This window comes from Lepidochelys kempii, chromosome 28, assembly GCF_965140285.1.
Source record: "Lepidochelys kempii isolate rLepKem1 chromosome 28, rLepKem1.hap1, whole genome shotgun sequence".
NCBI classification, from domain to species: domain Eukaryota; kingdom Metazoa; phylum Chordata; order Testudines; family Cheloniidae; genus Lepidochelys; species Lepidochelys kempii.
In genome coordinates, this window is record NC_136407.1 from 2,442,292 (window position 1) to 2,579,490 (window position 137,199).

Genomic DNA, 137,199 nt, shown 5'->3' on the forward strand with positions numbered 1-137,199 from the left:
GGGGGGCGGGAGTGAGGGGCAGCGGCAGAGCTTGGGGGGGCAGGGCTGGAGCTGGGGGGCGGGAGTGAGGGGCACCGGCAGAGCGTGGGGGGGGCCAGGGCTGGGGCTGGGGGGCGGGAGTGAGGGGCACCGGCAGAGCTGGGGGGGGCCAGGGCTGGGGCTGGGGGGCGGGAGTGAGGGGCACCGGCAGAGCTGGGGGGGGGCAGGGCTGGGGCTGGGGCTCGGGAGTGAGGGGCACCGGCAGAGCTGGGGGGGGCAGGGCTGGAGCTGGGGGGCGGGAGTGAGGGGCAGCGGCAGAGCTTGGGGGGCCAGGGCTGGAGCTGGGGGGCGGGAGTGAGGGGCAGCGGCAGAGCTTGGGGGGGCAGGGCTGGAGCTGGGGGGCGGGAGTGAGGGGCACCGGCAGAGCGTGGGGGGGGCCAGGGCTGGAGCTGGGGGGCGGGAGTGAGGGGCAGCGGCAGAGCTTGGGGGGGCAGGGCTGGAGCTGGGGGGCGGGAGTAAGGGGCACCGTCAGAGCTGGGGGGGCCAGGGCTGGAGCTGGGGGGCGGGAGTGAGGGGCACCGTCAGAGCGTGGGGGGGGCCAGGGCTGGAGCTGGGGGGCGGGAGTGAGGGGCACCGGCAGAGCTGGGGGGGCCAGGGCTGGAGCTGGGGGGCGGGAGTAAGGGGCACCGTCAGAGCTGGGGGGGCCAGGGCTGGAGCTGGGGGGCGGGAGTGAGGGGCACCGGCAGAGCGTGGGGGGGGCCAGGGCTGGGGCTGCCGGTCGGGAGTGAGGGGCACCGGCAGAGCTGGGGGGGGCAGGGCTGGGGCTGGGGGGCGGGAGTGAGGGGCACCGGCAGAGCTGGGGGGGGGGTGACAGGCGATGGATCGCTTCAAGCATCCGTGGAATCTGAGCAGGCCAAATTCCTGGCCCCCTCTTTGCACATGGAGGGCGGGGGAGGGGGGATGAGCCGGGCAGCAGAGCCAGGAAACCCCCCCCCGCGTCTTGTCCCAGGACTCGCCTCCCTCCCGACGCCTCCCCTGCTGCGCCTGGCCGGGGGGGCGGGGCCCGGGACGAGGGGGGGCGGGGCCCGGGCCGCCCGCGGGCGCTATAAGGCGCAGCGCGCAGGGGCCGCGCAGGGAGCCCCTCGGGCCGCCGGACCCCCCGCTCCGGCCATGTCCGGCTCCCCGGCGGCGAGCGGGCGGCGGGATCCCGGCGGGGCGGAGCGGGGCAGCCCGGTGCCGCCGCCCCCGTACGGCGCGGGGGAGCCGGAGCCGGGCCCGGGGCCCCCGCTGGAGCTGCGCGGGGCGCTGGACTGCCTGGCCTGCGCCGTCCTGCTGAGCGCGCACAACCTGCTGGCCGCGGCGCTCTGCGCCCTGCTCTGCGCGCTGCTCTGCGCGGCCGCGCTGCTGCCCGCGGGCACCGCGCTGGGGCTCGGCTTCCTCTGCCACTCCAAGGTGAGCCCCCCTGACCCCCCCGGGCCCCCCCGAGACACCCCCGGGGCTTCCCCTGCCATTCCAAGGTGAGCCCCCCTGACCCCCCCGGGCCCCCCCCGAGACACCCCCGGGGCTTCCCCTGCCACTCCAAGGTGAGCCCCCCTGACCCCCCCGGGTCCCCCCCGAGACACCCCCGGGGCTTCCCCTGCCACTCCAAGGTGAGCCCCCCCCGAGGCTTCCCCTGCCACTCCAAGGTGAGCCCCCCCCGAGACACCCCCGGGGCTTCCCCTGCCACTCCAAGGTGAGCCCCCCCCCGAGACACCCCCGGGGCTTCCCCTGCCACTCTAAGGTGAGCCCCCCCCGAGACACCCCCGGGGCTTCCCCTGCCACTCTAAGGTGAGCCCCCCCCGAGACACCCCCGGGGCTTCCCCTGCCACTCTAAGGTGAGCCCCCCCCGAGACACCCCCGGGGCTTCCCCTGCCACTCCAAGGTGAGCCCCCCCCGAGGCTTCCCCTGCCACTCCAAGGTGAGCCCCCCTGACCCCCCCGGGCCCCCCCCGAGACACCCCCGGGGCTTCCCCTGCCACTCCAAGGTGAGCCCCCCCCGAGACACCCCCGGGGCTTCCCCTGCCACTCCAAGGTGAGCCCCCCCCGAGACACCCCCGGGGCTTCCTCTGCCACTCCAAGGTGAGCCCCCCCGGCCCCCTGACCCCCCCGGGTCCCCCCCCCAGACACCCCCGGGGCTTCCTCTGCCACTCCAAGGTGAGCCCCCCGCAGAGACCCCCCCTCGGCTCCCCCGAGACACCCCGGGGCTTTTTCTGCCACTCCAAGATGAGCGCCCCGGACCCTCACCCCTCTGACCCGCCCCAGAGCCCCGCTCCCCTCTGACCCCCCCGGATCCCCCCCTCGGCTCCCCCGAGACACCCAGGGGCTTCCTCTGCCACTCCAAGGTGAGCCCCCCCCGGATCCCCTCCCGAGACACCCCCGGGGCTTCCTCTGCCACTCCAAGGTGAGCCCCCCCTCGGGGCCCCCCCTCCCCTCTGACCCCCTGGAGCTGCGCAGAACAGAGCTGGCAGGGGGCTTCAGGTCGGGAGTGAGGGGCACCGGCAGGGCTGGGGGAGGGGCGATATCTCTGCCCTTGGATTCCTGGGGGGGGTTGGACCCCCCCACCCCATGGAGCTGCGGGATGCTCTGGGTGGTCCCAGCCCAGCAGGGACGTTAAATTCCCAGCAGCCCCAGGAATGGGGCGGGCGGGGGGGGTTGAGACAAGCAACATGAACCCAGGAGTCCTGGCTCCCAGGCCCCCACCCCCCACTGCCAGAGCCAGGGAGAGAACCCAGGCGTCCTGCCCTTCCCTTCCCCTCCCCCACCCCGCCTGACAGCTGACGAAGTGCAGACCTGGGGGGTCTGGTTGTGGCCGATAACCCCATGGGGCCGGGGCAGCCCGTCTCGGCGCCGCCCCTGCCCCCCCCATCACTCCTGACAAATGCGGGGGGGGGCGTTGTCCATTCAGGCCAGGGGAGCTTAGATGGTGGGGCTGGGGGTGTTTGCACGGGGGCCCCCGTCCTTGCACGCCGTTTGCACACCTGAGGGGGGTGCCCCCAGGCTTCGGGCTCGGCTGTGGCGTGCGGCCAGTGCCCGTGAGCGTGCGATCACACGCGTGTGTACGTACCCTCCCAAGGGCCAGCGCCGGCCCACACGCCTGTCGCCCGCCCGCTGACCCTCTCCCCTCCCCCCCGCAGTTCCTGCACGCCCGCGTGCCCCCGTGCGAGGCCCATCTTCACGACGCCGGGGCCACGGCCCTGCTGGTGCTCGGCTTCACCCTGCTGCTGCCGCTCCTGGTGCTGGGCCTGGCGGCCTTCGTCCGGCTGGCGCGGCACCTGCAGCTGGGCTACTGCCTCCTGCCCTACAGCCTGGCCGTCTACCGCAACCTGCCCGCCGGGCACTACCGCCAGGCCGCCTGGTGCTGCCCCCGCGCCCGCCCGCCCGCCCCGCGGGACAAGGTCTGGGTGTGAGGGGGCCCGGGGCGCCCCTGCCGGCCCCCCCAGCGAACGAGGAGCAACCCGCGTGGGGCCGACACCCCAAAGAGACCGGAGGGGGGAGGGGAATTGCTGCTGGTTTGGGGTGCGCGACACCTGCTTGTTCTGCCTCTGGCTGCTTCGGGGGGGCAACGTTTGTGCCTGGGGTTGGGGTGAGCTGTTGGGGCAATCTAGGGAAGGCTGTGGGTTGGGGGGGACCCCCTCTGGATTGAGGGGCAGGCATTGGTCTGAGCTGGGTGAGGTCGGGAGCTCTGGGCCTTGGGGGGCTGAGGGTGAGGGGCAGGCTAGGGTGGGGCGGGGGGACCTTCAAAGGAAGCAGACGTGTGTGGGGGGGGTCATTTTATTATCAATAAAAGTCCTTTTCTATCAAGCACGTTGATTCCTTTTTCTTATACCCCCGCTCAACATTTGTGTGTCACTCAGGGGTGGGGGAGGCCCCAGGGTAGACCAACATGCTAAGGGAAGGGCTGGGGGCCTCCCCCACATCTGCTGTGGGATCCCATCCTGCCCCACCAGGGGGGCAGGCAGGCTGGGGCTGCGGCACACACTGCTGTGGCAGGGCTGGGGCTGCGGAACTCCCTGCTGCAGGATTTCTGCCACCACTTTCCCCCCTATTCCTCAGGGCCCGGCGCTGCCCCGACCCTCTACTGGAGGCAGGTCCCTGTTTTGCCGGGCGCTGCCACGACCCTTCACTGCTGGCCTCGCCCCCACCCCGCGAAGGGCCGTTCTCTGACCCCTGCCTGCCCTTCCGCTCCAGGGCTGGCCTGGCTCCACAGCAAACAGCCGCCGGGAAAACACGCTCAAGTTTTCCATGGCCGGAGGGAGCAGAGGCAGGGCCCAGGCCCTGGGAACCCCCCGGAGGTCCAGCCCTGCCCCCTCACATCGCTCCCCGCTAGGTGGGCAGGGGTCAGGCATGGGGATGGGGAACCTGCCAGCAGAGGCAACAAGGGCATGGGGTGGGATGGGGCCAGGAGCGAGGGTTACCCCTGTCCTACGCAGGGAAAGGGAGGCAGATGGAGCCCCAGGCAACAGGACAGTGACAGAGCCGGGGACAGAACCCAGGAGTCCTGGCTCCCAACCCCCTCTACTCTAACCCACCAGCCTCCCTCCCAGAGCCAGGGAGAGAACCCAGGAGTCCTGGCTCCCAGCCCCCCCTGCTTGGGCATGCTTTTGGGCTGGCGCGGGTTTAAGGCAGGCGCGGGGGGTCCAGTGCCCCCCGCAGGCAGGGCCATGGGGCAGCCAGGGGCCCAGGGCTGGCGTCAGCAGCTGGGAACAGGGGAAGCAGCCTGGGCTAAGATAAGCGGCTCCCCCGGGTCGCAGCCTGCGGCAGGGGAAGGGCAGGACGGGGCGGGGGACAGAGCGGCCCATTGTTCGGAGCTGATGGGAACAGCAGGCGCTGGGCTGGGGGCCAGGCTCGGCCCAAGGCCACGGAGACGGGGAGGCAGCAGCGGGGTCCCCCCCATTCCCAGAGTGCAGGGGGAGCAGCCCTGGCCAGCAAGGGGTTAACAGTGCTAGTGGGGGGAGGGGGAACAGGGAAAAAAATCAGTAGGGTCGGAAGTGAGGGGCACCTCACCGGCAGGGCTGGGGGGGCAGGGGGCTGTGGGTCAGGAGTGTGGGGCACCGGCAGGGCTGGGGGGGCAGGGCTGGGCTAGCAGGGGGCTGTGGGTTGGGAGTGAGGGGCACCGGCAGGGCTGGGGGGGCAGGGCTGGGCTAGCAGGGGCTGTGGGTCGGGAGCGAGGGGATTAGTTTTGGTGTGCGGAGAAGAGCGGGAAGCAGTTGGCACTAACCCTGGCTCGGCTACTGGTGCCCAGACGCCAGGTGAGGGGCAGGGCCCAAGGGCGAGAACAAGGCCTGGTCACCCATGGGGGGGAGCGAAGGAACCGGCTTGTTTCCGGCCAGGGACGCCGAGACCCGTGCGGCACAAACGAGGCCCGGCAGCTGCTCTGGGCTCCCCACAGGCTTTACTGGGCAGAGTGCCCCCCGGCCGCCAGCCCCGGTGCCCGGCAGTGCCCCACGGGCAGGTCCTCGGGCAGGTCTCTCCGCCGGGCGCCTCTCACAGGTACTGGGGGCTGCCCAGGTTCTCCAGCTCCACCTCGATGGAGACGACGTGGTGCCCGGGCACCATGGCCAGGCCCAGCACGCGGGGCTCGCTGGCCGCAAAGGAGTCTGGGGACGAGAGGGGGGGGTCAGAGAGTCGCTCCCTGCGCCAGCCGCTCCCCTCCCCGGGCCCCGCTCTAACCACCAGCCCCCCCTCCCCTCCCAGCGCTGGGGAGAGAACCCAGGAGTCCTGGCTGCCAGCCACCCCCCCACCCCCCCCCCGCTCTGACCCACCAGCTCCCCCTCTCCTCCCAGCACCGGGGAGGGAACCCAGGAGTCCTGTCTCCCAGAACCCCCTGCTCTGACCCCCCAGCCCCCCACTCCCTCCCAGCACCGGGGAGGGAACCCAGGAGTCCTGGCTCCCAGAACCCCCTGCTCTGACCCCCCAGCGCGGGGGAGGTCCTGGCCCCCAGCAGCCCCCAGGCGGGGAACCCCGGCGTCCGGCGCACCGCTGGCTTTGAGGAACTCCTGCGCCGAGCCCAGGATGACGTTGCAGTCGCGGTCGGTGCAGAGGAAGCAGCCGACGAGCGTCCGCCCGTCCGTCATGCGGATCCGCAGGCTGCGGTTCAGCAGCGCCTCCAGCTGGCGGCGGGCGCGGGCGCGGGGCGAGTCGGGCGCCTCCGCCTCCGAGTCCTGCGGGGAGAGCGGGGCTCAGGCCGGGGGAGAGCGGGGAGCCCGAACCGCCCCGGGGACCCGCCCCGGGCCCCTGCTCCCCCCAGCCGCGCCCCCCCGCTGCTGCCCCCCGGGCCCCTGCTCCCCCCAGCCGCGCCCCCCCGGGCCCCTGCTCCCCCCAGCCGCGCCCCCCCGCTGCTGCCCCCCGGCCCCCTGCTCCCCCCAGCCGCGCCCCCCCGGGCCCCTGCTCCCCCCAGCCGCGCCCCCCCGGGCCCCTGCTCCCCCCAGCCGCGCCCCCCCGCTGCTGCCCCCCGGCCCCCTGCTCCCCCCAGCCGCGCCCCCCCGGGCCCCTGCTCCCCCCAGCCGCGCCCCCCCGCTGCTGCCCCCCGGCCCCCTGCTCCCCCCAGCCGCGCCCCCCAGCCGCGCCCCCCCGGGCCCCTGCTCCCCCCAGCCGCGCCCCCCCGCTGCTGCCCCCCGGCCCCCTGCTCCCCCCAGCCGCGCCCCCCCGGGCCCCTGCTCCCCCCAGCCGCGCCCCCCCGCTGCTGCCCCCCGGCCCCCGGCCCCCCCCAGCCGCGCCCCCCCGCTGCTGCCCCCCGGCCCCCGGCCCCCTGCTCCCCCCAGCCGCGCCCCCCCGCTGCCGCCCCGGCCCCCCGCCCCCCACAGCCGCGCCCCCCCGCTGCCGCCCCCGGACCCCCGGCTCCCCCCACCCGCGCCCCCCCGCTGCTGCCCCTGCCCCCGCCCCCCCTGCTCCCCACAGCCGCACCCCCGCTGCTGCCCCCCCGGGCCCCTGCTCCCCCCAGCCGCGCCCCCCCGCTGCTGCCCCCCGGCCCCCTGCTCCCCCCAGCCGCGCCCCCCCGCTGCTGCCCCCCGGACCCCCGGCTCCCCCCACCCGCGCCCCCCCGCTGCTGCCCCCCGGACCCCCGGCTCCCCCCACCCGCGCCCCCCCGCTGCTGCCCCCGCCCCCTGCTCCCCACAGCCGCACCCCCGCTGCTGCCCCTGCGCCTCGCTGCTGCCCCCCAGGGCCCTCGCCGACACCCCCCCGCCGCCCCTTCCCCCAACCTCTCCCTCCGCTGCCCCCCCGGCCAGGGACCTGCCCCCCGCCCCCTCTCACCGCGGGGCTCCCCCCGCGGCCGCAGCACCCGTTCTCCTCGCGCTGCCCGGCCGGCGCCGCCATCCCGCCCCGCCCCCCGGCGGCTCCTCCTCCTCTCGCGAGCGCAGCGCGCGACCGGCGGCCCGTGCGCGGGGGGGGCGGAGTCTCCCGGCGGGCCGAGCGCGCGCGCTGGCTGCTGGGAGGGGGAGGGGGCGGCCGGCGGTTGCCATGGCAGCGCGATGGAGACGTTCCCGTCCCGCTACTTCACCCCGCGCGAGGTGGCGGCGCACGCGCGGCCCGGGGACCTCTGGGTGTCGTTCCTGGGCCGCGTCTCCGACCTCAGCCCGCTGGTCCGGCAGCACGAGGGTCTGCGCCCACAATGCCCCGCGCCGCCCCCCACAATGCCCCGCGGCGCCGCCCCCCTGCCGAGCCCCCCGGGACCCCCCCCACCCGCAGAGCCCCGCGGCGCCCCCGCCACCAACCCTCCCCCACAATGCCCCGCGCCGCCCCCCCCCCCGCCAACACCCCCCACAATGCCCCGCGGCGCCCCCCCCGCCAACACCCCCCACAATGCCCCGCGGCGCCGCCCCCCTGCCGAGCCCCCCGGGACCCCCCCCACCCGCAGAGCCCCGCGCCGCCCCCGCCACCAACCCCCACAATGCCCTGCGCCGCCCCCCCCGCCAACACCCCCCACAATGCCCCGCGGCGCCGCCCCCCTGCCGAGCCCCCCGGGACCCCCCCCACCCGCAGAGCCCCGCGGCGCCCCCGCCACCAACCCTCCCCCACAATGCCCCGCTGCGCCGCCCCCCCGCCGAGCCCCCCGGGACCCCCCCACCCGCAGAGCCCTGCGCCGCCCCCCCTGCCAACCCCCTCCACAATGCCCCGCGGCGCCCCGCCACCAACCCTCCCCCCAATGCCCCCCGCCGCCCCCCCGCCGAGCCCCCCAGCACCCCCCCACCCGCAGAGCCCTGCGCCGCCCCCCCTGCCAACCCCCTCCACAATGCCCCGCGGCGCCCCGCCACCAACCCTCCCCCCAATGCCCCCCGCCGCCCCCCCGCCGAGCCCCCCAGCACCCCCCCACCCGCAGAGCCCTGCGCCGCCCCCCCTGCCAACCCCCTCCACAATGCCCCGCGGCGCCCCGCCACCAACCCTCCCCCCAATGCCCCCCGCCGCCCCCCCGCCGAGCCCCCCAGCACCCCCCCACCCGCAGAGCCCTGCGCCGCCCCCCCTGCCAACCCCCTCCACAATGCCCCGCGGCGCCCCGCCACCAACCCTCCCCCCAATGCCCCCCGCCGCCCCCCCGCCGAGCCCCCCAGCACCCCCCCACCCGCAGAGCCCTGCGCCGCCCCCCCTGCCAACCCCCTCCACAATGCCCCGCGCCGCCCCCCCACCAACCCTCCCCCCAATGCCCCCCGCCGAGCCCCCCAGCACCCCCCCACCCGCAGAGCCCTGCGCCGCCCCCCCTGCCAACCCCCTCCACAATGCCCCGCGCCGCCCCCCCACCAACCCTCCCCCCAATGCCCCGCGCCGCCCCCCCCGCTAAGCCTCCCCACAATGCCCTGCGCCACCCCCCTAGCCCCCCCCCCACAATGTACCGTGGCATCCCTGAGCACCCCCCACAATGCACTGCGGTGCCACAACCCCCAGCACCCCCACAATACACTGCGGCTCCCTCCTGGACTCCCCCCAGAGTCCATCGCTGCACCCCCATACGCCCCCTCACATCGCACTCTGGTCAAGACCCCCCCAGTTGACTGGGGCACCCTCCATAGGCCCTCCCCCACACACAATGCTCACTCCACCCTTCATAGAGTCCCCCAAGCCCCCATGTGCACCCTGGCACTCTTCCCCACAGGGCACCCCCCCATCGGGACTCCCACACACCATCCTAGCCCCAGAGCCTGACCTGAACCTACTGGCCCTATAGCACAAAGGTAACCGGCATCCTTCCATTCACTGGGGGACCCCACACCCACTGCACCCCCTGCACACACCCACTGGTGGGCCAGCCCTCCCCCCCCCCCAAAGCCCTGTGGCACTCCTCCCTAGTCCCCTCCACTGAACCCGCACCCTCCCACATGAACCTGGCCCTACCAGCCTGGGGGCACACGGATGCATGTCCCCCACCCCGCCACATCACCGCACATGTCGTCTGACTCCCGGCTCTGTCTCCCGCAGGGGACGTCTTGCTGAGGCCCATCTTGGAAGCGGCGGGAAAGGACATTAGTCACTGGTTCAACCCCAAGACCAGAGACGTGAGCACTGGCAGAGCGGGGGGTCGTTACAGGGGGCCGGTGCTTGCCCAGATCCCCAAACGCCACCCCTGCAGTTTGACATGGGCACAGGGTTCTCCTTCCCTTCCTGTCCGAAACCGTTGTGAAGTGGTTAAACAGCTGCTGGGCCCTGCCCCAGAGGTGGCTGCATCTCAGTACAGGGGAGGGATCCCTGGATAACCAGCCGCCCTGCCCACCCTAGAGGTGGCTGCATAGTGGGAATAGAACGTTTTCCTTCCTTCCTTGTCTCCAGGGGTCCTTAGAGGAATTCCCCAGCTGGGCGCAGAACTCCCCCCCCACACCCCCACGGATGGAAACCTTCCCTCCCAGCCACATCACCCTCTCCAGCTCTGCCCTTTCCTGTCTCACAGGGTGGGACTGGCTTGTTCGCTAAGCAGCTGACTACAAGCTCGCTGACTTGCCGACGGGGTCCTGATCCACAGCCATTGGGGCTTCAGGGTCTGATGCCTCTGTCCCCTTCCCCCATGAACCCCACACTCAGGTTCCTGTTTGTGGTTCTTCTTGAGGGAGTGGGAGGCTGGGATCCATCCTCCGCTGTCAGTGGGGTCTGGGACCAGCTGATCTGGTGGAATCCTGGGGCTGCCCCCTTCGCCCAAGCTGTGAGCCGATATTCAGGGTTGTTCCCATTGGATGCTGCGAGTCAGGGATTTCGGTAATGCAAGCAAAGACCGTACTGCAATCCTGTTTTCTGGGATCAAACACCAGGCAGTTTCCTTGCTCAGAAATCCCCAAGCCTGCCTCTCCAGCCAGTCCTGTGCCCCAAAGAGCTCTGCCTCCTTGCTGACTCCCTCAGCACGGCTTCCCTAGCTTTCTTCCTCGCCCCTGCACAGACACAACTGCAACCAATCCATATCCCAGTTGCAGGGAAACCTTTTGGCTCTCTGGCCTTGGGCGGTGGCTTCTTAGTCAGCTCTTATGATGCAAAGGGGGTATTTAATTGCTCCTTCCATTTACGGTGCTTAGCAGGCCCATCAGCTTTAAGCAAGTCTGTGATTCTTGTCTGCCTGTAACACATTTATTGACCTAGGAGGCAGTGGCTGGGGGAGTGCAGTCGGATTCCCCCTTAACCCTGCTAATGGAATCGCCTGCCTTTCAGATCCAGACCCACGTGGACCCGCTGACGGGCTGCGTCAAGTACTACACCCCCCAGGGCCGCTTCATCCACATCCCACCCCAGCTGCCCCGCTCCGACTGGGCAAACGACTTCGGGCTGCCATGGTGGAAGGACAGCAAGTATGAAGTGGGGATCCTGGCTTCCAAGACCCGGCACATCCGCATCGTCAACACCCTGACCTCGCAGGAGCACATGCTGGAAGTGAGCTGGGCCTCACACGGGGCAGGGAGCTTGAGTGGCAACGCCGGGCGAACTGCCATCCCCACGCACTATTCAGGGGGGCCTTGAGTTACCAGGACATACGGACAGGCGCTAAGTGGGGTCTCCAATCAATCTAGAGCCCACTCCTGTCCTGAAATACACATGATGCGGTAGCATGCTGGTCCTTTAAGGCTGGTCATGACCCCATTTCCCCCGGATGCAGGGGGATTCTGGGAGTTGTAGTCCCTGAGGTGGAGGGCTTGGTAGCAAGGCATGCTGGGAAGGAGGGATATAAGAAGCAGGGCAGGGTGGGACATGGAGCGGGGTGGAGGGGAGTTGGTGGTCTGAGCCAGCAGCTGCTTTACACAAGGCTGGTGCTGCTGGGTTAGGGAGGCAGTGAACTCCCCTGTGAGCAGCAGGGGGCGCCGGGGGGAGATGGTGCTTTTGTTTCCCTGGGAGCTGAGGTTGGAGGTTTGGGGGAAGAAATATTTGCTCGAGGGCCGGTCAGTCCAGCAGGCCCCAAGTCTCTCACGCCATCCCCCAGGTGTGCGCGGAGGAGTCCATGTGGGAGATCCTGTGGCGCTACCTGCCCCACAACGCCCACGCCGCCAGCTATACCTGGAAGTACGAGGGCGTCAACCTGGACATGGACAAGACGCTGGAGCAGAACAAGATCCCGGACGAGGACGTGGAGTTCTGCCAGCTCAACCTGGACTCCGACCTGTACACGCCGGGCATCTTGCTGTACTTCAACGACGACCTCACCGAGTTCTAGGTAGCGGGGGCGGGGCCACCCATTGGGCCCTTTCCTTGGGGAGATTTCTGCCCCAGGTGGGAAACGGCTCTCAGTTCTCCTCCTGAATTCTCCACCTGCAGCAGCGCTGGGTGCGTCGCTCTGTCTGCAGGCCTCGAACCCGGGACCTTGCAGCTCTCGAAGCTGAGCTAAAGAAAACCCGGTTCCCGGAGCTCAAAGCGCCGCGGAGTGTTAGTGTTCCCTGCTTCATCCCATCCTGCCCCCTATGTCTCACCCCCAGCATTGCCAACTCTCACTCAAATCACAAGCCAAACCGGATTGGACCATAGGCCCATCAAGCCGGTATCCTGTCTGTGGCAGGGACCAATTGCTTCAGAATAAGGTGTGTGACACCCCCTAGTGGACATTTGTGGCATAGCCTGCCCAGGGGAGATGTTCCCCTGAGCTTAGGGTTTGCAAGTCCGTCCCGAGCGCCTTTGGTAATTCAGGATGTGCTCATTTATCCATATTGACCCTTTTGCTGAATCTTCTCTAAGCTCGGTATCTTGTGGCAGAGAGTCCCCCAGGACAGCTTCGTTCTCTACCCAGGTATTCCCTTCGATTGCTCTTGACGACCTCTCAGTTGTCCATGAGTGAGGCGTCATGGTCTCCGTGTTCTTTCTGTCCTAGGCGCAGGGAAGGATTGGCCCCGGTTCGGGAGCTGAAACGGTCGCTCCCGTTCCACGTCGGATGCAGGGTTCCTGTTTCTGGCCTGTCTCTGTGGTGCTGGTACCGTGGGGCTGTTTTGTACCAACTTGTCATGTTCATAATGGAAATAAAATCTTTGTTACGACACTAACGTTATGATCGTCTCTTGAGGGATGGGGGGTAGGAATTGTCACCATACATCAGGACCCATCAATAACCCACCCCTTCCCTGCCACCTTAAATCAGACCTGTGGGCCCATCTAGCCTGGTATCCTGGCCCCTCTCTGCTGCCCTGGATCATACCTGTGGGCCCATCTAGCCTGTTATCCCAGCCCCTCTCTGCTGCCCTGGATGAGATGCATGGGCCTATCTAGACCGGTATCTCCCCCATGGATTTGTTTACTGGCCTGACCTATGAATCCTGGATGCGTGCTGTGATCCCAGGGCCCTGCGCACTTCCACAGGCCTCACCCCCTGTGCCAGGTAATGAGCTGCTCTGGCCACTAGATGGCAGCAGCTGAGCATCCATCTCCCAGCCCTCAGCTGCCTTGCCAGAGATCCCTGACCCCCAGCTCCCCTCCCTCTCCCCCAGCTATCACAGTCGACAGCTGGGACTGGATCTGACACCTGGGGGGTGCGGACTTCATAGCTTCTGACGGCCGAGCTCCGTGCACACCCTCCTGGCATCCTTTGTCCGCCCCACTAACTCCCTGTGCACCCCCCCTCCCTTCCTCCTCTGTTGCAAGGACCCCCTGCCATTCCCCCAGTCCTTCCTCTGTGCCAGAGACTCTGTCTACCACCCCCTGCCAGGGGCTCAGTGTGCCCCATTTCCTCTCCCCCCCGCCCAACACACACACCAGGGTCCCCTTGCTCCCCTCAGCTATGGGGTGGGATCCTGCAATCCAGCTGCTCTCAGAGCTGCTCTCCAGGTTACACCCTGCCGGTCTCCAGCCATGTTCCTTCGCCCCCGGGGCGGTAACAGTACACAGTGCCCCAGAAGCTGGTTCTCTAGAGCAAAGCATGGTTTATTTTGCCCCAAGGTACACACCGCTCAGAGAAGTGGATTTAAAATAACTGAGATCTACACACTCCGCATTCCCCTCCATTCTTCTTTGAGTGAGTGGGTGCTCCACTCCCGGTTACTTTAAGTGCACACGTGTCCCCATACGCCTTGGATTTTTGGTGTCAGTGTTTGTTTGACCTACACATGCGCCCCATACCTCCTTGCGCCCTGTACTGAGGACATATAGGGCTGTGTGGGCGAACGCCCTTCAGTTCCACCTTTGTCCTGAGATGGAGTGTCGAGCGTGCCCGGTTAGTATAGTTTGCTAGTTTGGTTTAGTTGTTTTGTTGGGGCGGTTGTTATCCTTTGGTTCCTTTTTTTCTCCAGTTGAGAGGTTTCTCTGGCCTTTTCTGTTCTGCGCGATGCCAGGCTATAAGCGGTGTCCTTCCTCCTGGAAAGTACAGTAGTACAGAGAGCATCACGTTCTAAGTCTCTGGGTATTGACAAGAAAAGTAAAAGTGCTAGAGGTCCTTCTAAGAAGTCTTGGTCACCGAGTGAGAAAAATGTTCCAGAGACCACAGGTCCGAGATGGAGTTCCAAGTGGGTTCAGCACCGTGAGGATATCTAAGGCTTCCTCTAAGAGCCTTAGTATTACAAAACAGGATTGGGTACCAAAGACATCTTCAGCTTCGGGTGGTAGTATCCATACTAGTAGAAGGTCTACATCAAAAAAGTCTGTGCCTTTGTACGCTTCTGCATACCTGTACCTATACCATCATCCTATACGTACCACCAGAGTCTGACTCTGAACTCATAGCAAGTGTTTGGGGCCCGTAGCACTGATGCTCTCAAGATTGGTACCTGCCTTGATATGGAAGCTGGCCTCCTCATGTAACTACCTCCTAAATACCATTGGTACTGCAGGAGTTTAGATACTCAAAGGACTTTCTTGGGTCAAATAAGCCAGAGTCCTCATTATTTACCGCCACCAGACAGCTGTCCGTATCAAGATCTTCTGGGTCACTGACTCCACATTTTTTCATCAAAACCTCCTTATACAGGACTTCAACCCTCTAGGGTGAACAATTATCACCTCTCCTGAAATATGTTGACGATGACTCTTTCAGCCACCAGATTTTATGTTGGGGTTCTCCTGTTTATTCTGCAAGAGGCAATGCTTCTACCAATTCTGGCATGATCAATGGTGGATACCTCTTCTTATGCCCTATGGGGACCCCCAGTGGCCTTATTGAGACCCCTGGGCCCTATATCATCAACAGCCATAAGTGCCCTGAGTCACTCTTGTAAGGAGCAGAGACAGAGCCTTCTCCTTCACTTCAACCTTGTCAACCCGAACCATTAGAGGAGACTTTTGAGGAGCAGAAGGCAAGGGTTGGCAAGAATGTGGCAGGCTACATAAATATTTTGTCATTCCCAGATGAGGTTATAATGACTCCACCACCTTCCATGGCAGATTACTTCAGACAATTCCAGGAGCTGATAAAGCATGTCACTGGTACACTTCAAAACCCTTAAGAAGAGGTCCAGGATTCCCATCATAAACTCCTGGACAGCAGCTTCTGCATGTGTGGCCCTTCTTTGCTAGAACCTGCTAGGACCATCTGGCAGACTCCAGCAATGGCCCCTCCTACTTGTAAATGTGCCAACAACAAATATGTTCCAGCAAAGGACTCAAGAGTTTTAATTTTTACACCCAACACCAAATTCTCTGGTTATTGACGCAGTTAATGAAAATGGTAGACCACATCTGGGATCACGCACCATCCAGGGCAAATGGTCTCCCCAAAAGTGTCTTCTGTACATCCACATTCTGAAGTTGACAGCAGTCAGGAAGGCTTGCTGCCACTGATCAGAACCAAATCTGTCAAGATCACGACAGAAAATACGGCCTGCATGTTCTACATCGGTCATCAGGGCAGGGCACACTTCCTTTCACTCTGTGCTGAACCAATAAAACTATGGTATTGGTGTGTAGCTAACCAGGTAGTCATCTCAGCTTATTACCTCCTGGGTATACAGAACTCCATGGTTGACAGCCTGAGCAGGCACTTCTTCCAGAATTAAGAATGGGAGTAGGATTCACGAGTCCTAAAAAGCATGTTTCTCACCTGGGGGTTTCCAGGAGTGAGCTTCTTTGCCACTGCCCACAAAGTGCAAAAAATGTTGCTCGATCCTCAATCAATAGGAAAGACCTTCCTTATTTCATGGGCAAGGGGGTTTCTTGCTCTTGAAAGTTCTCAACAAGATCAAGTAGGACAAGAACAAGGTCATTTTGATGGCATTGACTTGGCTAAGACAGGGTGTGGTATCCTTGCCTGATTTGGTCTTGCTTGACATCCAACCTGGATGCTTCCAATCAGTTGCTGCTTGTTGTCTCGGGAGAACACTTCATCCCAAATTGGAAGTTCTGTAACTCCAGGCTTCTGAATGGTTCTCAGGGGTGGAGACTTGCTGCTCAAAAGAGGTACAACTCTTATTAGTAAACAGCAGAAGGACACCGATGAGAAATACTTCCCTTCAGAAATGGAAAAAAATTCACCACTGGTGTAGCCACTGACATCTCTCTCCAGTTCACTCTCCTCTTTCCACCATCGTGGACTACCTGTTGGGATTAAAAAGATGAGGTTTCCGTATGGGTTCCGTTAAGGTACACTATTGCAGCCTTTCATTTGTCTATGGGAGGTTTTTCAATTTTTGGTCATCCTCCAAATTAAAGATTCCTCATAGAACTGATTAAACTTTCCCCCCAGATTAGAGAACCTACTCCAATATGGGACTTGATCCTTGTCCTTAATTGCCTCATGAAACATCCATTTGAGCAAATTAGCTACATGTTCATTGCTTCACCTGTTTCATGAAAACAGCTTTTTTCGTGGCCGTCACTTCTGCCCAGAGGATCAGCGAACTGGGAGTTTTAATGGCAGACTATCTCTTTACCTTGTTTTTCAAGGAAAAGGCAATGCTATTACCACATGCTGAGATTCTACCTACGGTGTCTTCGGACTTTCATATTAATGTGACCATTCATCTTCTGTTTTTTTCCTCAAAACCGCATCAGACTAGGCAAGAAGCTTCTTGCCGTATTTTGGATGTCACAAGGATGTTAGCCTTCTCTCTTGGCAGAACCAAACCTTTGTGAAAGTCTCGCCAACTGTTTCTTTTCAGTTGCAGACAGATCCAAGAAATCCATAATCTCCACCCAGAGATTCTTGAAATAGGAGTATTATTTAATGTTATGACTCCTATCAACATTCAGCTCCCTTCTAGGGTGTTAGCATGTTCTACAAGGTCATCATCTACTTCCATGACATTACTCAAGGATGTTCCAACTGCTGAAATTTGTAGAGCTGCAACCTAGACTTCAGTACATACTTTCCTCAACCGCTGTGCTTTAGTTCATGCGTCTAGAGCAGATGCTGCAGTTGGCAATGCAGTGCTGTCTTCGGTAGTAGACTCTTGCCCAAAGCTCCCTCTTCTCTGTGGGGATGTTGCTTGACAGTCATGGGAGTGCCCTCAAAGACGCTACTCAAAGAAGAAGGAGAGGTTACTCACCTTGTCCCGTAGCTGGAGTTCTTTGAAATGTGTCCCCCTATGGGTGCACCACTCCCCGTCGTCCTTGCTGTCTGCTCTGGAACTTTCTCTGCGAGACTCTGTGGTAGAGAAGAAACTGAGGGTGGTTTGCCCACGCAGCTCTCTCTAGCCTCACAACAGTGTACGAGGACGAGTAGGGCGTGTCTTCAGATCGAACAAGCACTGCTACTGAAAATCTCTGATCGAAGGTGCATGGCAGCACATGCAGAAGCAGCAGAAGATACCTAAAAGTGGATAGTCCGCCAGCGCCCAAACCGTGGCCCTGCTCCGGCACTGCCCCTTCTCCCCGAGGCCCTGCCCCCACACCACCTCTAAACCCCCAAATCTCCCCGCCATTCGCTCCTCTCCTACCCCCATCACTCTCCTTTACAGACAATAAAAAGTGGGGGCGGGGGCATGGGTCTCTGGCCCACCATGTTCCGCCGCCCCGGATGCATGCACCCAAGGGGGGAACACATCTCAAAGAACTCCAGTTACTGTGCAAGGGGAGTAAGCTCTGCGCAAGGGGAGTAAGTTCCCCTCCCCCTGTACACCAACTTGCCTGCTGCAGACTCAGCCTTGGCCAACAACCCTTTCAACAGAATCATAGAATATCAGGCTTGGAAGGGACCTCAGGAGGTATCTAGTCCAACTCCCTGCACAAAGCAGGACCTAATCCCCAGCTAAATCACCAGCCAGGGATTTGTCAAGCCTGACCTTAAAAACCTCTAAGGAAGAAGATTCCACCACCTCCCTAGGTAATGCATTCCAGTGCTTCACCACCCTCCTCGTGAAAAAGCTTTTCCTAATAGCCAACCTAGACCTCCCCCACTGCAACTTGAGACAATTGCTCCTTCTTTTGTCATCTAGTACCACTGAGAACAGTCTAGATTCATCCTCTTTGGAACCCCCTTTCAGGTAGTTGAAAGCAGCTATCAAAACCCCCTCATTCTTCTCTTCCACAGACTAAATAATCCCAGTTCCCTCAGCCTCTCCTCATAAGTCATGTGCTCCAGCCCCCTAATAGTTTTTCTTGCCCTCCGATGGACATTTTCCAATTTTTCCACATCCTTCTTGTAGTGGGGGGCCCAAAACCGAACACAGTACTCCAGATGAGGCCTCACCAGTGCCGAGTAGTGGGGAATGATCATGTCCCTCTATCTGCTGGCAATGCCCCTACTTATACCGCCCAAAATGCCATTGGCCTTCTTGGCAACAAGGACACAGTGTTGACTCATATCCAGCTTCTTGTCCACCGTAACCCCTAGGGCCCTTTTCTGCAGAGCTGCTGCTTAGCCAGTCGGTCCCTAGTCTGTAGCAGTGCATGGGATTCTTCCATCCTAAGTGCAGGACTCTGCACTTGTCCTTGTTGAACCTCATCAGATTTCTTTTGGCCCAATCCTCTAATTTGTCTAGGTCCCTCTGTATCCTATCCCTACCCTCCAGCGTATCTACCACTCCTCCCAGATAAGTGTCATCTGCAAACTTGCTGAGGGTGCAATCCACACCATCCTCCAGATCATTAATTAAGACATTGAACAAAACAGGCTCCAGGACCGACCCTTGGGGCACTCTGCTTGATACCAGCTGCCAACTAGACATGGAGCCATTGATCACTACCCGTTGAGCCCGACAATCTAGCCAACTTTCTATCCACCTTATAGTCTATTCATCCAGCCCAGACTTCCTTAACTTGCTGACAAGAATACTGTGGGAGACCGTGTCAAAAGCTTTGCTAAAGTCAAGGAACAACACGTCTACCGCTTTCCCCTCATCCACAGAGCCAGTTATCTCGTCCTAGAAGGCAATTAGATTGCCCTTGGTGAATCCATGCTGACTGTTCCTGATCACTTTCCTCTCCTCTAAGTGCTTCAGAATTGATTCCTTGAGGACCTGCTCCATGATTTTTCTGGGGACTGAGGTGAGGCTGACTGGCCTGTAGTTCCCAGGATCCTCCTCCTTCCCTTTTTCAAAGATGGGCACTACATTAGCCTTTTTCCAGTCGTCCGGGACTTCCCCGGATCGCCATGAGTTTTCAAAGATAATGGCCAATGGCTCTGCAATCACATCCGCCAACTCCTTTAGCACTCTCAGATGCAGCGCATCCAGCTGCATGGACTTGTGCTCATCCAGCTTTTCTAAATAGTCCCGAATCACTTCTTTCTCCACAGAGGGCTGGTCACCTCCTCCCCATGCTGTGCTGCCCCGTGCAGTAGTCTGGGAGCTGACCTTGTTCGTGAAGACAGAGGCAAAAAAAGCATTGAGCTTTTTCCACATCCTGTCACTAGGGGACAACACTTTCCCTGACCTCCTTCTTGTTGCTAATATACCCGTAGAAACCCTTCTTGTTACTCTTAATATCCCTTGCTAGCTGTAACTCCAAGTGTGATTTGACCTTCCTGATTTCACTCCTGCATGCCTAAGCAATATTTTTATACTCCTCCCTGGTCATTTGTCCAAGGTTTCACTTCTTGTAAGCTTCTTTTTTGTGTTTAATATCAGCAAGGATTTCACTGTTAAGCCAAGCTGGTCACCTGCCATATTTACGATTCTTTCTACAGAGCTGGGGCCAAGCCCTTCCTGGCTATATACGTTTGAGGGGATGCTCTTTAACTATCCTGCCCTGGTTTCTGCTAACAGCTCCTTTAGTGCTAACTCTATGCTAGCAGTTTTCAAACTGTGGGTTGCGACCCAGTACTGTCGCAAAATGACAGGTTTCAGAGTAACAGCCGTGTTAGTCTGTATTTGCAAAAAGAAATAACACGCATCCGATTAAGTGAGCTGTAGCTCACGAAAGCTTATGCTCAGATAAATTGGTTAGTCTCTAAGGTGTTGCAAAGTGTAAGTCACTGGGTCTCAGTGGCTCTGGCCAGCCCTGCTGACCGGGCCATTAAAAGTCCCGTCAGCGGTGCTGCCCAGCTAAGGCAGGCGAGTCCATACCTGTTCTGACACCACGCTGCGCCCCGGAAGCAGCCAGCAACAGGTCCGGCTCCTAGGCTGGGGGGCCATGGGGCTCCGCGCGCTGCCCCCACCCCGAGCACTGGCTCTGCGCTGGCCAATGGGAGCCTGGGGGGGCGGTGCCTGCGGGAGAGAGCCACATGCAGTTGCTTTGCGTGCCTCCGCCTAGGAGCCGGACCTGATGCTGGCTGCTTCTGGGGCGCAATGCGGTCTGTGGTGCCAGGACAGGCAGGAAGCCTGCCTTAGCACCCGCACTGCGCTGCTGTCAGGGAGCTGCGGGAGGTAAGTCTGTGCCCCAATCACCTGCCCCAGCCCTGAGCCCCCCCAAACCCAGAGCCCCTTCCTGCACCCCAAATCCATCATCCCTGGACCCACCCCAGAGTCTGCACCCCAAGCCCAGAGCCCTGACCCCTTTCCACACCCCAACACGCAGCCCTGAGCCCCCGCAACCCAGAGCTCCCTCCTGCACCCCAAACCCCTCATCCCTGGCCCCACCCCAGAGCCTACACCCCCAGCCCAGAGCCCTGATCCATTCCCGCACCCCAACCCCCTGCCCCAGCCCAGAGCCCCCTCCCACACCCTGAACCTCTCATTCCCGGCCCCACCCTGCAGCCCTCACCCCTGCATCCCAACCCTCTGCCCCATCCCTGAGCCCCTCCCACACCCCGAGCCCCTCATCCCCAGCTCCGTTGGGTCATGGGCATCAACAATTTTTTTCAACTGGGTCGCCAGAAAAAAAAGTTTGAAAACCAGTGCTCTCTGCACTCAGGCAGGACAATATCCCACCTATCCACTGAGGTGCATATGGTATTTATTAAGAAATAATATATTTCCCAGTTCTCCACAGGAGTAGGAACACGAACCAATGGAGGGGCAGGATCTCACTCACACCAGCGTTGATCTGGACACCGATGGGAAAAGTTACTACAAATTGATGCTGGCGTATCAGGGTCGGATGAGCTGTGAGTGGAGCAGAAAGCACTATCGGTGATGCTTTGTGGTTTCGGATGAGGGCCGGTAGGTGTCACAGCAATGGGACAGAAAGGGATCAGGGATGCAGGGTCACGGATTTGCAGGGTGAGTCCCAATCGCTCTGGTAGAGACTTTGCCCCCTTAGGGAGCGATGGAACCAGAGACCCAGGGCAGCTGTTGCAAAGGGGCCTTTCGGTTAGTCTGGGAAAGCCAAGTTTTGCTCAGAGTCTGCGTTCATAGAATAACAGGGTTGGAAGGGACCTCAGGAGGTATCTGGTCCAACCCCCTGCTCAAAGCAGGACCAACCCCAACTAAATCATCCCAGCCAGGGCTTTGTCAAGCCAGGCCTTAAAAACCTCTAAGGATGGAGATTCCACCACCTCCCTAGGGAACCCATTCCACTGCTTCACCACCCTCCCAGTGAAAAAGTTTTTCCTAATATCCAACCTAAACCTCCCCCACTGCAATTTGAGACCACTTCCCCTTGTTCTGTCATCTGCTACCACTAGATCCATCCTCTTTGGAACCCCCTTTCAGGTAGTTGAAGGCAACTATCAAATCTCCCCTCACTCTTCTCTTCTGCAGACTAAACAACCCCAGTTCCCTCAGCCTCTCCTCATAAGTCATGTGTTCCAGTCCCCTAATCATTTTTGTTGCCCTCCGCTGGACGCTTTTCAATTTTTCCACATCCTTCTTGTAGTGTGGGGCCCAAAACTGGACACAGTACTCCAGATGAGGCCTCACCAATGTCGAATAGAGGGGAACAATCACATCCCTCGATCTGCCGAATCACCTTGCGTTCTTTTCCAAAGTGTCCTGGAGCTCATCTTCAGTTCCTGAGACTTCATTCGTACCAGCCCATCCCTTACCCCTGTGTCCCAAAGGAGACATTAAACACTTCACACCCAGCAAGTGGGGAAACCGAGTCATGCATAACGTTCCTAAATATATTACAGAAATGCCCATATTCTCCACACACAATCCTCTCTGATCCGCGTGACTCACGCGGAGAAGTCAGCCGGGCAGCACTCAGTCTTGGGGTATTTCTACACCAGAGCCAGAGGTGAAATTACTCTGAGCTAAAAACAGAGGTGTAGTTGCAGCAGTGGCTAACCACTCCAAGTACAACCCTGTCTGAAACCTTTGGAACATACTTGGGCACCATCGTGGCTACACACCTATTTTTAGCCCTTTAACTCAATTACAGCTAGTGCAGGTATGTCTACCTGAGTTGGGAATTACACTTCCGGCTCCAGTGTAGACGTGCCCGTAAAGACACAGTGTCACCAAGCCAAGCATTCAAAGATTCTGCATCCGACCCCTGAAAACCACAATATTGGCTTAAAATCCATGAGCTTGTTAAAAAATAATAAATCTGGGATTCTTCCTATATTTCCTTCTGGTTTTTGACCCTCTTAGGGATTGAAACCCTTTCAGTACCATGCCCTATGTATGTGTTTTTGTCATGGTCCAAATTTCTTGGTCAAGGTCCAGACTCCCGAGAAAATAATAATAATAAAAAATAATAAGAATCATAAGGAAATAGAAAGATTTCAGGGTCTGTTCAAAAGCATCTGGTGATCCAAATTTGGCCCGCGGTCTGCCTATTGACCACCTCTGCTCCAAGAGGCCAATCTGTTGCATTCAACAAAGAGGAGATGAAGGGGTGACGTGATCCTGGTCTCTAAGTACCTACACGGGGAACAGAAATGTGACGATAGAGGGCTCTTCAAGCTAAGGTCGAACAAAAGCTAGAAGTGGAAGCCAGACAAATTCAGAGTGGAAATAAGGTGTCAATTTTTTTAGCAGGGAGGAGAATTAACCATGGCAACAATTTACCATAGGTCATTGTGGATTCTCCATGACTGGCAATTTTTCAATCAAGGTCTCTGGATGTTTTTCCGCAAGACCTGCTGTAGTTCAACCAGGGATGAATTCAGGGTAGCTCCATGGCCTCTGTTATAGAAGGTATAGATGATCACAATTGTCCTTTCTGCCCTTAGAATCTAGGAAGTGATGAAAAATTTCCAAATTTTCTCCACCAACATGAAGCGTAGAAATTTCATTTTAAAAAGAGAAATCATGTGACTTCGGGAGCCGGAGCCTTACGTGAAAAAAACCACCAACAGGGCGAGACTCGTTGGCTGAGCAACGTTCAGTCCTACATTCGATAGCGCTTCTCTGTTTGGCTGCTTGTAATGCAGTCGTTTTTGAAAACTGCATCCGATCAATTCCAAAGTGTCAGGGCCTGTTCGAGGCGTCCATTGGCAGAACGCCCTTTTGATGTGGGTGAAAATCATCAGACTGGAAAACCCGGATGTCTACTCAGATCAGGTCCTCAAAGAGCTTGCTTGGGGCTGCATGCAAAGGAAACCCCCCCACCCTCCCTATTGCCTATACAGACCACAGGCAATGAGAAGAAGGAGAAGTAAGTCTCTAGCTGGGATGGTTGTGAAACAATCCTTCAAAATGTGACCCAACTGTTACCAATGCAGGGAGACTGCCTGAGTCTGCAGAGAGCCTGAGCCCATCTCTCTGAGAATGGGGTAACGGCCCTGAAAATAATTGACACAGCGAGTCCTGCTTGAGTCTGCAGAGAACCTGAGCCCCATCCCCTGCCATGGGGCTCAGTGATCAGCAGGAGAGAAAGCAGCAGGCTTGACTCACTCTGCCACCCAAATAGATACCCTCTGGTGAGGAGAAGGGACCTCCACTGTGCCCAGGAGGAAAGAGTGTGCCGCTTATGTTCCTGGGGGTGAGGTAGCAGGCTCATGCCTCTTTGGGAGGTGAACTGCCACTGTAAATGGGGTGGATCATGACCACTCTGGAGCCCCAGATCACCTTCATTAAGCCCTGCAGGGAAAGGACGAAGTGGGTAGCGATTGCTTCTGAAAATGTCTGAACAGCTGAGCCAGAGCTCGGCAAGCAGAAGTCGGAGTTGCAGGGAAGGATCAATTATGAGGAGTGTGATTGCTCATCATCTCCTGTAGGGAGCAAGAGTGGAGGAAGTCAACGGATCCGGGGGGGGCAACGAAACCCACCATCTGGGATCTCCCAAGCTGGCGATCACACCAATAGACCTTGCGGGCCCTGCGGGAGGGAGGGAGGGAGGGCAGGCTACCCACACAGGGACATCTGCTCCACAGAGACACTTGCAAAGAATAACCAGGCCCAGAGCGTGGGAGAGAAACATCTGTTCAGCACTCTGGGGACCACCCGGAGAAAGGGGAGGAGGGGAGGTTAGACAGGAGCCAGGCGAGGCCGCCGGTGGCAGGGCTCTGAGCAGTGTAACCTCTGTGATGACTGGGCTCGTGCGATAATTGCTCAGTGGGTGTTTCTGTCTCAGTGAACGGCAGCCGGGCTCCCTGCCCACTGACCTGTGTCTGTCTGCAAAGAGACAGCTCTGTGAAGGGGAGAAAAAAAAAATCCCTCGCTGTTCAAAATGTGGCGAGGAGCCCTTACATCTCCCAGGCATGCGTCTGTCTGGCTCACTCTCTCTCTATCTGCTTCCCCCTGGCCATCTTTCTACCACCTTTCCAGGTTTTATTGCCACAAGGCAGCATCTGGCAGGGGACGTTTTTTCTCCGACGTACAAGACAAGTGATGTATGTAAGATCCAAGCCCCCAGCCGAGATGAGAATATGTTTTCTGCCTGGGTGTGATGAGGAATCAACCCACTTTCTTTTCGGCCCCAGTCATCTGAATATCACAAGTCGGGCCCTCAAAATCATGTGATTGGCTTGAAAAAATCATGAGACTTTGAAAAATAATACATTTGGGGTCTTCTGATGGGCCTTGTGAGTTTTGAGCCATTGTGTGTGTGTGTGTGCGTGGGGGGGGGGATGGTTTCAAGTTTTTTCCCTCGCTGACGAGAGCTAGAAATGTATGATTTTTTTTTTCTGTTTAAGCGAAAGCTGTGATTCTCGCAGAATCACGTGACTCCGGGAGCTTTAAGAAAAAACCATCAACGATTGGCAAGGATGAATGGAGCCTCACGATTCTCCCAGCTGGCAGGGAAGGCTGTGATATCAGCTCCATTTTGCAAATAAGGAAACTGCAGTCTGGAGAGATTAGCAACCATATTTTCAAGTGTCCTCTAATTATGGGATACTTGAGATTACTTAGACCTGATTTTCAGAGGCTCACAACTCCACAGAGAGCTGGGGTTGCCGAGCATCTCTGAATAGCAGGCCCTAAAATCCTTAAATCTGTCCCCTAAGAATCGAGGGAATCACAAATTTGGAAAAATCTCTCTTGAGTTATTTGTCTACGGTGACACATAAAGTGACATATGCTTAGGAAAGACGGTGTAGCAGTGATGTAAGACATGGATGTGGCAAGAGGATGTCACATGAATTAGAATTCACTGACACAAAACTTTAATTAGGTTGCCCTGCGGTATTTTGTGCCCTTCCGGAACGTCAAGTTCAGCAAAACTCAAACCTCTGAAAACTAGGCAATACAGAGTCAAGGTACACGCCGACACAACCTTAACTCTGCCCTCTTTCAGCACTGCCCGATTTACCCATAATTCTCATAGTTGCACTGTGCCTTCCCAGATAGTGCGTGTAGGAAGATTCTGGGTCATACCAATGGTCCATCTAGCCCAGTATCGTCTTTCGACAGCGGCTGGTGCAAGACGCTTTGGAGGGAGTGAACAGAACAGGGTAATTATTCCTCCTCCTCATATCTTTTTTGAGATGGGGTGACCAGAACTGCACACAATATTCAAGATGTGGGACCATACATAGTGGCATGATGATATTTTCTGTCTTCTTATCTATCCCTTTCCTGCATGGAAACTTTTTTAAAAACACCATAATAGAGGCTCTTGTGACAGTTCAGCTATATTCACCTCTTGGACCAGATCCTGTGCTCCACTTAAGACTAGATCAAGAATTGCCTCTCTCCTTGTGGGTTCTAGGGACTAGCTGCTCCATGAAGCAGTCGTTAATGGTGTTGAGCAATTTTATCTCTGCATCCCATCCTGCGGTGACGTGTTTCCAGTCAATAAGGGGATAGTTGAAATCCACCATTATTATTGGATTTTCTGTTTTTGTAGCCTGTCTAATCTCCCTGAGCATTTCACAGTCACTTGGGGAACAGGGCATGTGACAACTGTAACAGAATTAAATGCCTTCTCTTTTCTAAAGCACAGCTTGTTTTTAGGTGATCTGTATCGAACAGGCCAATGATGGCCATCAACTGAATATCCACCTCCAGGACCTCGCTAGATATCTATCCAGGTGGCTCCCCTGCAGACTAAATCCTTCTGGGATTTGTCACGATGCCGATGCTGTTCTGAACAGGAGCTCCCTATGCCTGTTCTGCACTCAGACACTGAGCCTGCTCCCCAGAAACAACCCCATACTTGCTACATTTTACAATCCCTTCAGCAAAGCTCTCAGCCGTGGCTTCTTAGTAGGGATGAAGAGCAGCTGGTTAGCACCGGCACATCCAGATGCTGCCCAGCCTGGTGACACTGACTGGGGCCCGAGAGACTCCCCTCCTTCCTCTTTAGGGAATCGTGGTTCCTTTGAGCCATGGGGAAGCCCCGGGTCTAGTGCGGTGACAAAATGCAATTTGAAGGGCAGACGTGTCTATTGGCTTGGAGCTGCCAGGCCCGTCACTTCAGGGAGAGTACATCCCATCTGTGAGACAGACAGCAGAGAGTCATCTGATGACATGGACTTTAGCGCACGAAAGCTTATGCTCAAATAAATTTGTTAGTCTCTAAGGTGCCACAAGGACTCCTCGTTCTTAGAGCCAAGAACGCCGCTTTTGCTTGCCTGACTCCCAGCACGTGCTTTTCATCAGGATTTAGTATTGTGCCAGGCCGGGAAGGGGGTCAAATGGTTCTGAGCTTGACTCCTGGACAACTCCGCCACCACCGATGAGCGTCCCCCTTACAGCTATGGCAGTCACTGGCATGGAAAAGTGATGTTAGGGAAATGTTCTGTGTATTTTTAGCTGCTTTCGGGATGATTTAGCAACTGGAAACAAGGAGGAGAGCCAGCATCACATAACCAGCCAGCTCTCTATGGACCTCAGCGTGGGAACCACTGCGCTAGGCACTTTACAGACCTGCAAAGGAGCCATACGTCCTCGATTAGTGTGATAGCACCGACTGGAATCAGAGCTCCATTGTACAAATGCATAGTAAGAGACAGTCCCTACAATCGGAATAGACAAGGCAGACTAACTAGGTTTAAAATTAAGTTTGATAAATTGAGGAACAGGGTGATATCACTGGGGTGGCCTGTGATAGCAGGAGACTGGACTTGATCCAGAAGGTGATCAGGAACAGTCAACATGGATTCACCAAGGGAAAGTCATTCCTTACCAACTTGATTGCCTTCTATGATGGGATAACTGGCTCTGTGGATATGGGGAAAGCGGTGGACGTGATATATCTTGACTTCAGCAAAACTTTTGATACAGTCTCCCACAGTATTTTTGCTAGCAAGTTAAAGAAGTATGGATTGGATGAATGGACTATAAGGTGGATAGAAAGCTGGCTAGATCATCGGGCTCAACAGATAGTGATCAACGGCTTGATGTCTCGTTGGCAGCCGGTATCAAGCGGAGTGCCCAAGGGGTCGGTCCTGGGGCCAGTTTTGTTTAACATCTTTATTAATGATCTGGATGATGGGATGGATTGCACCCTCAGCAAATTTGCAGATGACATTGAGCTGGGGGGTCGGGATAGGGTCCAGAGTGACCTAGACAAATTGGAGGACTGGGCCAAAAGAAATCTGATGAGGTTCAACAAGGACAAGTGCAGAGTCCTGCACTTAGGACAGAAGAATCCCATGCACTGCTACAGGCTGGGGACCAACTGGCTAAGAGGCAGTTCTGCAGAAAAGGACCTGGGGATTACAGTGGATGAGAAGCTGGCTATGAGTCAGCAGTGTGCCCTTGTTGTCAAGAAGGCCAACGGCATATTGAGCTGTATTAGTTGAAGCATTGCCAGCAGATCAAGGGACGTGGCTGGGATGATTTAGTCAGTGTTGATCCTGCTTTGACCAGGGAGTTGGACTAGATGACCTCCTGAGATCTCTTCCCACCCTAATCTTCTATGATTCTAAGGTCGCTTCCAGTCCAATATGTGTCCATTGGTCACCTGACAGGTGAGTGGCAGCAAATGCATTCGACCCCTGGACTCCAGGCAATTTACAGTCTAAGCTGGCATGAACAGAATTTTCACAAGACGGGGCCTAGTCAATCCTTCATCTCTTGGATGAGATGTGTCCTGGTTGACAAGCGCCAAATGTACAGACAAGGATGCAGTCTACAGATGTGATGCCAAAGAGTTGTCAGCTGAGGATGAATTTTTGGTCCAGATTCAAATCCATAATCAAGAGGCAAATAAAACCCCTGTAGCCCGACCCTGATTATCTGTGCCATCCCGTTTCTTTATCCCTAACCTATGCTGCTTGCTTGGGTGTTCAGAATACCCTTAAATATTGCTGTTCTGCTTTTTAAAAATGGCGGGCAACCTTGCACGTATTTTTAAAATTTATTTATGCACTTTTAATAGAAAGGTCTTTCACTATGTTCTCAAAAGAAGCTGCTTTGGAACGACCCTTTGGTTGATCTACCTGGGGCTTCCCAGTGAAAATGGTCACACAAAGGGAAATGAAGAATGAATCTCTCATCTGCTTGACCAGTGGTAGCCTCTCACTGGAAAAAGAGAAACAGCCCAGCCATCGAGGAATGATTCAAAGAAATATGGGAGATTTGTGATTATGGAAAAATTAACACACCAATTATGTATCCAGCAAAATAGACAGAGAGATAGATAGATACTTAGATATCTGGTTAACATTTATTCAGTACTCAAAGTACATTCATTTGCAAAAAAAAAAAAAAAAGAAAAAAAAAGAAAAGCACACCCTGTTCAATTTTTTTGAATATTAACATTAGACAGACATACCTGGTTATTGGTGCTTTCTCTGTAGTATGGTGACACCTTGTTAAATAAAAAGATCTGATGACTATATTCCTGTGTAATGTCTCTTGAACCAAAAGCTAACTGTTGTGATGATTGTCTTGTTTCTGATATTTACATGGCAAGGGTTTGCAAACTTCTTAAAATTCCCTAAATAAATAGTTTAAAGAAGAAGACGACTGCTCTGATCTTTCTGATGGTATTAATACTTAACATTTCTAGAACATCTTTACACCCAGGTCCTCAGCTGATGTAAATCAGCATAGCTCCATCAAAGTCAGTGGAAGTAACCAGTTTACACCATCTGAGACATCAACCTTTAATCTTCAGTGCACTGCATTACTGCCTAATTAATCCTCACCATGACACCAGTGTGTATTGTTACATGCAAGTAATTATCGTCATTTTTGTTTCACAGAGGGGGAAACGGTGCCATAGAAGGGCAGAGTGTTAGTGGCAGGGGTAGGAATGACGCACACTCCATGCTGAGAAGCAAAGCGGCATCCACCCGTTTCCCCAAACCTGGGCGCATCCTGGAATTTTTCCAGCTCACGGTTTTACAATCTTTCCAAAGATTATTTTTTTTAAAGTTCCAAAATTAAAAAAATACATACTGTATTTATATGGAAACCAAGTCCCAGAACAGTACCCTGAACTACCTCACTTAACTAAGATCACATCTATATGATGTTATATATATTAACATGCTATTTTTGTCAGCCTTAAAATCCACCCCTGTGCAGATGGCGAGCCCAAGGCCTATGCACCTATTAAAGCCTACTGCAAGTGAGTGACGGCTCTGTTTACTATCAGCTGTACTGCATATTACCCTGAGTAGCCCCACAGTGGAATTACTCGCTGTAGTAAATCCTATGCCATGGTAATAAACCCTAAGCCAGGATTCAGACACAGTTCTTCAGACCCTAGTCGAAAACTTAGCCCCATTATGCTGGGTGCTAAACATGTATGTAGCAGAAGAGGCAGACCCTACCTTGAAGAGCTTACAGCCTAAATAAACCAGACAGATGCGGGGACTGCAGCACAGAAAGAGAAAGTGACTTGCCCCCAATCCTGTAGGGAATGTGTGGCAGAGCTGCAAATTGGGCCCTTTTCTCCTGAGATCCCGACCTGTTTCTGACCTGCGAGACCATGCGGTGGTAAATGCTACAACTTTTCTAGTCCACGTGTGCAAAAATTAGCCGGGGTGAAACCATGGCCCGTCACTGCCAAAACTCCCACTAACTGCACCGGGCCAGCATTTTGCCCTCTGGTTCTTTAGCGTTGAACGTGGCATTCCCTCATTGTTATAGGTCGCCACACAAATTTAACATGTTATTAAAGAGAGAGAAAAAAAGCATCAGTATAGAAAACCAGTGGGGAAGAGGCCAAGGCCATGGCAGTTGTCTTGAAAGATTTTCCCAGTGCAAACAGAGCCTGAGACAGTTCCCTTGGGGTTATTACCGTCTGGGTATGGCCGTCTCGGCTCTTTGATCCTCTTGCAAGACAAAATGCGGTGGGCGAACCATTCTGATAAACACTACGACTTCTCTATTAACACTGTGCTATGTTTCTTCAGTGGTCTCCCTCTGACAGTTGCTGAGCTACAGAAAAACATCAAACAGAGATGAGAGACGGGTAAAAAAAAAACAAACCCAAAAAACAACACAACCCACCAAACCGTTCCCTGGGGAGTATAGACCAAGCCACAAACAGCCAGGGTCAAGTTGAAGAAGAGTTTCTCTTATTGTCAGAAAATGTGTGTTTTGCTCTGTGTGTATCTTTTTGTTTTTTAACAATATGATAATACCATACTAACCACCCTGCAAACATAATAAATTGGCAGCTTCGAAACCAGATGATCAGATGCCCCTTTAATTTCTTCCCCCTTTCCAGCAGCTAACCAGAGGACAAAATAAGTCAAAGATCATGAAATCAACTGCCACAAAAAAGCCCTTGTCTATTGCATTTTAAATCCAAAGAGAAAAACCCCAACCCACCCCTTTCGCCTCCAAATTCGTCCAGAACCATTGGCTTCTAGCGCTGCCAGGGAACTGTTTCAACATGAATGAATAGGATCAGCGCCCATGCTCCTGAGGGCTGTAGGGGGTGTTGAATTAAATATAAAAGGCACAGAGGGAAACATTTGGTTGGCAAGCAGTGTTTCCCTGCAGGCGATGGGCATATCCTATGTGGGTATTTATGACTATTCTGCAGGGGGAATGGAGCTGAGAATTAAACAGCATTCATAGTGGTGTGCATGCAAATCCGAACGCTTTCCTACCAGATTTAACACCACAGTTAATAGAAATACAGCACCTATGGCTAGGTTACGATTATGAAAATTACGACTGCAGTTGTAATGCAGTTAAAACTCCTTGCTGGGAGTTCTGCCTGTGTTAAAATTGCACAATCGGGTCCTACCTTCTAATGGTCACCTGTCTTGGATTCCCAACTTTTTTTTTTTTTTTTCAGATAGATTCCCCAGAAATGTTGTCCCAGAAGGCTGGCTACCTCTGACAAAGAATGCCGTAGAGTCTTCAGAGTTCAAAAGTCTTGTCTAGAACGGGCTTTATCCAGAAAATAGAGACTGCGGTTCTCTGGCCCGTATTATGCGGGAGGCCAAACTAATCTCTTCTGGACTTAAAATCTGTGAATTTTTCTCTCCTGGAATTGACAGTTGTAGAGAGAGATTACAGAGGGGAAAAATGAATAATCATCATACTTTCCCTGTAAATATTGAAGAGAAATTCTTCCCCCACCCAACCCTGGCTTGTAATTTTATTTGCTTCTTCCAGGCGTCAGAGTATTTGAAAATCAAAAAAGTTTAGAGGGTGTTTCATATTGTGCTGACATGCTTAACCGTTCCCAGGATTGGATCCATATTTAGAAAGGATTTCTCCATTTGCCTTGTGGTGTGATTAGCGGTCTCTTTTATTTTAATATACAGAAAACGAAACAAGCGGGGTATAATATGCCTGCAAAGGAAAACAAAAGGTAGAAAGATGGTTTAAAAACAAATATAAGTAGGGAACTCCAGGATCTGTTTGGATCCTCAATTAGGCCCTGATCCTACAACTGAATCTGCTAGCATAGACCAGGATTGGGGCTTTTATTTTACCTGCTATATTTTTTGAGTTGGTGAGGATAGTCCTAGAAACCTAGATGCATTTGAAAAGAAGATGGAATCAGAACAGGACTGCATCCCTTATTCCTATAGGAGGGGTTCCACAGCTTTCATTTTGCGGGGGTGCAGGTGGGGAAAGGGTATTTGAAATGCAGGTATTTTAAAGCTACAGGAGACTGTATTCCTTCAACATTTACTTTAGGAGCTCCCTGATTTTAAGGGACACAACCAAGCGGCCGATGAGAAGAAAAATAATTAAGCTTGGCATTCCCCAGTTCTAGGTCCAATTCTGTTCCTATTTCAGGCAGTTGCAGAACTCCCCCATCATCCTCATTAATATCGAAGGTCCCATCCTGCAAACAGGTACATGTGGGAGCAACTTTACCTGGGTAATCCCAAAGTTATATATATCTGTAACATTTGCAGGATCGGGCTCTGTGGATGAGTGTCCAGGTTGTATTTAGGGCCCAAGCCGACACATGCTGACTATACACATCGTTATGGGGACTACCAACTGTAATAAACGTTGGCTAGGATTACTGAACCCCTATCTCGCAATCACTAGGCACCGCAAGTATGTTGAGTCGCAGACATGCAGCCAGTCACAGGATCAGGGCCCTAGAGAGTACTGTATCCCTTATATTTTTAGGAGCACCCCAATTCCATTTGCATTTTGGGGGTGGCTGTCAAGAACCTAGATGGATTTTGTGTTCCAGCTACAAGTTTAGGAAAAATTCCCCCTTCAAAAGCAGAAGCTTAAAAGAAAAATAAAATAAGGTACAAACAATTATAATATTTTGTTCCCCAATTTTATGTGGGAAAAGTTAACAACAAAGAAACAAAAAAGAAAGGACAGTGGTTTTTAATAGAAAAGCGGGGGGTTGGGGGGGGGAGAAATCTCATTCTTTTGTTTTGTTTTGTTTTTTTTGTGAGTGTGTGTGGAAAACCTTCTTGAAAAAGATATCAAGGAAAAGACAGAGTTAAATCCATCCCCACGATGTACTTCACCGAATTTGGACCATGCGTTTAAATTCTTTTTTTTTTTCCCCCCTTGGTTCTTCCTCTCTTGCCTTAAGCCTAAAGAAAAAGAGAAAAAAAAAACAAAACCCCACCACTCCCTTCTGAAGTATTTAAAAGTAAGAAAGGAAGAAAAAAAAATGAGGGCCCCCCTTCTCTTGTCTCTCACATGAACTAGTAAAGCAGGCAAAAAAAATTATATATATATATGGTGTTACTAGTATGGAACTAGTTAACCTTTAACAATTTATGCTGATGTCACACTGAGCATGAGTACTGATTAATCCCAGCCTTTTCTGTCCTCCCCCCCCGTAAAATATTTTTATTGAGGGAGGTGGGGGGGGGGAAGTATAAGAAAAAAGAAATAATTTAGAGCAGCCATCTTTGTTTTATGCAGAAATCTTTCTCTTTCAGTTCCCCCCCAGTGCCAGGAATATACAAATATTGTTCATCTATGCAATGAGCTGAGAGATTCAAACAAGCAACAATAAGGAGAAAAATTAAGAGGGGGGGTCTTTTTGTTGTTGTTGTGGCTGTTTTGGACTGATTTTGGGGGGGGCTGGGTTTTTTTGTTAACCTCAAGGAAGAGGTGTGTGTGTGGTGGGGGGGGGGGTGACTTAAAAATCAAGCCAGCCATTTTGTGTTTTTTTTTTTCAATAAAGAAAGGGGTGGGGGGGATTTTTTTCCCTTTTTTTTCCCTCGTGGGGGGGTCTGTTTTAAAAATAATTTAAGGGCGGCCATTTTTGTTCCTTGCTCTTGTGGCAAATATTATGCTGAGCTGCCCCCTCAGAATTTAAATATATTTTAAACCTCCCTCTCGCTTCCTCCCCCCCTTTTATATTTTTTAGAGGGGGGGAGGGGAAAAAGTTAGGTTTTTTTCCCTCTCTTTTTTTGAATTCATGGGACTTTTTCAGGCTCTTCTTTTTTTTAGTGACTGAGGTGATCTGAAGTGGGGGGGAGGATTTTTGTGTGTAGTGAAGGGGGGTTGTTCCCCCCCTTCTCTCTCTGTGTGTGTCCCTGCCCCCCCCCCCAGCACCACCATGGCTTCCCCTCTGAGGGAGGACGAGGAAGAGGAGGAGGAGATGGTGGTGTCTGAGGTGGAGGGGGATGAAGAAGAAGAGGAGGAAGAGGAGGAGGAAGAAGGAGCAGGGGACAACAGCCCAGGCGACATATTCCCGCCCGCTGCTGCTCCGCGGGCACCAGCAGCATCAACTCCACCAGCAGCTGCGGCTCCTCCAGGTAAACAACCCCCCTCCCCAGAGCCGGGCGCCAAAACAGCCCCCCTCCCCCTCCAACGGCTTTGGAACTTTGGGGGGGGGCATTGTTTGTAAACAACCAACGGCTGCGGAACGTTGAGGGGCCGAGAGTTCCGACTTCCGAGGCTTCCCCCCCCCGCGGCAGCTATCCCCGTCGCGCGCGCGCCGCTGCCCAACGGCTTTGGAACGTTGAGGGGCCGAGAGTTCGCAGTTCCCCCCCCGCGCTGCCCAACGGCTGTGGAACGTTGAGGGGCCGAGAGTTCACCCCCGCCTTCCCCCCGCAGGCGCGCGCTGCCCTGAGGGGAAAGTTTCCAGTCCCCCCCCCCCCTCCCCTCTTTGGATCGTTGACGGGCCGAGAGTTCCGATCCCCCTCCCCCCTCCCGTGCGCCCGCGCTGCCCAATGGCTTTGGAACGCTGAGGGGCCGAGAGTTCAGCCCTACCCCCGCGCGCGGTCCCAACGGCTTTGGAACGTTATGGGGGGCCCCGAGAGTTTCTGACCCCCCCCACCACGGGCCTCGCGCGGTGCCTAAACGCTTTGGAACGTTGAGGGAGCCCCACCTGCCCCCAGAGATTCTAGTCCCCCCCCCCGCGTTTTGCTGGATCAGGATGGGGGGAGGGGTACAGGCAAGTCCCCCTCGACTTGGTTTTGAGGGCCCTCCCCCACCCAAAGTGGCCTCAGTGGGGCCCGATGCTCCCCCATGGATTCCAATGGAGAACAAGATTGCCCCCCCCACCCCCGAATGCGCGGTGGCCCTGATTGCTTGGGGCCTGCTGGGTGTTGGCGGGCAGGATGGGGGATGCTGGGTGTTGGCAGGAGTGGGGGGGTGCTGGGTGCCTGGCGGGCAGGACAGCTCCTGCTGGGTGTTGGCGGGAGTGGGGGTGAGCAGAACGGGGCCCACTTGGATCAGCTGGCACCGGGTGGCGTGGGGGCTCAGTAACCTGTGGGGTGGGGCCTGCTGGCATTAGGGGCGGTAGGTGTCATTTGTCTCTCTGACTCGTGGTGGTCTCCAGGGGATGGGATCTCAGGGTGTAGGGAGCAGGTGGAGATCAACACCCAACCCGACTCAGTGCCCTGTGGGATGGGCCACCATGGCTCCGGTGCCAGGGAGAGCGTTGGACTCTGGGCAGGGTGAGGGTGAACTGGGAGTGGAAGTGGCTCGGCTGTCCATGGGACAGGGCCACGGTGGTTACCTATATCTGTGTGTGGTGGTCCCTTGTGGGGCAGAGGTCAGTAGCCACCCCTCAGGCTAGAGTTACGTCACCTGTGACAGGAGTAAAGGGTGCCTTAAGGAATGAGGCCCATTCCCCTCAACAGGAGTGGATGGGTCAGGGCCGGGTTGGTGATGGCGGGAGCGGAGGGTGAGGGGAGGACGGGGTTAATGGGCTGTGGGGCCGTGGATGGGTCAGGGCCGGGTTGGCGATGGCAGGAGCGGAGGGTGAGGGGAGGACGGGGTTAATGGGCTGCAGTGGCAGTGGATGGATCAGGGCCGGGTTGGTGATGGCGGGACTGGAGGGTGAGGGGAGGACGGGGTTAATGGGCTGTGGGGCCGTGGATGGATCAGGGCCGGGTTGGCGATGGCAGGAGCGGAGGGTGAGGGGAGGACGGGGTTAATGGGCTGCAGTGGCAGTGGATGGATCAGGGCCGGGTTGGTGATGGCGGGAGCGGAGGGTGAGGGGAGGACGGGGTTAATGGGCTGTGGGGCCGTGGATGGGTCAGGGCCGGGTTGGCGATGGCAGGAGCGGAGGGTGAGGGGAGGACGGGGTTAATGGGCTGCAGTGGCAGTGGATGGATCAGGGCCGGGTTGGTGATGGCGGGAGCGGAGGGTGAGGGGAGGACGGGGTTCATGGGCTGCGGGGCCCATGGATGGATCAGGGCTGGCTTGGCGATGGCGGGAGCAGAGGGTGAGGGGAGGACGGGGTTAATGGGCTGCGGGGCTTGTGGATGGATCAGGGCCGGGTTGGCGATGGCGGGAGCGGAGGGTGAGGGGAGGACGGGGTTAATGGGCTGCGGGGCTTGTGGATGGATCAGGGCCGGGTTGGCGATGGCGGGAGCGGAGGGTGAGGGGAGGACGGGATTAATGGGCTGCGGGGCTTGTGGATGGATCAGGGCCGGGTTGGCGATGGCGGGAGCGGAGGGTGAGGGGAGGACGGGGTTCATGGGCTGTGGGGCCTGTGGATGGGTCAGGGCCGGGTTGGTGATGGCGGGAGTGGAGGGTGAGGGGAGGACGGGGTTAATGGGCTGTGGTGGCAGTGGATGGGTCAGGGGCGGGTTGGCGATGGCAGGAGCGGAGGGTGAGGGGAGGACGGGGTTAATGGGCTGCAGTGGCAGTGGATGGATCAGGGCCGGGTTGGTGATGGCGGGAGCGGAGGGTGAGGGGAGGACGGGGTTAATGGGCTGTGGGGCCGTGGATGGGTCAGGGCCGGGTTGGCGATGGCAGGAGCGGAGGGTGAGGGGAGGACGGGATTAATGGGCTGCGGGGCTTGTGGATGGATCAGGGCCGGGTTGGCGATGGCGGGAGCAGAGGGTGAGGGGAGGACGGGGTTAATGGGCTGCGGGGCTTGTGGATGGATCAGGGCCGGGTTGGCGATGGCGGGAGCAGAGGGTGCGGGGAGGACGGGGTTAATGGGCTGCGGGGCTTGTGGATGGATCAGGGCCGGGTTGGCGATGGTGGAAGAGGAGGGTGCGGGGAGGACGGGGTTAATGGGCTGCGGGGCTTGTGGATGGATCAGGGCCGGGTTGGCGATGGCGGGAGCGGAGGGTGAGGGGAGGACGGGGTTCATGGGCTGTGGGGCTTGTGGATGGATCAGGGCCGGGTTGGCGATGGTGGAAGAGGAAGGTGCGGGGAGGACGGGGTTAATGGGCTGTGGTGGCAGTGGATGGGTCGGGGCGGGTTGGCGATGGCGGGAGCGGAGGGTGAGGGGAGGACGGGGTTAATGGGCTGCGGGGCTTGTGGATGGATCAGGGCCGGGTTGGCGATGGCGGGAGCAGAGGGTGAGGGGAGGACGGGGTTAATGGGCTGCGGGGCTTGTGGATGGATCAGGGCCGGGTTGGCGATGGCGGGAGCAGAGGGTGAGGGGAGGACGGGGTTAATGGGCTGCGGGGCTTGTGGATGGATCAGGGCCGGGTTGGCGATGGTGGAAGAGGAAGGTGCGGGGAGGACGGGGTTAATGGGCTGTGGTGGCAGTGGATGGGTCGGGGCGGGTTGGCGATGGCGGGAGCGGAGGGTGAGGGGAGGACGGGGTTCATGGGCTGTGGGGCTTGTGGATGGATCAGGGCCGGGTTGGCGATGGTGGAAGAGGAAGGTGCGGGGAGGACGGGGTTAATGGGCTGTGGTGGCAGTGGATGGGTCGGGGCGGGTTGGCGATGGCGGGAGCGGAGGGTGAGGGGAGGACGGGGTTAATGGGCTGCGGGGCTTGTGGATGGATCAGGGCCGGGTTGGCGATGGCGGGAGCAGAGGGTGAGGGGAGGACAGGGTTCATGGGCTGTGGGGCCTGTGGATGGATCAGGGCCAGCTTGGCGATGGCGGAAGAGGAGGGTGAGGGTGAGGGGAGGACGGGATTCATGGGCTGTGGGGCCTGTGGATGGATCAGGGCCGGGTTGGCGATGGTGGAAGAGGAGGGTGCGGGGAGGACGGGGTTAATGGGCTGTGGTGGCAGTGGATGTGTCAGGGGCGGTTTGGCGATGGCGGGAGCGGAGGGTGAGGGGAGGACGGGGTTCATGGGCTGTGGGGCCTGTGGATGGATCAGGGCCGGGTTGGCGATGGCGGAAGAGGAGGGTGCAGGGAGGACGGGGTTAATGGGCTGTGGTGGCAGTGGATGGGTCAGGGGCGGGTTGGCGATGGCGGGAGCGGAGGGTGAGGGGAGGACGGGGTTCATGGGCTGTGGGGCCTGTGGATGGATCAGGGCCGGGTTGGCGATGGCGGAAGAGGAGGGTGCAGGGAGGACGGGGTTAATGGGCTGTGGTGGCAGTGGATGGGTCAGGGGCGGGTTGGCGATGGCGGGAGCGGAGGGTGAGGGGAGGACGGGGTTCATGGGCTGTGGGGCCTGTGGATGGATCAGGGCCGGGTTGGCGATGGCGGAAGAGGAGGGTGCAGGGAGGACGGGGTTAATGGGCTGTGGTGGCAGTGGATGGGTCAGGGGCGGGTTGGCGATGGCGGGAGCGGAGGGTGAGGGGAGGACGGGGTTAATGGGCTGGGGGGCCCGTGGATGGATCAGGGCCGGGTTGGCGATGGCGGGAGCGGAGGGTGACGTGAGGCAGGGAGGTCAGCGAGGTCATGGCCAGGCTGAATGTGGCGGGTGCTTTTCAGGACAGGCTCGTCAGCCAGGTTCGGAGAGCAGCGGGTCGGTGCCTCATGTCAAATGGCCGTGTTTCGCGGGTTGCCCTCAGACCAGTCCATATTGCCCCTATGTAACTGACTTGCTTCCTACTTCCTGGGGCCCATCCCCTTGGTGTTGGAGTACTGGTTTAAAAAGTAAACATTAAACGTTAATGAAATCACGGGGATGCAACCGAAGGCTCTTGTCCTTTAAAAACATTTTGAATCTTTTCCTGCCGCCAGACATATCTCTCCCCAGATTCGCTTCGATTTGCTCTCCCTTATAAAGAAAACGTCAGGCGTGGCGGGGGGAAGGAAACATGAGGAATCGGAGGAGCAGAGAAATCAGGAAGTGTGGGCGTAAAATGCCACTGGTTTTACTTCTCCCTTTATCGTTGCCGTAATTATTAATTTATTTTTAGTCCAGTTAACACATGGAGGCCCTAATCATGGTTCAAGGCCCCATTGTCTTAGGCTATGGTACCTGGCTAACACATATGTCGTCTCTGTCGCAAGAGTTTACAGTCGATCTTGCAAAGACTTGTCATTCACCATGCGTCATGTGAAAGACGTGCAGGTCTTTTGCCTTCGTCTAAATGGACAGTCTCTGCCCCAATCCTGTTGTTCTCAGCAGTAGGGTCTTTCCGCACATGGATTGGTCGAAACGATCGGTGCGTAGAGAGAGAAAAATTACTAGTTTCAGCCTTGTAGGTAAAGGATTTGTGACTTAAAAAAAAGAGGAAATAAAGCCAATGTTTTTCTGTCACCAAATTTGATTTCTAGGTCCACAAAGTCACTTTGCTTTCTGTTGATTTAATAAATACGTTAATTTTAATGTTGAGTGTTTTTGGGCGGGGGTAGTTATTGATGCCAGTGTAAAGACTGCTGTCTTCCTCGACCTGCTTTCGTAGCATTCCCTGCCTGGTGGAAACTTGTGATCGCTACGTATATAAAACCATGTTCAGTGGTTTCAAAGCATTGGGTTTCTGATCCTGGAGACACTTGGGTGAGTAGCTTTGCTCATGGAAGTCGTCCCATTGGCTTCAGAGTGTGAGTCAAGTTCCTTGTGTTGTGTGTTAAGTCATGCCTGGAAGATGTATGGCTTGAGAGCTGTGTTCAAATCCTGCCTCTGCCCCTGGCCTTGCGAGGTCACCTTGAGCGAGCTGCTTCCCCACCCCTTGCCTCAGTTTCGCCCTCTGTGAAATGAGGCTAAAGATACTGTTGGCCTGCTTTGGAAAGCGCTTTGAAATCTACTGAAGAAAATAGGTAAGAGCTGGGGATAATTATTATATGAGAAAGTGGAGGAAAGATTTGCAGGTTTACGACATAAAAGGTGTGGCTAATTTAAAGAAAGGCAAAGATTATTCCCCGTTGCGAATACTGATTGAAAAAAAAACGCTAGAGAGGGAGAAAAACATTCACTTTATTTTCTCTTGATCAAGAAAACTCACTTTTCAGTTAAAAGGAAAAGGTGTGTGTGTGTGTGTGTGTTTAAGCTCCAAGTTTTAAAATAGAGTCTCCTCTTCCCCGCTTTTCAAAATGGTCAGAAATCTGTGTTTCAGTTTTAAAAGCAGCATTGCTTCATCACGAAACCGGTGTCCCTCCTTCCCCTCAATCTTTAAATCCACCTCCCGATTCTCCACTTGTAACACTGAGGCGCTTAAGCGAAAGAATCCAGAACCGTTCATAAAATGACAATATGGCTTTGCTTTTTATTGATTTGTATTCACGTACAGGCTGCTGAGCAGAGATCAGGGCCTCCTTGAACTAGGCCTTGTATTGAGTAGGCCCTGATCCTGCAAGGCTTTTCAGCATTTATGATGAAAATCCTGGCTCTGTTGAAATCAGTGGGGATTTTCCCTTTGTCCTCAATGAAGCCAGAATTTCGGCCAGAATTTTTTAACTTCTAAACACCTCCAGACCAGGAAGGTAGAAGATCACAGGTTGACTGCTTTTCCCAGAGCTCTCCCTTTCCTGAAAACATCCGAATTGTGGGGCTGCTTCTGGAAAGAGTTAAAGACACGCATAACAATGTGGACAGCTAAAGTCACTGATCGAAGCGGGATTCCTTGTGGGATCAGAATTAAGCACCCAATTAAGTCTTCACAGGATTGGGTACCCGCAGGATGTAACACCCTGGTGCCCGCTTCGGACGCTAGTCTAAGAAGCAAGTTCCTGGTTTGAAGAGGTGCAAAGGCTCACCATTTGTACTGAAGTCTGCTGGAGCTGGAGGTGCTCAGCACCTTTGCAAATCAGATCACTAAAGTTTGCAGGAGGGTGCTTTATAATTACCCCCCCCCAAAGGGGCACTTTAAGTAGTATTTCCCCGTAAAACAACCAAATGGAAATTCTTACGGGATCTGAGAAACGTGGGGATATGTTTAGCCCCTGATCCTGTGATTGATGACGGATCCAGCTGGAGGATTGGCGGCCTTGGTTGCTTTCCAGCGTGAAATCTCTTCCAAAGTAGCTGTCCCCTCTCCTGAGTAGGGCACTGGGAACTCCACCAGGTTTCCTTGGCAAGAGTTTTCCTCACATTGGTCCTAAAGCGGTGACTGCTTTTCCATCTCCTGCTAATCCAGCTCATCGTCTGAAATGCTGGAAGGTCTCAATAACCTTCCTACTTCTGCACTGGGTCTCTGATCTCTCCCGGCCCCCCTGCTGGAGCTGCATTTACCAGGGACATTTCCTTGTCAGCTGGTGTCCCTGTGGATTTATACCAGATAAAGGCTAAATTTGCAAAGGGGCTCAGCAACCCACCTGAGAACAAGGGGGAAAGAGGTGGGCATTACGCACTTCTGAAAATCTGTCTGCTTCAGTCAGTTGCTTAACGGGGGACCCAAGCGCTTGCTGAAAATCTCCCTCATACCCTGTGTTTAATTCGGCAGAGTCCCGAGGTGCGTCGCCAAATGAAGTTGTACCCGTAATCCCTCCCCACCAAACCTGACTGGCGAATTTCTACCTTGCGGACAATGATTTTTAAAGCCACTATTAAAAATAAGAAGGGCCCATTCCCCTGCCCTGGTGGAAATGCCTCCTCCCACCCCCCTGTCCCGTTTCGTAGATAAAGGATCTGTTCTTGGTTTGCTTGTCTTTTGTTTAAATTTAAATATGCAAGTGGAATGGAAAAGACATCTGTAGTGAATGAGATGAAGATTCTTGAGTCTTTCTTTTGTTGCTGGTTACAGGGAAATAACTCTTGATTTCTGGTTTTAGTTAAATCTACATCCCACCATCCCTTGTTGCGTTATATAATATCTATGTGCGTGCAAGTATTTATATATATATATATATAACATATATATTAGAAATAATTTTTTTTCCAAGGTAGGGAGTGGAAATGTCACGTGTGTGGAAAATTCTAGTTGATTGCCTGCCAAAATACCCGTCTCGGCTGCGCATGTGCATCAATATTATGATTAGGGAGGGGGGGGGAATCTGAAAGGGGTGGGGGGGGGAAGAAAAGATTGATGGCAGGATTAGAAATTGACGGGATTGAGGGGCTGTAAGGATGCACTGTGGCCTGCCCCACTCCCCTCGGCTTTGTCAATTACATCCCACCGGGAACTGAGCAGCGGCGCAGGGATGGAACAAGGTGATTCAAACCCACAGGGCTGAAGAGATAATGTTGTATTGTCAGAAGAAACTGGGACGGAGCCAGATGCTTAGACAGAAGGGGCTGGTGGCTGAGGCAGGCTCCGACAGGAATCTAGGCGGGGAGGGTGCAAAGGCAAGTCCACCCCGTTGGCTGCGTCTCCATTTTTTATTTTTTGCATTTTGATTTGCAAGGCAAAAGAGCTGGTGGTATCAGCTACTGTGTGTGTGTGTGTGTGTCAGAAGGCGGTGTTGTCATTTCTAACCTAGCAAGGCATCCCCTGTTGAGGTGACTGGCATCATCCGACAGGTCATTCCTCTCTGTGCGGCTGAGTTCATGTTTGCCCTGCACCTGGCGCAGGGGTTTGGCCAATGTCTCTCCCGCAGCCAGCATGCGGTGTGAAGTTGCCAAAGGATTATTAGATGAGGAATCCACCCCGGGTAGGTGGTTGCAGGCTCCTGCATAAACCAGTGCATTTGTCTTGTCTTCCCTGAGGTTGTTTTTTCCCCTCCCTCCCTCCCCTGCAAACCAGGGAAATCCATTATCTTCTTTTGTAAATCCAGGCTCACCGCTCTGTTGCTCTGTTGTACCCAAGGCCCCGATCATCCAGCAAGTGGGACCCACTTGTATGCTTTGTTAGATTGGGGCCTGCGGGCAAAGACGTGGCAGTGTGAATTTAGCACTGGTAAAGGATATTAGTTTGGGATCCTGGAGAGGACAGTGTGATCAGTGTGCTTAATCTGTGACCTACAGGGACCCTCTCCGGGGGCTTGAGAGGGCAGCCGTGACCCCGTTTAGTTCTCGACCTCTGTCAAAAGACAGCCAGTTAGTGCCAGCTGTGATTTATGTGGCCACCTGCCCCACGGGAAGCCAGGCTAAGAACCCGCCAGCTTGTCACACGTGTAGGGTCACCGAACAGACGTCGGATAACGACGCGGGCTTGATTGGGATGGATGAGCTAGAGGAGAAAGGCTCTGTGTCCGGGGGATGGAACTCCTGAGCCAGGAGACAGACGTGCATGGGTTTCTTGGGCAAACTCTGGAGTCTGATCCTGTCTGTCCAGGGGGCCCTGAGGGGAAGGGACATGTCGTTATCCCCAGAACTGAGGGCCCCAGGGATCGAAGGCCAGATGTTTAAAGGTTTTTAGGTGCCTAAATCCCATTCATTCCAAATACCTGTAAAAATCTGGGTCTCGGTGACTTGGTCGTATCAGAAGTCTGTGATGGGAATTAAACCCAGATCTTCTGAGTCGTAGTCAAAAGCTTTACCCGCAAGACCCTTTTCCCTCCGTCCTCTGCTTAAACCTAACTTTTAGGGGTCTATCCTGTAAAGTGCCGAGTGCCCATGGCTCACGGCAGGAAGTGCTCCCTGATCGAGGTGTAAGGAGGGGAGTTGGGGCGCTATGGAACAGTTTGAATCCAGCCCAGGTGCCGTTAGGGTAGGGAAGGGTTCCCAAAAGGTGGGGTATCCACCTCTCAGTTGTTCTCAAGTGTCTCCGTTTTTATTTTAAAAAGACCAACGCTAGCGGCGGGAGGGAGACAAACCTTGACAATGTGCGGGAGACAAACCTTGACAATGTGACAATGTGATGCAGCGATGCTTCCTGAATTTGCAGAGAGCCTGCACCCATTGGTCTGAGAGAGGGGATTTGCCCCAAGTGCAAGCGACGTTCCCTTTTAGCATATGCACAGCGTGCTGCAGGTGGTAGGTGACCAGATTCATCACTGAATTTGGTCCGGTGGTTGGATCATTTGCTTCCTCAGCCCAGGGAGCGCGCAACGTGAACGCTGATCCATGCCCCCCAGTGACGCCGCCTGCGGGGGACAGCTCAGCTAGGGAATGAAAGTCATTCCTTTATGACGGCCGTATGGCGGCCCGTTGTGTGAAACGAGTGCAGGGTTCTCAGAAGTCCCGCCCGAGCACCCGTGTCAGACAAAGTGGTTGTAATGCCCCTTCTGGCCTTCAAAATTGACGCCGGGGACCCGTCGCTGGCCGTCCCAGCATTGAGGCCTGGCTGGATTGTGCCTGTTTCTGTCTGCTAATTATCTTCCGTCTCCGGGGCTGCCAGTCTGGCAATTGCCTTGACACCAAATTAAAAAAAAAAAAAGGGATCAAAACCCTGTCACCCTGGGTGTGAGGAATTTGGCTGCACGGTGGCAGCGGCTGGGATTCTGGTCTTGCTGGTTTGAGGATGCTGTTCTGCGTTAGTCACACTTGGGGAACGTTCCCCTGCGCTCTCCAGTCAAGCAGGTGGAGAAATTGCTCACGGCGGGGAAAGGAGAGGGGCGAGGCGTGAAAACGGCTTTCTAATTGCTTGTTGAGCGGGCTGTCTCGTGTCGTTAGCCAGGCCCCGTTATGTCTGGCCTTCCGGAGCTAATCCAAGCTTCTGCGGAGGAGAGCAGATGTTTAAACTGCGGTCCAAAAAGGGCGCAGAGGTTGATTGCCGCCGGGCTGAGCAAGGAGGGAATTGGAACGGGGGGCGTGCTTCAGAATCCCCATGCTGCAGCCCACAAGCTCTGTCCGTTTTTGCCGGTATGCTGAGGACGGCGCTGCAAAGCTCTTGTGCCATTTGTTGATTTCCTTAAATCCTCAGCTCCCGGAGTCATGAGACTTTCAGCTTTGGCTGTTTGAAAATAGCAAGCTGCTTCCTCTCTGGGTTGTGGGGGAAAGCTTGGAAACATAAAGCCAGGAGGAGAAGGGCGGGGGGTGGGGGTGGGAATCCGGGATTTATTATTTATTTTTTAAATCTCAGGGTTTTGTTGTTTTTTTTAAAGCCGACCTCATAATTTTCTTTGCGGCCGGACTCATGGGTTTTGAAGGCTTCGGCTTGGCAGCGTCCAGTGGATTAAAAAAAAAAATCCCCTTTCCCTGAGGTCTGGCTTCAGTCATTCATACTACCCTGGGCCACAGGCGAGGGAGCCAGAATCTCTTTTCCTCTGCTCTTCGGTACATAACTCAGAGCCTCGCTTGTTTCAAACCGCCGTCGGCCTTGCCAGGATCCCGGTCATTTGACATTCGATAGCTGCTGTGAGGTGATTGACTCATGGGTTTGCGGCTGCTGGCCTCTCAGGTCGTGACCCATCTTGGGTTCTGATCCCATTGGATCTCACAAGCTGGGTAGGACTCGGGGGACGGAGGCACCAAACTCAAGGAGGGGGAGTGGTATTACTGTTAGTTGGTGATGGGAACGGTTCACTTCCTGTCTCAAACGCTGCTATTTTAGTGAGTGTGTGTGCCTATGTCTACCCTCCCAGCTGCCGCATGGACACACCGTAAGTGTCTCGGAAATCCAACGCAGTCTCGACTGTTTCTAAGTTCAAGTAACAGGATTAAAAGACAACACCACCTCAACCACTGGCAATTCGGTGTCCAGCTGCTTGCTCCTAAGGGCCTGGCCTGCCACGATGCTGGGTTTTTTGGGGGTTATTCAAACTTCTGCCTTCGATTTGCAGCGGGTAACTCTGCTGGCTGCCTCGAAGAGTGTGGAGGTTTCTTAGAGTTTAAGTCTGAAGGATCATCCGATGAAGTGAGCTGTAGCTCACGAAAGCTTATGCTCAAATAAATTGGTTAGTCTCTAAGGTGCCACAAGTACTCCTTTTCTTTTTGCGAACACAGACTAACACGGCTGTTACTCTGAAATCTGACCTCCTGTGATATCACCGGGTTACGCCTATAGGGAGCCTGATTACTTTAGTTACACCAAAGCATCTTGATGGTGCGTTAGCAGGAGCGTCGTAAGCCAGACACAAGAAGTAATTCTTCCGCTCTGCTCCGCGCTCATACGGCCTCAGCTGGAATAGTGTGTCCGGCTCCGGGTGCCGCATTTCAGGAAAGAGGTGGACAAATTGGAGAGAGTCCAGAGAAGAGCAACAAAAATGATGAAAGGTCTAGAAAACATAAGCTCTGAGGGAAGGTTTAAAAAATTGGGTTTGTTTAGTCTGGAGAAGAGAAGACTGAGAGGGGACGTGATCACAGTTTTCAAGTACATAAAAGGTTGTTACAAGGAGGAGGGAGAAAAATTGTTCTTCTTAACCTCTGAGGATAGGACAAGAAGCAGTGGGCTTAAATTGCAGCCAGGGGGGTTTAAGTTGGACATTAGGAAAAGCTTCCTACCTGTCAGGGTGGTTAAGCGGTGGAATAAATTGCCCAGGGAGGTTGTGGAATCTCCATCATTGGAGATTTTGAAGAGCAGGTTAGACGAACACCTGTCAGGGGTGGTCTAGATAATACTTAGTCCTGCCATGAGGGCAGGGGACCAGACTAGAGGACCTCTCCAGGTCCCTTCCAGTCCTACGATTCTACATTCAGGAGACTAAACTGGCAGAGAACAGAAGAGACCGAGGTGCCCCCAATGTCTGAGACTCTTGTGCTACTAAGTGAGATTTGTGGCCAGGTGATCCCGGCAAGCAGTCTGCACCCACTGAAGAGCCAGGCGAACCCCTGGCAAAGGTCCCTGCTGATCTGACCTGGTTGGCGGCGGGGGGGAATGAATTCCTTCCTGAGCCCAAATCTGGGTTGTGATTTCAGTCCTCCACCCTGATCACCTCAGAGAGACGGGCAGACTGGAAATCCAACAAGCGCCTTTGCATCTGATCTTCCCTCCCTGCGTTTTGGGGGTGGGGTGGGGGGCACCCCGTTGTGCCCTGACCAGGCTCCCTCGCTGCCTTCCTGCTGGGGCCACAGGAGCAGGGCTGCCTCAGAACTCTGAATCGAACTACACATCAGCTTTGTGCGTGTTGCTACCAATCTTTTGTCCATCCTGAACCTATTTCCATTGAATTTAGGGCGAGTTTCAGCAGGGCTGGAACAAGTACAGGGTGCAAGCCCAATTTAGGGGGCTAAGGGTTTAACTGCACCAGGAAATCGACTGGAATAGTTCCCCACATGAATACTATTCTGAAATCAAAGTCATTTTAGTCCAGAACAGTAACTCTGCTTAGGAAGAGAATTCAATTACACTGAACGAAGGCCTCTCTTATTCTGAACGAACAGTCTCCACTCAGGGGTGTAATGTGGTTCAAAAGCATAGCTTTCGTTAATCTGGATTAATTTCCCCAAATCCTAAAGCCCTGATTCTGTCTGTTCCTGTGCATCTGTTGACGTGGAAAAAGATCAGCGGTTTGGAAAACCTGCCCCGTGAGTCCGTGTGGAAGGATTTGATTTTTATCGGTGAAAGCTGGTAAATGTCGATTTCACCGTAGGTGCACCAAAAAGATGTCCATAGGTAATCGCTGAAATTTACAAATAGGCAAAGTAAGAAAAACGCTACTTGAGAACTCATTCGAGTTGGATCTGAGGGTAGTTCGTTTGTAAATTTTAACGTGTGATGTTGACAATTTGTGTGTTAGCGGTTATAAAGGTGAACTTTTTGAAGCGCAACGTTATGGTCCTTAAATCAGTGGTCCCCAAACTTTTCACACCCGACCCTGTCTGCGCTCCCGCCTGGGAGCCGGGGCCAGGAGTGGGGCCGTGGCTTGGGGGTGGGCATGGACGGGGTAAGGGGGCCGAGGCTGGGGCCACAGCTGTGGGTGGGTCTGGGGCCGGGAATGGACCTGTGGCTGGAGGTGTGAAATGACCAGCCAGGTCTGCCTACAAACCATAATTTCCCCTTACGCAAGGCCCAAACTCATATCTGCTGCTGTGTGTTTATTATTTTGCAAGAGAAGAGTAATGGGTAAATATCCGTTTCACCCTAAAAGCCCTAATAATGGTGGCTTTCCACAGCTGGACGGGTCAGTAGCACGATCCTAGGGAATGAATAAATACCAGAACGCAGCTGTCTGCCCTTTGGTGAAATAACAGGGTCTTCGGAGTAAATGTAGCATTTAGCCAGGGGGAGGTTGGGGCGGACTGCACGTGTGTATCTCTGCTGCTGGAAATCCACTGCCAGCTGTGAGGAGGATGAAGATGCAATCCGACCTGGTGAGGCCTCGTTTTGGAGAAGCATGTAAAGGCTTGTCAAGGCTTGAAACTTAATTTGGAGGAAGGGAGGGTGAGAATCGAGTAGCGATTCCTGACAAGGAGGTTTGGTGGAGCATACCACTCAATTTCCCTATGTAAATAATCCTTAATAGATAACGTGTGACTCCATTCCTAGGAATCTTTCCAGGTTGACGCTGAATTCTCTGTAACCTACACCATACTTGAAGGAAACCGTTGGGCCAGGGTGAAATGCCAAAAGCTATTCTGCCTGCAGGGATCCTTCCTGCGGTGCAAATGGCGTTACGAAAAGAGAACGTTTCCCGGTTCTTCGCTCCTGACGTCAGTCATTCTCAGCAATGTGGGCTGGGAATGCCAAAATTTGCAAGGAGCCCAGTAATTTGGTGCAATTAGGATAACGACTCCGAGCCAATCTCATGCTTCAGGGCTCCGGCCAAGTTGCCTGCAGGGGTAGGAAGGAATTTTCACCCTGATGCGCAATTGGTATCTGGGGGTGGGAGCCACTTTTCCCGGAAGCATTAGAGGTTGGCCGGAGCTGGAGATGGGACCGTGGGCTGGTGCTTTGATATCGTGCAAAAAATCTGCTTTCTAGCTGCCTGGCTGGTGCATCTGATCGGCCCTTTTGGCCTTGAACTCTAACTGGACAGGGCAGTGGACTGTGCGTCTGTGGGCCAGTCGTTCCCATGCCTGGTGTCTCAGTTTCCCCTTCTCTGCTGATTTCGATTGTAAGCTCTTTGGGAAGGGGATTTGTCTCTGACTAGGTGTTTGTGCAGCGCCTGGCACAGTGTGGGCCTTGGTCTTAGCTGGGGCCTGCTGATGCTTTCATATTATTGCAAAAAAACTCACAAGAGTAACATTCCCTCAAAACGCCAGATGAGAGGATTTGGCATGTTTGCATAATGAAAGGCCAGCTGATGGTTTGGAGCCGCTGCTCTCCAGCCAGGTCTGGCTCACTAGCAGCGGGGCTGCGTCTACGTAAAGCCGATGTAGGAAAGAAATGGAATTGGGCCCGTTGTTTCGTTGAAGGCCAGAACGAGCCGTTAGATCATCTAATCTGGCTTTTCTAGCCCGGGCCAGTCAATTTCCCCTGCACTCAGAGAAGTGTTGTTTTACCCTTTCACACTGTACAAAATCCAGGGCTCACCTGCCGAAACGCAGAGGCAGCCGGTTTAGTACGAAGAAGAGGAAGTAATTTTTTGGCACAACTAATCTGTGGAACTCATTGCCAGGGGATGTGGCAAAGACCAAAAATATAACTGCCTTTCAAAAAAGTTCACGGAGGATCGGTTCATTGGTGGCTCTTAGCCAAGATGGTCCAGGATGCAACCCCACACTCGTGGTGACCCTAAACTGCGGGCTACCAGGAGCCGGGAGCGGTAGACCGCCGTGGATCACTGGATAATTGCCCAGTTCTGTACACTCCCCCAGAGTGATAGCTCAGGCCGCTGTTGGAGACGGGATACTCGATTAGTTGTAGCGAGGCCTGACCCAGTCTGGCAGCCTTATGACTTCAGGATTAAATAAATAATAAAGAATAAAGGAGTTGGAGGCGCAAGTGGTGTTCTCGTCCATCCTCCCCGTGGAAGGAAAAGGCCTAGGTAGGGACCGTCGAATCGTGGAAGTCAACGAATGGCTACGCAGATGGTGTCGGAGAGAAGGCTTTGGTTTCTTTGACCATGGGATGGTGTTCCATGAAGGAGGAGTGCTGGGTAGAGACGGGCTCCATCTTACGAAGAGAGGGAAGAGCATCTTTGCCAGCAGGCTGGCTAACCTAGTGAGGAGGGCTTTAAACTAGGTTCACTGGGGGAAGGAGACCAAAGCCCTGAGGTAAGTGGGAAAGCGGGATACCGGGAGGAAGCACAGGCAGCAATGTCTGTGAGGGGAGGGCTCCTGCCTCATACTGGCAATGAGGGGCGATCAACAGGTTATCTCAAGTGCTTATATACAAATGCACAAAGCCTTGGAAACAAGCAGGGAGAACTGGAGGTCCTGGTGATGTCAAGGAACTATGACGTGATCGGAATAACAGAGACTTGGTGGGATAACTCGTATGACTGGAGTACTGTCATGGATGGTTATAAACTGTTCAGGAAGGACAGGCAGGGCAGAAAAGGTGGGGGAGTAGCACTGTATGTAAGGGAGCAGTATGACTGCTCAGAGCTCCGGTACGAAACTGCAGAAAAACCTGAGTGTCTCTGGATTAAGTTTAGAAGTGTGTGCAACAAGAGTGATGTAGTGGTGGGAGTCTGCTATAGACCACCGGACCAGGGGGATGAGGTGGATGAGGCTTTCTTCCGGCAGCTCACGGAAGCTACTAGATCGCATGCCCTGATTCTCATGGGTGACTTTAATTTTCCTGATATCTGCTGGGAGAGCAATACAGCGGTGCATAGACAATCCAGGAAGTTTTTGGAAAGCGTAGGGGACAATTTCCTGGCGCAAGTGCTAGAGGAGCCAACTAGGGGGGGCGCTTTTCTTGACCTGCTGCTCACAAACCGGGTAGAATTAGTGGGGGAAGCAAAAGTGGATGGGAATCTGGGAGGCAGTGACCATGAGTTGGTTGAGTTCAGGATCCTGACGCAGGGAACAAAGGTAAGCAGCAGGATACGGACCCTGGACTTCAGGAAAGCAGACTTCGACTCCCTCAGGGAACGGATGGCCAGGATCCCCTGGGGGACTAACTTGAAGGGGAAAGGAGTCCAGGAGAGCTGGCTGTATTTCAAGGAATCCCTGTTGAGGTTACAGGGACAAACCATCCCGATGAGTCGAAAGAATAGTAAATATGGCAGGCGACCAACTTGGCTTAATGGTGAAATCCTAGCGGATCTTAAACATAAAAAAGAAGCTTACAAGAAGTGGAAGGTTGGACATATGACCAGGGAAGAGTATAAAAATATTGCTCGGGCATGTAGGAATGATATCAGGAGGGCCAAATCGCACCTGGAGCTGCAGCTAGCCAGAGATGTCAAGAGTAACAAGAAGGGTTTCTTCAGGTATGTTGGCAACAAGAAGAAAGCCAAGGAATGTGTGGGCCCCTTACTGAATGAGGGAGGCAACCTAGTGACAGAGGATGTGGAAAAAGCTAATGTACTCAATGCTTTTTTTGCCTCTGTTTTCACTAACAAGGTCAGCTCTCAGACTGCTGCGCTGGGCATCACAAAATGCGGAAGAGATGGCCAGCCCTCTGTGGAGATAGAGGCGGTTAGGGACTATTTAGAAAAGCTGGACATGCACAAGTCCATGGGGCCGGACGAGTTGCATCCGAGAGTGCTGAAGGAATTGGCGGCTGTGATTGCAGAGCCACTGGCCATTATCTTTGAAAACTCGTGGCGAACCGGGGAAGTCCCGGATGACTGGAAAAAGGCTAATGTAGTGCCAATCTTTAAAAAAGGGAAGAAGGAAGATCCTGGGAACTACAGGCCAGTCAGCCTCACCTCAGTTCCTGGAAAAATCATGGAGCAGGTCCTCAAAGAATCAATCCTGAAGCACTTGCATGAGAGGAAAGTGATCAGGAACAGCCAGCATGGATTCACCAAGGGAAGGTCATGCCTGACTAATCTAATCACCTTTTATGATGAGATTACTGGTTCTGTGGATGAAGGGAAAGCAGTGGATGTATTGTTTCTTGACTTTAGCAAAGCTTTTGACACGGTCTCCCATAGTATTCTTGTCACCAAGTTAAGGAAGTATGGGCTGGATGAATGCACTATAAGGTGGGTAGAAAGCTGGCTAGATTGTCGGGCTCAACGGGTAGTGATCAATGGCTCCATGTCTAGTTGGCAGCCGGTATCAAGTGGAGTGCCCCAAGGGTCGGTCCTGGGGCCGGTTTTATTCAATATCTTCATAAATGATCTGGAGGATGGTGTGGATTGCACTCTCAGCAAATTTGCAGATGATACTAAACTGGGAGGAGTGGTAGATACGCTGGAGGGGAGGGATAGGATACAGAAGGACCTAGACCAATTGGAAGATTGGGCCAAAAGGAATCTGATGAGGTTCAATAAGGATAAGTGCAGGGTCCTGCACTTAGGACGGAAGAACCCAATGCACAGCTACAGACTAGGGACCGAATGGCTAGGCAGCAGTTCTGCGGAAAAGGACCTAGGGGTGACAGTGGACGAGAAGCTGGATATGAGTCAGCAGTGTGCCCTTGTTGCCAAGAAGGCCAATGGCATTTTGGGATGTATAAGTAGGGGCATAGCGAGCAGATCGAGGGACGTGATCGTTCCCCTCTATTCGACATTGGTGAGGCCTCATCTGGAGTACTGTGTCCAGTTTTGGGCCCCACACTTCAAGAAGGATGTGGATAAATTGGAGAGAGTCCAGCGAAGGGCAACAAAAATGATTAGGGGACTGGAACACATGAGTTATGAGGAGAGGCTGAGGGAGCTGGGATTGTTTAGCCTGCAGAAGAGAAGAATGAGGGGGGATTTGATAGCTGCTTTCAACTACCTGAAAGGGGGTTCCAAAGAGGATGGCTCTAGACTGTTCTCAGTGGTAGCAGATGACAGAACGAGGAGTAATGGTCTCAAGTTGCAGTGGGGGAGGTTTAGATTGGATATTAGGAAAAACTTTTTCACTAAGAGGGTGGTGAAACACTGGAATGCGTTACCTAGGGAGGTGGTAGAATCTCCTTCCTTAGAGGTTTTTAAGGTCAGGCTTGACAAAGCCCTGGCTGGGATGATTTAACTGGGAATTGGTCCTGCTTTGAGCAGGGGGTTGGACTAGATGACCTTCTGGGGTCCCTTCCAACCCTGATATTCTATGATTCTATGATTCTATGATTGTGGGGGAGAGAATTAATGGGGAGCTACTGTTGACGCCGGCCGAGAGATTCCCTCGGTTCAGACAGTTCACCTGCGTCTCTTTGGCCTGCCGTTCACCTCGGAGGTCCCTGTGTGTCCTCAATGAGACGGCTTCGAGCGGCTGCAAAGCGCAACAAGCTGGGCTCTTAGCCCAGTTCCTGGGGGGCCTGTAATACGTGCCCGGCAACCGTAGCAGGCATGGAGAACAGATGGCAGCTCCAGGCCCGTGGGACGGCACGGCTGTAGGCAGGGTCTCTCGGCTTATTAGCGCGTGGCCCCGGCTGCTCAGAGGCGAGGATCCTTGGCAGAGCCGCGCTGGACAGATTGTAGGGGTGGGCGAAGAGGGAGCTGGGGGAAAGAAAGCTTGCTTCGGCGCGTGAGCCGGATGCACAGAATCCCGGGGCCTGTTTGACTTATTTATTTTTTCTTTCTGTAGACGAAGCAGATGGGGATCTCAGGAACCTGGAGAGCGCCCTGGGCGTCAAGAAGAAGAAAAGGGGTCCCCGCAAACAGAAGGAGAACAAGCCAGGGAAGCCCCGGAAGCGCAAAAAATTAGTAAGCTGCCACCCGTTTGCCGGGCTGCCGACTCGTCAGGTGCGGGGCAGCTGGCCGCGGAGGCTGGCAGGGGTGTGATCTCAGACGGGAAGGATCCGCAACTGGGGGAGGGAGGGTGCGATGGTGGGGTGGGTTGATCTTGGACGGGGAGGGGAATCTATGCGGGGAAACATCCCTTTTTGAACTCGGTGGGCATCGGGGGCTGATCCTGCCACCGTGCTGGGTTTATTGGCCTGGCCTGTCTCCTTAGCCCGGGAAGGCTCAAACCCTGCAGCCAGAGTCTGTTTGGCCTCTTTATTGGGGGCTGCTGGCACCCCCCCCCAAAATAAAATGTCAATATACAGAGCGCTGGAGCATGGCGCAGGACTCCTGGGTCCTATTCCCAGCTCTGACACTGGGTAACCTGGAGCAAATCACTCCCTTCTCCTTCCCACCAACCCCACGGGGCCTCAGTTTCTCCATCTGCAAAATGATGCTGACCTCATTTGTGAAACGCTTTGAGATTTGCTGATGAAATGCATAAGAGCCAGGGCACCTGAGAGATTCCCCCCAAATCATCCCAGCTGGTTCGATCCGGAGCCGCCAGACAAATCCCCCACCCGCAAATCGTCCAGCCGGTTCGACTGGATCCGCCAGACAAACCTCCTCCCCTCAAATCGTCCCAGCCCGTTTGACCGGGATTAACAACTGCCCTGTCCCCGCTGGGAGACATTGTGCTGACAGGTTGTTCCCTCCCCGATTAGCTCCCCTTTGACTTTGCCCCTCTCGCCCCTCAGGTGAGCGAGGATGAGTTTGAGTCGGACCGGGAGGAGTTCCGGGAGAAGTCGGAGAGCGGGAGCAGCGACTACGGAGGGGTGGCCAAGAAGAAGCGGCGGAAGCACCGGGAGAAGAAGGAGAAGAAGACCAAACGCCGGAAAAAGGTGGATGGTGACGCAGGCCAGAAAGTAAAGGTACAGAGCCTGGGAACGGCGATCCGCCACCCGCTGCTGTGTGCTGCTGGCCGAGCTCTCTGGGGTGAAACCCCCCCCCGGTGGCCCTCTGCACCTGTAGGGGAAATCACCGCCCGGATGCCCCGCTCCCTCGGGTTGTGGCTGCGTTGCATGGCGAGCATCAGTGGGCTGGAGCCGATATTCCCATAGTGCGTAAAGCCAGATGGGGCCACCAGGTAATCCACGCTAACCTCCTGTCTAGTGCTGGCTAGTCACTTCCACCCAGTTACCCCTCTACCGAGTCCAAAGACCTAACCATCTCGGGAGACGAACCCGGCAGAGAGCGGCAGAGACCGAGGTACCCCCGCAATGCCTGATTTCCCTGCCATGGCAGGGGACTGACGAGGCAAGACGTGCCCGGATGATCCCAACAGGAGATCAGCCCCCAAACCTGACGATCAGTTGGACCCTGCGTGAACAAGGCAGCTAGAGAGAGGGATTCCCACAGGTGTGGCGGGAGTGCTTAACTGCAGCCGTTGTATTTTAGCGAGCACCATTTGGGAGCTTGCTTCGGGACAGAAATCGCCACTGTCCCAAAGCGCTCTGGGAATGCTGTTCTGCTGGAGAAGGCATGGAAAGGAAGCATAAAAAAACAGTTCAGGGCAAACGGATGGAGTTGGGAATCCCAGATGTTTCTGTAGGGGAAAAACCACCCTCTGAAAGTTTTCACCAGCAAAATGTTGTGGTTTTGGTGAGAATTTTCCTTTCGAACCCCCATTTTTTTGCTTGCATTGGAAATGGTTTGTTCCGATTTTCAGATTTGGGGCTTTTCCCTTGTTCACCCTTTGATTAACCTCCCTGAGAAAAAGTGGGACGAACGCCCCCCACCCCCCAAAACCGGGAAATCTGAAAATGGAAAACTGCAACAAAATTACTCCGTTGAGACATAAGACAGGCAGGGAACCCCGGAGTCACCAAGTTCAGTCCCGGCTAGCGCAGGCCACCCCATCATATCACCCCCATCAGACACCGGGCAAGTTCTGTCTCCAGACCCATTCATCTGTCTCCCTCGGGCCCTGCACTGGGAGACTGTTCCTGACCCTCCCTTCCTCTGATGGGTATAATTCTGCCTCAGTGAATCCCCATCTGTTCCACCAAAAATTGAAATGAAATTTCTCATTTTGATTTTCCTGATTTGGGAGAAATGAAACACTTAGTGAGTCTGGACAAAATCACATTTTTCAGTGGGAAGTTTTTCATGGGGAAAAGATCAGGAGTGTTTGAGCACCGATTTTAGTGGAAGATTTGGATTTTCACCCCCCTCCTGAGCCCCCAGGATTGAGCCAGAAAGGACAGTTGTGATAATCCCATGCCAGAGTCCCACTCAGCGCGTCCGGACCCCGCGTATGAGTGCATTAGCCTAGAGTTGGGCATTTTGCACCTGAAACTTTTGTCGGTGAAAAATACAGATTCAGGGGCACCGAAACATTTAGCAAATTTGCGTCCATTTTGCCAAGTTGTTTTGGTTCCAAAGTAACAAACAAAAAATCCCTGGCGGGGGGCAGGGGGGGAATGCTGAAAAAATCAAAATGTTTCTAAATGACTTTTCATCTAATAATTTCATTGAACCGAAAAGGTAAATAGTTCCCAAAACCAACATGAAACATTTTGACTTTTTCAGTTGAAAGCGATTTTCTATTTCATGATTTCCTGTTGTTTTCCTCTAAAAAAAATTGCAAAAAAAGTTTGCAAACGAAACGTTTGATTTTTGGTTTCTTTGGAACAACTTTCAAACTTTCCTTTCATTTTATTGAAAAAAAAGAAAAGAAAAGAAACCTGATTGAAATTGAAACCATATGTTTCAGGGTGAGCAAAAAGTTGCGTTCGACCCAAAACCGTTGGGTGGGTTTTTTTGGAGATGCCAAGAATTTTGAAAAACTTTGTTTGGTCAGACCCCGTCATGATTCTCGTGTTCCCGGATTTTTCAGACTTGCCCATGAACTGGAAAACGGAGGAAGGTCCCTGACCTTGTTGGGCTTAGTGCGTGACTGGCCAAGCGATAGACAGGAGGCCGTGCTGCATGATTTTGGTAGAACCTTCTGGCCGTGAACGCTGTGATTCTCTTTTCCCTGCTCTCTTTTGCTGGTAGTTACTGGATCCTTGGCAATTCAGTATGGAAGATCCATTATATCCCGTCTCCAGCAGGGACATAGGAGAGTGGAAGATCTTTCAGGACTAGAGTCTTTAGGATGCATCTGTGGTGGTCCCTCAGGCTTCCTCTCTACGCACCAATCCTGGGAAGCCTCCCACTGGGAGGGAAGGGGTGTATCGTCCCCTTTAGATAGGATCCCCGGCAACACAAGGAAACCACCCTCCTCCCCAGCTGGCTGCCTGGCTAACGGGGAGCGTTTGGCTTGCTCAGCAGGTGGATCAGAAATCCTCGGCCCAGCTGCTCATGACCTGGGGGCTGGAAGACGTGGACCATGTGTTTTCCGAGGAGGATTATCACACGCTCACCAACTACAAAGCCTTCAGCCAGTTCATGAGGTAAGGACCTGGAGTCTTTGGATTTCCCATTGAATCAGGTTGTAGGATGGACAGTAGGCAGCAGCTAGGAGTCAGGACACCTGGGTTCTGTTTATGCCCCTGCCCTGTCATGTGACCTGGGGTGGGTCCCCTTCCTTCTCTGGGTCTCTGTCTCCCCTCCCATCCATTATATGGGCAGACAGGGAGTTTTCTGGGCAGGGACTGTACCTCGTGCGGCGCCTGGCAGGCCAGGGCCTCAACCTTCGTTGGGATCTCTGGGGTGGTGGGCACCGTATCTCGGTCAGGTGGGTCTGTGCAGTGCCTGGTGTGATGGGGCCCTGATCTTGGCCAGGGGGGTCTGGGCAGTGCCCATCAGGTAGAGGGGTCTGTGCAGTGCCCGGCACAATGCGCACTCTGATCTTGGCATACAAGCCGCTGGAATATAAATGTAACAAGTCCTCGGTGGTCTCTTTGGGACTGAAGTCGGTGCTGAACAGCCAGCATGGATTCACCAAGGGAAGGTCATGCCTGACTAATCTAATCGCCTTTTATGATGAGATTATTGGTTCTGTGGATGAAGGGAAAGCAGTGGATGTGTTGTTTCTTGACTTTAGCAAAGCTTTTGACACGGTCTCCCACAGTATTCTTGTCAGCAAGTTAAGGAAGTATGGGCTGGATGGATGCACTATAAGGTGGGTAGAAAGTTGGCTAGATTGTCGGGCTCAACGGGTAGTGATCAATGGCTCCATGTCTAGTTGGCAGCCGGTGTCAAGTGGAGTGCCCCAAGGGTCGGTCCTGGGGCCGGTTTTGTTCAATATCTTCATAAATGATCTGGAGGATGGTGTGGATTGCACCCTCAGCAAATTTGCGGATGATACTAAACTGGGAGGAGTGGTAGATACGCTGGAGGGGAGGGATAGGATACAGAGGGACCTAGACAAATTGGAGGATTGGGCCAAAAGAAATCTGATGAGGTTCAATAAGGATAAGTGCAGGGTCCTGCACTTAGGACGGAAGAACCCAACGCACAGCTACAGACTAGGGACCGAATGGCTCGGCAGCAGTTCTGTGGAAAAGGACCTAGGGGTGACAGTGGACAAGAAGCTGGATATGAGTCAGCAGTGTGCCCTTGTTGCCAAGAAGTCCAATGCCATTTTGGGATGTATAAGTAGGGGCATTGCCAACAGATTGAGGAACGTGATATTCGACATTGGTGAGGCCTCATCTGGAGTACTGTGTTCAGTTTTGGGCCCCACACTACAAGAAGGATGTGGATAAATTGGAGAGAGTCCAGCGAAGGGCAACAAAAATGATTAGGGGTCTGGAACACATGACTTATGAGGAGAGGCTGAGGGAGCTGGGATTGTTTAGTCTGCAGAAGAGAAGAATGAGGGGGGATTTGATAGCTGCTTTCAACTACCTGAAAGGGGGTTCCAAAGAGGATGGCTCTAGACTGTTCTCAATGGTAGCAGATGACAGAACGAGGAGTAATGGTCTCAAGTTGCAGTGGGGGAGGTTTAGATTGGATATTAGGAAAAACTTTTTCACTAAGAGGGTGGTGAAACACTGGAATGCGTTACCTAGGGAGGTGGTGGAATCTCCTTCCTTAGAAGTTTTTAAGGTCAGGCTTGACAAAGCCCTGGCTGGGATGATTTAACTGGGAATTGGTCCTGCTTCGAGCAGGGGGTTGGACTAGATAACCTTCTGGGGTCCCTTCCAACCCTGATATTCTATGATTCTATGATGCTTTCCATCTGCCTGTGGCGTTCGGTGCTGACAGTCATGAGCTCATTAGTGGCACCTAATGGGGGTGCATGGAGCTGCTCTACGGCATCTCTGTTCTGGCCGTGGGGTGCTGCCCCTCGTCTGCCTGCCCTGTGGCTGGGGAGGAGAAGGATGAAAAGGCCCCCAGCTGCTGATCACATCCCTGGACCAAGCCATCTCCCTCTGCCCCAACCCCATTGGCTGCAGCTGCCGCCAGCAGATCCGGAAGCGGGAAGAGGAAGTGGATCCAGTCTCGGCTCCCCCCACGCCCGGAAGCACCAGGTGTTCGGGGAGAAGGAACCCCAGGAAGACCGGTAACGTGTGTCAGTGGAGCCAGGGCTGATTGACACTGGCTAGGGATCTGGCCCCATTGACTGCAATGGAGAGACGCCCATTGACACCAGCCGGGATCTGGCCCCATTGACACCAGCTGGGATCTGGCCCCATTGACTGCAATGGAGAGATGCCCATTGACACCAGCCGGGATCTGGCCCCATTGACTGCAATGGAGAGATGCCCATTGACACCAGCTGGGGTCTTTCCTCTGCTGACCCCTGTCACTCTCCAGCCCGCTGTGCCAGGCCCTGAGGAGGGTCAGCCAGGAGACACGGGCTGTGCCATGCCATCATTACCCCGATGACGCCCCAGCAGCCCGCCCCCATCATGCCTGACCCAGCTGGTGCGGCAGCCCGGATATCCGTACGGACCTGGGCTGCGTGCCAGGTGGCACAGCCCCAAGAAGCCCGGGAGAATGCCGTGGGTAGCAGCCAGCAGATCTGGCAGGGTTTACACTGGTGCCCTTGAACAAGGGAGTTTGCGGCAGCCAGCTGGGGAGGGCGGGCTGGGGGGCTGGAGTCAGATCCTAGTCTTGCCAGGGAGGATCTGCAGCCAAGAAGGCTTCCTGACCGCCTGGCAACCGGAGAGCGCGGCCTGCAGCCGCCCTGGCCACGGAGAGCTCGGCGCTGGGTCACCGCGGTGAGCAAACACCTCCGGGCCTCCCAGAAACCCAAGCCAGCGCCAAGTCTATTCAAGTGGAATTCCAGGCCTGAAGCGACAGGAGCCGCGCCAGCTGCCAGCAGGTTCCCGGGAGGAATTAAAGGCGTCGGTAGTTGCCTAATTAGCCTTTGGATCTGATTCCCCTAATAGCAAATGCACTCAGACTGGAGCTGGAGCTTCTCGGGGTTTCCCATTGGGGGTCTCCTCGCCGGCTTTCTTGTCTTCCCGCAGGCCTTCGGAGAGAGCTGGGGGTCTAGCGGCTCCTTTTGGCCGTGTCACTTTGGTCCCGCCCGGGCCCAGAGATCAGGGGAGCAGCCCTGGGATAGCCTCTCAGTAGATGGTCACAGGGATCCCTTTGGGCCTGTGAATCTACCATCTCTGCATCTGGGATGGGGTTTCTTTTGGGAGCGATGCCACCAAAATGGCTCCCCCGCCGGCGGTTGCATTTCACCAGCCCTGTTCTTTGAACTCAGCTGAGGAGGGGACCTGGTCGGATCCGCTTCAGAGGAGGATTGGCTGAGGGTCTGAAAACTGCTGGGGATCACTCCCCAGCCTCCCACTCCCAGCCAAGGGTGGTAGGCAGCATAGGCTGGGAGGTAGGAGATCTGGGTTCAATAACCGGTTCTGCCCCCCATGCCTCAGTTTCCCTGTTTGTAAAATGGGGATAATACTCATGCTGCCCCTTTGCAGAGGGCCCCCACCACTCAGAATGTAAAATGCACGGAGGTCCCATCCAACCCTGATATTCTGTGATTCTATGACTGTTTGTCTTTAGGGCCCGAACCAGGATATCGTGGTCTTTTTCCCGAGGCTTTAGCTGGGCTGGGAGCGCCACCTAGTGTCTGATTTGGCAAATCGGCTCTTTCCGTGAGTTGGCTGGAAGGGATCTCAAGAGTTCTGGCCCCCGTTAGGCCAGTCCCTTCTTGTCCCGCCATGGACGGACATGGAGGACAATTGGTCTCCGTTCTCTTTATAACAACCGTTTTACGGTTCTGAAGACTGCGACCAGGGCATAGAAAGGACCTCGGGAGGTCACCTAGTCCGGTCCCCTGCACTCATGGCAGGAGTAGAATCATAGAATCATAGAATATCAGGGTTGGGAGGGACCTCAGGAGTTATCTAGTCCAACCCCCTGCTCAAAGCAGGACCGATCCCCGACTAAAGCAGGACCTAATCCCCAGCTAAATCACCAGCCAGGGCTTTGTCAAGCCTGACCTTAAAAATGTCTAGGGAAGGAGATTCTACCACCTCCCTAGGTAACGCATTCCAGTGTTTCACCACCCTCCTCGTGAAAAAGTTTTTCCTAATATCCAACCTAAACCTCCCCCACTGCAACTTGAGACCATTACTCCTTGTTCTGTCATCTGCTACCACTGAGAACAGTCTAGATCCATCCTCTTTGGAACCCCCTTTCAGATAGTTGAAGGCAGCTATCAAATCCCCCCTCATTCTTCTCTTCTGCAGGCTAAACAATCCCAGCTCCCTCAGCCTCTCCTCATAAGTCAGGTGTTCCAGTCCCCTAATCATTTTTGTTGCCCTCCACTGGACTCTTTCCAATTTTTCCACATCCTTCTTGTAGTGTGGGGCCCAAAACTGGACACAGTACTCCAGATGAGGCCTCACCAATGTCGAATAGAGGGGAACGATCACGTCCCTCGATCTGCTGGCAATGCCCCTACTTATACATCCCAAAATGGCATTGGACTTCTTGGCAACAAGGGCACACTGTTGACTCATCTCCAACTTCTTGTCCACTGTAACCCCTAGGTCCTTTTCTGCAGAACTGCTGCCGAGCCATTCGGTCCCTAGTCTGTAGCGGTGCCTGGGATTCTTCCGTCCTAAGTGCAGGACTCTGCACTTGTCCTTGTTGAACCTCATCAGATTTCTTTTGGCCCAATTTGTCCAATTTGTCTAGGGCCCTCTGTATCCTATGCCTCCCCTCCAGCGTATCTACCACTCCTCCCAGTTTAGTGTCACCTGCAAACTTGCTGAGGGTGCAATCTACACCATCCTCCAGATCATTTATGAAGATATTGAACAAAAAAAGTAGACCATCCCTGACGGGTGTTTGTCTAATGAGGAGGGGAATACAGATGATGTGTGTGCTACAGAGCAAAAATGTGTCACAAAGAGAGGGGGCATTGCCCCTCCTAAAACCCAGACGGTGGTTTCCGTTCGGAGGAGAAATGGATGATAGAGGTCAGAAATGCTGTTTGTTTACCATGAATATCCACCAACTCACAGTCTTAAATTTTAAATCAAGATGGGATTTTCCCCCACCAGCCCTCCCACCCTGAGATCTATTCCAATTCAAACAGGAATCACTTTGGGGAAGTCCTATGGCCTGTGTTATACGGGAGGTCAGATGATCTCAGCGGTCCCATCTGGCCTTGGAATCTGTGAACATCTAAGCCCGCCTTTCTCGCCAGCCCTGCGGCCTAAGGAGCTCTGTCTCTTGGCCTCCTCCTAGGATACAACTGCCTTTCTTTCGCTTTCTTCTGGCTTGCTGTCGCTCTCTCTCTCAAACGCACACTGCAACCAAATCAATCCCATGGAAACCCCCTTAGCTTTTGATCGGCATTGCTTTGGGCGTTAGCTTCCTGTTGTTTCAACTCTCGATGCATAGAGGGGTATTTAATTGCTCCTTCGGTTTAGCCCGATGAGACTTGACACTGGCCAGTATTGCACGGTTCAGATGCAATAAAGCTGCTATTAGAAAATACCTGCCCAGAAGGGAAATTTCATCCCATCTGTGTGTGCTTATGCACTTTCTCCTGTCTGATGATCTCATCTAAATGTCTGAGTGTGGGGAACAGGGGTTGAACCTGGGACTTCTGCGTCGAACACCATGACCCATGGTATAGCAACTCCTCAACCTCTCTCTGCGTCCCCTAGACAGAGCACCACACTGTGGTGTGGGCCGTCCCTCTAAATGACACGTCTAGAATGGCGGGTCATTTCTTTTCCCGTGATGCGAACAATTTGGCGAAACCGACATGAATCCACAAAATGTTCGTCGGTGACGCCAAATCCGTGGGGGGCGTTTTTTGGCGGAAATTTTTTGCCCAGCGTTCGTCTAAGGGCCCCTCCTCTTTCAAGTAGGTTTTGAGAGATGTCAGTGTTTTATCTGATAGCTGACCCCTCTCTCTAGTCGGGCTTCCCATGTGACTGAGGTTCCATTATCTCTGCCTAATGTACTTCACACCACTTAACGAGTGCATTAGGAGGCAGGGTGGTAAATTATTCAGACTCAGAGATGGTTGTTGACATAAAAGAACAAAGAACATCCTCCTTCCATGTTGTGCCGGGCACTGAACAGACACTCCCCCCGCCTCCAGTGACCGAGATCAGGGTCTCTGGGGTGCAGGGCGCTGCACAAACACACAGCGAGAGAGACCGTCCCTGTCCCAAAGTGCTCACAACCTAAATAGGCAAAACAATGGGGTGGGAGGGGAAACCGAGGCACAGAGCAGGGCAGGGATTCTCTCGAAGTTGCCAAGCTGGGACTAGAACCCAGGCGTCCTGCTTCCCAATGCACTGGCCGACACCGCTGTGGTCTCTTGCCCTTCGTTCCTGACCTGGCCTGGTCAGGTTCCCACCGCGATTTGGGGCGTCTGGGTTCTGTCGCGATACGACTCTACAGCCGATGCGACGGTTTGCTAGCTTACAAGCTCCAGCGGGTCTCCCTGACTGGGACTTTGGAGGTCTGGGTGCTGCTGACACCCGGGACCTTTCTCTGTGCCCATGTCCCGACGCTCTAAAATAGGAGTCACGATGAACACTGTCTCGAGCAAAGCCTGAACTGGTGCAGATTAGTATCGGTGCAGGCTCTGGATGCTTTTTTAACTTTATGTACACAGAAATATGTTTATTATCGTAAAGTCTTAGCACCTTTGGCTGTTCTGTTGGCGAGTGACAGGAAACGCTGAACTTGCTAGGCCAGGGAGCAAAGAGATTCAAAAGAAAAACCAAAGTCTGGCGCTTTTATGTTGTCTAGAAAACACGCACTTTACTCCGCGGGTTATCTGAGGCAGCCTGAGTCTGCAGAGAGCCTGAAACCAAATCCGCGTTGGGCGCGAACTGCCGCTAATGTAACTGACGCAGCCACATCTGCCCAAGAGGGTAGCGCTGGGGTGAGGAAGCTGCCCGGAGATGAGCTGCTGTCTGCAGAGAGCCTGAGCCCGTTGCTCAGAGAGGCGTGGAACAAAGGCTGTGCATCTCTGTGGCTGCGAACTCCGAGGCCCGGGAAGGCATAGGCGCCGACTCCGTGGGTGCTCCGGCTCTGGACCACCCATGGGAAAGAAAACAGTGGGTGCTCAGCACCCACCGGCAGCTCCTCCTCTTCCCCCGCCAGCGCTTCCCACCCGTCAGTGATCAGCTGTTCAGTGGCGTGCAGGAGGTGCGGGGGAGTGGGGGAGGGGTGTGAGCAGGAAGAGGTGGGGGGAGGAACAAGGCGCGGAAGGTGGTGGGAAGAGGCGGGGCGGGGCCTGGGGCAGAGCAGCGGTTGAGCAGCCCTGGGAGCTCTTGGCACAACAGCGGGGTGACCCATACTACTGGTCATCGCAGGGAGCCAGCAGCGGGCGGGGGGAGCTCAGATCTGGGGGGTGGGGGTGGTGAAAAGGGGGACTCTGCTTCCAAAGGCCAAGGCGGCGCCGTACTTATCTCACCCCCCCTTCCCCCCCGGTTTTGTCTCATGTCACGCAGGCCTCTCATTGCCAAAAAGAACCCCAAGATCCCCATGTCCAAGATGATGACCATCCTGGGCGCCAAGTGGCGGGAGTTCAGCGCCAACAACCCCTTCAAGGGCTCGGCTGCGGCTGTGGCGGCGGCAGCTGCAGCGGCGGCGGCGGCCGTGGCCGAGCAGGTGTCGGCGGCCGTGTCGGCCGTGGCTACCGAGCCGCAGCCCGCTCCCATCCGCAAAGCCAAAACCAAAGAAGGGAAAGGTGAGTCACCTGGATTTCCGTCCCACTTGTCTCCTGTCGGGGTAGGGAGGGGGGTTGGACCACATCTCCCATGATGCACCAGGGCCAGGGACTACCACAGTGCACTGCTTCTCCATCGTGAAGACCATAGGAGAGCATTATGGGGGATGTAGTCCCACCAGGGACCCCAGACTACAGAGGAGAAGGGATTCATGAAGCACCCACCACTAGAATACCCAGGATGCTAGGGTTAGGGTTAGGGTTAGGGTTAGGGTTAGGGTTTCATGGCTGGGTTTGCCCATGATGCACCTCTTCTCCAACACCATGGTGCATCATGGGATATGTAGTCTGACCAGGAACCTTGGCCTATACAGGACAATAGCTGCATGGAGCATCTGCAACTACAATTCCCATGATACCTCAGGGCCAGGAGAGGAAAGGCCCCGTGTCTCATTCCCCTCCCCACCCACCTGGACTCCTGGGTTCTCTCCCCAGCTCTGGGAGGGGAGTGCGGGCTGGTGGGTTAGAGGAGGGGAGGCAGGGAGCCTGGACTTCTGGGTTCTCTCCCAGGCTCTGGGAGGGGAGTGGGGGCTGGTGGGTTACAGCAGGGTAGGGGCTGGGAGCCCGGACTCCTGGGTTCTACCCCCAGCTGCTTGCATTGTGACTTAGGGCAAGTCCCTTTCCCGTGCCTCAGTTTCCCCTTCTGGAACAGGAGGCCGGCCATGCCTGTTGTTGAGGTGGATTTGGAGCTTTTGATCGATCTCGCTTTCTTTGACAAAAGGGCCGGGTCACAAAAGGCGGAGCAAGAGCCCTCGCGTGCCAGAGATGAAGAGGAAGATGAAAGGGAAGAGGATGGCTCCCCTGAAGATCAAGCTGGGCATGATCGGTGGAAAGCGGAAAAAGAGCAGCTCGGTAAGCCACGCTCCTTCCCGGCCACACTCGCTGGGGTGCGGGGAGAGCCGGGGGTGGTACTGGGAGCTCAGGAGGGAGGTCACGCCGGGTCCCCAACTCTCACAAAAGCGGGTGGGTTTTTTTCCCCCCTCCCGAATAATTCCTGTTGCTATGCCGGGGCCCCGCCGGAGAGGACTGGTGACTTGCTGCCAGGGCCTGGTTGGGAAGCTGAGAATGATCCCAAATGACAGCAGGCGAGGCAGGGACCAGCCACGGGCGTTATCTGAGGCTTTCAGCATGGAATGGATTGAGGGGGCGGGTTTTGATAGGAGGGGGGCCAGCTTTGGAGAGGGAAGGGGACATCGGCGCCGACTTCCCCTCTTTCCCATGGATTCTCGACCCCCCATGCCCCCGGCCCCACCCCTTCCTACCCCTTCCATGAGGCCCCACCCCCATACTAACCCTTTCCTCAAAGTCCCCACCCCAATTCTTCCCCCTCCCTGCCCCTATTCCTACTCCTTCCCCAAATCCCTGCCCCGTCCCCACTTCTTCCCCGCCTCCTCCCCTGAGCGCGCCACGTTCCCGCTCCCTCCCCCACTCCTGGAGCGTGCTAACGCCGCCAAACAGCTGTTTGGTGGCGGCCGGGGGGGGAAGTGCTGGGAGGTGGGCGGAAGAGCGGGGATGCGGCGCGCTCATGTGGGGATGAGGAGGAGGAGGTTGGGTGGGGGCTGAGAGGAGCTTGGCTGCTGGTGGGTGCTAAGCACCCACTAATTTTTCCCTGGAGCACCCACGGAGTCGGCGCCTGTGGAAGGGGACAGGGCAGGGTTGGAGCAAACATCCGAGCAGCACCGGGAGGACATCATCCAAAGCATAGAAAGTTCTGCTGGGGTTCCGTCTACACCGCATTGTGAACCAGAGCTTACAATGGCTGGACCTGGGTCTCTCCGGCTTGCATACACGCTTCAAAATAACGGGGCTAGGACTTGGGGCACGCGACCCACGCCCCAGCAGCGTCCTGTGTCCCAAGTCCTGACAGCTCGCGGAGACCCGCGTCCGGACGGAACACAGGGGCCGTGGCTCAAACCTGAGTCCCAGCCCGGGCATCATGTGCCGTGTAGACGCACCCTTCCAGGTCTCTGCTTTGGCTGCTCGGTTTGCCCCCACGTGGCTGGGAAGTTACCTCCCTGGCTTCATGGTTATTCTGCACGGTCCCCCGACTTTGGAAAACCAAGCTCACGGGATTGGAAGTGCTGGATGACCGGTGGGGCTTAGAATCGCGCCGCACGGGGAGAGGGTCTTGAGCCCCCCAGCCCGAGTCACTTGACCTGAGCTCTGAAACTGGGGGTGGCGGGTTTTTCACTGGAGTGTGGCCGTACCCTGGCATCACCGAGCCAGGCAGGACTGTGGGGCACCGTCTCCCCTCCGGGCGTGCTGTCACGACCCGCCCTCCCGGCTTTCAATAACACGTGGGGGAAACTGAGGCACACGCACACAGCATTTAGACACAACATTCAGAGCATTCCCACTTTTTTTTTTTTGCACTGCGGACTTACCCTTGGAGTGCGTCTGTCTTGCATAGCTCACCCGGGCTCTCGGCCTTAGCCCTGCCCTGGCTCCCGCAGCAGACCCTCTGACCTGGGCTGTAGGTGGCCAGATGGGAGGAGGTGGTGGAAGCCACACTTGGCTTTAACCGGGGCTGGAGCCTGGCTGCTTTCCAGCAAGGCTGCCTGCCAAACTGCTGGCGAGCGGAGAGCCCTCCAGCGCCTTCCCTCCCCAATTCCCCCGCAGGCAAAGATGCCTCGGAGCGCCAGGGCAGGGGCCTCCCTAGTCTGGGGGCTCATGTGCGACCGTGGGGGCCCTGCTAATCCGTGGCCCAACCATGGGCGTGAACGTCTGTATTTTCGGTCCCACTGATGTCCCACTGATGTCCCCCTGCCCCCCGTGCCGGGTCTGGGGGGAGGGCGCCCGCAGCAATGAATCAGTGACGCCGCATGACCCGCCCTCCGTCCCTGTTCCCCCCCCCATCCCCCACTTTGCGCCTCTGGACGAGCCCCGGCTAACGAGGGCCACTATGGTTATGTACAGCATGTGTTTCAGAGTGACGAGGTGGGCGAGATGGAGGAAGAGTCTGACGTCGACAACTCCAGTGTCCACAGTTCCTCGGTGCGGTCCGACAGCTCGGGGCGGGTCAAGAAACTCAAGCGGGGCCGGCCTGGCAGGAAAAGGAAGAAGGGTGAGCGTGGCCGTGGCAGCAGGGTGGGAGGAGCTTTCATGCCAGGGGCGGGGCTTCTCTGGGTGGGAGGAGCTTTCATGCCAGGGGCAGGGCTTCCAGGGGTGGGAGGAGCTTTCACACCGGGGTGGGGGCTTCTTGGGATGGAAGGAACTTTCACGCTAAGGCGGGGCTTCTAGAAGAGGGAGGAGCTTTCACAGAGGGGCAGGACTTCTAGGAGTAGGAGGAGCTTTTACACCCGGGGTGGAGCAGTGCTGTCCGTTGAAATGACAGCCTGTGGGCTGAAATTAATTGAGAGATGCTCTGGTTGTTGCTGGCTTGCAGCAGAGGGGCTTGTACTGTACCAGACCGGGCTAGATGGGCCCATGGGTCAGAGCCTGCACGCCAGGGGCCGAGCTGGGTTACCAGGGTAGATGGGCCCATGGGTCAGAGCCTGCATGCCAGGGGACGAGCCGGGATACCGGGCTAGATGGGCCCATCGGTCAGAGTCTGCACGGCAGGGGACGAGCCGGGATTCCTGGCTAGATGGGCCCATGGGTCAGAGCCTGCATGCCAGGGGACGAGCTGGGATACCGGGCTAGTTGGGCCCATGGGTCAGAGCCTGCACGCCAGGGGGCAAGCCGGGATACCGGGGTAGATGGTCTGACCCGGGGCAGCAGTCCCTAAGATGTAGCTCGCCCCGGCTTGTGCAAAAAGGCCCCAGTAGCTTACGACTGTTACTCAGTGCAGTATGCATGGTAGTCAAATACTTGACGAGCATGAGTCCAGGACCCCAAGATAGGCAAGCTGGGCTGTCAGCCATCCACTTCCATGCTTCAGGGCATGAGCTGTCTGAGGGGGTCAGGTAGCATCTTCTGGCACCCCTTAAAACGGAAAGGCCCCGTGCCCCATTCACTGCCCCCCGAGCCAGCCTGTGGGTCCGACAGCTGCAGACTCTGACTTGTTATTGTGTTACAGCGATTTCCACAATCCCAATCCAGGATCGGGGCCCCGTGGTGCTGGGCGCTGCGCAGACGCATGGTGAGAGGCTGTCCCCCGCCCTGACGAGCTGTTCCAAGGCTAGGAGGGGGGATCGTGGTCTCTCGTCTGACCTCCTGGGCGATGCTTCCCTGAAGGAATTCAAGTGGTTGAACCAGAGTGTGTCTAGTTCCTATAATAACAGACTTTAGCTCTTATCTAGCGCTTTCCAGCAGCATATCTCAGAGTGCTTTCCACAGGAGATCAGTATCATTATGGCCATTTAGAGTTAGGGAAACTGAGGCACAGGGAGGCAGCTTGCCCAATGCCAAGCTGGGAACAGAACCCAGTTCTCCTGTGTCCTGGTTCAGTGGGTTTCTAGCTTGTTTTCATAAATGTCACACTTGAAATGGGGTTTTTTTTACCAATAATTTTTTTTTTTAGTTAAGTAGCATGTAGAGAAGCCCTGAATAGATAGAGGCTAAGTGGGGAAACCGAGGCACAGACGGAGGAAGTGACTTAACGCAGCTGGGCAGTGTCCATGTCCTCCGTCAAGCCAGACTTCCTCTGCTCCTAGTACAGACAATAAAGTTGAACGGGAATCTTTTGATGAATCGTTTCTTCATCGTCGGAAAGTGCCAACTTGTGAAATCCGAAAGCATTCAGAACAGGTCGGGCTTGGGGAATTTCCCGACTCGAACCAGATCCCGAGGCAGAGGGGTTTGAAACTCTCGAAATGAAAAGTTCTGGTCTGAAACAACTTTTAAAACTTGAACTCTCAAAAATGTTCTTGGGACGGGAGAAAGCTTGAAATTGTGGAAACAAAACGTTCCTGTTTTCTGCTTCGAAATGCCGTTTTGTTTAGAAATTTTAATGAATTAGACTGGGGAAAGGTTGAAGTTGGGAATATTTTCAACCTTGAAACTAGTCAAAATCGTGACTAGTTTTGAAATGTAAGCCAATTAGATCCCGAAAGGTGGAAATCAGGCCCATTTCAAGCCCATCGGACTGAAAAAGGTCGAAAGCATGCGCATTTTCTGCTGGAAAACCGGTCAGAATTGCAAATGGTTTTGAAACATGAGCTAATTAGACTTAAAGAAAAGTTGGGAAATGGTCCAAGTTGAAACCAAAGATTTAGAAATTCGCCAGAAGGTTTAGAAATTCGATTGGCCTAAAGTGGGGAAAAGAGAAAGTTTTGTCAGGCCGCAGCTATTGGTGAACTTTTGAGCTGTATTGCCCTGGCTCAAGCCGGGCCGGCTGGGGTGGGGATCCCGACCTTGCTGAAGTCTTTGCGGGACGGGAAATCCGTTTCCTGGCCTGCGGGAACGGTGCGTCCCGTGTGGGGCGGGAGGTGCAGCAGCCTGTGGGGTCTGGGCGCCGCCTTCTGCAGTGTCTGCTTTTGCGTCCCTTCCCAGTGGCTGGCGAGGAGGAGGTGGACGGCTACGAGACGGACCACCAGGACTACTGTGAAGTGTGCCAACAGGGCGGCGAGATCATCCTCTGTGACACCTGCCCCAGGGCCTACCACCTGGTGTGTCTGGACCCCGAACTCGACAAGGCGCCCGAGGGCAAATGGAGCTGTCCCCACTGTGTAAGCCGCCCTCTGTTCCTTCCTGGCCGCCCCCCTCGCTCCCTGACCCCCTGCCCGCCTAGGTACCATCCCTGTGCCCTGTTGAGACCCCCGCCGCCTTTCCCAGAAGGGACTGGTGCGTTTTGGGTGCTACTTACAGGTGTCCGTCCTGAGAAATCGGTGCCCTGTGAGGCGTCTCACTTGTGATCGCGGTGACCCAGAGGGGTAGCGGCTGCTGAAAAGCTGGCTGGCCTGACTCGGTTTCCCTGGGCAGGATGCTAGAATTTGTAGAGAAGAGAGTCAAGCTTCCTCTGAAAGAGGGTATTGATCTGTGCAGGCCATTTGCGTCCCGCCTGTCCCGCGCCTGGCGTCGGGTCTCTGGCCGCGCGCGTCCCGCCGGGGGCCTGTCCCGCGCCTGGCGTCGGGTCTCTGGGCCCGTGCGTCCCGCCGGGGGCCTGTCCCGCGCCTGGCGTCCGGTCTCTGGGCCCGTGCGTCCCGCCGGGGGCCTGTCCCGCCCCTGGCGTCGGGTCTCTGGTGGGCGCGTGCGTCCCGCCGGGGGCCTGTCCCGCCCCTGGCGTCGGGTCTCTGGTGGGCGCGTGCGTCCCGCCGGGGGCCTGTCCCGCCCCTGGCGTCGGGTCTCTGGTGGGCGCGTGCGTCCCGCCGGGGGCCTGTCCCGCGCCTGGCGTCGGGTCTCTGGTGGGCGCGCGTCCCGCCGGGGGCCTGTCCCGCGCCTGGCGTCGGGTCTCTGGTGGGCGCGTGCGTCCCGCCGGGGGCCTGTCCCGCCCCTGGCGTCGGGTCTCTGGTGGGCGCGTGCGTCCCGCCGGGGGCCTGTCCCGCCCCTGGCGTCGGGTCTCTGGTGGGCGCGTGCGTCCCGCCGGGGGCCTGTCCCGCCCCTGGCGTCGGGTCTCTGGTGGGCGCGTGCGTCCCGCCGGGGGCCTGTCCCGCACCTGGCGTCGGGTCTCTGGTGGGCGCGCGTCCCGCCGGGGGCCTGTCCCGCGCCTGGCGTCGGGTCTCTGGGCCCGTGCGTCCCGCCGGGGGCTTGTCCCGTGCCTGGCGTCGGGTCTCTGGGCCCGTGCGTCCCGCCGGGGGCCTGTCCCGCGCCTGGCGTCGGGTCTCTGGTGGGCGCGTCCCGCCGGGGGCCTGTCCCGTGCCTGGGGTCGGGTCTCTGGCCGCGCGCGTCCCGCCGGGGGCCTGTCCCGCGCCTGGCGTCGGGTCTCTGGCCGCGCGCGTCCCGCCGGGGGCCTGTCCCGCGCCTGGCGTCGGGTCTCTGGGCCCGTGCGTCCCGCCGGGGGCCTGTCGCGCGCCTGGCGTCGGGTCTCTGGGCCCGTGCGTCCCGCCGGGGGCCTGTCGCGCGCCTGGCGTCGGGTCTCTGGGCCCGTGCGTCCCGCCGGGGGCCTGTCCCGCGCCTGGCGTCTGGTCTCTGGGCCCGTGCGTCCCGCCGGGGGCCTGTCCCGCGCCTGGCGTCGGGTCTCTGGTGGGCGCGTGCGTCCCGCCGGGGGCCTGTCCCGCCCCTGGCGTCGGGTCTCTGGTGGGCGCGTGCGTCCCGCCGGGGGCCTGTCCCGCCCCTGGCGTCGGGTCTCTGGTGGGCGCGTGCGTCCCGCCGGGGGCCTGTCCCGCCCCTGGCGTCGGGTCTCTGGTGGGCGCGTGCGTCCCGCCGGGGGCCTGTCCCGCCCCTGGCGTCGGGTCTCTGGTGGGCCCGTGCGTCCTGCCGGGGGCCTGTCCCGCGCCTGGCGTCGGGTCTCTGGGCCCGTGCGTCCTGCCGGGGGCCTGTCCCGCGCCTGGCGTCGGGTCTCTGGGCCCGTGCGTCCCGCCGGGGGCCTGTCCCGCGCCTGGCGTCCGGTCTCTGGGCCCGTGCGTCCCGCCGGGGGCCTGTCCCGCGCCTGGCGTCTGGTCTCTGGTCGCGTGCGTCCCGCCGGGGGCCTGTCCCGCCCCTGGCGTCGGGTCTCTGGGCGCGTGCGTCCCGCCGGGGGCCTGTCCCGCGCCTGGCGTCCGGTCTCTGGGCGCGTGCGTCCCGCCGGGGGCCTGTCCCGCGCCTGGCGTCGGGTCTCTGGGCCCGTGCGTCCCGCCGGGGGCCTGTCCCGCGCCTGGCGTCCGGTCTCTGGGCGCGTGCGTCCCGCCGGGGGCCTGTCCCGCGCCTGGCGTCTGGTCTCTGGGCCCGTGCGTCCCGCCGGGGGCCTGTCCCGCGCCTGGCGTCGGGTCTCTGGTGGGCGCGTGCGTCCCGCCGGGGGCCTGTCCCGCCCCTGGCGTCGGGTCTCTGGTGGGCGCGTGCGTCCCGCCGGGGGCCTGTCCCGCCCCTGGCGTCGGGTCTCTGGTGGGCGCGTGCGTCCCGCCGGGGGCCTGTCCCGCCCCTGGCGTCGGGTCTCTGGTGGGCGCGTGCGTCCCGCCGGGGGCCTGTCCCGCCCCTGGCGTCGGGTCTCTGGTGGGCCCGTGCGTCCTGCCGGGGGCCTGTCCCGCGCCTGGCGTCGGGTCTCTGGGCCCGTGCGTCCCGCCGGGGGCCTGTCCCGCGCCTGGCGTCGGGTCTCTGGGCCCGTGCGTCCCGCCGGGGGCCTGTCCCGCGCCTGGCGTCCGGTCTCTGGGCCCGTGCGTCCCGCCGGGGGCCTGTCCCGCGCCTGGCGTCTGGTCTCTGGTCGCGTGCGTCCCGCCGGGGGCCTGTCCCGCCCCTGGCGTCGGGTCTCTGGGCGCGTGCGTCCCGCCGGGGGCCTGTCCCGCGCCTGGCGTCCGGTCTCTGGGCGCGTGCGTCCCGCCGGGGGCCTGTCCCGCGCCTGGCGTCGGGTCTCTGGGCCCGTGCGTCCCGCCGGGGGCCTGTCCCGCGCCTGGCGTCCGGTCTCTGGGCGTGTGCGTCCCGCCGGGGGCCTGTCCCGCGCCTGGCGTCCGGTCTCTGGGCGCGTGCGTCCCGCTTGGCACCCGCCCCCGTCTGACCGGCTGCCTCGCTCCCCCCGCAGGAGAAGGAGGGGGTGCAGTGGGAAGCCAAGGAGGAAGACGAGGAGTACGAGGAGGAGCTGGAGGAGGAAGGCGAGAAGGAGGAGGAGGACGACCACATGGAGTACTGCCGGGTCTGCAAGGACGGCGGGGAGCTGCTGTGCTGTGATGCCTGTATCTCCTCCTACCACATCCACTGCCTCAACCCGCCGCTGCCCGAGATCCCCAACGGCGAATGGCTCTGCCCCCGCTGCACGGTAGGGCGCCCAGGCGGACGAGAGCCAGGCCCCCTCCTGCACTGTCTGGTGCCCCAGGCTCAGCTCCGCCTCTCGGCGTGGAGATCTCTGCATTGTGCAGCATCCCGTGGGATCCCAGAGAGACGTGGAGTTCATGGGCATGGGGAGAGCTGCAAAAATTGAGCAGAGATGCGGCCGCCTCTGGGGCAGGGCGGCTGGTTGTCCAGGGACCCCTTGCTCAGCGTTGAGATGCAGCCACCTCTGGGGTGGGGCGGCTGGTTACCCAGGGACCCCTTGCTCAGTGTTGAGATGCGGCCACCTCTGGGGCGGGGCGCATCAGCTGTTCTGAGAGAGGATGACCAAACCTAACAGGGCCCTTTTAGGACAGGAAGTGGAGTCCTGCCCAGAGCGCAAGGGGGCAGCAGACCCTGCGGGGACCGGGGGGAGCCGGCGCTGAATCCGAGCGGGACCCGGTGCCCGGGTGGGGGAGCGCGGCGGGCCTGACTCCCCCTCCGTCCCCTCCGCAGTGCCCCGTGCTGAAGGGCCGGGTGCAGAAGATCCTGCACTGGCGCTGGGGGGAGCCGCCCCCGCCCGTGCTGGTGCCCCGGCCGCCCGACGCCGACCCGGACGAGCCCTCGCCCAAGCCGCTGCAGGGGCGCTCGGAGCGGGAGTTCTTCGTCAAGTGGGTCGGCCAGTCCTACTGGCACTGCTCCTGGGCCAAGGAACTGCAGGTAGATCTCCGGGGCGGGCGGGGGGGAGGGCGTGTGTGGGCTGGGGGGGTGCCTGGGGGTCTGTGCAGAGCCTGGCATACCCAAGCGCCTCACCCCCCCTTTCCTCTTCCCTCCCCGGCCCGCCGGGCGCCCAGCTGGAGATCTTCCACCTGGTGATGTATCGCAACTACCAGCGGAAGAATGACATGGACGAGCCGCCCCCGCTGGACTACGGCTCCGGCGAGGACGACGGCAAGAGCGAGAAGCGGAAGAGCAAAGACCCGCTCTACGCCCAGATGGAGGAGCGCTTCTACCGCTACGGCATCAAGCCCGAGTGGATGGCCATCCACCGCATCATCAACCACAGGTGGGCCGGGGCGAGGCCCTGGGGGTGCCCCCCGCGCTGCCCCGGGGCCCTGGGGGTGCCCCCTCTGCCCCCTGTGCTGCCTCAGGGCCCTGGGGGTGCCCACGCCCGCCCCCACACGCTGCCCTGGGGGTGTCGCCCCCTGCTCTGCCCCGGGGCCCTGGGGGTGTCCCCCCCCGCCCCCCCTCACTGCCCTGGGGGTGTCCCCGTCCGCTCCCCCGCTCTGCCCCGGGGCCCTGGGGGTGTCCCCGTCCGCCCCCCGCTCTGCCCCGGGGCCCTGGGGGTGTCCCAGTCCGCCCCCCCTCACTGCCCCGGGGCCCTGGGGGTCTCCACATCTGGGTGTCCCTCACCGGCTCCCTCCCCGGGCAGCATCGACAAGAAGGGGAACTACCACTACCTGGTGAAGTGGCGCGACCTGCCCTACGACCAGTCCACGTGGGAGGAGGACGAGCTGGCCATCCCCGACTTCGACTTCCACAAGCATGCCTACTGGAGGCACAGGTACCCGCGGGGGCGGCGCCGGAGGGGGGCGCGGGGAGGAAATCCTGAGCCCCGAGGCCCCAAGAAGGGGGTGGCTGGAAACCGGCCGGCCCCGGGTTTCGGCTTGAAACAAGGCGAAGGATTTTCGGCGGCGCGAAGCTCGGGAACAAAAAAACCGAACCGGCTTCGGGACTGCGCTTGATCCGTTTACGGGGCGAGGGGACTGGGGGGCGTTTCCCAGCCAGGGGCGGCTCGCCTCGTCCATTCCCTGCTGCGGCGGGGGCTGCCGGGGCCCCCCTGCGGTCTGTCCCGTTCGCCGCCGGTTACCTTGCCCCGGTTACCTCGCCCCCTGCACCGTCGGGTCGGTTCCTAATCCTGCTCTCACCCGCCCAGGGAGCTGATCATGGGCGAGGACCCGGCCCAGCCCCGGAAGTACAAGAAGAAGAAGAAAGAGATGCCGGCCGAGGGCCCCCCGAACTCCCCCACCAACGACGTGAGTGTGTGTCCCCCCCCACGCCACGCCCCAGGGCAGCGGTTTCAGGGAGGGGGAGCCAGATGCTGGAGGCGCCCGGGAGCTGGAGTGGCAGGGATCCGGCAAAGCAGCGTCATGGGGGGCCGGCTGGGGAGCCCCGGGGCGTGGCCCCCTCGGCTTCCCCCCTGGGGGAAAGGGCTGAGATGGAGAGCCACTCGGCCTCCCGGCGCTCCTGCCGGTGGAGAACTGGATGGGGCTCGGTGATAGGAGTGTGTGTGGGGGGGACGGTGGGTAACTGACTCCGTGTGTGTTTGTGTGTGTAGATTTGTGTGTGGGATGGTGGGTCACTGACTTTGTGTGTGTGTCTATGAGAGAGCTCTGAATCGCTGGGCCTGGGGGTTGTGATTTGTGATTTCTGTGTCCACCCGCCTGTGCGTGCACTAATTCATGTGGTGGCGGCGTGGGGTTGTGATTGTGGCTGGCTGGTTTGCTGTGTGTGTGTGGGTGCTTTGGAGCGTTGTGAGTGCGTGATCCATGGGGTGGGCCCGCCCTGTCGCACGTCTGTTTGTTCCCGCATTTGCGGCCGTGGTCACTTGAGCCTGGTTTGCTGTGGGTGTGGTGGGGTGGATTTTGGTGTCTTTGTGCGTGTCTGCCTGTAGACGCCAGCAGTTGCGGCGTGGGGTTGTGACTGTGTGTGACTGGTTGGCAGGGTGTGGGGTTGTCGTTAGTGGGGTTGTGCCGGGGTGGATTTCTGTCCGTGCCCACCTGTACGTATGTGATTGGCCCTGGCTGCGTGTGTTTCAGTGAGGGTGGCTGCCGCCGGGGGTTGTGGTTGTGTGGATCTGTTGTGGTTGTGTGCGCCTTCCTGCTTGAGTGTGTCCGATCTCGGGGTTTGCGGCATGATAGCATGCGGGGTTCTGACTGTGTGTGATGGTTGTCTGTGGCTACGTGTGCCCACGCACAAGCCTGCGTGATACTTGTGTGAGTGTGTTAGATTGGTGTGGCTGTGTGTTGGGGACACCAGATCAGGGGAGCAGTTGTGTGCGATTGGGGACGTTTGCGTGTGGAGGGGCGGGGTTGTGATTTTTGTGGGTGTTGCCTGTGACTTGGGGCCTGGGTCGTTGTGGGATCTCGGCTTGGCAGGTGTGTGTGTCAGTTGCATGCTCAGGGTTGGGGAGCTGGCGTGAGTTTGGTCTGCGGATGGGGCAGGTTGTGTGATTTGGGAGTTGTGATTTTTTTGTGGTTTTGTGTGTGCAACTGAGCAGCAACCCCTGTGGGATATATGCAGGGTCGGGGGCTGGGAGCCAGGACTCCTGGGTTCTCTCCCCGGCTCTGGGAGGGGAGCAGGGACTGGTGGGTTAGAGCAGATGGGGGGCTGAGAGCCAGGACTCCTGGGTTCTCTCCCCTGCTCTGGGAGGAGAGTGGGGGCTAGTGCATAGAGCAGGGGGGCTGGGAACCAGGACTCCTGGGTTCTCTCCCTGGCTCTGGGAGGAGAGTGGGGGGCTAGTGCTTAGAGCAAGCGGGCTGGGAGCCAGGACTCCTGGGTTCTCTCCCCAGCTCTGGGAGGCGAGTGGGGGCTAGTGCATAGAGCAGGGGGGCTGGGAACCAGGACTCCTGGGTTCTCTCCCTGGCTCTGGGAGGAGAGTGGGGGGCTAGTGCTTAGAGCAAGCGGGCTGGGAGCCAGGACTCCTGGGTTCTCTCCCCGGCTCTGGGAGGGGAGTGGGGGTTGGTGGATTAGAGCAGGGGGGGCTGGGAGCCAGGACTCCTGGGTTCTCTCCCCTGCTCTGGGAGGAGAGTGGGAGCCAGTGCTTAGAGCAAGCGGGCTGGGAGCCAGGACTCCTGGGTTCTCTCCCCGGCTCTGGGAGGCGAGTGGGGGTTGGTGGATTAGAGCAGGGGGGGCTGGGAGCCAGGACTCCTGAGTCCCGTGGCTCACTCTGAAGGCAGCAGGCTCCCAGCTCTGCTCGGGGCGGTCCCTTGCTGTTCCCGGAGCCAGCCGCGGGAGGTCGGTAGCGAGACATCCCCCCCCAATCACCGGCTCCCTCTCTCGCCCTTCAGCCCACGGTGAAGTACGAGACCCAGCCGCGGTTCATCACCTCCACGGGCGGGACCCTGCACATGTACCAGCTGGAGGGACTCAACTGGCTGCGCTTCTCCTGGGCCCAGGGCACCGACACCATCCTGGCCGACGAGATGGGCCTGGGCAAGACCATCCAGACCATCGTCTTCCTCTACTCCCTCTACAAGGAGGTAACGTCGCTGGGGGAAAGAGCCAGCCGCCCCACCCCAGAGGTGGCCGCATCTCGGCGCCGGGTGAGGGGTCCCTGTGTCAGCAGCCGCCCCATCCCAGAGGCGGCCGCATCTCGGCGCCGGGCGAGGGGTCCCTGGGTCACCAGCTGCCCCGCCCCAGAGGTGGCCGCATCTCAGTGCCGGGCGAGGGGTCCCTGGGTCACCGGCCGCCCCGCCCCAGAGCTGGCTGCATCTCGGCGCCGGGCGAGGGGTCCCTGGGTCACCGGCCGCCCCGCCCCAGAGCTGGCTGCATCTCGGCGCCGGGCGAGGGGTCCCTGGGTCACCGGCCACCCCGCCCCAGAGGTGGCCGCATCTCGGCGCCCCTGTATAACCAGCCACTCTTTTCTCTGCCCCCTAACCCCCTGGGTGTCTCTCTCTGCCCAGGGTCACACCAAAGGCCCCTTCCTGGTCAGCGCCCCGCTCTCCACCATCATCAACTGGGAGCGGGAGTTCCAGATGTGGGCGCCCAAGTTCTACGTGGTGACCTACACGGGCGACAAGGACAGCCGCTCCATCATCCGCGAGAACGAGTTCTCCTTCGAGGACAACGCCATGAAGGGCGGGAAGAAGGCTTTCAAGATGAAGGTGAGGACCCCCCCCGCCCTGAGCTGCGTGTGCCTGGTTATTCTCATTGGGCAGGGGAGCCAGGACTCCTGGGTTCTCTCCCCGGCTCTGGGAGGGGAGTGGGGGCTGGTGGTTAGAGCAGGGGGGGCTGGGAGCCAGGACTCCTGGGTTCTCTCCCGGCTCTGGGAGGGGAGTGGGGGCTGGTGGTTAGAGCAGGGGGGGCTGGGAGCCAGGACTCCTGGGTTCTCTCCCCGGCTCTGGGAGGAGAGTGGGGGCTGGTGGTTAGAGCAGGGGGGACTGGGAGCCAGGACTCCTGGGTTCTCTCCCGGCTCTGGGAGGGGAGTGGGGGCTGGTGGTTAGAGCAGGGGGGGCTGGGAGCCAGGACTCCTGGGTTCTCTCCCGGCTCTGGGAGGGGAGTGGGGGCTGGTGGTTAGAGCAGGGGGGGCTGGGAGCCAGGACTCCTGGGTTCTCTCCCGGCTCTGGGAGGGGAGTGGGGGCTGGTGGTTAGAGCAGGGGGGGCTGGGAGCCAGGACTCCTGGGTTCTCTCCCGGCTCTGGGAGGGGAGTGGGGGCTGGTGGTTAGAGCAGGGGGGGCTGGGAGCCAGGACTCCTGGGTTCTCTCCCGGCTCTGGGAGGGGAGTGGGGGTCTGGTGGTTAGAGCAGGGATGCTGGGAGCCAGGACTCCTGGGTTCTCTCCCAGCTCTGGGAGGGGAGTGGGGGTCTGGTGGTTAGAGCAGGGATGCTGGGAGCCAGGACTCCTGGGTTCTCTCCCAGCTCTGGGAGGGGAGTGGGGTCTACTGGTTAGAGCAGGGGGGGCTGGGAGCCAGGACTCCTGGGTTCTCTCCCGGCTCTGGGAGGGGAGTGGGGGTCTGGTGCTTAGAGCAGGGGTGCTGGGAGCCAGGATTCCTGGGTTCTCTCCCAGCTGTGGGAGGGGAGTGGGGTCTACTGGTTAGAGCCGGGTGGTGGTTGGGAGCCAGGACTCCTGGGTTCTCTCCCGGCTCTGGGAGGGGAGTGGGGGTCTGGTGGTTAGAGCAGGGATGCTGGGAGCCAGGACTCCTGGGTTCTCTCCCAGCTCTGGGAGGGGAGTGGGGTCTACTGGTTAGAGCAGGGTAGTGGTTGGGAGCCAGGACTCCTGGGTTCTCTCCCGGCTCTGGGAGGGGAGTGGGGGCTGGTGGTTAGAGCAGGGGGGGCTGGGAGCCAGGACTCCTGGGTTCTCTCCCGGCTCTGGGAGGGGAGTGGGGGCTGGTGGTTAGAGCAGGGGGGGCTGGGAGCCAGGACTCCTGGGTTCTCTCCCAGCTCTGGGAGGGGAGTGGGGTCTGGTGGTTAGAGCAGGGATGCTGGGAGCCAGGACTCCTGGGTTCTCTCCCAGCTCTGGGAGGGGAGTGGGGTCTACTGGTTAGAGCAGGGTGGTGGTTGGGAGCCAGGACTCCTGGGTTCTATTGTCAGCTCCTGTCACCTTCCTGTGCCTGTGTCTCCGGGCGGGAAGCGCGGCTCACCGTGCTCGGGGCTTGCAGGGACCTGAGGCTGGGCTGGGGAGGCGCAGGGTGTGAACGGGGCTGGGGATCACTGATGGGGCTGCCCGTGGCTCGGGGTCCCCGGCTTGTTAGCCGCCAGGGCTCATCCCCGGCGGGGGTCCCGGCCCGGCTGCTGCTCCACCCACTCACCCGGCCCGGCCTTTCCCTGCAGAGGGAAGCTCAGGTGAAGTTCCACGTGCTGCTCACGTCCTACGAGCTGGTCACCATCGACCAGGCGGCGCTGGGCTCCATCCGCTGGGCCTGCCTGGTGGTGGACGAGGCTCATCGGCTGAAGAACAACCAGTCCAAGGTACCGGCATGGAGCGGGGAGTGGGGGCTGGGGGGCTAGAGCAGGGGGGCTGGGAGCCAGGACTCCTGGGTTCTCTCCCTGGCTGCGGGAGGGGAGTGGGGGCTGGTGCTTAGAGCAGGGGGGGCTGGGAGCCAGGACTCCTGGGTTCTCTCCCTGGCTCTGGGAGGGCAGTGGGGGCTGGTGCTTAGAGCAGGGGGGGCTGGGAGCCAGGACTCCTGGGTTCTCTCCCTGGCTCTGGGAGGGGAGTGGGGGCTGGTGCTTAGAGCAGGGGATGCTAAGAGCCAGGACTCCTGGGTTCTCTCCCCAGGTGCCGGAGGGGAGCAGGGGCTGGTGGGTCAGAGCAGGGGGCTGGGAGCCAGGACTCCTGGGTTCTCTCCCTGGCTCTGGGAGGGGAGTGGGGGCTGGTGCTTAGAGCAGGGGGTGCTAGGAGCCAGGACTCCTGGGTTCTCTCCCTGGCTCTGGGAGGGGAGTGGGGGCTGGTGGTTAGAGCAGGGGGGCTGGAAGCCAGGACTCCTGGGTTCTCTCCCTGGCTCTAGGAGGGCAGTGGGAGCTGGGGGCTTCAGCTCTTTCTCTGCTGGCTTGCCAAGCTCTCTGAGCTCCCTGCACAGCACCCTTGGGCTGCCCCCACTGGTGTCTGGAGGAGTGGGGTGGGGGCTGCAAGCCTCTGACACCCCCCGCGCCCCTCCCAGTTCTTCAGGGTGCTGAACGGTTACAAGATTGACCACAAGCTGCTGCTTACGGGGACGCCGCTGCAGAACAACCTGGAGGAGCTCTTCCACCTGCTCAACTTCCTCACGCCGGAGCGCTTCAAGTACGTCAGCCCCCCGCTGCCCCACACGAGACCCCTGCCCTGACCCCCTGGGGCGCCGCAGGGAGCCAGGACATGGCTTCGTGCTGGGAGATCCCCCTCCCTGACCCCCTGGGGCCCTTAAGGGAGCTGGGACACGGGCTCGTGCTGGGAATTTCACTCCACCCTCCTTTCTGGCACATGCACCCTGTGCCCCGCACCTTCAAGAAGACCCCTCCCACCCCGATTTGCCTCCACCTTGCCTGGGCATCACCCCACCTTGGTTGGCTTGGTTTGGCGTGGGGGGGTGTAGGAAAGTCACGCCTCATGACCCCTAGGAGTATGGGACCTCACACCCGTGGCAGCGCAGCAAGGGTCGGTGGCGTGCTCTGCTGGGGATGTGAGACCCCAGGCCCCTTGGGTCCAATCCCCCTAGTGAAGCAGGATAGGGCTGGGGACACCAGAGGGGTGCCGTGCTGCAGGGCGGGGGCTGGCGGGGCTTGGCATGGGGCGGTGCTGCATGCCGGGAGGTTGGCCCGGGCCCGGCCAGGGAGGCTGGCAATGCTGCCGGGGCGGGGGGCCCAGGCTAACCCGGCTCCGTCCGCCTGTCCCCGCAGTAACCTGGAGGGCTTCCTGGAGGAGTTTGCCGACATCTCCAAGGAGGACCAGATCAAGAAGCTGCACGACCTGCTCGGCCCTCACATGCTGCGGCGCCTCAAGGCCGACGTCTTCAAGAACATGCCGGCCAAGACGGAGCTGATCGTGCGTGTGGAGCTGAGCCCCATGCAGAAGTAACCGCCTCTGTCTGGGGGAGGGTTAGGGCGGCGCTCGGGGGGCGCGGTGGGGCAGGGAGTGGGGCGGGGGGCTCAGTGGCGGGCATCGGAGATAGGGGCATAGGATGTGGTGTGGATGGGATTGGAGAGCCGTTCCCTGCCTGGCACTGTGTGAGTGTCTTGGGGTACGTGGTGAGAGCAGGGGCCGGGGCTGGGAGCCCGGACTCCTGGGTTCTCTCCCCGGCTCTGGGAGCGGTCTAGTGGTCAGAGCAGGGGGGCTGGGAGCCAGGACTCTCTGCCCTTCCACACTGCTGGGGAGCAGGCTCTGGGGCAGTGGCAGGGCCCAGCCTCACCCTCCCTCCCGCTCCCTGCTCAGGAAATACTACAAATACATCCTGACCCGCAACTTCGAGGCCCTGAACTCCCGGGGAGGCGGCAACCAGGTCTCCTTGCTCAACATCATGATGGACCTCAAGAAGTGCTGTAACCACCCCTACCTCTTCCCTGTGGCTGCGATGGTACGTCCCGCCCGTCGCTGGGGAGGAGTCTGGGGAGACCCTGGTGTACCCCGGAGCATGTGGGCCCATTGGTAACGTCCCACCTGTCCCGGGGGAGCAGAGGAGTCTGGGGAGACCCCGGTGTACCCCAGAGGGTGTGGGCGCGTTGATACATCCTGCCCGTCCAAGGCGTGTGTGTGGGGGTGTCAGGCAGACCATGGTTCATCCCGGAAGGGAAGGGCTTGGACCCAGGAGGCGGAGTCAATGAAGCTGGGTGGAGCTTTATATGCAGATTAGGCCCCATGGATGCATTCTACGACTTCGCATCGATTTTGGTCCGGAAAGAATCCTTTGAAAGAAACGTATCAAAATGGAAACATTTTTTTAAAACGTTGGAAAGGATTTTACAACGTCCACGGCGTTTTGATGCCGAGCATGGATTGAACGACGGGAAGATTAGCGGGAGCAGCCTGGGGGCAGGGGGGCAGAAAACGAGTGAATTTGATTTAAAAACCAACGTGGTGGGGGAGGGAAAATCTTTCATTGGGGGCGACGGAGACGAGTTGTCGGGGCTGGGAGAGGGACGCGAAGAATCACCATCGAGTAGCGTAAGGCGTTAGCCGCCATGGGGAGGAAAGCTGTGGGGTTTCCGGCGGGGTGGCTGAGGATTTGGGGCTGGGCGCCGTCCCATTACCCGCCCTCCGCTGGGATCTGTCCCTAAGATCTCCCCTTAGCAGTGCCCGGAATCAGCCCCGGCCCTGCCTGGGCATGACGGGGGCGTTTTCGGAGCTGAACAGCTGCCATCTTGGCCTCGCCAGGAATCCCCCAAGCTGCCCAGCGGTGCCTATGAGGGCGGCGCCCTCATCAAATCCTCCGGCAAGCTGATGCTGTTACAGAAGATGCTGCGGAAGCTGAAGGAGCAGGGCCATCGGGTGCTGATCTTCTCTCAGGTGAGGCGGGCCGAGGGACCGGCGCGGGTGGCGTCGGCCGGGGCCTGTGTGTTAATTCGCAGCCTCGTGCAGGTGACACGTACGTGGTGTCTTTCCTCTGATGCCCAAATGCCTCGGGGTCATTAACCACCCCGCACCAGGCTTCGGAGGGCGCAAACCCAGGCGTCCTGGGGCGTTCCGGCCCTGGGCAATTCCATCCTGCCCGATGGATCCCCTCTCAGACGGATACAGCAGCCTCCCTCGTGTCCCGTCTGAAACTCCTGCACGGCCAGGGGTGGTTAAATAGGGGCTGCCCTGCCCCAGAGGTGGCTGCATCTCAGCCCCGGGCGAGGCGTCCCTGAGTAACCAATTGCCCTGCCCCAGAGGTGGCCGCATCTCAGCGCCGGGTGAGGGGTCCCTGGGTAACTAGCCGCCCCGCCCCAGAGGTGGCTGCATCTCAGTGCCCGGCAAGGGATCCCTGTTTTCGGAGCCCAGCATTGACCACCCTCATCTCCCCTGAATGTTCAGATGACGAAAATGCTGGACCTGCTGGAGGATTTCCTGGACTACGAAGGCTACAAGTACGAGCGGATCGACGGTGGGATCACTGGGACGTTGCGGCAGGAAGCCATTGACAGATTCAACGGTACGAATCCTGCTGCCCAGACCCCCCTGACTGAGAATGGGGCCTCGTCGTGCCGGGCCGTGCCCAGACCCCCCTGACCAAGATCGGGGGCCCATCGCGCCAGGTGCTGCCCAGGGAGGTGGTGCCGAGTGACAGTGACGTTGCGAGTTGACCCCTCCGGCCTGGGCCCCATGATCCCCGCAGCCCGGGCCCGGGCCAGCGAGAGCCCCCCTGTGGCGAGTTGGGGGAAGTCAGCTGTAGCAGAGACTTGCCTTGGCAGCTGCGGCCAGTTTGGTTCGTTAGCGTCCTGCTCTCGTCAGGGAGGAGATTCCAACCTGGCCCCCTCTGCCCCAGTCCCACCAGTGCCCAGGGTCATGGTCCCAGACAGCAAGAGCTTTGATGGTTCCAGATGGGGGCGGGTTCTTGCCCATGCGGGGAGGCTGGGATTTCCCCCGGGTGACCCGTGCTATCTCTCCCCCAGCTCCCGGGGCCCAGCAGTTCTGCTTCCTGCTCTCGACCCGGGCCGGGGGTTTGGGCATCAACCTGGCCACCGCAGACACGGTGGTCATCTTCGATTCGGACTGGAACCCCCACAACGACATTCAGGTGAGTTCCCCGCGGCGCCACGCCCCCAGGGCGGGCAGCTGGGGGGCAGGCGAGGATTCCCCTTGCCTAGGATGGCTGCCAAGGAGACCCAGGCCCGGAGGACCCACCTGGCTCCTTCTTCCTGAGCCCCAGGTTGCATCTCTGGCTCCGGAATAGCTCTGTGACCATCCATGGAACCTCGCCACTTTACCCCCGTCAGGGGAGAGGCCCTTCTCTTGGGGGGCGCCGTGAAGGGGAATCTGGGAAACAGTTGGCTGGCCAGAGAGGTGCCCCTGGGGCAGGGTGGGTGGTGAGATAGAGCCAGAGGGGACTCCGTGTCTCGGGTGGATGGACTCAGGCAGAGAGTTGCCCCGGAGGACGGGGTAGGTAGATCTTTGCCTCTGAGATGGGTTGGGTGGATCCAGGTCACGGGGAGGGAGGGAGGCATGGAAGGGACAGGCCGGCTTCCCTGGGAGGGTGGGTCAGATGAACGGATGGGCAGGCGGGTGGGTCGGGGTGGGGGATGGGTAGGCGGGGAGGTGGGCGGGTGGGTCGGGTGGATGGATGGATGGTTGGGCGGACAGGGAGGCAGGTGGGTGGGTCAGGCGGATGGTTGTCAGGCAGACCGGGAGATGGGTGGGTTGGGCAGACGGGGAGGTGGGCAGGGAGCCAGGCCGACGGATGGATGGGCAGATGGGGAGGCAGGTCAGGCGGGGTGGGTCGGACGGACGGGGAGGCGGGTCAGGCGGACGGGGAGATGGGAGAGTGGGGAGGCAGGCTGATGGATGGATGGGCGAACGGGGAGGCAGGTGGGTGGGTTGGGCGGATGGGGAAGCGGGTGGGTGGGTCGGATGGACGGGGAGATGGGCAGGTGGCGGGGGCGGGTGAGTTGGGCGGGGAGGCAGGCCGATGGGGAGGCGGGCGGGTGGGTGGGTCGGGCGGACGGGGAGATGGGAGGGTGGGGAGGCAGGCCGATGGACGGATGGGCGAACGGGGAGGCGGGCGGGTGGGTTGGGTGGATGGGCGATTGAGCGGATGGGGAGGCGGGCGGGTGGGTTGGGTGGGTGGATGGATGGGCGGGCGGATAGGGAGGCGGGCAGGTGGTTGGGCGGCTGGGGAAGCGGGCGGGTGGGTTGGGCTGATGGATGGATGCTCGGCGGACAGGGAGGCAGGTGGGTGGGTCAGGAGGATGATTGTCAGGCAGACCGGGAGATGGGTGGGCGTGTGGGTTGGGTGGGTGGATAGGGAGGCGGGCGGGTGGTTGGCAGCTGGGGAGGCGGGTGGACGGGGAGGCAGGCGGGTGGGACGGGCGGACGGGGAGACGGACCGGCACCCCTGCATCTCACCCCACGCCCACCTGTCCGGCCCCGCAGGCCTTCAGCCGGGCTCACCGCATCGGCCAGGCCAACAAGGTGATGATCTACCGGTTCGTGACGCGGGCCTCGGTGGAGGAGCGGATCACGCAGGTGGCCAAGAGGAAGATGATGCTGACCCACCTGGTGGTGCGCCCGGGGCTGGGCTCCAAGGCCGGCAGCATGTCCAAGCAGGAGCTGGATGACATCCTGAAATTCGGCACCGAGGAGCTCTTCAAGGATGAGAACGAGGGTGAGGGGCGGCTGGGCGGGGTGGGGAGGACAGGAGTGGGGCTTGGCGGGGGAGGGTATGGCTGGGGAGGGTGTGGGGGTATAGGGGTAGGGTAGGGGATGGCTGGTGTGGGGGGTGAGGGATAAGGGTGGGGCTGCCTGGGGAGGAGGTTGGGGGATAGGGGGCGGAGGATGGGGTGGCTGGGGAGGGAGTTGGGGGATAGGAAGTAGAGGATGGGGTGGCTGGCTTGGGTTGTGTGGGGCAAGAGATGGGTGTGGGGCTCGGAGGCGGTGGGGGGTGGGGGAGGGGCTGGTGGGGCGGAGCTCAGAGGGGGCCAGCTGGGTGGCGGGAGGGGGGCAGGACTTGGAGGAGCCTGGGCTGTAGGGGGCGCTGATTGGGGTGGGGAGGAAGCCAGGCTGAGGGACGGGGGCCCTGCGATCCCAGGGGGCGCGGAGCCTGGACCCCCCAGTGGGGGGAGGCGGGGCGGGGAGGGGAGCCCCACAGCCCTTGTTGCCCCCAGACTCGCCCCCTGGCTTCAGCCTCCCTGCGGGGGCCGCGGGTGGGGCTTGAGGGGGCCCCCCCCCTGACGTGGGTCTGCCCCCCCCCCCAGGGGAGAACAAGGAAGAGGACAGCAGCGTGATCCACTACGACAACGAGGCCATCGCCCGGCTGCTCGACCGCAACCAGGATGCCACCGACGACGCTGACGTGCAGAACATGAACGAGTATCTCAGCTCCTTCAAGGTGGCGCAGTACGTGGTGCGGGAGGAGGACAAGGTGAGTCGGGGGGAGCCCGGGGCTGGAGCCGGGGGGGGCCCCGGCCCGGCCCGGCCCAGCCCCTCACCCCCGGCCTGCCTCGGCAGATCGAGGAGATCGAGCGGGAGATCATTAAGCAGGAGGAGAACGTGGACCCCGACTACTGGGAGAAACTCCTGCGCCATCACTACGAGCAGCAGCAGGAGGACCTGGCCCGGAACCTGGGGAAGGGCAAACGGGTCCGGAAACAGGTCAACTACAACGACGCTGCGCAGGAGGACCAAGGTCAGCACCCGTCGGTCCCTGCACTTGGGCGGGCAGGGCCGGGAGCGAGGGGCCCGGGCAGAGCTGGGCTGGCAGGAGGCTGTGGGGCAGGACTGGAGACAGGGCAGGGCCAGCCGGAGCTGCTGTTATGGGTCCTCTCCTGTATCCCGCGGCTGAGAGGGGGAATTTGCATCCGCCCGGCGGGAGGGGCTGTTATTCCCACTCAGCGACGTTGGGGCGAGTGGGGGAGAAAACGAGTGTGTGGTGCAGGTGGGGGTCCGGGGGGATTGGGGTGGTGTCCTTTTCGGGACAAACACACCTCACCCTTGTTACGCCTTCCGCCCTAGACCCACAATAGTAGTGAGCTCTGGTTTCCGGGATTGACGGGAGAATAGGTGCTGGGTGTAACTGGATGTGGTGTACGCTAGGAGGTACAGTTTTGGGCTGGGACGTCCAGGGTTCTGTTCCTGGCTTCGCCAGCGGCTGACCTTGAGCAAGGCCCCGCCCTGTGCCTCAGTTTCCCCATAATTCCGACCTCCTTGAGAGCTGCTGCTAAGAGCTACAGGATTAATAACCAAGATTAATAACCCGTCCTGCTTGAAATCGCTGCTGACCCTCAAAGCGGATGGAAATCTGCCTGCCGAGATGGAGAAGAAGTAACGTAATCTCCACGTGGAGAGGGAAATAGGGCGCGTTAAGTCGAGCGGCTGGGGTTGGTGGCAGGTACCTGCAGCCTGGAGATAGGATGCAGATTTCTCACCGCCAGGGGCAACAGCTTCCCCCACAGGTGGTGGATCCGCAGTAAGATCCACGCTAGCTCCCTGTCACGGAGTCCCCGGGCGATGTTCTGGAACTGCTCCCCACAAAGCCAGTCGGGACTCTGGGGCAGTCTCCTTTCTGGGAGCAGCCTGTCTGCAGGACACACAGGTCACCCGGCTTCCACCTTCCTGGGTCTGACCTCGGAGCATTCGGCCTCCTCTGCCCCTCCGTGCTCTTCCCACAGCGAGTCCGCCCAGGCGGGGGTCCTGGGGAAGCCAGAGGGTCCTGCCCCCCAACTCCGCAGTCAGACAGGACTCTCCGCCAGCCAGTAAAACAGAAGGTTTATTAGACGACAGGAACATGGTCTAACACAGAGCTTGTAGGTGCAGAGAACGGGACCCCTCAGCTGGGTCCATTTTGCGGGGCAGTGAGTCAGAGAACCACGTCTGCCCTTCACTCCATGTCCCAGCCAGCCCCCAACTGAAACTCTCTCCAGCCCCCCCTCCTCTGGGCTTTGTTCCTTTCTGGGCCAGGAGGACACCTGGTTCCTTTGTTCTCCAACACTTTAGCTCTCACCTTGCAGGGGGGAAGGGCCCAGGCCATCCGTGGCCAGGAAACAGGGTGTCGGCCATTGTCTGTGTCCAGACCCCTGCACACACTTGCCCTCTAGGGCTCTGCAATGATCATACACCCCCATCCCACCCCCTAGATACTTAAGAACTGCCTGGGGGAAACTGAGGCACCCCCACAGTATTCAGAGGAAATATTAAGAACAGTCCCACTTCGTCACACTCCCCCACAAGATATGGGCCCGGTGCAGGGATTCCTGGGTGTAATTGGTCTGTGACACACCCGAGGTCAGATCCGATCATCAGATTGGCTTCTCCAGGCCTATCAGTTCATGGCTCTCCCTGTGGAGGTCTTTAATGAGAACCAATCAGAAAACAGTCAATGTAGCAGTTTTCTGCCCGGAAAACACTGTTTTGTTTAAACCAAAATGTCTCGTGGGAAGGCGTCGATTTCAACGGGAAAATTTCAAAATGATTTGAATCAACATGGAGGGGGTCTCAGTTCATGTCATTTCGACTTTCTCATTGAGCTTCATTCCCTCTTTATAGCTCCTTTTGACTTTTAATTTTTAAACACTTAAACTTTTAATTTTCATATTATTTTTATATATGATATTTTGTATTTATATAATACTTTATATATTATAGTTGATAATAGTCAACTTTCAATTTTATCCATATATTAACAGTTAAGTTTTTCTCTATATACTTGATATTTAAATATGATCTCTAATATAAAATATTAACTATTAAAATATACATTTTAATTAAAATTTAATATTTATAGTATATTTAAAGTATAATAAAATCTTATCAGTTATACTTTAAATATACTATAAATACAATTAAAATAAATATATATAATTTTCTATTTTATTAAAATATTTTTGTAATTTAGATTAATACATTATATTTAAGATTTTCTATTATACTTTAAAAATAATACAGAGTATTAACTATTACAATAGATACAGATTTTATATTTATATCTACTTTAAATATAATACAAAGTATTAACTATTAACATCTATATCAAAATTTTATATTATACATTAAATATAATATTAACTATTCAATATATATTTATCTATTTTACTATAAAGTTATAAAGTATTATAAAGAAATCAGATAGGAACTATTAAAGTATACATTTATCTATTTTAATAGTTCTTTATTTAATTTCTGTATAGTTTAATAGTAAATATTTTATAGTAAAATGAAAATCATGACAATAAATAAAACATAATATTTTATAGTATACTTTGTTTTTTATATTTAATAGTTTATATTATCTAGAGCATTTTAAATATAATCAGTATATAAATATAAGTTAATATTTTCCATAACACTTTACATTTAACATATACCGTTGTGAATATTTTATATTCTTTATAATACTTTCTATAGTATATTCAATATGCAAGACTTGGTGTGTGTGTGTGTGAAATATTTCACATGGATCGAGATCTGTATCATACTTTCGAATGTTTCAACATCACATCAGGAGGGTCATTTTGATGTGTCCTAAACAAAAAGTTCTCGAATTCCCATCTCGTGGGAACTTTTGGAATTTCGACTTTGGGAGAGAAGGGAAAATGACTCGTGTGGGTTGGGGGTCAGGACGTGTCCCGGCGCCGTGAGCCACTCAGTCTACGATTCCCCCTCCCTGCCATCTGGGTATCTTCGGATGTGAACGAGCCAGCTTCTTCATTTTTAAGCCAGAGCCATGCTGTGATGTGGGGGGCAAATTAGCGAGCCGTGGTGCAGTGAGGATCAGAAGGAGGAATCTGTGCTGGGATTCCCGCATGCCCCCCCACCCTTGATCTGGAGTGGGGCTAACTAGGGAGTCCTTTTCCGGTTACCAACTGCCGTGATGCTATTTCAGACAATCAGTCCGAGTACTCGGTGGGATCGGAAGAGGAAGACGAAGACTTTGACGAGAGGCCGGAAGGTGAGGGCCCGGGTTTGGGGGTACAACCGTTCTGTGTCAGTTGGGGGGGAAAACATCAGACCCTGTCCCAGGGCTAGGCCCATTTAAGCCTTGCTTAGGAATGTCAAATTCCCAGAAATTTTGCGGGCGTGACAATTTTTTGTGGCAGGGGGAAAAAAAAGTACGGAAGAATGAGATCCCGTCCGTTGTCTCCCGCTTGTCGAAACTTGCTCTGCTCCTCCATGTTACGCGGGATGTAGTTCGCATGTAAGAAAGGAGAGCTGGTGACGTTGATGAAATCAGCGTGCCTAAATCCTTTCGTTTTGATTCAGATAGAGTAGTAGGAGCTAGACCTGCACACCAAGGTACCGGGGCGAATTTCGGTTTTTTGCCCACTGGCAAACAGCGGGGGGGAAAACCAAACAAACGTGGCCAATCGAAAGCATCCGGCGTGGGATGAGCCAAGCCGGAAGGTTGTATCTTTTGGGCTTGGAAAGTGTTTGCGTGGACGTGATCAGGCGGGCGGAAAAGACACTCTTCTTTCTAGCGGAAGAGCTCGGAAACGCGGTTAACGAGCACGGTCTGTCGGCGTTACCGGATACGGCCGGTGTCGTGGCTGTAGTGTAGACAGACCCAGCCGCAGTCTGAACACGGCCCAGGCCGGGCGGGAAGCTCCGGGCCCAGCATTGGAGGTGTACTTTGACCGCTAGATCTCGTGCCTAGTGTGACTGGGGGGGGCCAGGTCCGGGGGGGCACATGGGGCCCTGGCTTTAGGGGCTGGGTCTGTGCAATGCCTGGCATAATGGGAACCAACTTCGGGATGGGGACGGGGTGGGGTCCGTGCAGCCAGCGCTTGGCTCTCGGCCCGTGCGCCAAGCCCCCGGCTCCGTTCCCGGCCCCCGGGGCAGGGGCTCCGGCCTCTGGCTTGGCGGGCAGGGACACTTCATCGCGTCTCCTTCCGCCCACGCAGGACGGCGCCAGTCCAAACGGCAGCTCCGCAACGAGAAAGACAAACCTTTGCCACCACTGTTGGCCCGAGTCGGGGGCAACATCGAGGTGAGACGCTGTCCTGGGAGCCAGGACGCCTGGGTTTTCTCCCGGCTCCGGGAGCGGACTGGGGGCTGGTGGGTTAGAGCAGAGGGGCTGGAGCCAGGACTCCTGGGTTCTCTCCCCGGCTTTGGGAGGGGAGCGGGGGCCGGGAGCCAGGACTCCTGGGTTCTCTCCCGGCTCTGGGAGGGGGGAGCAGGTGAGCTCTGGCTCTGCTAAGCAGGGCCTCATCTCTCAGCAGTGGGCCCCGCGGACACTTGGGCCCCGGGGAGGGCGCTGGGGGGCCTGCAGAGGGCGGGGAGCTGCCCAGGAGGGCGCTGGGGGCCCGCAGAGGGCGGGGAGCTGCCCGGGGAGGGCGCTGGGGAGCTGCCCAGGAGGGCGCTGGGGGAACCTCAGAGGGCGGGGAGCTGCCCGGGGAGGGCGCTGTGGGGCCGCAGAGGGCGGGGAGCTGCCCAGGAGGGCGCTGGGGGGCCCGCAGAGGGCGGGGAGCTGCCCGGGGAAGGCGCTGGGGGCCCGCAGAGGGCGGGGAGCTGCCCGGGGAGGGCGCTGGGGAGCTGCCCAGGAGGGCGCTGGGGGAACCTCAGAGGGCGGGGAGCTGCCCGGGGAGGGCGCTGTGGGGCTGCAGAGGGCGGGGAGCTGCCCAGGAGGGCGCTGTGGGGCCGCAGAGGGCGGGGAGCTGCCCAGGAGGGCGCTGGGGGAACCGCAGAGGGCGGGGAGCTGCCCGGGGAGGGCGCTGGGGAACCGCAGAGGGCGGGGAGCTGCCCAGGGAGGGTGCTGGGGGGCCCGCAGAGGGCGGGGAGCTGCCCAGGAGGGCGCTGGGGGTCTCTCTCTCACCCGCCTTTGCCGCCAGGTGCTGGGGTTCAACACACGCCAGCGCAAGGCGTTCCTGAACGCCGTCATGCGCTGGGGGATGCCCCCTCAGGACGCCTTCACCACCCAGTGGCTGGTCCGGGACCTGCGAGGCAAGACAGAGAAGGAGTTCAAGTAGGTGTAGACGCAGGGTGCCGGCCTGGGGAGGGCTCGCCAGGCCGGGGAGACCCTGCTCCGCAATTCCCCCAGCCTCTCTGGGTCCCGGGGAGGGAGGGCAAGCAGGGCCCCCCCAGTCCGCGGATGCTGCACGTGCCCCCTTGCCACGTGATGACGGTTCTTACTCATCTGAGTGCCCCATTGCGCGGCCAGCCGTCTGCTTTCCTGGAGTGGGCGTGGGAAGGCGCTGCCCCCTCCCTCACGCAGACGGAGATCACCCCCTCTTGGGGGGCGGCTGTGCTGGGGCAAACGGGGGGGACATGCCTGAGCTGTGGCTGTGCCCCCCACCCCGAGCCGGCCCGCCGCACAGGCTCCCCGCGGGGCGCCCCGATGCAGGGCGGGATGAGAAGCTGGTTCTGATGGCAGCTGGCGGGCGTTCGAGAGAGTGGGGAGAGCGTGCGGCGCGGCTGGCATCCTGACGCCGGTGATTTTGGGGCTCCCCTGTCCCGTGGGCCCGCCGGATGGGGGCACTGCCCCCCGCTGGCGTGTGTCCTAGCCCCCGCATGTTGCTAGCAGCCAGCCAGAGGGGATTCCCCTTCAGCTCATGTGGGGGGCTGTTCTTGCCAAGCGGGGGGGCTTCGTGGCTCTCAGCTCCTGGTCTCTCCACTCCCCCCCGGCAGGGCCTACGTCTCCCTCTTCATGAGGCATCTGTGCGAGCCCGGGGCAGACGGCTCGGAGACCTTTGCTGACGGCGTGCCCAGGGAGGGGCTGTCCCGGCAGCAGGTCCTGACACGCATCGGTGTCATGTCGCTGGTGAAGAAGAAGGTGCGTTGCCGAGGGGGGGTTGCGGGGGGGTGGGGCCTGGGCTGAGGAGTGCGGGTGGGAGGCGCGTCTGTCGGTCCGTCCCCGGCCTGCGGGAAGGAGCTCGACAGCTCTGGAGCGTCGGCGAGCAGCCGCCGCTGGAGACGCCGGGAGAGGATCCGGGGTGTGAGCTGAGCAGCCTCCAGGGAGGAGGCCTGAGCTGCGTCTAGTGAAGCTGATCCTGGAGTGGGGGTGGGGGGAGCTTGCACAGGGGGTGGGAAAGGCCCAAGACAGCACGATCTAGTGAATAGCCACTGACCTTCCGCCAGCCCCCCCACCCAGCACTGTGCCTCAGTTTCCCTTCTTGTCTATTTAAACTGTGAGCTCTCTGAGGCAGGGGCTTTTTTCTCACTGACAGGCTCCCCGATTTCATTTGGGGCAGACGAGTTGATTGCACTCTCTAGGATGATGGTGGGAGGGGCCTGATCTTGGGCAGGGGTAGGGGTCTGGGTTAGGGTTGTGGGGGAGGGTGGGGGGTGGGACTGACGCAGTGCCGTCTGCTCCCCACTCACCCCACAGGTGCAGGAATTCGAGCACATCAACGGGCGGTGGAGCATGCCCGAGCTGATGCCCGACCCCAGCGCCGACTCCAAGCGGTCGTCCCGCGCCTCCTCGCCAACCATCAAGACCTCCACCACCACCCCCGAGCCCAGCTGCACCAACACGCCCTGCACCTCCAAGCCAGGTGGGGCCTGGCCCCACGGGGGCCGGATCCCGGTACCGCCCCGCTGGGCCGCAGCCCGGGAATCTCACCCACACGGGCGGGGCCTCACCCTATCACGGCGGGGAGGGAGGAGCCTGAGGCCTCACCCTATCACAGGGGAGGAGCCTGGGACCTCACCCTATCACAGAAGAGGGAGGGGGAGGAGCCTGGGCCTCATCCTATCACAAAGAAGGGAAGGGGAGGAGCCAGGGGCCTCATCCTATTGCAGAGGAGGGAAGGGGAGGAGTGGGGGCCTCACCCGATCACGGAGAAGGAGCCTGGGGCCTCATCCTATCGTGGAGGTGGGAAGGGGAGGAGCCCGGGGCCTCACCCTATCACAGAGGAGGGAGGGGGAGGAGCCTGGGGCCTAATCCTATCACAGAGGAGGGATGGGGAGGAGCCTGGGGCCTCTCCCCGCCGCAGGGTCCCCTGGCCCCACCCGGGAGGCTGGCACTGCCCAGTTGAAGCTGGTCTTCTCATAGCCACGCCAGCCCCCAGCGAGCGCGGGGATGGGACGGGGCCGCTGGCCGAGAAGGAGGAGCCGGAGAGCAAGGAGCCGGAGAAGGAGCCGAAGAGCAGCGAGCGGACGGAGACGGAGGTAGGCGCTCAGGGCCTGGCAGGCAGCCGGGGCAGACCCAGGCACTTCCCAGCCCAGCCAGAGACCCAAAGGGAAACTGAGGCAGGGGTCTGGGGCTGAACTTCGGTAACAACGGCACAGGGCCTTGCTCGGGGCTGATTTCCACGCTCCGCTGCCCATCTGCCCGTGCCTTGCCTCTACCGGGCTCGGGTACTTTCGAGATTTGCACGTTTTCCCTTGTTCCATGCAGGGGGGCGACACCAAGACCTTGTGGCTTCTCCCCACCCCAGAGACGGCCCTGAAGAGCCAGTTGGCCAGCGGGCAGGTCCCTGATTTCGTGGGATAATTCCCCTGTGGCTGGAGATGGGACTAAAACCCAGGGAGGTGCTGGGCTCGGTACCTCCCTCTGAGACTCAGTTTCCCCACCTGTGCAGCGCGGGGCTGATAATCCTGCCCCTCGTTCTGGGGCAGATAAACGGCCGCGTTAGGCCAGCTGCCTCCTGCGAGATGGCCCCTGGGATGTGGCATGGGCCCTGGGGATTTGGCCGCTCCCCCTGCACATCCGCCTCCTCGAACCCGTGTCCTCTCCCCCTCAGGGGCCTGCTCTGGAGCATCCAACGCCCACCACCTCCCCCGGGGAGAAGAGCGAGCCGGAGGCAGCCAAGAAAGCGGACGAGGACGAGCCCATGGGGCTGGGGGAGAAGGAGCCGGAGGCAGAGCCCTCGGTCAAGGACGAGAAGGAGAAGTCGGGTAACGCCCGGTCTCTTCATTGGGGTCAGTGGGCCTATATGGGGAAGGATATATAGTGGCTATGGGGTGGATGGATGGAGAGTGTCTATAGGGACGGATGGAGACCCAGTACTCTGCCTGTCTGATAGATGGGGAAACTGAGGCTGGGAAAGGTGCTGGGACTTGCACGGAAAGGTGGCCAAGACGGGTCCTAACCCGGGGCCTCTGTCCCGAACTTGTCCCAGCACCTGGCTGATTGTGGCTCACGGGTCTCGGTGCTGTCTGGTTCTAGGTGCCGGGCCGGAAGAGCCAGCGGCGGAGAAGGCCGAGGAGAGACCTGCTGACACCGATGAGCCCAAGGAGAAGGGGGACGGGGAGGGGCCGGAGGTGAAGAAAGGTAACTTGCGGGGGATTCACAGGCCTGAAAGGGCGGGGACCTGGGTTCAGGATGCGAGAAAGGTTTCCTTCCGCGCGGCTTTGTCCGTGGTTTCACCGCGGGGTGACTCGGGGAGCCTGGAGAGCTTCTGACATTGTGCGTGAGGGGCAGCGATCAGCGCTAAGAGCGGCGTGAACTGCCCCTGTACAGCTCTGTTGGGGCATTAACTCTGGACCCTAATGTTGGATATTTAAAAGGCCACCCTTATTAGCTGTTTCACACAGCCACGGCGGGGTGGAGGGGTGAGGGACAACGTCTGGGCCTGAGCTGTCTGTCTGTCTGTGTGCATAGCAACTGGGGGTGTTGACTCTGACCCCTAATGGTGGCCCTTGTGCTTGCAGAAGAGGTGAAGGTGGAGAAGGAAGCTGGCAAGGAGCCTAAGGCAGGCAGCATCAAGGAGGAGAGCAAGGCCAACGGGCGGAAGGAGGACAAGGCCGAGAAGCCCCGGTTCATGTTCAACATCGCGGATGGCGGCTTCACGGGTGAGAGGCCGCCCCTGGTGTGCCGGGGCTAGTGTCTGAAGAGCGGGCGCGGAGAGTGGGGAGAGGGGGACAGTCTGTGCGGCGACGGGGCCCTGATCTCGGTTGGGAAGGGGGCGTCTGGATGGTGTGGGCACGCCCGCGGATCTCACACCACCCGCCTTCTCCCCTCCGCAGAGCTGCACACGCTGTGGCAGAACGAGGAGCGGGCGGCCATCTCCTCCGGGAAGCTGAATGAGATCTGGCACCGGCGCCAGGACTACTGGCTGCTGGCTGGCATCGTTCTGTATCCTTCACCGCGGCCTGGCTCCAGGGACGGGGAATCTGATCCCTCCAATTTCAAAGTGTCTAATCCATCCCAGCGCGCAATTCCCCCCAGCTGTGGGGTGTTACCGATCCCAGCACGCAATTTCTCCCCCACACTCCCCAGCCAATGGAATATCACCGATCCCAAAACCCAATTTCCCTGTGGAACTCCCCGCCACTGGATATTACTGATCCCCAAACCCAATTTCCCTGTGGAACTCCCCGCCACTGGATATTACCAATCCCAAAAAACATTTCCCTGTGGAACTCCCCACCACTGGATATTACTGATCCCCAAACCCAATTTCCCTGTGGAACTCCCTGCCATTGAATATTACGGATCCCAAAAAACAGTTTCCCCATGGAACTCCCTGCCTTGCATATCACCAATCCCCAAAACCCAATTTCTCTGTGGAACTCCCCGCCACTGGATATCACTGATCCCAAAAACCTATTTCCCTGTGGAACTCCCAGCCACAGGATGCTACTTAATGCCCCAGTGCCGGATTGATACCCACAAGTTCCAGAGAGCCTGGTTATTTTGAACCAGTTACCCAACCTGCCAAGCTTCCCTGGCACCCCCATTCCCGATGGGTTCTCCGGAGCATCCCTGAGCCCTGTCCCCTCCTGTGAGGGCATCTGGTTGGGAGTGGGAGGGAGAGGCAAAGGGGGCAGCCCCCATCCGCCACCCGGCAGGATCCTTAGCGCCCCCGGCCCCGCGCAGGCACGGCTACGCCCGCTGGCAGGACATCCAGAACGACACCCAGTTCACCATCATCAACGAGCCCTTCAAAACCGAGGCCAACAAGGGGAATTTCCTGGAGATGAAGAACAAGTTCCTGGCCAGGAGGTTCAAGGTAGGAGTGGGAAGTGGGGACCCCCCCCGACCCCTGAGTCAGCGGGGCTGGGTGGGTGGGAAGGGGGCAGGAGGCAGGGCCCAGGACCGCTCTTAACAGCGGGGTCACAATGCCCTTGGGAGAGGAGAATCCTAACTAGGACTCCTGGGTTCTCTCCCCGGCTCTGGGAGGGGAGTGGGGGCTAGTGGTCAGAAGAGGGGAGGTGGGGAGCCAGGACTCCTGGGTTCTCTCCCCAGCTCTGGGAGGGGCATGGGGGCTGGTGGGTTAGAGCAGGGAGGCTGGGAGACAGGACGTCTGGGTTCTCTCCCGGCACCGGGAGGGGAGTGGGGTGTAGAGGGTCAGGGCAGAGGGGCTGGTGACAGTCCGTGAGCCCTGTGCCCCTGCGGGTTGCGGGTGGCTCAGCCAGTTCTCCTGCCCCCTTCCCCGCAGCTCCTGGAGCAGGCACTGGTGATCGAGGAGCAGCTGCGCCGAGCCGCCTACCTGAACATGACCCAGGACCCCAGCCACCCGGCCATGGCGCTCAACACCCGCTTTGCCGAGGTCGAGTGTCTGGCCGAGAGCCACCAGCACTTGTCCAAGGAGTCCCTGGCTGGCAACAAGCCTGCCAACGCCGTCCTTCACAAGGGTAAGAGGAGGGCGGGCAGGCGGGCGCGGAGAGGACGGTGTCTGTAACGTCCAAAGCATCCTCTGTACCGTGCTCTCTGAATCATTAAAGTGGGGTTGTGATCAGAAATGCCGCTGTGTTCGGTTGTCTCCTTAATCCTGCTCTGTGTATCTCTGGTGTATCCTCTGAGTATCTCTGGTGTATCCTCTGAGTATCTCTTTGTGTATCTGCTGAGTAATCCCCAAACCTCTGCTGAGTATCCCCCCAAGAATTGGCTAAGAATTTCTGGGGTATCACCCGAGTATCTCCGGTGTATTCCCCAAATATCAGATGGGTATGCCTGGAGTATCTCTAGCGTATCTGATGACTATCCTCCAAGTATCTGCTGAGTATCGCTGATGTGTGCGCTGAGTATTGCTGGTGTATGCCCTGAGTATCTGCTGAGTATTGTTGGTGTATGCCCTGAGTATCGCTGGTGTGTGCCCTGAGCATCTGCTGAGTATTGCGGGTGTATCTCTTGAGTATCCTTTGAGTATCTCTTGGGTATCACTTGTGTATTTCTCCCCGAGTATCATGTGAGTATCTCTGGTGTATTTCACCTCCCTTCCTAACCCTGAGTATCATGTGAGTGTCTCTGGTGTACTTCACCTCCTGCGTATCTCTGGTGCATTACTTCACCATCACACCCCCCCACACCTGATGGGTATCTCTGGTGTATTCCCGTCCCGAGTATCATGTGAGTATCTCCGGTGTATTCATCCTCTTGAGTAACTCTGGTACAGCGGTCCCTGCTGAGTATCTCCAGTGTAATTCTCCCCGAGTGTCACGGTGTATTTAAGTATCACTCGAGTATTTCCAGCATATTCATCCCCCTGAGTATCACTTGAGTATCTCTGGTGTATTCATCCATCTGAGTATCACCACTCGAGTAGCTCTGGTGTATTCTTCCCCCAAGTATCTCTGGTGAATTCACGTTCCCACCCCCGAGTAGCACTTGAATATCTCTGGTGTATTCATCCCCCCCGAGTATCACTTGAGTATCTGGAGTTTTCATCTCTCTGAGTATCCCCCAAGTATCTCTGGAGTATTCATCCCCTGAGTATCCCCCCGACTATCTCTGGAGTATTCATCCCCCTGAGTAATGTAATTACTCCCGAGTAATGTCCCTCCCCACTCGATGGTCTCTGGGCTGAGCCGACCTGACACGGAGGTTGGGGGAGACGGGGCAGGGCCCTGCTCTGCCTCTGGCACCCCGGCTGGCTCGGCCCTGGTGGGGCGGGGCCCCCACCGCGCAGCCGGCCTGGCCCCCGCGCCCCGCCTGACGCCTCTCCCCCTCTCTCTGTCTCTCCGCGCCCCAGTGCTCAACCAGCTGGAGGAGCTGCTGAGCGACATGAAGGCCGACGTGACGCGCCTGCCGGCCACGCTGTCCCGCATCCCGCCCATCGCCGCCCGCCTCCAGATGTCCGAGCGCAGCATCCTTAGCCGCCTGGCCAACAAGGGCAACGAGACGCAGACCGCCCCGGTAACGCCTGGGGGGGGGCTTGGCCCCGCCCCCGCGGGCCCCGGTAACGCCTGGGGGGGCTTGGCCCCTCCCCCACGGGCCCCGCCCCCTGCAGGGCCCGATAACGCCTGGGGGGGCTTGGCCCTGCCCCCGCGGGCCCCAGTAACGCCTGGGGGGGGGCTTGGCACTGCCCCCGCGGGCCCTGATAACACCTGGGGGGGGGCTTGGCCCCTCCCCCACGGGCCCCGCCCCCTGCAGGGCCCGATAACGCCTGGGGGGGCTTGGCCCTGCCCCTGCGGGCCCCGGTAACACCTGGGGGGGAGGCTTGGCCCTGCCCCCCACGGGCCTTGGAACTACTGGGGAGCTTGGCCATGCCCCCGCAGGACTTGTAACCACTGGGGGGGCTTAGCCCTGCCCCCACAGGCCCCATAATGCCCGGGGGGGGGCTTGGCCTTACCCCCCTGGACCTTGTAATAACTGGGGGGCCTAGGCCCCGGCCCTGCAGGCCCCATACCACCCTGATCCACCCCCCATGGGCCTGGAGAGTCACTGCCCCCTCCCCCCGCCTTCTCTTCCAGGCCTTCCCGCCGGGCCCGTACGCCACCCCCCAGAGCTTCGGGGGTTCCTTCAGCGCCGGAGCCCTGCCCATGGCGGGCGCCAACTACAGCCAGATGCCAGCTGGGTCCTTCATCACAGGTCAGCACCCGCAGGTCCAGGGCATGGTGGGGGCGGAGCGAGGGGGGGGCTGGGAGCCAGGACTCCTGGGTTCTCTCCCCGGCTCTGGGCAGGGAGCGGGGGCTGGTGGGTTTCTCTCTTCTCACCCCACTCCCCCCTCTTCACCGCAGCCGCCACCAACGGCCCCCCGGTGCTGGTGAAGAGGGAGCGGGACGCTGACCCCCTGGAGAAGAAGGAGCCCCGGGCCGGCGAGGTGATCTGTATCGACGACTGACGGGGACCCCTCCCCTCCCGCGGGCAGGGGCAGCCCCCTTCCTCTCTCTCTCTTTCCCCCGGGGGAGGGGGGCATGATACTGGCCCCACCCCCGCTCTGTCCAGACGGGACCCCGCTTCCCCCCCCTGGGGGGAGGGTACGTAGCCTGGGTGGGTGACGGGGGGGTCCAGTCCTGGGACCCCCGCCCTGCCGGCTACTCTATAAATATGAATATATATATATATATATACACACACATACTGTATGGGGTGCCCCCCGCCAGCCCCCCAGGCCCTCCCCTCGGCACCCCACTGTGGGGGTGGCCCCCCCGGGCCTGGGAAGGTCGCCCCCCATCCCAAAGCGGGGCAGGGGGGCAGTTCTACCTCGCTGCAGTCTGGCTGGAGGGGGCGGGGCGGCTGGGGGCGCGCCAGGAGTCACTCCGGATTGTCGGCAGTTCGCATCACTTCTTGTTTAAACCGCGCGGAATAAAGGCACCGTTTCCTTGGCTACATGACCCTGCCTCCGGCTGTGTTTGTGGGGGGCGGGGGTCTCCCTAGCCCCGCAGTGGGGCAGGGCCCCGTGCCCCCACAGCGGGAAGCCCCTCCCCAAAGACCACCACAGCCCGCTGCTCCTCTTGGCACGGCTGTACGCCTGTCCCTGCACGTCCGCCTGTCCCCGTCCGCAGGTCCGCCTGTCCAACCCCATGCGCCTGCCTGTCCTCACACACCTGTCTGTCCCCGCATGCCCACTTGTCCCCATGTGCCCGCCTGTCCATTCCTCCATCCCCGTGCGCCCGCCTGCCTGCCCCCACACCCCTGTCCATCCCCACGCGCCCGCCTGTCCGCCCACGTAGCCGTTCCCCGGCACCCTGTCTGTCTGTCTACCTGTCTCTATCAGTCCCCACAGAACCCTCACACGGCCCCGTCTCTCCCTGCACCCCCCCCCAATCTGTCCAGCCCCCCCTCGCCACTCCACACCCATTTCTCTCCCCTGCCCCACATCACCGGTCTCTCTGTGGCACCCAGTGACCATTTCCCGCTGCGGCCTGTCCTGGCAAACCCGGCTGGTCCGAACTGATCCCACAGTAGCCAGGAAGGGCCAGTGACGGGGCAGCAGCCGCAGTCCCCAACATGGCAAACTGGGCAGGACTCAAAGCGGTCACAGGGGGGGGTCCGGGACCACGGGGCTGCTCTCACCCAGCATGCCTGAGGCCCCCAAGTCGAGGGGGGCGTTGCAGGGGTCTCAGTGAGGCACCGGTATAAAGTCTGCAGCAGGGGCGAGCCCCAGACCGGGCCCTGCCGCCAGCCCTGAGGAAACGGGGCAGCCACGAGCCCCCCCAGCCCGGCGGTGAGGGGACGGGGGTACAGGTGTGAGGGTCTTACTGGAGAGGAAACCCTGGGTGTAAACTGGAGCAGAAAGGCAGGACCACCTCACCAAAAGCAGGGGGTCCTGGGAGCCAGGACCCCTGGGTTCTCTCCCTGGCTCTGGGAGGGGAGTGGGGGGCTGGCTGTGGCCCCATGCCAGGCAGACCTGGGGGAAATGAAGGGAAGCAGCCCCCTGGGTGCTGGATTTGGGGGGGCCTCATTCCCTTGGGGAAGGGGGGGCCCCTGCTAGGAACCATGAGTTGCTAGCGGGGTGGGAAGAACCCCTCCCGGCCCCACATCTCTGCTCCAGGGGGGCTCGGCTGGAAAGAAAGAGCCAGGTGGGGAAACTGAGGCAAGGTTCGTTCCGGCCCATTCCCGGGGGAGCAACCCCCGCCCCACAGAGAACACGGACGTCATGGCCTAGGCTCCACGCCTGGTTTATTGCTGGGGGGCAATGGGGCCAGGTTCCAGCCTGGGCCCTACAACAGCCCCCCCACCTTATTAAAGCAGCAGCAGGAGATGCCCAGCGCCGCTGCCCTCTCTGCCAATCGGGAGCTGGTTTGGCAAAGTGGGAGGGGCTCCTGCTGGCCATGCTTTGTTGACTCAGTTTACGCCCAATCAGAATCCGGTTTGTAAGAGTGGGCGGGGCCTCCCAGGGTCAAACGAGGCAACTTCCAGTCGCAGCGCCCCATTGGTTGGCTCTGTAATGACATCATGGCCAGGTGTAGCCTTCATACATGATGTCAAGGCCTGCAAGCCCATTGGTGGACGTCACTTCCTGCTGGGGCCCATAGCATGACATCACTTCCTGCTTGGCCCTGCATGGCTAGGTCGGGTCCAGTGACATCACTTCCTGCTGGACCCAACCCAGACCAATCACACCCGAGCTGGCCCCTTCCACGGGACGTCCCTGTGTCCACCCCCACCCTCCCCTCCTGGGGGGCACAGCCCCGTCCCCCCTTGAGCACAGAGCCAGAAAATCTAGGGGGCAGTTGCAGGACTCCTGGGTTCTTTCCCCCTCACTCTGCAGCCAGGAGAATCCTGTGGTGGGGGGGGGGGGCAGCAGGGTTCTTTTCCCCTCACTCCACAGCCGGGCTGGGGGGGCAGCCGCAGGACTCCTGGGTTCTTTCCCCCTCACTCCGCAGCCAGGAGAATCCGGGGGGGCAGCCGCAGGACTCCTGGGTTCTTTCCCCCTCACTCCGCAGCCAGGAGAATCCTGGGGGGGGGGCCCCACAGCCGGACGCCTGGGTTCCTCCCCCGGCTCAGGCCACCTTCACCACCTCCTCCAGTTGGCGGTACTGGAGCAGGAAGTAGGGGTAGCACGGGTCGCCGTCGAAGACCACGTCGATCTGGGGGTCGCTCAGGCTGTCCACGCACGAGTCGTACAGGTCGCTGGCCGGGTCGCCGGCGTCCAGGGGCGGGGGCCGGCTGCCCCAGGCCCGAGCGCCCCACCAGCACCTTGCAGAGGGAGCCGTGGCGCAGGCCGGCCTCGGCGGGGGGCACGTAGGGGTGGGAGTAGCTGGCGCGGCAGGCGAAGTAGCTGCCCTGCCCGTAGAGGGCGGCGTGTTCCCCCGGCAGCCGGCGGTCCAGGTTGTGTTTGCCGAAGGCCGGCACCGCGCCCGCCGACGTGCCGTGGAAGAGATGGCGCTCGTTCCGCAGCCGCTGCTCCGGGGACGTCTGCCGGCTCACGTGGCTCTGCTTCCTGCAGGGGGACACACCGGACTCCTGGGTTCTCGCCCCGGCGCCGGGAGGGGAGCAGGCGGGGCTGGGAGCCAGGACTCCTGGGTTCTCGCCCCGGCGCCGGGAGGGGAGCAGGCGGGGCTGGGAGCCAGGACTCCTGGGTTCTCGCCCCGGCGCCGGGAGGGGAGCGGGGACTGGTGGGTCAGAGCAGGGTGGGGCTGGGAGCCAGGACTCCTGGGTTCTCGCCCCGGCACCGGGAGGGGAGCAGGCGGGGCTGGGAGCCAGGACTCCTGGGTTCTCGCCCCGGCGCCGGGAGGGGAGCAGGCGGGGCTGGGAGCCAGGACTCCTGGGTTCTCGCCCCGGCGCCGGGAGGGGAGCAGGCGGGGCTGGGAGCCAGGACTCCTGGGTTCTCGCCCCGGCGCCGGGAGGGGAGCGGGGACTGGTGGGTCAGAGCAGGGTGGGGCTGGGAGCCAGGACTCCTGGGTTCTCGCCCCGGCACCGGGAGGGGAGCAGGCGGGGCTGGGAGCCAGGACTCCTGGGTTCTCGCCCCGGCGCCGGGAGGGGAGCAGGCGGGGCTGGGAGCCAGGACTCCTGGGTTCTCGCCCCGGCGCCGGGAGGGGAGCAGGCGGGGCTGGGAGCCAGGACTCCTGGGTTCTCGCCCCGGCGCTGGGAGGGGAGCGGGGACTGGTGGGTCAGAGCAGGGTGGGGCTGGGAGCCAGGACTCCTGGGTTCTCGCCCCGGCGCCGGGAGGGGAGCGGGGACTGGTGGGTCAGAGCAGGATGGGGCTGGGAGCCAGGACTCCTGGACTCTCGCCACGGCTCCGGGAGGGGAGCGGGGACTGGTGGGTCAGAGCAGTGGGGGCTGGGAGCCAGGACTCCTGGGTTCTCGCCCCGGCACCGGGAGGGGAGCAGGCGGGGCTGGGAGCCAGGACTCCTGGGTTCTCGCCCCGGCGCCGGGAGGGGAGCAGGTGGGGCTGGGAGCCAGGACTCCTGGGTTCTCGCCCCGGCGCCGGGAGGGGAGCAGGCGGGGCTGGGAGCCAGGACTCCTGGGTTCTCGCCCCGGCGCCGGGAGGGGAGCGGGGACTGGTGGGTCAGAGCAGGGTGGGGCTGGGAGCCAGGACTCCTGGGTTCTCGCCCCGGCGCCGGGAGGGGAGCGGGGACTGGTGGGTCAGAGCAGTGGGGGCTGGGAGCCAGGACTCCTGGGTTCTCGCCCCGGCACCGGGAGGGGAGCGGGCGGGGCTGGGAGCCAGGACTCCTGGGTTCTCGCCCCGGCGCCGGGAGGGGAGCGGGGACTGGTGGGTCAGAGCAGTGGGGGCTGGGAGCCAGGACTCCTGGGTTCTCGCCCCGGCACCGGGAGGGGAGCGGGCGGGGCTGGGAGCCAGGACTCCTGGGTTCTCGCCCCGGCACCGGGAGGGGAGCAGGGGCTGGTGGGTCAGAGCAGGATGGGGCTGGGAGCCAGGACTCCTGGACTCTCGCCCCGGCTCCGGGAGGGGAGTGGTGGTTAGAGCCGGGCACCCTTCCATTTGTCCCTGTTGCACAGGAAGGGGCTCTGCACCCAGGAAATGCCCAGGGGGAGGGGTTAGGGGGTGCTGGGGGGCCGTGGAGGGGCAGGTGCTGGGGTGTGTGGCCGAGGATGCAGGGTGAGAGGGACAGGGCAAGGAAAGGGGGGGGCGTGGCCAGGGGGCAGGGTGTGGGGGGGCAGGGCTGGAGGGGCACAGGGTGTGGGTGGGCGCAGGGTGGGTGGGACGCGGGGGACAGGGGTACGGGGAAGGGGGGGCGCAGGGCTAGGGGGGAGCATGGCAGGGGGCACAGTGCAGACAGGGCTAGGAGAGAGTGGTGGGCGCAGGCCTTGTGGGGGCTCAGCGGGGGCAGGGCAAGGGGGCGCGGCAGGGAGCAGAGGGTGCGGGGAAGGGCTGGGGGTTGCGACGGGCGCAGGGCGTGGGGGGCAGGGCTGGGGGCGCAGGGCTGGGGGGCGCGGGGGGGGGCACTCACCGCTGGTACTTGTCCCACAGGAAGGGGTTCTGCACCCGCCGTGCCCGCTCCAGGCGGCACCGGGCCTCGGGCAGGCTCTTGTGGAGGAGCCCGTAGATGAGCCGGAAGCCGCACTCCTCCACCGCCACGGGCACCTGCTGCCAGTCCGGCCCGGGGGCCAGCGGTGCCCAGGTCTCGGGGTAGGGCGGGGCCGGCGGGGGGCCCCGGGGCCGGCAGGGGGCCCGGGTGCAGGCTGCCGGAGAGCGTCCTGCGGGGGCGAGGCAGGGGGTGAGGGGGCCGTGAGCCCGGCTGGGGGGGGGGCGCGGCGGGGGGGGGGGCACCGTAGCTCCGGCAGCAGCAGGGCGGGGGCGCGGAAGGCAGGCCGGGCCCGCAGGGTGCCCGTGGCCAGGTTGCGCTGGGAGCCGGCCCGCAGGTCAAGCCGGTAGCCGTGGTCGGCCGTGCTGCACAGCGCCTCCTCCTGGCCGCTCCGCAGCGCCGCCTCGATGCTCTGGGCGAAGGGCTGGGGGCGGAGAGAAGAGGGGTCAGCGGCCCACGCCCCTCCCAGAGCCGGGGAGAGAACCCAGGAGTCCTGGCTCTCAGCCCCTCCCCCCTTGTTCTACCCCACCAGCCCCGACGCCCCTCCCAGAGCCGGGGAGAGAACCCAGGAGTCCTGGCTCCCAGCCCCTCCCCCGTTGTTCTACCCCACCCGCCCCTACGCCCCTCCCAGAGCCGGGGAGAGAACCCAGGAGTCCTGGCTCCCAGCCCCACCCTGTTCTACCCCACCAGCCCCTACGCCCCTCCCAGAGTCAGGGAGAGAACCCAGGAGTCCTGGCTCCCAGCCCCCCCCACCCCCCGTTCTACCCCCCCAGCCCCGACGCCCCTCCCAGAGTCAGGGAGAGAACCCAGGAGTCCTGGCTCCCAGCCCCCCCCCCCCCCCCCCCCCGTTCTACCCCACCAGCCCCGACGCCCCTCCCAGAGCCGGGGAGAGAACCCAGGAGTCCGGCTCTAACCCCCAGCCCCCCATTCCCCTCCCAGAGCCCGGGAGAGGACCCAGGCATCCCGGCTCCCAGCCCCCCAGCGCCCCCCCGTGGCGGGGAGGGAACCCCGGCGTCCGGCGCACCTCGCTGTCGGGCTCCCAGCCGCCGAGCGCCTTCCAGCAGTAGGTCCTCGTGGTGCGGAAGGGGGTGCCGGGGGCGGGCGGGGTTTCGAGGCGCCGGACCGAGGGGAGACGGGGGTCACAGGGGGGGCCTGGGCTGGGGCCTGCCCATCACCCCCGACTGCCCCCCGCTACCCACTCACTGCCCCCTAAACGGCCATTCCCTTCACAGCCCAAACCCTGCCCCACTGCTCCCCCCACTGCCAGCCCCTGAAGTCCCCAAACCCTGCCCCACTGCCCCCATTCCCCCCACGCCAGCCCCCCACCCCAAGCGCTGCCCCCTTTCCCTCCCATGCCCCCAAACCCTGCCCCACTGCTCCCATTCCCCCCAAACCACCTGCCCCCATTCCCCCCACCCCAAGCACTGCCCCCTTTCCCTCCCATGCCCCCAAACCCTGCCCCACTGCCCCATTCCCCCCAAACCACCAGTCCCCCCACCCAAAACCCTGCCCCACTGCCCCCATTCCCCTCAAACCGCCAGCCCCCCACACCTCCAAACCCTGTCCCACTGCCCCGTTCCCCCCCACGCTAGCCCCCCCAAACACTGCCCCATTGCCCCCCACTCCCGCCCCAGAGTCCCCAGGATCATGCACAAATGCCCATTGTCCCCTAGGTCGGGGGTTCTCTCCCGCCCCCCCAACGTGCTGTGGCCCAAGAACTGGGTTTCTGCAGATCAAAGCCGGGGCCGGCGTTAGGGGGCAGCAAACAAGGCAACAGCCTGGGACCCCCGCGCCCCCCAGTGCTCAGGCTTCAGCGGCAGCCCCGGGTGGTGGGGTCGGGGCCCCGGGCCCCTGGTTGAGAGCTACACCTTAGGCGACCCCCCGGCCTCTACCCCAACCTGCCCCCCTCCCGTGCCCCAATGAACCCGACACCCCCCAGCTGACCCCTTGTACCCCACGTCCAGCACAGACCCAATGCCTGCTCCCCCCCCAGAACTGTCCCCCCCCACATCTGCCCCCGTGTGTACCCCTCCCTACCTGCCCCCTGATCACACCCCACACGTCCGGCCCCTCATCCTGCCCCAGCCCATGCCCCCCACCCCCAGCCCTGTCAACGACTTTCCCCAACCTGACACCAATCGAGGTAACTCGGGGACATTGAACAAACCACCCAGGCGTCCTGGTTCCCAACCCCCCCCCCCCCCCAGCTCTAACCCACCAGACCCCGCTCCCCTCCCAGAGCCGGGGAGAGAACCCAGGCGTCCTGGCTCCCAGGGCCCCCCGCTCTAACCACCAGCCCCCACTCCCCTCCTAGAGCCGGGGAGAGAACCCAGGCGTCCTGGCTCCCAGGGCCCCCCGCTCTAACCACCAGCCCCCACTCCCCTCCTAGAGCCGGGGAGAGAACCCAGGCGTCCTGGCTCCCAGGGCCCCCCACTCTAACCACCAGCCCCCACTCCCCTCCTAGAGCTGGGGAGAGAACCCAGGCGTCCTGGCTCCCAGGGCCCCCCGCTCTAACCACCAGCCCCCACTCCACTCCCCTCCCAGAGCCGGGGAGAGAACCCAGGCGTCCTGGCTCCCAGGGCCCCCCGCTCTAACCACCAGCCCCCACTCCCCTCCCAGAGCCGGGGAGAGAACCCAGGCGTCCTGGCTCCCAGGGCCCCCCGCTCTAACCACCAGCCCCCGCTCCCCTCCCAGAGCCGGGGAGAGAACCCAGGCGTCCTGGCTCCCAGGGCCCCCCGCTCTAACCACCAGCCCCCACTCCCCTCCTAGAGCCGGGGAGAGAACCCAGGCGTCCCGGCTCCCCCCGGCCGCGCACTCACTGGTAGGAGGCCCGCACGTGGGTGCGCTCGGGGTCGCCGTAGAGCCGCTCCAGCGCCCCGTGGGCCTCGGGCCCCACGCTCAGCCAGCCGGGCGGGAGGCTGGTGCTCCACCAGAGCTGCCAGAGGTAGGGCAGCAGGGTGCGGTGCGGGGGGCAGCGGGCCCCGGAGAAGCAGCAGCCCAGGAGGAAGTGGGGGCAGATGCGGACCCCGTCCTCGGGGCGGGTGTGGTACTCCAGCTGGGCCACGATCTCCAGCAGGTGGTCCAAGGTCAGCTCCTCGCACCCGGGCCCGGCCTCGGGGCTCGGCTCCGGAGCCGCCTCCCGCAGGGCCAGTTCCACCCTCTCCCCGTAGGGGTTGCCGGCGGGGGCCGCGGAGGGCGGGCGGGGGGGCTGGGGCGGCCCCGCCCGGTTCCGGGGGCCGGCGGGGGAGCAGCCGCGCCTGGGCCTTGAGCCGCAGCGCGATGGGGGGGCGGAACGCCGAACGGCGGGCGGCGGGGCTACGGGGGCATCACTGCCGGCCGCCATGGGGCGCCTGGACACGGCCCGATCCTCCCGGGGAGAGCTGGAAAACAGGGAGACAGAGAATGAGCAAGGGTTAGTGTTGGGGGACAGAACCCAACCCCCCCGCTCTAATTCACCAGCCCCCGTTCCCCTCCCAGAGCCGGGGATGGAACCCAGGAGTCCTGGCTCCCAGCCCCCCTGCTCTGACCCACCAGCCCCCGTTCCCCTCCCAGAGACGGGGATGGAACCCAGGAGTCCTGGCTCCCAGCCCCCCTGCTCTGACCCACCAGCCCCCGTTCACCTCCCAGAGACGGGGATGGAACCCAGGAGTCCTGGCTCCCAGCCCCCCCTGCTCTGACCCACCAGCCCCCATTCCCCTCCCAGAGACGGGGATGGAACCCAGGAGTCCTGGCTCCCAGCCCCCCCTGCTCTGACCCACCAGCCCCCATTCCCCTCCCAGAGACGGGGAGAGAACCCAGGAGTCCTGGCTCCCAGCCCCCCCTTGCTCTAACCCACCAGCCCCCGCTCCCCTCCCAGAGCTGGGGAGAGAACCCAGGAGTCCTGGCTCCTAGCTACAATTCAGTCAGTGCCGGTCGGCGGCAGAGCCGGGACGCCGAGCAAGGTGGGCCTGATCCGGTGTGATGACTCCCTCCCCCCAGCTCCAGGGCTAATGAGGGTCTGTCTGGGGTGCTTGAGGGGGTGGGATTCGGGACTGATGTCTAGAGCGGGGGTAAATCCCGTGTTTTAGGAAGAGATCTGAGAGACCCCGAGCAAAGATTGCCAAGGTCTCTTCATGCAAAATTCTCCATCTGAAACCTCCCACACCCTGGAAGAAAAAGGGGACAGCGAAATGAGTTGCAAATTTGTGGCAGTTTCACCCCATTGTTTGTTTGGAGGGGGGGGGTGTTTTGACATTTTCCCCAACAAAACCGTCCCGGCTTGAAGCCAGTTTGGGTCGGCTTCTCGAAAAGGCCGGCGCGGTGGAAATCCCAAAAAACCCGAGCCGTCCCGTGTGTCCGATCCACGGTGATCCCGTCACCTGCCGGTGTCTGCTCGCTCCGTTAAAGGGGGCGGATCAGTTTTGCCGCGATCTTTTGAAACCCTCGACGCTCTTCCCACATATCTGGCTGACTCGATGGGCACTTCAAGCCTGGCCGTGTCGGTCAAGCGTACGAAAACCGACAGCAACACGGCTCTGCCGAGCAAAACCCCAGCGTAGACGCGGCGAAGCCGAGAGAAGAGAAACGGCATCTGTGCGTCGGCCTGGGCTGGGCCCTCTCTACCGGACCGAGAGCGGTGGGTTTTGCAGCTCACAGGCAGGGGACAAAATGGTTTTTGACGGCGTTTGGAGCGAAACAAAACTTTTGCGGGGACTTTTTGGAGAAACACAGAGCCGTAAAAAGGCCAAACTGCGGCGCGAGTGAAAACTGTTTCAATTTTGACGGGTTACAAACCCCAAACGTTTCGGCAAAATTTCCAAAAATTCCATGCCTGGAAACGCCCAAAACCCAGAGCAGTTTCGAATAGATCTTCATGTTGTCTTTAACGTCTGGGCAATTTTTCAGCCGACGCAAACCAAAAGTCGGGCGGGATAAATTTCAACGCAACAAAAGGCCAAGGCGAACCGAACGCCGGGTTTCAACGGTTCTTCGAAGGCTTTGGTGATTTTTAAAACCCCGTCCCGTGGAAGGAAATTTGAAGTGTCCTTTTGATCCTTTCCACCCCCACCCCAAAAAATATCAAGCCACTTTTGACTTTTTTGAGAAGCTTTTTGCCCCCAGCGGGACAGTTTGGCAAAACCACCGCCAACCGGCGAGACGCGTAGCCGTGTTTTTGCGCTGCAGGGGGGAGCTGGGAGTTTCGCCCCACAACGGAGACACGGTTTCCCCGACACACCAGGGCCAAATCCAGAGGTAAAAAATCACCTCCTCCGGACGTATCGTTTTCCTTCATTGAGAACTGAGCCCCGGCAGTTTGTTCCCCCGGCCCGGCCCAGAATCAGTAACCCTGAGGGCCACAGGGCGGGGGTCACTGATCCATCGCATCTCCCGGCCCCCCATGCGGAGGGAGGAGCTGGGATATGAACTACGCCCCGGGTCAGCCCCGAGAGAACAGGCCCCATCCCCCAACACCTCCAGACAACGGGTCTTGTGATTCGGCACTTGCCAGCTATTGCCCGGCAGGGCTGGGAATGGCTGGAATGGAACCCAGGAGTCCTGGCTCCAAGCCTCCACCCTCTACTCTAACCTCTAGCCCCCCTCCTCTCCTTGAGCCAGGGATAGAACCCAGGAGTCCTGGCTCTCAGTTCCCCCTACTCTAACCCACCAGACCCCACTCCCCTCCCAGAGCTGGGAAAGAACCCAGGAGTCCTGGCTCTCAGTTCCCCCTACTCTAACCCACCAGACCCCACTCCCCTCCCAGCGCTGCAGAGAGAACCCAGGAGTCCTGGCTCCCAGCCCCCCCTACTCTAACCCACCAGACCCCACTCCCCTCCCAGAGCTGGGAAAGAACCCAGGAGTCCTGGCTCTCAGTTCCCCCTACTCTAACCCACCAGACCCCACTCCCCTCCCAGCGCTGCAGAGAGAACCCAGGAGTCCTGGCTCCCAGCCCCCCCTACTCTTACCACCAGCCCCCACTCCCCTCCCAGAGCTGGGAAAGAACCCAGGAGTCCTGGCTCCCAGCCCCCCCTGCTCTAACGCACCAGACCCCACTCCCCTTCCAGCGCTGCGGAGAGAACCCAGGAGTCCTGGCTCTCAGTTCCCCCTGCTCTAACTCCCCAGCCCCCATTCCCCTCCCAGAGCCGGGGAGAGAACCCAGGAGTCCTGGCTCCCAGCCCCCCCTGCTCTAACCCACCAGACTCTGCTCCTCTCCTCCACCCAGGGCATTTCTTATTGTAGGGTCTCCCCCTGGCTCCCATGGGCCACCCCCAGAGCAGGCCAATGGGCCCAGGACTGACATCAGACACACCCCGCCCCTCCCCCCTCCAACAAGACGATATGGGGGGGGTGGTGTACAGATATCACCCCCCCCCAAGGCCATTCCACTACTTAGGGAGATGGCTCCGTAGTGGGGGTATTTTAGGGGGCTGGGGAAAGCAATATAGGACCTGTTGGGCGGGGCACTGGGAGCCAGGACTCCTGGGTTCTCTCCCCGGCTCTGGGAGGGGAGTGGGGGCTAGTGGTTAGAGCGGGGGGGTGGGGCTGGGAGCCAGGACTCCCCCCCTTTTCTTCTGGGTTTGCACAGCTGCAGGGAGAGGGAGGGGCTCAGCCAGCAGGAGACACCTAATTTAGGCAAGGTCTGGAAAGATCACCCCACCCACAGCTTGATCAGCAACCCAGCCGGGGTGCGGGGGAGCAGATCTCGGAAGAAAGCAGCTGGGTTTTTACAGAAAGACAGACGGACGGTAGGGAAGAGGAAACAGTGGTGAAGAGAGGTCAGAGTGCATGGGGAGGGGAAAGAACCCAGGAGTCCTAGTACCTAACCCCCCCCTTCCCTCCGCTCCAACCAACCAGCCCCCCCTCCCCTCCCCTCCCAGAGCTGAGGAGAGAACCCAGGAGTCCTGGCTCCCAGCCCCCCTGCTCTGACCCACCAGCCCCCACTCCCCTCCCAGAGCAGGGGAGAGAACCCAGGAGTCCTGGCTGCCAGCCCGCCCTGCTCTAACCCACCAGCCCCCACTCCCCTCCCGGAGCCGGGGAGAGAACCCAGGCGTCCTGGCTGCCAGCCCCCCCTGTTCCAACCCACCAGCCCCCACTCCCCTCCCGGAGCCTTGGGAGAGAACCCAGGAGTCCTGGCTCCCAGCTTTCCGATGCAACCATCCACTCACCTCATCGCATCCGTTCTCAGCCCAGACCCGCCCCAATACCTCAGCTCCCGGCAGCCAAGGAGAGCAGGGAACCGCCCCCCCCACCCCAGCCACTGGGGGTGCCCCCCACTCACCCCCTCTGCAGCCAGCTCCGCCTTCAGAGCAGCCGGGGCTCCGCACCCCACCTGCCTGCGATCCGCTTCCAACAGCAAGGGGGGGGGCTGTTGCTTGTATTTCCCCCCCTCTTCTCTTCCTTTTTTTTTGGGGGGGGGGCGCTGCCCAGCCTGGCCCCGCGCGGGTGGGGGGGCTCAGGCGTTGGGAGAAGCCCAGGGCAGCCGCGATCCCACCCCAAACCCAGCGACCCAAACAACAACAAGGTCTCGTCAAAGTTTCACTTCTTCCCAGTCCCCACCGGAGCCAACTCCCCCCCCCCGGCCCCCTGTGCGGAACCCGCCCTGGCGCCTCCCCCGGGAGGCTGTGGGACCCGGGGGGGCCGGCTCCGGTTTCGCTTTCCTTTTCTCAGCCCCTGGGGAGGGGACGGGAGAAGAGGCCTGGCTTTAAATAAAAAAGAAATGGAGACAATGGCTGGTTTTTTTTGGGGAGGGGTGTCAATTTCACCGATTTTGGGGACAGAGGGTCAATTTAACTTCAAATGGAGTTTTCCTGGGAAGAGTGTTATTTGGTAAGTTTTTTGCAGTTTTGATTGGGGGGGGGGAATCTATTTTTACAGTGAAATAATTTTTAAAATGTGAGTTCATCACAACCCCTTTCCTGGGGGACCGCGGAGCGACTTGGGACAAAATAGGTTGTCTGTAACTGGATCCCAGCAGCAGGCCTGGGAATAGGACCCAGGAGTCTGGGCCCAGTCCAGCTGCTGGCTCAGGCTTGATAGGAAACCGCTCCAAAATATTTTCTCCCCGGCTCTGATAATATTTCAAGCGCAGTCCCCCCAGTGATACTGATTACAGGAAGGATGAATGAGAGAGGAGTGGGTTTTGAATGATCCATGTGCTTAAACTATTTGTATTGACATCTCCCTACATGGCTAGCAGCCCCCATCATGGCCCCCCGTGCTAGGGGCTGTACAAACAGAACGAGACTTACGACCTCTGTGATATTCATCTCAGACGAAGATAAGACACTTTCCACTTCGTCGGTGCCGATCTTGCCACCACGGTTTAGATTTCACAGAAACGTAACAGCACCTCGCTCTCATCAACAGCTCTCCAGGTGCTTTCCCACATTCTCTCTCTGTAGCAGATGGGGAAACTGAGGCAGAGATCAGTGGAGCAGCTTTACCCAAGGTCACCCAGTGGCCAAGCCAGGAATAGAACCCAGGTTGGTCCTGACTCACCTCAACAGGCCTCCATAAGTATGTAACACATCAAAATCCCAGTGGCTTCAAATACTCCGCCGACTGATCTTCCTGTCTGGTGTCCTGCTGTGGCCATCCTCTGAGGCTGCAGAGGAAGATAAAAAAAAATCCCAGCTATATCTGGCCAATTGTGCATTGGGGAAACATTCCTTCCTGACCACAGCTGGTGGCCAGCTGAAGGCCTGAAGCATGACATTGGATTGGAGTTATTTTCTTAATGCACCAGTTTAACCGTATAAAACGGATGGCACAACCCAACTGCCTAAAGTCAAGCACTCGTGTGAAGATTCAGGGCATTTTCTGGAGGCCCAACACAAACTGAAACGAATCAGTGTCCCTTTCTCCGCGGCATTGGCAGGGGGAATGGATGTTGCCATCCTGCAAATATTTTCAAGAGGCTGAAATTTCCCCTCAGCTTGAATACGGACAAAATAGTCAAGAGCACAAAAAATATTTGCAGATCAAAAAAGATTTCTTTTTTTCCATTTCAGACCAGTTGGAGTGTTTTGTTCCAAAACTTTTAAAAGGGTCAATTTGGATTTTAAAGTTCTTCTCGTCTTTATGCTTTTGTCATTCGCGTAGCTCATGTAAATTGGGTAATGAAAAACTCACTTCAAATGGGAAACCATCTGGATTTTTTTTGCTTGTTCTGAAAAAAATGTCGAAACAAAACATTTGGACAATTCTTCCTCTACACTTTTTTGGAGCAGGAAATTCTTTGAACCTGTCCCCGTTGTGTGAACAGTTTGGAAATCGAGAAATCAGTATTTTTGGACCCCCAAAGCCCCCTGATGCGTTGAACAATTCCTAAGCAGATCTATCTACCCCTCATAGACTTCAGCCTTGTTCCCAAAGTGTCGAAGGATAAATGTTGAAGGACGAGCAACAGATCTCCACAATGTTCTTCAGTCACTGTGTGATTTCGTTTTTGCGTCTTGATAACCAGTGTGTGGGACCAGGAAAAAAAAAAACAGGTCTCCAGATGTTATAGTTACTGTGACAAAGTGGGGTTTTAGTCACCTTGTTATGTTGCATGTGAGTCTTATGGTCCTGTATTAATATGGTGTGTGCCTCAGTTTCCCTGTGTATTACACCAATGCCTAGGTGGTGGGAATTGGGTGTGATTTAGACTGAGGCCCTCGGGGGCAGGTGAGGCTGCTTAGCTGTCTGCACATATGTAACCTGAGACCCAGGAGGGGGATGTGACCAGGTGACACCTTTTGCCCAGGAAGCAGGACAAAGACCAGGAGGAGGAGCAATGGGGCTGTTGGGGGTTGGGTCGCTGGAAGCTGGGCAGTCTGCGGCTTGGGGCTGGAAGAGAGGGAGGCCAGGGCAGTCTGGGCCAGGACTCCCCAAGATGGATGTGGCTGAAAGTCACTGATTTCTGTGCTAGCAAGTTCTGTTCTACACTGTGTTTCTGTCGCCTAATAAACCTTCTGTTTTCCTGGCTGGCTGAGAGTCACGTCTGACTGCGGAGTTGGGGGTCAGGACCCTCTGGCTTCCCCAGGACCCCGCCTGGGCAGATTCGTGGGAAGCGCACGGAGGGGCAGAGGATGCTGAATGCTCCGAGGTCAGACCCAGGAAGGTGGAAGCCGGGTGAGCTTCTTGCCCTGGTGACAGTCTGCTCAGAGAGGAGGCTCCCCCAGAGTCCTGCCTGGCTTTGTAGGGAGTAATTCCAGAGCCCCGGTGACTCTGTGACCGTTACAGAGAAAACCTTCAAATTCTGCCCTGAGCATCAGCAACGCTGCCTGAGTCTGCTCAGAGCCTGAGCCCGTTGCTGTGAGAGTGGGGAGCTGCCTCAAATGTAACCCGTGCAGAGACCGTGACGCTGTACGACGGAATCTGGGGGACGCTTGAGGATATTATGAATATTAATATTGTAAAATTGCAATGAGTTGTGCCAGATATGCCATGTAGGGCATCTGCAAATATGTTATGATTTGCCAAATATGATCATCTCATTTATGTGTTTGTATCACCTCTGTATTATGACAGGTTGCAGAGTAGCAGCCGTGTTAGTCTGTATCCGCAAAAAGAAAAGGAGGACTTGTGGCCCCTTAGAGACTAACCAATTTATTTGAGCATAAGCTTTCGTGGGCTACAGCTCACTTCATCAGGTGCATAAAGTGGAAAATACAGTGAGGAGATTTATATACACAGAGAACATGAAACAATGGGTGTTACCATACACACTGTAACCAGAGTGATCAGGAAAGGTGAGTGATTACCAGCAGGAGAGCGGGGAGAAAAAACCCTTTTGTAGTGATAATCAAGGTGGGCCATTTCCAGCAGTTGACAAGAACGTCTGAGGAACAGTGGGGGGGGATAAACATGGGGAAATAGTTTTACTTTGTGTAATGACCCATCCACTCCCAGTCTCTATTCAAGCCGAAGTTAATTGTATCCAGTTTGCAAATTAATTCCAATTCAGCAGTCTCTCGTCGGAGTCTGTTTCTGAAGTTTTTTTGTTGGAGAATTGCCACTTTTAGGTCTGTAATCGAGTGACCAGGGAGATTGAAGTGTTCTCCGACTGGTTTTTGAATGTTATAATTCTTGACGTCTGATTTGTGTCCATTTATCCTTTTGCGTAGAGACTGTCCAGTTTGCCCAATGCACATGGCAGAGGGGCATTGCTGGCACATGATGGCATAGATCACATTGGTAGATGTGCAGGTGAACGAGCCCCTGATGGTGTGGCTGATGTGATTAGGCCCGATGACGGTGTCCCCTGAATAGCTATGCGGACACAGTTGGCAACGGGCTTTGTTGCAAGGATTATGAGTTATAGATATGTCTGTATTTCAAAACATGTGCTATGCTTCTGGGTGACACCCCCAGACAGTTTGGCCCACTAAGGACCATCAGCGATACAATTGTCCCATTGAGAGAAGGCAAGGGATACACCTTATGACATGCCTATGGAGAGAAAAGGCTTCCAAGCCATGTGCCGGGCAGCTTGTGTTGGAAACAAAGGAAGCACAGGCCGCGTGGCAACAGACTATAAAAGGCAATTGCATCTTCTCCATTTTGTCTTCAGTCCTGCTTCTTAGCTCTGGACGAATCTTTCTACAAACTCTCTCCAATGTGTCCACATCCCTTCTGTAGTGGGGGGCCCAAAACTGGACGCAATACTCCAGGTGTGGCCTAACCAGTGATGAGTAGAGGGGAATAATCACGTCCCTCCATCTGCTGGCCATGCTCCTAGTCATGCAGCCCAAGATGCCGTTGGCCTTCTTGGCAACAAGGACACTGCTGACTCCTAGCCAGCTTCTCCTCCACGGTAATCCCCAGGTCCCTTTCTGCAGAACTGCTGCATGACCCATCCAAGCTGTGGATATGCTCCAGAGGGACTTTCAAGCCAGCAAACTCACCAATACTGCTAGGAACCTGATCTGTGGACTTTAAGTCTTGTATGTATGTGACTGTTTTACCATTTGACATCTCTCTGCTTATCTTTTCTTGTTTCTTTATAATAAACTTTTCGTTTTAGACACTAAAGGATTGGCTGACAGCTTGGTATTTTGGGTAAGATCCCAACCTCTACTGACCTGGCGACGTGGCTGGCCCTTTGGGGTGAGAAGAACATTTTGTATACGTGAGCAGAGTTTTTTTTAATAACTTCTCACTGTACTGGACCTAGGTGCTGACTGGGAGCCAGAGAACTGGAATGCAATAAGATCACTGTGTGATTTCGTTTTTGCGTCTTGATAACCAGCGTGGGGGACCAGGAGCACACTCTGTGACTGGTTGGGAAATTTAACTTCAGTGTTACCCAGCCGTTGTGGGAGTATCTGTGCTCCATTTTGCAGCCTGCCCTGACGGTGGCTTTTCCAGTGAGAGCTGCCCTGGGCACCCCGGATCACACAGACCTGGATCCCACCAGGCAGGGGGGTAGGGGCCAGGAGTGTGAATACCAGTGCCCCTCACCCGCAGCCCCCTGCTAGCCCAGACCTGAGCTCCCTCCCCAGCTCTGCCGGTGCCCCTCATGCCCAACATGCAGCCCCCTGCTAGCCCAGGCCTGAGCTCCCTCTCCAGCTCTGCCGGTGCCCCTCACTCGCGACCCACAACCCCCTGCTAGCCCTGCCCTGGCCCTTGATGCCAGATTGGGACCGGTCCCCCATAGAGGGGAAAGGCCCCATCTCCCATTCCCCACTTCCCCAGGCTGGCTGGTCTCTGTTCTTCTTGTCGAGGAAAATCCACTGGGAAATTCCTGAGTTTTATTTCAGGAGAAAAGGAAGCAGGAAAGGGGAAATTCCTCTCCGGCTGGGCTTTGGCTCCGCTCCGCAGCATGATCGGCCATCCCCAGCTCTGAGAGAGGCGATTTCCCAGCAACAGGAAGAAAAAGAAGCGTGCAGACCTGGAACCGGCCTGAAGGAAGAGGCTGTACCCGCCCCCAATCCCATCTCCTCCGTAAGTTGCAGTCATCACAGCTGTGATACAGAGAGGGGAATGGAACCCAGGTGTCCTGGCTCCCAGCCCTCCCCCCCGCTCTATCCACTAGACCCCACTCCCTTCCCAGAGCCGGGGAGAGAACCCAGGAGCCCTGGCCCGGCCTGCATAGCACTGCCTGGGAACCAGTCCCTGGGGCTACAGACCCGTGCCCTGTCCGGCCCCAGGCCCTGGCTCAGCAATTGACAACGAAAACTCGCCTCTGGAGGAGGTTGTAGGGTCTGGGGGGATTAGAGTGAGGGGGAGGGGCAGCAGGCAAGGGGATGGAGTGACTGGCCCCACACAGAGACCCACAGTCACAAACACACAGAGATGTCACACACACCGACACACAGACCCACAAACACACACAGACAGTGCAGACATCCCCCCACCCCCCCAACACACCCCACACCCGGAGACTCACAAACACAACACAAATTGCACACACCAACATAGACACATAAAGACCCACAAACACACAGCTCTTTCTCACACAGACACACACCCACAGGGCTCAGAGGACCCACAGATCTCACACACACGATTGCGCCCCCCTTCCCGCTCGGGGTCATCCGCAGATTTTCTAAGCCTATGCCCCACTCTATTATCCAAGTCAGTCATGAAAATAGTCATCCCGGATCCAGGACTGACCCCTGCAAGATCCCACTAGATTTGCCCTCCCAGTCCGACAGCGATCAATTGATAACTACTTTTCAAGTCTGGTCTTTCAGCCGGTCATGCACCCACCTTGTATTGATTCCATCCCTCTTGTGTTCCCCTGGTTTGCTTCTGACAATGTCCCATGGGACTGCGTCGACAGCCCACCTAAAATCAAAATCTCTCACGTCTACTGCTCCCCATCTACTACGCTGGTGGCCCTGTCAAAGGATCACCCGCGGATCTCAGTCAACCTCTTGCCCACAGCGTCCTCACGGTCAGCTAATTATCCCCCCATGCTTCCCCAAATCCTTTTCTGAGTACCTGCTTCTCTGGAGAGAGTCCACCCGGCAAGTCTGGCCTGCATTCGTCTTGAGGACGGCTGGGCTGGGTTGAGACAAGACCATGACCAATTGCGCTGACCACTATCGATTCATTTGTTGTCTGGTACTTCGATCGGAAGCGGTCTGGGGCAGGTTTATACAGCCAAGCGCAGGGGCCCCACAGTAACAGAAATAATCCAGAATAATCCATTATCCAGAGTGGTTTGATGCTTCTTCAAGAACTGCACATGGGAAGCGTCCTGCTAGATTAAAACACCCACGCAGGTGCTGTCAATGGGTTACCTTTGTAATGCCAGTGTTGAGGGAGGGAATGGGGTAACGCTATGGGCTAGTGGCTAGGGACCCAGGAGTCCGGGTTTAGAATCATAGAAGATCAGGGTTGGATAGTCCAACCCCCTGCTCAAAGCAGGACCAGCCACAACTAAATTATCCTAGCCAGGGGTCAAGCTGGGCCTTAAAAGCCTCTAAGGAGGAGATTCCACCACCTCCCTAGGGAACCCATTCCAGTGCTTCACCCCCGTCCTCGTGAAATAGTGTTTCCTAATATCCAACCTAGACCTTCCCCACGGCAACGTGAGACCACTGCTCCTCCTTCTGTCATCTGCCACCACTGAGACCAGCCGAGCTCCATCCTCTTTGGGACCCCCCTTCAGGCAGTTGAAGGCTCCTATCAAATCCCCCCTCCCTCTTCTCTTCTGCAGACTAAATAACCCCAGTTCCCTCAGCCTCTCCTCATAAGTCCTGTGCCCCAGCCCCCTAATTATTTTTGTTGCCCTCCGCTGGACTCTCTCCAATTTGTCCACATCCCTTCTGTAGTGGGGGGCCCAAAACTGGATGCAATGCTCCAGATGTGGCCTAACCAGTGCCGAGTAGAGGGGAATAATCACTTCCCTCCATCTGCTGGCCATGCTCCTACTAATACAGCCCAATATGCCGTTGGCCTTCTTGGCAACAAGGGCATACTGCTGACTCATAGCCAGCTTCTCCTCCACTGTAATCCCCAGGTCCTTTTCTGCAGAACTGCCGCCTAGCCAGTCGGTCCCCAGCCCTAATTCCAGCCCTGCCCCGAGCCTGCTGTGAGATCCCAGGCTAATCTCTGCCTCACTGTTTACTCTGGTGTAGCGCACGTCACTCCTGGGAAACTGGAATGAGAAGAGCAGGAAATTCTCCCGCTGCTGATCTTCAGTTGCTCTTTCCTCTCGGCCGGGATTCACCTCTCACACCGCTTCAGCGGAGTCCTGACTCCAGATTTAGATTGGGTTTACTGGCCCGGTTGGCACCCCACTAAAAGCGGGGGGCCCTCTGGCAGCTGTGGTTCAGTTACTAAAATATGGACCTCCTTCCTTTCTTCCTCATCGACCAGTAATTCAAAAGCACTGGTTGCAAAGTCGAATGGCTTAGAGCAGGGTTTTTGACATTTTCCCATCAAAGTGTGGCATTTGCAAAACATGCCTTTTGGATTCTGACCTCTTTATCCCATGGGGAAGAGCTGGATTTTCTTCTTGGCAACGCCGTTATAAAATCGGATATTTCCAACCTTCCGAGTATTGAACCCCAGAGTTACGAACTGACCAGTCAAGCACACACCTCATTTGGAACCGGAATCGGGCAGCAGAAGAGACCAAAAAAAAAAAAAGAGCAAATACGGGACTAAAAAATCCAAGGAAAGCCGCATTTTTCTTCTGCATAGCAAAGTTTCAAAGCTGTATTAAGTCACTGTTCGGCTGTCAACTTTTGAAAGAACCGTCGTAATGTTTCGTTCAGAGTTACGCACATTTCGGTTATGAACAACCTCCATTCCGGAGGGGTTTGTAACTCTGAGGTTCCCTTGTATTAAAATTATGCTTATCTGTCCACTAGATGGCAACAAATCCCGACAGATATAACCTGTAGTAGCGTTATCGGCTGGGGGGCCTGGACTCCTGGGTTCTATCCTGGCTCTGGGAAGGGAGTGGGGTCTGGTGGGTCAGAGCAGGGGGGCTGGGAGCCAGGACTCCTGGGTTCTATCCTGGCTCTGGGAAGGGAGTGGGGTCTGGTGGGTCAGAGCAGGGGGGCTGGGAGCCAGGACTCCTGGGTTCTATCCTGGCTCTGGGAAGGGAGTGGGGTCTGGTGGGTCAGAGCAGGGGGGCTGGGAGCCAGGACTCCTGGGTTCTATCCTGGCTCTGGAAAGGGAATGGGATCTAATGCCTTAGCGCAGGGGTTTCAACATTTTTTCCATCAAAAGTTGGCAAAGCAAAACGTTTCGCTCTGAAAATGTGTCAAAACAGGATTTAAAAAATATTTTTTTTTTACATATTTGTTGTTGCAAAGAAGAAATTATCGTGTCTGCCCCCTTGTGGTGGAAGTTTGGGTATTGGCCAACTGGCATTTTCTGAGGAAAATAAAGTTCCATGCCAAAAATTCCTGACCAAATCAAGTCAAAAACACTTTGCTAGTGGTAGCCGTGGGATTTTGAAGGAGATCCCCTGTCACGGATCCTCAGGATCTATGCTTAAGCAGACACTTGGGAAGACCTCTTTAGTGTGCCAGACCCACAAGGGGTTCCAGTCCTTCCAAGACCATCCACACAGCCTCAACACCTCCGAGACGAAGCCTCTGGGCGCCCTCACTTCTGCTTGGCCCCGTGAGCTCTGCCCAGCGAGTCCAAGGCTTTTACGCTCCTCGGGGACACGCACCTCCGCAAGCATTTGCGGTGACACCCGACAGACTTTCAGAACAGGGTCGGATTTGTCAGTCAGCTGGCACATGGCATCAGGAAGTCCTTAGGTTCACACAAAAGAGCAGAAGATAAGACCAAGTCCGTCCTGCCCAGTGCCAGGGCTCTGTTGATCTGTGCTGCTGTGGAATGATCTTTGCATCCTTCCTCTGTTTCTGGTCCTTCATCTCAGTCTGGGGACAGAGCTGTGGCTGCTGCATCTCCTTCATGTGCCTTTCCCAGAGCTCTGTGGAGCTCGAAAGCTTGTCTCTTGCACCCACATAAATGACATTACCTTCCCCACCTTGTCTTTCTCTTATCCTGGGACCAACATGGCTACAACAGTGCTGCAAACATCCGAAAACCAATGGAAATTAGACGCCTATTACCACTGGCCTTAGAATCTGAGCTCTCTCCTAGGTCACGGGCCAGGAGGCTGCGTTCGGAGCAGTGGATAAGAGTGGACATGCTAGAGCTTTTTACCTAGCTTAAACGGCCGTAATATTGCCTGGATTGAGGGCGCGTCGCGCGCTTCAAGCTACTTGATGCGGTGTTCAGGACTTCAGACATCAGAGGCTTGAGCAGCTGAAATCATGGTCAAAACCTTCTGTCAGGGTTCCCTCCCCACTCTGGGGTACAGCTGTGGGGACCAACATGAAAGACCCCCCTACGCTTATTTCTACTAGCTTAGGTTAAAATTTCCCCAAGGCACAAATCCTTTCCTTGTCCTTGGATGGTACTGCTGCCACCACCAAGTGAGTTAGACCAAGATTCAGGAAAAGGACCACTTGGAGTTCCTGTTTCCCCAAAATATCCCTCCAAACCCCTTCACCCCCCCTTCCTGGGGAGGCTTGAGAATAATATACCAACCAATAGGTTAACCAGGTGAGCACAGACCAGACCCTTGGGTTTTTAGGACACTAAAAACCAATCAGGTTCTTAAAAGAAGAACTTTATAATAAAGAAAAAAGTAAAAACAGCACCTCTGTAAAATTAGGATGGAAAGTAATTTTACAGGGTAATAAAAAGATTTAAAACACAGAGGATTTCCCTCTAGGCTCAAATTCAAAGTTACAAAAAACAGGAATAAACCTCCCTCTTATCATAGGGAAAATTCACAAGCTAAAACAAAAGATAATCTAACGCATTTCCTTGCTTTACTTACAATTTTTGTAACCTTAGATGCTTATTTCAGGTAGGGTTTTCGGAGATGTTTTTTTTCCTGCCCTGGTCCCTCTCTGTCAGAGAGAACAACAAAGAGAGCACAAACAAAACCTCCCCCCAAGATTTGAAAGTATCTTCTTCCCTTATTGGTCCTTTTGGTCAGGTGCCAACCAGGTTATTTGAGCTTCTTAACCCCTTACAGGTAAAAGAGAGATTTTATGCTACCCTGAGCTGTATGTTTATGACACCGACCATCAGATGGACGAAGGTGTTCTAGACCTTGGAAGTGCTGGAAGAAGGAGATCTGGGATGGACCTAAGAAAGGAGGGGGCCCCTGGTGTGTTACTCTGGATGTAAACCCTCCATCTCCAGCAGAGATCAGAATCAGCCCCATGAACTCCAGGAGTAACTCCACTGGTCGACATCGACGTGAGAGGGGAATGGGCCCCAATCGACTCCGGTGGAGTTACTCCTGATCAACACCAGTGTGTGAGCGCATGAGGAATCCGCCCCAGTGACCCAGCCGGAGGAAGACACCGAAGGGACTGACAAAGAATGCCTCCATCAAACGGTAGAGAAAACGCCCGGGGCTTAACGAGAGAGAGAGGATACGCAAAGAGGATAGGCAGGGCTGACGAAGTCCTCAGCGAGGTCCAATGGTGCAGGAAGAATTCAGATAAGAATGTCTACATGGGGAATTATCTCAGCATAGCTATGCTCGTCAGCTTCCTCTGGTGGACATGATCCAAGGCTCAGACCAGCTGATCGCTCCAGGCGCAGACTACGGAGAACTTGGGAAGGCCATTTGTCCAATAAAAGATATTCCCTCCCCCACCTTGCCTCTCTGCCATGTTTGTGAACAGAACGGACCAGCTAAGCATTTCCTGGAAGGCCAACGGAGGAGCCTTGGAGCGCAAGAGCAAAGAATTCTTAGCGGGAACCACCATCAACGGGAAAAATATGTTCTTGGAAGACAAAGGTTCAGGCAACTTGGGAGAGCAGCTGAAAAACTCTATGGCACGGTGTATTGAAATCTGTGGTATATCACTTCAAATTCTCAGGTGTTTTCCTGGTCCTGCAGGCTGGCTGGCGGGAAGCATGCACGCTAGGTCTAGCAGCAGGCAGTCTGCAGCCGGCCAGCCTAGAAAGGTGAGATGAGTTTTCTCTATTTTGGCGGGGGGAGCAACCTGTTTTGTCTCTCTCTGGTTTCGGTTCTTGTGTTCGGGTTCTGCATTGTAAGCAACAAAGTCATGGTGTGTTGTGGTCTCCAGCAAGTCTCCAGAATGTTATTGTTTTTTTTTTCCTCTCTAACTTCTCTGCTTGTATGTCCTGAACATATTGTCCATAGACCAGCGAGAAGGAGTAATAATATTTTTATGAGAAAGATATGTGACTCAGTTTCCCCCATCTCACTTAGTACTGCTAGCCACTGGGTGGGAAGGGGTTAGTTTCTTCCTTGGGGTGGGGGAATGGGGTCAGAGTCCCATGAGGCAGGGCTGCGTCGGTACGAATGACGTGTTCACAACTGTCGAAGCAGAAAGGCAGAAAGAGGTGAAACCCAGAAGGCTGCAGGCAGGGGATTCCATCAGCAAGGACTCAGAGTGAAGACTAACCAAAGGCTTCTTAGATCCTGGATTTCAGGAGACTAATAAATGCCAGCTTCTTTTGGAAGCCTGCCCTGAGTCTCTGCAAATCCCTAAAGGATGAAGTCATAGAATCACAGAATATCAGGGTTGGAAGGGACCTCAGGAGGTCATCTAGTCCAACCCCCTGCTCAAAGCAGGACCAATCCCCAACTAAATCATCCCAGCCAGGGCTTTGTCAAGCCTGACCTTAAAAACCTCTAAGGAAGGAGATTCCACCGCCTCCCTAGGTAACGCATTCCAGTGTTTCACCACCGTCCTAGTGAAAAAGTTTTTCTTAATATCCAACCTAAACCTCCCCCGCTGCAACATGAGACCATTACTCCTCGTTCTGCCATCTGCTACCACTGAGAACAGTCTAGAGCCATCCTCTTTGGAACCCCCTTTCAGGTAGTTGAAAGCAGCTATCAAATCCCCCCTCATTCTTCTCTTCCAGAGACTAAACAATCCCAGTTCCCTCAGCCTCTCCTCATAAGTCATGTGTTCCAGTCCCCTAATCATTTTTGTTGCCCTCCGCTGGACATTTTCCAATTTTTCCACATCCTTCTTGTAGTGTGGGGCCCAAAACTGGACACAGTACTCCAGATGAGGCCTTACCAATGTCGAATAGAGGGGAACGATCACGTCCCTCGATCTGCTGGCAATGCCCCTACTTATACATCCCAAAATGCCATTGGCCTTCTTCATAGAATCATAGAATATCAGGGTTGGAAGGGAGCTCAGGAGGTCATCTAGTCCAACCCCCTGCTCAAAGCAGGACCAATCCCCAATTTTTGCCCCAGATCCCTCAATGGTCCCCTCAAGGACTGAACTCACAACCCTGGGTTTAGCAGGCCAATGCTCAAACCACTGAGCTATCCCTCCCCCACCCTTCTTGGCAACAAGGGCACACTGTTGACTCATATCTAGTTTCTCGTCCACCGTAACCCCTAGGTCCTTTTCCGCAGAACTGCTGCCTAGCCATTCGGTCCCTAGTCTGTAGCGGTGCATGGGATTCTTCCGTCCTAAGTGCAGGACTCTGCACTTGTCCTTGTTGAACCTCATCCGATTTCTTTTGGCCCAATCCTCTAATTTGTCTAGGTCCCTCTGTATCCTATCCCTACCCTCCAGCGTATCTACCACTCCTCCCAGTTTAGTGTCATCTGCAAACTTGCTGAGGGTGCAATCCACACCATCCTCCAGATCATTAATGAAGATATTGAACAAAACTGGCCCCAGGACCAACCCTTGGGGCAGTCTGCTTAATACCAGCTGCCAACTAGATATGAAGCCATTGATCACTACCTGTAGTCCATTCATCCAGCCCATACTTCTTTAACTTGCTGGCAAGAATACTGTGGGAGACCGTGTCAAAAGCTTTGCTAAAGTCAAGGAACAATAAGTCCACTGCTTTCTCTCATCCACAGAGCCAGTTATCTCATCATAGAAGGCGATTAGATTAGTCAGGCATGACTTGCCCTTGGTGAATCCATGCTGGCTGTTCCTGATCACTTTCCTCTCCTCTAAGTCCTTCAGAATTGATTCTTTGAGGACCTGCTCCATGATTTTTCCAGGGACTGAGGTGAGGCTGACTGGCCTGTAGTTCCCAGGATCCTCCTTCTTCCCTTTTTTAAAGATGGGCACTACATTAGCCTTTTTCCAGTCGTCGGAGCCTTCCCCCGATTGCCATGAGTGTTCAAAGATAATGGCCAATGGCTCTGCAATCACATCCGCCAACTCCTTTAGCACTCTCGGATGCAGCGCATCCGGCCCCATGGACTTGTGCTCATCCAGCTTTTCTAAATAGTCCCGAACCACTTCTTTCTCCACAGAGGGCTGGTCACCTCCTCCCCATGCTGTGCTGCCCAGTGCAGTAGTATGGGAGCTGACCTTGTTCGTGAAGACAGAGGCAAAAAAAGCATTGAGTACATTAGGTTTTTTCACATCCTCTGTCACTCGGTTGCCTCCCTCATTCAGTAAGGGGCCCACACTTTCCTTGACTTTCTTCTTGTTGCTAACATACCTGAAGAAACCCTTCTTGGTACTCTTAACATCTCTTGCTAGCTGCAACTCCAGGTGTGATTTGGCCCTCCTGATTTCATTCCTGGATGCCCGAGCAATATTTTTATACTTCTCCTGGTCATTTGTCCAATCTTTCACTTCTTGTAAGCTTCTTTTTTGTGTTTAAGATCAGCAAGGATTTCACTGTTAAGCCAAGCTGCTCGCCTGCCATATTTACTATTCTTTCTACACATCGGGATGGTTTGTCCCTGTAACCTCAATAAGGATTCTTTCAAATACAGCCAGCTCTCCTGGACTCCTTTCCCCCTCATGTTATTCTCCCAGGGGATCCTGCCCATCCGTTCCCTGAGGGAGTCGAAGTCTGCTTTCCTGAAGTCCAGGGTCCGTATCCTGCTGCTTTCCTTTCTTCCCTGCATCAGGATCCTGAACTCAACCAACTCATGGTCACTGCCTCCCAGATTCCCATCCACTTTTGCTTCCCCCACTAATTCTACCCGGTTTGTGAGCAGCAGGTCAAGAAGAGCTCTGCCCCTAGTCGGTTCCTCCAGCACTTGCGCCAGGAAATTGTCCCCTACACTTTCCAAAAACTTCCTGGATTGTCTGTGCACCGCTGTATTGCTCTCTCAGCAGATATCAGGGTGATTGAAGTCTCCCATGAGAACCAGGGCCTGTGATCTAATAACTTCTGTTAGTTGCCGGAAGAAAGCCTCGTCCACCTGGTCCGGTGGTCGATAGCAGACTCCCATCACGACATCACCCTTGTTCCTCAGACTTCTAAACTAAATCCAGAGACTCTCAGGTTTTTCTGCAGTTTCATACCGGAGCTCTGAGCAGTCATACTGCTCCCTTACATACAATGCAACTCCCCCACCTTTTCTGCCCTGCCTGTCCTTCTTGAACAGTTTATATCCATCCATGACAGTGCTCCAGTCATGTGAGTTATCCCACCCAGTCTCTGTTATTCCAATCACATCATAATTCCTTGTGTAACCCTTCTGCCCGTCAGAGTTGGCAGCAACAAGGGCCGGGTTCAATATCTAGGGGATTCATTCCAATAACACAATGCAAACCGGCTCGAGCCCCCACCCAGTGACCTGGGACAAATATATACCACCCCCGCTGGGCGCCTCCAAGAGGCAATACTCCCCCTCTCGCAAGCACATAGTCTGAGTGTAGCAAAAAGCCTTTTAATAACAGAGAGAAACAATGTGGCATTATGTTGGGGAAACACCACCAACAGGATTCACCAACAGGATTCATAACACAACCCATGAGCAAAAACAACCCCACCCCAGGCAAATTGGGGCATGCCCTTTTCCCTTTGGTTCTTGAGTCCAGCAACCCCAAATCACCCAAAGTCCCAAAAGTCCAATGCCCCAAAAGTCTCTGTCCCTGGTCAGGGCAGCCCCAGAGTTCGAAAGTTTATCTGCGGAGCTTTACCTCCCAACCTGGGTGGAAATGGGACGGGGGTAAGAGGCACCTTACGTGATCTGAAGCTGACCGCTCCATAGCGGCGCTCCGCTCCACCAGCCGCCCCACAAAACTCCTTCGCTCAGCTGCGCTCCGCTCCGCCAGCCGCCCCACGAACTCCTTCACTCAGCTGCGCTCCGCTCCGCCAGCCGCCCCACAAACTCCTTCGCTCAGCTCCACGGCCCACAAGCAGCTCCTGCCATCCACACACTGCTCCGCGTCAAACTGCTTCACCAGCCATCCCGCAAACTGCTCCACAATATAGCTTCAGGCTCCCCCACTACTTAACACAACACTCAGTGATTTCAGCTCTTAGGTGAATTCAGCTTACAGTAGGGGAGCCCCAGTGTTGGTGCACTGTCAGCCCAAAGTGAGCTCAGCAGCCTATAACTAGACTTCTAATGAAACCAAAATTAGCTCTGATATTCCACAGTGGAGAGAGGAGGAAGTGCAATCAGCATGTAAGGCCCTCACCAAGGGGCCCATGCCACCAAGTATTAATACTTGTCCCCAGCCTCTCTCTATTCACACAGTTTTGGAACCCATGACCCTTGCCTAGCGAGTGCTACTTAGATGATGGTGAATCCCTCCATCGTAACAAAAGGCCACGTACAGTTCCAAGCACAGTTCCCATAATCAGGGTAATAACAATTTATTCTTCCTGTCCCAATAACAGAGACACTGGGGATCCCACAGCAGCCAAAGTGACCATTTGGGCAGCTATGGTCTCATTCTAGGCAGGGTGGGTGTGCCTATGCAAATGAGATCAGCCCCTGAAGTTCTTTTCCACAACTTGCCACACCTCACCACCAGATGTCAGGGTGGAGCTCATCCTGACACTGCTTACACTTGGCTGTGCCAGGACTTCCAGTTCTCCCTGCTTGTTTCCCAGGCTTCTTGCATTTGTGTATAGGCACTTGAGATAACTTACTGATCGTCCCTCTTTCTCAGTATGAGGCAGGAGCCCTCCCCTTTCGTGCTCTCCTGCTTGTGCTTCCTCCCGGTATCCCACGTCCCCACTTACCTCAGGGCTTTGGTCTCCTTCCTCTGGTGAACCTAGTTTAAAGCCCTCCTCACTATGTTAGCCAGCCTGCTTGCGAAGATGCTCTTCCCTTTCTTTGTTAGATCGAGCCCGTCTCTGCCTAGCACTCCTCCTTCTTGGAACACCATAGAATCATGACAGGTTTCAGAGTAACAGCCGTGTTAGTCTGTATTCGCAAAAAGAAAAGGAGGACTTGTGGCACCTTAGAGACTAACCAATTTATTAGAGCATAAGCTTTCGTGAGCTACAGCTCACTTCCTCAGATGCATATCGTGGAAACTGCAGCAGGCTTTATATATACACAGAGAATATGAAACAATACCTATTCCCACCCCACTGTCTTAGTGGGGTGGGAATAGGTATTGTTTCATATTCTCTGTGTATATATAAAGCCTGCTGCAGTTTCCACGATATGCATCTGAGGAAGTGAGCTGTAGCTCACGAAAGCTTATGCTCTAATAAATTGGTTAGTCTCTAAGGTGCCACAAGTCCTCCTTTTCTTTTCATAGAATCATAGAATATCAGAGTTGGAAGGGACCTCAGGAGGTCATCTAGTCCAACCCCCTGCTCAAAGCAGGACCAATCCCCAACTAAATCATTCCAGCCAGGGCTTTGTCAAGCCTGACCTTAAAAACTTCTAAGGAAGGAGATCATCAGTCTAGATCCATCCTCTTTGGAACCCCCTTTCAGGTAGTTGAAAGCAGCTATCAAATCCCCCCTCATTCTTCTCTTCCGTAGACTAAACAATCCCAGTTCCCTCAGCCTCTCCTCATAAGTCATGTGTTCCAGACCCCTAATCATTTTTGTTGCCCTTCGCTGGACTTTCTCCAATTTTTCCACATCCTTCTTGTAGTGTGGGGCCCAAAACTGGACACAGTACTCCAGATGAGGTCTCACCAATGTCGAATAGAGGGGAACGAGCACGTCCCTCCATCTGTTGGCAATGCCCCTACATATACATCCCAAAATGCCATTGGCCTTCTTGGCAACAAGGGCACACTGTTAACTCATATCCAGCTTCTCGTCCACTGTCACCCCTAGGTCCTTCTCTGCAGAACTGCTGCCGAGCCATTCGGTCCCTAGTCTGTAGCGGTGCATGGGATTCTTCTGTTCTAAGTGCAGGACTCTGCACTTGTCCTTGTTGAACCTCCTCAAATTTCTTTTGGCCCAATCCTCCAATTTGTCTAGGTCCCTCTGTATCCTATCCCTACCCTCCAGCATGTCTACCTCTCCTCCCAGTTTAGTGTCATATTGGATGTTTCCCTGAAAGATCTGCTCTAGTTCAGCCAGGAAACAATTCAGGGCAGCTTTATGTCTGTGTTATAGGAGGTCAGACTGGATGATCTGGCTTAGGATCTATGAAATACAAAAATAATAAAGCAAATAAAAAAAACACTCAAAATAAATCTTCTTAACAATTAACGTGTCCACTTACCCACTAGGTGGCAGAGATGAACTGAGGGAAGAGATATATTGATTTGATTCTGTTGCTCAGTACGTTGAAATAGAATGAGGTAAGTGCCAAGATCCCTTAAAATACTCCAGTGTTTACCCATATAGATACATCAAATGTTTAGACACATGCCCAACTCTGCTAAGCCACCGATTTCGCCCGATCCATCGCTAACACAGATTTTATTATATAATTCTGAGCTTGCTAGTCTTCAAATACGTCTAATGAAGTAAGCTCTAAACAGTGAAGGAATCCGTTCTATTGCACAAAAGTAAAACTTTAAGCAAATATTTGGGGTGCTTATATAGACAGCGAAATAAGATTCAAAATAGAAATGTGTGCGCATTCCAAAAAATACACACATACATAAGAACGGTCAGCCTGGGTCAGATCAATTGTCCATCTAGCTCAGTATCCTGTCTTCCGACAGTGACCAACAGCAGATGCTTCAGAGGGATTGCTACTGGGAAATCATCATGCTTGAGAAATATGACTGGTATGGCTTAAAGGAGTTTATTTTTGAGTTTGAGATTCACTGAGTTTTGAGGAAACTCAGCCAAAGTTATCAAGTTACAAGTCGTTTAAGAGCTGGGTAGGAAATGGCTTTTTTGTCCTGTGAACATCTGGGAAAGTTTGGAAATTTTTCCAGTCCCAAATCAGGAGGAAAACACAAAAATTTGAATATTTTCACAAACTGAAAATTCCCCCCCATCCCCCAAATTTAGTTCAGGTCAATCAAAACATTTTGTGTCAGTCATTTTCAAATGTATCATGTCTATTCAACCATACTGGGTGTTTTAAATATTTGCTTTCTAATTAGCTAAACATTTCAAAATAAAAAAAATCATTTCAAAGTGGAAAAAACACAATTTTTGGTTTTGAAACATTCAGAATTTTTCAAAAATGTTTCACATCGAGAAATGTGTCCAAACCGAGCCTTTCCCACAAAATTTTGGTTCTGACATTTTTCAACAAAGAAACATCACGTGGAAACATTTCTCACTGGCTCTCATGGTTTTGCTTGGAAACCATGGAAAAAACCCTGAGTGTTGTAGTTTCCACCCTAAATTGTAAGTATCCCCAAACTCTGGGGGTAATTGATATGAATGGGAAAGTTCCCCCATCTCAGAGCAATTGGCTCAGGCTCTCTGCAGACTCAGGAAGCATTGCTGCATCGATTACACTCAGGGCCGCTCCCCCCTTCTAAAACTTTAGCACTAAACTCCCTGAAATCTTGGCTCTGATACTAACTGAGCCCAGAAACACAGCACGGTTCAAGAAAGGATTGGACATTCATATAGATATGAATATCCAGAGTTCCAAAGTTGATTAGCATTCACTATTGTAAGGGATCTTACTCCTCATGCTTCCAGATTTAAACCAATCTCTCCCTAAAGGGATCAGAAGGGGACGTGAGGGACAGATTATGTCACGTCTGTCCACGCTGGGGTTCTTCCACCTTCCTCACAAGAACCTGAGGCGACATGCTGGTCTAGATCCAGTATGGCATAGTCTATGCTTTCCTAATTAACCCTTGCATCGCAGCTCCCAGGTACCTCCATATTACAGATGGGGAAATCTGAAACCGAGGCAAAAGGTCAACATTTTGGGTGCCCAAAACCAGGCACACATGTGCACAACTAGCCCCATAGACAACTGGTCTGGTGTTCAGAGGCCAGTAGCTTCCATAGACTTAGAATCCTAGAATATCAGGGTTGGAAGGGACCCCAGAAGGTCATCTAGTCCCACCCCCTGCTCGAAGCAGGACCAATTCCCAGTTAAATCTTAAAGACTTCTGCTTACCGGGCCTAAATATGGATTTGAGGGTCTATCTTTAGACACAAAAATTTGGGCCTAAAGGCTACAGAGAGATAGCAAGAGCTGGGAGTTGCTGTGTTGATGGAAAGAGGCCATAAAGACGACCCTTACCAAAATACCTTCCACTTATCATAGAATCATAGAATATCAGGCTTGGAAGGGACCCCAGAAGGTCATCTAGTCCAACCCCCTGCTCGAAGCAGGACAAATTCCCAGTTAAATCTTAAAGACTTCTGCTTACCGGGCCTAAATATGGATTTGAGGGTCTATCTTTAGACACGAAAATTTGGGCCTAAAGGCTACAGAGAGATAGCAAGAGCTGGGAGTTGCTGTGTTGATGGAAAGAGGCCATAAAGACGACCCTTACCAAAATACCTTCCACTTACCATAGAATCATAGAATATCAGGGTTGGAAGGGACCCCAGAAGGTCATCTAGTCCAACCCCCTGCTCGAAGCAGGACCAATTCCCAGTTAAATCTTAAAGACTTCTGCTTACCGGGCCTAAATATGGATTTGAGGGTCTATCTTTAGACACGAAAATTTGGGCCTAAAGGCTACAGAGAGATAGCAAGAGCTGGGCGTTGCTGTGTTGATGGAAAGAGGCCATAAAGACGACCCTTACCAAAATACCTTCCACTTATCATAGAATCATAGAATATCAGGGTTGGAAGAGACCCCAGAAGGTCATCTAGTCCCACCCCCTGCTCGAAGCAGGACCAATTCCCAGTTAAATCTTAAAGACTTCTGCTTACCGGGCCTAAATATGGATTTGAGGGTCTATCTTTAGACACGAAAATTTGGGCCTAAAGGCTACAGAGAGATAGCAAGAGCTGGGAGTTGCTGTGTTGATGGAAAGAGGCCATAAAGACGACCCTTACCAAAATACCTTCCACTTATCATGGAATCATAGAATATCAGGCTTGGAAGGGACCTCAGGAGGTATCTAGTCCAACTCCCTGCTCAAAGCAGGACCTAATCCCCAGCTAAATCATCCCATCCCAGCCAGGGCTTTGTCAAGCCTGACCGTAAAAACCTCAAAGGAAGGAGATTCCACCACCTCCCTAGGTAACGCATTCCAGTGCTTCACCACCCTCCTCGTGAAAAAGTTTTTCCTAATATCCAACCTAAACCTCCCAACTACATGCTACCCTCCAGGCAGCCCCTGATGAAAGGGGTAGGAGCGGGCACACCTGGCTATTCTTAGATACTAGGCAGGTGGGAGAAGTTTGTTAAATCTGTCATTCCTCTCCCTTTGAAACATCCGTCACACTCATTAACACACAGCGTTTCTATTTATCTGCCTGTGCTCAAATACTTATTTACTCCTGGTTCAGAGGCTGCCCAAGATGATCTGAAATAGCCCAAATAACGCGACTCTCCGGGTATGCTGAAAACGACCTTTGTTGGGCAGGCGGCTTCCTAGACGAAGGGTAGCTGGCCAGCCGAGATCCTGTGAAGCAATGATTTTAACACCGCTCAGATTTAATTTAATTATATGATTAATGATGCTAGGGTGCATCAGAGCGTCAGAAAGGCATCTTTCTGATTTGAAATCTAAAAAAATAAATATAGCCCAGAAACTGGGCTGGGGGCTTCCCACCCAGCGTGTTATACAAGATAGGACTACAAGGGTCCCTCCTGGTGTTATAATCTATGCATCCATGTTAGAACGACAAGGGACCCGAGAGATGGAATTATTGTGGCTGGCTCGCAGCTCCGTTTCCCTCTGCTTAGCCTCGGAGAGCTGAAATCCAACCACATCTGACCTAGTTACACTGCTCTTTTATGCACGTACCTCTTTTATGCCTGTCACACAGCACTGCACGGGAGGATTTTAATAGCTTCGCTGAGGCTGTTCTTTCTGCTCAACTCCCATCCCTTCTAACACCTCTCTCTCAACCAGGGACAGCTGGCCAAACTTTGAGCACAAGGCACTTTTGAACACCTTAGAAGCGACTTTTCAGGAACCTAAGTCTCACTGAAAGTCAGTGAAACGTAGGCTCAAATCTTTAAAGTGATTTAAGCTCCTAACTCATCAGTGGAAGTTAGAACACCGAATCTTGATTTAAAAAATGGTCAGTGAGAGAATCCACCACGGCCCCTGGTAAGTTGCTCCTATGGTTAACTGCTCTGTTAAAATGTTATGCCTTATTTCCACTCTGAATTTGTCTAGCTTCAATTTCCAGCCATAGGAACATGTTGTTCAACCTTTCTCTACTAGATTGAAGAACCCATTATTAAATATTGTTTCCCCGACTGACACTGAGTCAGCAGTGTGCCCTTGTTGCCAAGAAGGCCAATGGCATTTTGGGATGTATAAGTAGGGGCATAGCGAGCAGATCGAGGGACGTGATCGTCCCCCTCTATTCGACATCGGTGAGGCCTCATCTGGAGTACTGTGTCCAGTTTTGGGCCCCACACTTCAAGAAGGATGTGGATAAATTGGAGAGAGTCCAGTGAAGGGCAACAAAAATGATTAGGGGACTGGAACACATGAGTTATGAGGAGAGGCTGAGGGAGCTGGGATTGTTTAGCCTGCAGAAGAGAAGAATGAGGGGGGATTTGATAGCTGCTTTCAACTACCTGAAAGGGGGTTCCAAAGAGGATGGCTCTAGACTGTTCTCAATGGTAGCAGATGACAGAACGAGGAGTAATGGTCTCAAGTTGCAGTGGGGGAGGTTTAGATTGGATATTAGGAAAAACTTTTTCACTAGGAGGGTGGTGAAACACTGGAATGCGTTACCTAGGGAGGTGGTAGAATCTCCTTCCTTAGAGGTTTTTAAGGTCAGGCTTGACAAAGCCCTGGCTGGGATGATTTAACTGGGAATTGGTCCTGCTTCGAGCAGGGGGTTGGACTAGATGACCTTCTGGGGTCCCTTCCAACCCTGATATTCTATGATTCTATGATTCTATGATCAAGTCACCCCTAGTCCTTCTCTTTCTTAAATTACCTCGATTGAGCTCCTTGAATCTCTCACTCTAAGGCAGGTTTTTGAATCCTGTAATCATTCTCATGGGTCTTCTCTGAACCTTCTCCAGTTTATCAACATCCCTTCCTGAATTGTGGACACCAGACCTGGACTCAGCATTCCAGCAGCAGTCACACCCATGCCAAATGCAGAGGTAAAATCATCTCTCTGCTCCTACTCATGCTGCTCCTGTTTATGCATCCAAGCACTGCATTAGCCCTTCTGGTCACAGAGTTCATTGGGAGCTCATGGTTCACCTGATTATATACCACAGGCCCCATATATATATTTTTTTTCTCCTCAGTCATTGCTTTCCAGAATAGTCCCCCCCTCATGTAAATAAATAGCCTATACTTTGTTCAGAAAACAGCCTCCTCTGTTAGGAACGTGGGTGAAATGCAGCCAACCGGCCTGAGGCCATTCTGTAGGAGACGTCACCTTACGAAGCAAGCTGGTCCAGGCATGAAAAATCTCCAAGAGAAGCTAGAGAAGCAGTGGTTTCTTCCCTTGAGCTGGGAGGCAAAGGCCAGAGAAGGTGACATTTCAAGGGACTCTCCCTTGTTTGGAGCCTTTATGACAAGATAGCTTTGTGAAAGATGTGTTTTAATCCAGCTTCTGTGTGCTGTTTGTATGGTTTTTGTGGTCCCAGCTGGCCTTGGAGTCTATGAATCTAACCTCATGCTTCAGGGCTTCAGCCTGTCACCTGCAAGGGCCAAGAAGGGACTTTTTCCCCCACCCAATGTGTGTTTCCAATCTCCCCTGCCCACCAAGTAGTGTTATTGTGCATTTGATCGCTGCAGTGACAGTAGTCAGGTGCTTGGGAATCCCCGTCACGTCTGGCCATGGAAAGCAAGGAGTGACAGTGCGGGCCAAGGCCAAGTCTCACTCTTCTCGTGTCGGACTGCAGTTCCCAGTCGGGTGGGTGCACCGGCTGCTGCGCAAGGGGAACTATGAGGAGCGAGTGGGAGCTGGAGCCCCGGTGTACCTGGCCGCTGTGATGGAGTATCTGACCGCTGAGATCTTGCAGCTGGCTGGCAATGCTGCCTGGGATAACAAGAAAACCCGCATCATCCCTCAGCACTTGGCCGTGCAGAACGACAAGGAGCTGAACAAGTTGCTGAGGGGAGTCACCATTGCACAGGGTGAGGTCCTGCCCAACATCCAGGCAGTGCTGCTGCCCAAGAAAACCAAGAGCCACAAAGCAAAGGGCAAGTGAGAGTGGATGCCAACCCCCCCCCCCCCCCCAAGACCACCACCTTCCTCTGAAAGATCAACAATTGGCCACAGCAGGAGACGGGACAGTGCTCTGAGCTTGCCCATAGAATCCTCTCTCTGGATGCCTGGCTGCTATGTCTTGCTCACATGTGGGTCCGATTAATAAACAGATTTGGGGATGGGAAGGAATTTCCTTACAGATCAAATAGGCAGGGACTTTGTATGTGTGTGGGGCGGTTGAGGGGGGCACAGGGAATTTATCTTCCTCTGCAGCATGGGGCATGCATCACCTACTCAATTCCCTGCCATTGCAGGGGACCTAGGCGTGGCACCTGGCTTTCTCCTGTTCTCTGCCAGTTTAGCATCCTGAGGGCAGATGTGCTTTGGTCTAACTGAAATCATCAGGCTCAACATAGCACTATCTGGGTGAAACTGAGTAGCCCGTGCTTCACAGAAGGTCAGACGGGATGATCTGACAGCCCCTTGTGGCCTTAAACCCACTTACACCTTCTTTGGAGAAGAGCACAGATGGAAAAAATCCACTTCACAAGCTCCCCAAACTGGGTCGTTCTTAAAAAAAGGAAAGTCCACCCACCTCTGTTTATTTTTACTCTAGATT

The 137,199-nt window shown here is 57.3% G+C and overlaps 5 protein-coding genes and 1 pseudogene across 12 annotated transcripts; 4 read left to right on the top strand and 2 right to left on the bottom strand.

Annotated features, from left to right (window-relative positions):
• Positions 1 to 1,050: 1,050 nt before the first annotated feature.
• On the top strand, positions 1,051 to 3,722 carry TMEM88 (transmembrane protein 88). Its single transcript, XM_078850844.1, has 2 exons — positions 1,051 to 1,431; positions 3,152 to 3,722. Exons 1-2 carry the CDS (start codon positions 1,150 to 1,152, stop codon positions 3,422 to 3,424), a joined length of 555 nt encoding a protein of 184 aa, XP_078706970.1. The 5' UTR covers positions 1,051 to 1,149; the 3' UTR covers positions 3,425 to 3,722.
• Positions 3,723 to 5,392: 1,670 nt separating this feature from the next.
• NAA38 (N-alpha-acetyltransferase 38, NatC auxiliary subunit) lies at positions 5,393 to 7,377 on the bottom strand. The gene is made up of 3 exons (XM_073326485.2): positions 7,269 to 7,377; positions 5,995 to 6,178; positions 5,393 to 5,614 (listed from the first exon to the last, which is right to left on the bottom strand). Exons 1-3 carry the CDS (start codon positions 7,329 to 7,331, stop codon positions 5,502 to 5,504), a joined length of 360 nt encoding a protein of 119 aa, XP_073182586.1. The 5' UTR covers positions 7,332 to 7,377; the 3' UTR covers positions 5,393 to 5,501.
• A 49-nt stretch (positions 7,378 to 7,426) lies between these two features.
• On the top strand, positions 7,427 to 12,444 carry CYB5D1 (cytochrome b5 domain containing 1). The gene is made up of 5 exons (XM_073326484.1): positions 7,427 to 7,613; positions 9,426 to 9,502; positions 10,638 to 10,856; positions 11,401 to 11,631; positions 12,280 to 12,444. Exons 1-4 carry the CDS (start codon positions 7,487 to 7,489, stop codon positions 11,629 to 11,631), a joined length of 654 nt encoding a protein of 217 aa, XP_073182585.1. The 5' UTR covers positions 7,427 to 7,486; the 3' UTR covers positions 12,280 to 12,444.
• Positions 12,445 to 33,616: 21,172 nt separating this feature from the next.
• On the top strand, positions 33,617 to 100,585 carry CHD3 (chromodomain helicase DNA binding protein 3). 7 transcript variants are annotated; one of them, XM_073326780.2, is made up of 41 exons: positions 33,617 to 34,152; positions 53,262 to 53,380; positions 54,157 to 54,330; positions 56,732 to 56,856; positions 64,300 to 64,538; positions 65,299 to 65,429; positions 67,494 to 67,641; positions 68,596 to 68,775; positions 70,011 to 70,186; positions 73,108 to 73,341; positions 73,848 to 74,051; positions 74,186 to 74,397; positions 74,764 to 74,895; positions 75,268 to 75,367; positions 77,402 to 77,593; positions 78,017 to 78,217; positions 79,882 to 80,019; positions 80,709 to 80,830; positions 81,424 to 81,597; positions 81,956 to 82,097; positions 82,895 to 83,026; positions 83,534 to 83,651; positions 84,112 to 84,236; positions 85,589 to 85,820; positions 86,410 to 86,576; positions 86,663 to 86,840; positions 90,033 to 90,098; positions 91,048 to 91,133; positions 91,975 to 92,108; positions 92,771 to 92,915; positions 93,471 to 93,636; positions 94,137 to 94,252; positions 94,828 to 95,005; positions 95,253 to 95,357; positions 95,741 to 95,878; positions 96,053 to 96,161; positions 96,906 to 97,038; positions 97,468 to 97,663; positions 99,001 to 99,164; positions 99,722 to 99,839; positions 99,989 to 100,585. In XM_073326780.2, the coding sequence occupies exons 1-41, from the start codon at positions 33,954 to 33,956 to the stop codon at positions 100,090 to 100,092; spliced, it is 6,252 nt and encodes a 2,083-aa protein (XP_073182881.2). In that variant the 5' UTR covers positions 33,617 to 33,953; the 3' UTR covers positions 100,093 to 100,585. The 7 variants fall into 7 exon arrangements, with proteins under 7 accessions (XP_073182881.2, XP_073182885.2, XP_073182879.2 ...); XM_073326778.2 differs by having other exon boundaries at positions 33,618 to 34,152; positions 95,738 to 95,878; XM_073326782.2 differs by having other exon boundaries at positions 33,618 to 34,152; positions 94,828 to 94,981; positions 95,738 to 95,878.
• A 1,051-nt stretch (positions 100,586 to 101,636) lies between these two features.
• Positions 101,637 to 108,524, bottom strand: LOC140904171 (protein mono-ADP-ribosyltransferase TIPARP-like; annotated as a pseudogene). The gene is made up of 5 exons (XR_013635092.1): positions 108,001 to 108,524; positions 106,206 to 106,347; positions 105,427 to 105,605; positions 105,107 to 105,353; positions 101,637 to 103,137 (listed from the first exon to the last, which is right to left on the bottom strand). The product of XR_013635092.1 is annotated as a protein mono-ADP-ribosyltransferase TIPARP-like (transcript).
• A 27,451-nt stretch (positions 108,525 to 135,975) lies between these two features.
• On the top strand, positions 135,976 to 136,810 carry LOC140904170 (histone H2A.J-like). Its single transcript, XM_073326494.2, has one exon. The coding sequence runs from the start codon at positions 136,030 to 136,032 to the stop codon at positions 136,579 to 136,581; it is 552 nt and encodes a 183-aa protein (XP_073182595.2). The 5' UTR covers positions 135,976 to 136,029; the 3' UTR covers positions 136,582 to 136,810.
• The last annotated feature ends 389 nt before the right edge of the window (positions 136,811 to 137,199 follow it).

Excerpts from the sequence above, each read along its gene's own strand:
- LOC140904170 (XM_073326494.2), top strand. The coding sequence starts at position 136,030 with ATGAATCTAACCTCATGCTTCAGGGCTTCAGCCTGTCACCTGCAAGGG.
- TMEM88 (XM_078850844.1), top strand. The coding sequence starts at position 1,150 with ATGTCCGGCTCCCCGGCGGCGAGCGGGCGGCGGGATCCCGGCGGGGCG. Across the intron at positions 1,432-3,151 it reads GCTTCCTCTGCCACTCCAAG|TTCCTGCACGCCCGCGTGCC; the intron begins GTGAGCCCCCCT and ends TCCCCCCCGCAG.
- NAA38 (XM_073326485.2), bottom strand. The coding sequence starts at position 7,331 with ATGGCGGCGCCGGCCGGGCAGCGCGAGGAGAACGGGTGCTGCGGCCGC. Across the intron at positions 6,179-7,268 it reads GCCGCGGGGGGAGCCCCGCG|GACTCGGAGGCGGAGGCGCC; the intron begins GTGAGAGGGGGC and ends CTCTCCCCGCAG. Across the intron at positions 5,615-5,994 it reads GGAGTTCCTCAAAGCCAGCG|ACTCCTTTGCGGCCAGCGAG; the intron begins GTGCGCCGGACG and ends TCTCGTCCCCAG.
- CYB5D1 (XM_073326484.1), top strand. The coding sequence starts at position 7,487 with ATGGAGACGTTCCCGTCCCGCTACTTCACCCCGCGCGAGGTGGCGGCG. Across the intron at positions 7,614-9,425 it reads GCTGGTCCGGCAGCACGAGG|GGGACGTCTTGCTGAGGCCC; the intron begins GTCTGCGCCCAC and ends TGTCTCCCGCAG. Across the intron at positions 9,503-10,637 it reads TCAACCCCAAGACCAGAGAC|ATCCAGACCCACGTGGACCC; the intron begins GTGAGCACTGGC and ends CCTGCCTTTCAG.
- CHD3 (XM_073326778.2), top strand. The coding sequence starts at position 33,954 with ATGGCTTCCCCTCTGAGGGAGGACGAGGAAGAGGAGGAGGAGATGGTG. Across the intron at positions 84,237-85,588 it reads ACCCCCACAACGACATTCAG|GCCTTCAGCCGGGCTCACCG; the intron begins GTGAGTTCCCCG and ends CCGGCCCCGCAG. Across the intron at positions 95,879-96,052 it reads CGCGGATGGCGGCTTCACGG|AGCTGCACACGCTGTGGCAG; the intron begins GTGAGAGGCCGC and ends TCCCCTCCGCAG.